The sequence below is a fragment of the Rousettus aegyptiacus genome, unplaced genomic scaffold, assembly GCF_014176215.1.
Source record: "Rousettus aegyptiacus isolate mRouAeg1 unplaced genomic scaffold, mRouAeg1.p scaffold_m13_p_2, whole genome shotgun sequence".
Lineage (NCBI taxonomy): Eukaryota > Metazoa > Chordata > Mammalia > Chiroptera > Pteropodidae > Rousettus > Rousettus aegyptiacus.
The window spans coordinates 176,381,612-176,519,049 of NW_023416295.1; the positions used below are offsets into that span (position 1 = coordinate 176,381,612).

The 137,438-nt window shown below is 65.2% G+C and overlaps 2 protein-coding genes across 5 annotated transcripts; one reads left to right on the forward strand and one right to left on the reverse strand.

Annotated features, from left to right (window-relative positions):
- The first annotated feature begins 10,332 nt into the window (after positions 1 to 10,332).
- Positions 10,333 to 113,996, forward strand: TAFA5 (TAFA chemokine like family member 5). Of its 2 annotated transcripts, none has more exons than XM_016144305.2 (4): positions 10,333 to 10,480; positions 79,947 to 80,096; positions 96,745 to 96,872; positions 112,269 to 113,996. In XM_016144305.2, exons 1-4 carry the CDS (start codon positions 10,369 to 10,371, stop codon positions 112,275 to 112,277), a joined length of 399 nt encoding a protein of 132 aa, XP_015999791.1. In that variant the 5' UTR covers positions 10,333 to 10,368; the 3' UTR covers positions 112,278 to 113,996. The 2 variants fall into 2 exon arrangements, with proteins under 2 accessions (XP_015999791.1, XP_036093594.1); XM_036237701.1 differs by lacking the exon at positions 10,333 to 10,480 and adding an exon at positions 58,868 to 59,122.
- Positions 18,198 to 24,092, reverse strand: LOC107510599. 3 transcript variants are annotated; one of them, XM_016144303.2, is made up of 3 exons: positions 23,724 to 24,092; positions 23,175 to 23,594; positions 18,198 to 20,006 (listed from the first exon to the last, which is right to left on the reverse strand). In XM_016144303.2, the coding sequence occupies exons 2-3, from the start codon at positions 23,232 to 23,234 to the stop codon at positions 18,843 to 18,845; spliced, it is 1,224 nt and encodes a 407-aa protein (XP_015999789.2). In that variant the 5' UTR covers positions 23,235 to 23,594; positions 23,724 to 24,092; the 3' UTR covers positions 18,198 to 18,842. The 3 variants fall into 3 exon arrangements, with proteins under 3 accessions (XP_015999789.2, XP_015999761.2, XP_036093593.1); XM_016144275.2 differs by having other exon boundaries at positions 23,175 to 24,092; XM_036237700.1 differs by lacking the exon at positions 18,198 to 20,006 and adding an exon at positions 21,890 to 22,656 and having other exon boundaries at positions 23,175 to 24,092.
- Positions 113,997 to 137,438: the final 23,442 nt, after the last annotated feature.

The following is a 137,438-nucleotide window of genomic DNA, read 5'->3' on the forward strand; positions in this document are numbered from 1 at the left end:
GGCGACGCCCGGTCGGCTCAGGACACACGGGCGAGGAGGCGGGCACCAGGTCCCTGCAGGAGAATCCAGGGGGGACGGGGATGGTGCTGGGCAGCGAGGGGTCGGGCGGCCACCGCAGGGTGACCGAGGCCTCCGGACGCGCTCCGAGCTGGGGGTCAGGAAAGCCCAGCGCTCAGGCCGCCCCTGTGACTCAAGCGCCGGCCCCCGGCCCCCTTGGCGTCTCAAACCCACCCCTCGCCCACCCCCCGCCCCACCCCGCCCCCTGTTCCCCCACCCCCCGCCCCCCTTCTCCCCCAACCCACCCCTCCACCTTCCGTGGGCCGAGGCCACGCCCCAGGGCTCAGAAAAACGGGGTGAACCTGGAAATACTGTGTCCCCCCGCCAGTCGTCACACAGAAAACCATGATAGCGAGTCACGGTCACCCCAGTCAGCGTCCAGGAAAAAGCACCTGGAACACAGGTGTGGGGACGCTCGCCTGGAGGCCACCCTGACCCGCGGCCGCCGCCCACCCTGGGCCTGGTGCTGGCGCTGGAGCCTGGGCCCCGTCCCATCCCCCTCTGGGCCCAGGACTCCCTCCGAGTCAGAGTCCCCGTGTGAGTGAGGCCAGAGGCATTCCTTTCTCTGACTTAATTTATTTAGCGAAATGCCGTCGGCGTCCACCCATGCTGTCGCAAACGGCAGGACTTTCTTAGACTCGTGCTGAGCAATGCTCCATTGCATACACAGGCCACACCTTTATCCATCCGCCTGCTTACGGCTGCGGTGGCTTCCACTGGCTGCCAAGAACGCGGGGTGTGGTCATTAGCTCCTCCTGGTTCTATTTCAATCTCTTCCAATACACACCCAGAGGTGGGATTTCTGGATTAGGACGTAGTTTTATTTTTAATTTTTCGAGGACCCTCCATATTAACTAATCTTAATTGTAATAATCATTTTCGCACTGACGCTTATATGAAATCGCTACTTTTACACATTAAACTCATACAACGTTATATGATGATTATACCTCGTACAGGTGGGAAGAAGCCAGCCAGAAATACAATTCCATTAGCAACGAGGCCGCCCGGCCTGTCTCAGCCATCGCCCAGGTGTGACCTTCCTGGGACGGCCCCCAGGAAAGGGGTTCCCCCGGGGTGACCACGCCCGCATCACAGCTGCCCCGCTGTGAGACAGGTGGACAGATGGTTAAACACATAATTTTTAAATGCGCAACAAAGATGCTAATGAAGAAACACCTGTACTGACGAGGGCGTGTCGAAGGCCCCCGGGGGCCACGGCTGGGGTGATTGGAGCAACAGAATGAACCTCGTGCCGTGCAGTCCTGATGCTGCGTGAATGTCCACGCGCCCACGCGAGTGCGCGCGAACGGCTGAGTCAGTGAACAAGGGGAAGAGGCAAGTCTCCACACCGAAGCGGTCCAAGCCGGTACCCTCCCTGCAGGAGGCGGGGTGTGGAGAGGGCAGGACGGACAGGGGAGGAGTAAGGTTACAGCCCGACGGACACACCTCAGCCAGGTGATCAAAGTCAACACCAGCAGCGATCAGCCAAGTCCACGGCATGTGCCCCGATGCGATGTCGTGTGCGGGGAAGGCCACTTCGCCTCTGTGACCTTCCTCCCAAAGCTCGTGACCCAGTCTCATCCTGAGGAAAACTCCAGATGAATCCTAATAGAATTGCAGCCTACGGCCCCCCTGCCCAGCCCTCCCCACCACGGTCAAGGTCATCGGGAACAAGGAAAGTCTGAGAGACGCTCACAGCCCAGAGGGGCCCACGTGTCAATGCCGTGTGGGACTCTGGATGGGATCTGGGGACAAAAATGTGAAAAGAAAAAGGCATTAGGTGAAACTTAGCGCTGAAGAAAATGTGGATTTTAGTTTAAAATAAGTTATCAGTACAGTAGCAAGTGCACGCAGCTAACTTAAGATGTTGAGAATTCTCTGTATCGTCACCATTTTTATGTAAATCAGACTGTTCTAAGATAAAAAGTTGATTTAAAAAAGTACTTAATAAAAGCAAAAAAAAATTCTCGCATGATTGGCTTCCCATCAGAGGCAAAGCTCGCTGGCTGGCAACTGCCCAGCGCCATCATCTCATGGTGGCACCCGGACGCGTCAGAGCCCCACGCGCTGACTCGCCCTCGGCTTTGCAGGGCCACAGGCCACGTCCTTCAGCATCGGGGCCGAAGGTGCGGCAGGTGCCAGAGCGAGCGGCTCACAGACCTGCAGGCCGGCTGGGGCTGTGCACCTGGCCGGGCTGGATGCAGCACTGGCAGCCATCGACCTACCTATTCCCTTCCACTTGTTTGTTTGTTTGTTTGTTTACGTAACTTTATTTTTCCCCTGGACTATTTTTTTACTAAGTCTCGGGTCTCACGTTAACTTACCCTCCATTGATTCAGTAGGTGCCTCAAAGTAATGACATTTCTTACGAAACCCGAATGCCGCATCATCCCTGACAAACTTAGCAATGATACCTGAATCCTGTTTACTCTCTATTCTAGACTAAGATTTCCCCGGTTGTCTAAGTACTGTCTTCTGCCTGCAGGCCTGGGGATCCCCCAGGGTGAGACCCCCGCTCCTGAGCCCCTGTGAGCCACACTCTGTCCCACGTCCCTCGCCCCTGACTCTGGGGCATCTGACCTGAGGCCTTCCTTCAGAACCCCACTGACCAAACATGCCCCGGTGCCCCCTCCGACTGCGGGTCGGGCTCCCCACCGAAGGCACCGGGCTTCTGGGAGCAAGTCGTGCCTGACCGTGGCCGGCTGGACGCTCGCTTCGAGCCCTGCCTCTGCCTCCGGGACATCGCACAGCGGTGACTTCCCCCTTCAGTGCCCTCCTAGCTCGGTCTCTGCTCCGGGAAAACCTCGTCCATTCCGGAACCATCGGCGTGTCCTGCTCTGGACCCCTGCCCTGAGCTGACGGGGCAGAGCCTCCGTGTAGTCACACGTTTTAGAGGATACAAGTCAGGTGAAGCGCGTGCTTGGCCAAGGCGGAGTTAAATTAGGATCAGTAACAGACGGGGTGCGTGAAGGTAGGTAGATCGATGTACACGACAGAGGCCAGAGATGACCCACCGAACGTCGTCAACAGACGTTTGACAAAGGTGCAGTGAAAATTCGGTGAGGAAAGGGTAATCTCTTAAACAAATGACGCCAGAATGCTGGGTACCCACATTCAGAAATATTACATTTGTATCTATAACTCACGCCAGGTACAAATATTAACTCAAATGTATCATAGATCCAGATGTAAAACCTAACGCTATAAAGTTTCTAGAAGAAAACACACCTGAAAAATGTATGGCGTGGGGATGGCAAAAGTTTCTTAACTATATGACGCGGCAAGATGTGACTCTGGGAAGAATACACTCACGAACTGGGCTTCGCCAAGGTTAAAAGCATCTGCCTCTGCAAACGACACGGCGAGGAGAGAGAATATATTTGCAAGTCACGCGCCTGGTAGAAGACGCCCGGAAATCGGAAGCAAACTGACAACTCGGCAAAAAAAATCGCGGGTACTTCGCCACACAAGTGTTTATCTGCACCTATGCAAATAAGCACATAGGTCATTAGGGAAGTGCAAATTAAAACCGCGCGAGACGCCCCTTCACGCCGGGAGAACTGGCAGGTGTGGATGGCACCATCGTGCCGGGAACGCTTCGACACCTCACGACACACCCGCACGTCCCACGCCGTGGCGCCGCGCGCAGGAGACGGAAACGTGCTCGCACAAACGCTCACGCGGGAATGTTCGCGCCAGCGCCATTCGCAATGTCCCGGACTGCGAACGACCCGGGTGCCCCTCAGAAAGTGGCCTCGGGAAGGACAGCTATGCCCGGGCACCGCAGCCCCGGCGGAGGCCAAGAGGAGCTGGCTATTAATACGTTCAGTGACAAGGACGCATCTCAAAATAATTGTGCTGACAGGCGAACAGGAGGAATGGCGTATGGTTCGCGGCGTACAGATACCCAGGAAACGCAGCCTAGTGTGTGATGCTCGGGACCACAGGTCGGTCGCCTGGCGACGGAGGGCCTGAGCCGGGAGGCGGGGTGGCGGGAGGGCAGAGTGCCAATGGCACCGGCCGGTGATGCTACATACGGGTGTGTTCGTCCTCTTGATTGCAGGGACGTTTCCGCACACACATGCATGTCGAAACTCAGTAGACTGCCCACTTGAAGTGAATGCTGTTGGTCATATGCAGTTAAGTCTCCCATGACGGCTGGTGTTAAGTGTCAGCATTAGTATTTATTAGACGCGAGTGACATTTAAACCAGTGGACTTTGAGCCAAGCAGATTGCCCTTCGTCATGTAGGTGGGCCTCATCCTAGCAGTTGAAGGCCCTAAGAGAAAACAGACCGAGGTCCCCTAGAACAGGGAATTCTGTGCCTCACCGCCTTTGGACTCAAGCTGCGATGTCAGCTCTTGCCTGGGCCTCCAGCTGCCCATCCTGCAGATTCCGGGCTATCCTGCAAATAACCAGAACTCTGACTAATATGCCTCTACGAAGCTATTAAAAATAACAGCCGACTCGAAAGCTGAGAACCCTTCGCTCGTGCCCCCGCCGACTGCACAGTTAATCCACAAAAGGAAAAACTGTCATACGATACATTCCACTGTGGGAAAAAATTGTTGGTAACGTACGTGAAAGGTCGGCGACACCTGTCGCCGTCTTACTTCTAGCTTTCTTTGTACATTTCGAAAGATTAAAAGATTAAAACTAAATGTTCTTGCTGATCAATGAGGAGACAAACACACCAGGAGGAAACTTGGCAAAGGATAAAAATAGTTGATTCACAGATGTTAAAACGATACATACGTGAAAATCATTCATGCTCATTAGATCGAATAAATGCAAATAAAACAGCAACGACCACTGTTTCTCGCCTAAGGCACTGTCCAAGACAGCGGGCCGGTGATGACATCAAGGCTGACAGGGTCCCCTCCTGCACCGTCAGGAAAAAGGTAAACTAATGTAATATTTTTTAGAAATTTGTTTGGTAATACAGAGCAAGGCTTTGAGATTATGTCTTTATTTTGACCTAACGATTTTAGTTCTATATTTTTTCTACAAATAACCATAAAGATAGGAAAAGATTTAAGTACCAGTGTGTTCGTTGCTGAAATATTTCAAAGAAAGAATAAAACACTACAAATGGTGTAAGTGTCCAAAAACTTTAAAAAATGATCGATTAAATAAATGGTGGCATTTACGCATTGTGGAATTTCAGACTGCTGTGAAAACAACATTCCGGAAGAATATACGGCCCCATAACATAATGTCCGCTGCATACAGAGGGGACTTTTACAACAGGTCTGCAGACTGAATACGCAAAAAGCGCCGTAAAAGTTACCGAGCAGCGCTGCGTGCGGTTAACGCCGAGGGGCAGAGGAAGGGACATTTCGATTCGTCTCCGTCCCTTCATTTTACAAAATTCTTCTCTAAATGAACGCAACTGAGTAACGAGAGGCAGGAAGCAGAGGTGCCTCGGAGCCCGGTGTCAGAGCTGGCTGCGCCCCGGGCCACGCCCGCCAGCCTCAAACCCCTGGCGGGGCCCTGGAATGCTCTCCAAGTCCCTATAAAAACGGGTGGCGAGGACTTCGGAGTGAGGGAGCCACCGCCGTGTGCGAAGAGCCGGGAGCCACACGCAGCACACACCACGGAGTGCGCAAGCGCCGCCCGCCATGAGTCACGGCGTCGTAAAGGGGCTAATCATTCTCAAGGCGACACATTGGGTCCACTCGCCGGCTTCGTGCGAGGCACTGTGTTGGGCGCTGGGAACTCTATGTCCCCAGGGAGCTGAGATGGCCCGCAGGCCCGCCCCTCGGGCCCTGGTCACCACCGCGGCACCTGCCACGCCTCCTGCGCTGCAGCTTTGCCCCGGCCAGAGAGCTCGCCCAGGGAGCGGCCGGTCCCGCTGATTTTGACGTCTGGTCCCGCTGATTTTGACGTCTGGCCCCGGTCCCCGGCACGTGGCCAGGCCTGTCTCGGCAGATGTCACTGCCATCTCCCTGGTTCTTCTAGCCGGAAGCCTGAGGCCACTCTGACGCCTCTGTCCTGGTCCGCGGCCCCACAGGTGAGCCTCCGAGAGCAGCGGCCGGCTCGTCCCTCGCTGGGTCCCACCCCTGCGGCCACCTGCTGCCCTGCGCCTCGTCCTCTGTCCGCAGTCAGTGGTGTCTTTGTAAATGCCCGTGGCTCAGGAGTGTGTGTGGTGGGAGGCCCTCCAAAACAGCCCACAGCTGTTTCTGGAAGGAGGAACAGACCTGGCCCACTACAGTCCACCCCTTGAGCTGCCGCCCCGCACGGGTCCGTCTGGGTTCTTTAGGAAACAGCACCTGCCTTTCGTAAAGTGCACCTCCCCGCCCCCAACACACGGGTTCAGGACCTCTGCGAGCCCTTGGCCAGCCTGGTGGCCGTGACTAACGGGCAATAACTGAGCGTGGAGTTGAGCAGGGGGCCCAGGAGAAGCACAGCGGTGCCCCTCACTTTAAAGGGCAGAGTGGGGGAAACGCCCACGAGGCGCCGAGGCCCCGCCCCGCCCTGCAGCGAGCGCCCCCGCCGGCCAGTCCGACCTGCCGCCTCTGCGGGCGTCTCTGTGCCCGGTGCGCCCCGCGGCCTCCTGAGGGCCTGCGACGCAGGTCCCCGCCTCAGCAGCCCGGTGACGGTGGGCGGGGCGTGGGCTGACGCCCAGGGTTTCCTCAAGGGCTCGACCATGACACCCTCGTGTGCCTGGCTGGGAGGGACGGCGGCTCAGCTTCGCTAGTAAACTTACATGGGCTTCAACATGCGACGTCTCCACTTCTGGCTGGAACCCAAAACCAGCCAGTCAACAGCAACACGTTGTCACTCGGTGCTACGGCTGCATCAGAACTCAGCTTCCCGTCGCCTAGCAACGGAACTCAGCGCTCTGCTCACCCCCACCCTGTTTCCATCTTGGTCTCTCACCAGCCCCCGGGAACCCCCGGCAAGTGCCTGCCCCCGGGCTGCGTGCCGCCGCGGCTCGGGGAGCAGGCCAGGCCGCCCATCGCCCCCGTCGGAAGGCCGCAGCCTCGTGTCTCCTCCCGCGTCCTCCCCGGGTTGCAGACTCAACGCCGCCCTGGACCCCAAGCCGCGGGCTCCGCGGACTCCGATCCCTCCCCCTTCGCTGCAGGGCTGTCAGTGGGCCAGCCGCCGCCGGCCCCGCCCGCTCAGTCCGCAGCCGGGCGCCCGCGCCTTCTCCGGGCCTGTCCCGAGAGGTCCCGTTTCAGCCAGCGCCCTCCACCCTGGGATCGGATCACCCCCCACACCCAACCAGGCCCCTCGCCTCCTTCTTCCCCGAGGTGACCTGGTCCCCCGGCCTGCCCTCAGCGAGAAGCCTGCCGGGGCTGTTGACCCAGAATGCCCAGCCCGATGTCCCGCCCACCCACCCGCCTGTCCCACCGTGTTCTGGGCCCGACCCCTCCCCCACCGCCGTTCGCTAAGCGTCCGATCTGGTCTGCCACCATCTTTCATACGGTCACTGAGTTGTTTTTGTCTGTAACCTGTCCAACCCCTCACGCTGCAGCCACGACAGTGGCCTGAGTTCCCGGATGAAGGAGGCCGTGGCGTCCCCGTGCCCCTCCCTCTGCCACGGGCGCTGCCCCTGGCCGTCCCGCCGTCACAGTCACTCTCCGTCCCTTGGCCCGACAGCTCCAACTCGTCCTCGGCCTTAGACGGGAACCCCATCTCCCCTGGTTGTCAAACAAAAGAAATGGCGGTAAACGAACGGGGTGGGGGGGGCACCCCGCATTCTGAGAAACCAACCGGGGCGGACGAGAAAGCAGCGGGGAGAACTGGGGTGCCCTGTCGCCTGCCGGAACTTGCATTTCCACTGCGCGTGTGTGCGTTCTACCGACAGCACCGAGATGTTTGGAAAGCACCCTTCTAGATGCTTCCCTGACACACCCTCACGCACCCCATGGCCTGCCTGGGCGCCGGATGCTCCCCTCACCCCAGCCCGGCCGTGCGTTTCAGGGGCCAGAGAGCAATCCCCCCCCCCTTTACTGCGCTCCTGCAGCCCCTGGCATCCCGCAGGCCCTCAGCAGACGGTGTTCCATGAAGGAGTGTCCAGAACATAACAGGAGTTCAGAACGGGCAGGATGAAACGGGTTGTGTAACGTTTTAAAAAGCTACATCCTTTTTAACAGGATGAAAGGCTTAAATCAAAGCCATGAACTGCAAAGGCAGAGATTCCGGCACCGCCAGGGGCGACACCATCTCTGAACATCCCTGTCCCCCCGGCCACCCCCCCCAGGTCCTCAGGGCCCAGGTCCTGCAGTCACCTCCCTGCTAGCAAAGGGACACAGGAAGCTGCAGTTGGGACGACGCGGAGAAGGGAAGTCAGAGCGTTTTAATTAAGCAGGGACAGGAAATTTATTAAAAACACAGTCGGCCCGACACAGTCTCATCGCAGAGAGACCACTGCACCCGGCCGCGGTGCCTCGCGGTCTGAGGGCCCTCCTCCCTGCCTCGGTTTCCCCTGCAGGGTATGTGCGTATGTAGGGGGTGTGCTGTATGTATACGCGTGCGAGTGCCATGAGTGTAGCTGTGTGTAAGTGTGGGGTCTGTGCACGGTGTGCACGCATGTGTGTGCTGTGCGTATTCATGTGTGCCGTGTGCACGCTGCATGCATGTGTGTACGCTGCAGGTGTGGTGTGTGGTACGTGTTCATGTGCATGCTATGTGTATATGTGTGTTCGTGTACACTGTGTGCATGTGGGCACACGCGCGAGTGTTGTGTGCACATGTGCAGGGTGTGTACGGTGTGTGCATGTGTATACACACGTGTGAGTGTGCATGTGTGCATGCATGTACTGTGTGTGGTGTGTGCTTATGCGGCGTGTAGTGTGGAGTATATGTATATGCGCATGCTGTGTATGCGGCTGTGATGTGTGTGGTGCGTACACATGTGTACATACACGTGTGTGGTGTGTGTGCACTGTGGTATGGTGTGTGCATGCATATGTGTGTGGGTGTGTGTGCAACTCGTGGGGACACTGTCCCCTTGTGCCCTCAGCCGGCCCTTAGCAGCCCTCCGGGCACCTGCGTGGTCCTGTAGAGGCCAGGTGGCCGGGGCGCCAGGTGAAGGGATGGTGCTGGCGGCCACCTGTGCCTCTCCCTGTCCTGCAGTCCACTGCTCAGGCCATCTAGTGGCCTGGAGAGGGGTCCCCAGCTCCCCAGACCTCACAGGGCCTTCAAGGCTCCCCCTCTGCATGCAGGCTGCGAAGACCCTCTGAATCCGGAAGGGCGAGTGTCTATCGGCATGTCTGCTGCCTGGAGGAACCTCGGGGTCACAGCCCCTGGGGAGCAGGGCCATCTGCTGAGCACCTGGCCCTGGAGCTGGTCTTGCTGAGGGGACATGAGGAGTGGTGGTGGGGACGCTGACCTCAAAGGAAGCACCTTCTCCACCCTCAGCTTGTGCATAGGAATGATGAAAATTCATTATGCAAAAATGAATAATAATCATTGTTATCCTGCTCAGAAAAACCCACTTCAAAGGGTCCAGGCCCTGGGAGGCGCATCTGGCAACAACGCTGGGGCCTGGTCGAGTGATGGGCAAAGGACGGTGTGCCAAGGCCAAGGCCGAGACAGAGGCAGGGGCGCCGCAGAGCGACCAGGAGCAAGCGTGTGGGCCCACGGCCTTGCCCTGCCGAGCCCGGCCCAGGGAGAGGAGCGGCCCTCCTGGGTGCTGGACCTGCGCTCCTTCTGAGGGGCCTGAGGCAGCACTCCCCGTGGGCCCGGGGATCCAACACACCACCAAGAACAGGGGTGACAGGGGACATCTGAGGAAAAGGGTCCAAGTCACCGATACTAAGAATAAACTCGCGCCCGCACCCCAGGCGAGAGCTGGGATTCCAGCGTCGAAGGCCGGCCGGGGGAGGAAGTGGGGCGCCAAGGGCCCGGGGCCCATGCAGGCCAAGTCCACAAACTTCCGGCTGCTCTCCGGGTGCCCAGGCTGCGGGCGCGCGGGGCTGTCTCTGTCGCCATCCAGAGGCACGGCTCCGGCGCAGCGCCCCCACCTCTCGCCTCCCCTGCCAGTCCCGGGCCCTCGCGGCGCCGGGCACGCGCGTCGGGCGCGCCCCTCTCATTGGCAGCCGGCGCGCCGAGCCCGGGCGCGCAGCGACGCCCAGAGCGGCGGGGCCGGCGTCCCCGGGCCCGGCGGGCGCGGGCGCGGGCGCGGGCGCGGCGCGGGGCGGGCCGGCGCGGGGCGCATTGGGCCGGAGCCCGGGCGCGGCGGCAGCGGCGGCGGAGGATGGCGCGCGCGGGGCCCGCACGTGGAGGCCGGCGCGGGGGCGCGGGCAGGGCCGGCTGCTGAGACGCGCTGCTGCCCCCCGCGCGGGCGCCGCGGCTTCAATGGCGCCATCGCCCAGGACCAGCAGCCGGCAAGATGCGACCGCCCTGCCCAGCATGTCCTCAACTTTTTGGGCGTTCATGATCCTGGCCAGCCTGCTCATCGCCTACTGCAGTGAGTACCGCGCGGCCGGGCCCCCGCACGGCTTTCCGGCCCGGGCCCCCATCGCCGGCCCCGGCCCCGGCCCCGGCCCCGGCCCCGGCGGGCGCCCCGCGGGCCGCCCGGAGTCCGCGCGGAGTTGCGAGCTGGGGGCGCGCAGTTCCCCAGATTGCGGCCGGCCCTCCGCTGGGCCCGGAGGCCGAGGGCGCCCCCGGCCTCCCGGCTCTCTGGCACTTCGCGCGCGGGCGCAGCTGCCGGCGCCTCCGTCTCCCGACTCCGGGGCAGGGCCCGGGCGCCAGGCCCCGGGTGGCGCGGCGCGTCCCTGAGCGGCGATGCCCGCGGCTGCCCGGCGCGCTGCCGCCGCTCCCGGCCCAGGCCGGCGATCCGAGCCGAGCCGGCGACTCTCCGGCGGAGCCGCGCGCTCCTGGGGTGGCGGCAGGTCCGGGGCGGGCGGGCGCCGCTGCTGGGGTGTCCGCGGAGCGCCCTGCCCGGCGCTGTCCGCGAGCAGCGCTCCCGCCGGGGACGACGGGGAACGCGGCGGCCGAGCCCGGAGCGGGGCGCCTCGGGCGGGAGCCCGCCTGGAGCTCCTGCCTACCTGGGAAGCGGGCTCGCCAGGCGCTTTCTTAAAAAAGGGAAGTGAGGGTGGGGTTCCTGGAGAGGGGCCACCGCCACCGCGGGCACTCGCGAGTCGCGTCCGGGGACCTGCGCCGGTGGCGGGGTGGTGCGGGCCGGTGAGCGCCGGGGACTCAGACTGGGGGCGAGGGTGGGCGTAGCGCACTGGGGGACGGGGAGCAGGCTCGGGGCGGCTGCGGCGAGTGGGGGGTGGGCTGCGCCCCGGGCACACGCTCCCGTCCGGGAAAATGGGTGGTCGGAGTCCTGGGCACAGCCTCGGGACTGGGGCGGGATCGAGTGCTCAGTGCCCTGGTCGCAGGTTCGCAGCTGGTGGCGGTGGGGGGTGGGGAGTCGTCAGCGCCCGGGCGCGAGCTGGGGCGGGCTGGGGCGGGCTGGCGCGGGCTGCCCGGCTCCGAGGCTGGCCGCCTGGCACGGGCTCCTGGTCCTTTCCCGTCGCAGCGGGAGCAGAGGACGGGCGCTGAGAAACACCTGTCATGGAGAATTGCCATGGGCGCAGAAGGTGATAGAAAAATATGGATTCTTCAAAAAAAAATTAAAATAAAAAAGAGGCTGACGCCGAGCCTCGCTCCGCAGCCGCCACCGCACAGCCCGGGGCCTCCCTGCGCCCGGTCCGAGCCTCTGTGGTCCCCCGCATGAGACTGTAGCGGGACGCCGAGCCTGGCGCCGGCGCGGTCCTGGGACAGCCCAGCCCTCCGGAGTCCCGAGGGGAGCTCCGTGTCCTCCTTGTCCCGCGTAGTGCGTCTCCCTACAACTGCCGGCGAGGGCTGGGCGCAGGCGGGGAGCGGTCCGGGGGCTGGCAGGTTCTCCGCGGGGTCATAACCCCGCTGTCCAGGAGGGATCGTCACCGTGGTGCACACGGCGCGCCCCTCGGAACTAGCTCCCCGACTGAATGTGAGGAGCAGATCTGGGGGTTGAGCAACGTTTGCTGTGGGCCCCCTGCTCCCCGTGGCCCCTTGGACCTGCTTGGCGATCGGGGAGCCAGGGGCGGCTTCCTGGCCCATGTGGAAAGGGCTAAGGGCAGATGAATCGCCGCGGCACCAGGGAGGTGCCACTGGAACGCACTTCCTGGTGGCAGCACAGGGTAGAGGGGCTCATGGGCAGTGTCTGAGGAGGGGGCTGCAGCGCCCTGAGCCCCTGGCGCCATCCCTGGCCGGCTCTGGCATCTGCGTCCTTAGGGCCGCTAAGAACCAGCCCAGCAGGCTGGCCTGGAAGTGGCCCCCCGGGGGGGGCGGGGGAGAGCAGCTGCTAATTGTCGTCAAGTATCCAGACACCCCACACCCCCGCCGTGGCTCCTACTCCCCACGCTCACACCTTGCAGGACTCCCTGCTCAGGGGAGCCTCAGGCCCAGATCGGCCTCCCACCTCAGTGGCCTCCGGAGGCCTCACTGGCCTTCCGGACACATCTCCCACCAGGACAAGGACATTCGCTAAGGGTCTTTCTTGTCCAGCACAGCGGAAATCGTTATGGGTTAACCTCACTCTGGCGGCTGATTCCGTATCTCTGTGATGGCTCGGTGACAATGAGCTAACGTTTCCAGACACACCCCGTCACACCGGACATGCACTTGGAGAAATGAAGACATTTCACTAAAGTACAAAATAGACATGGTAATAATAATTGACTGCTTGGAACAGCAGTCTTGGAGGAAAAAAAAAATAACACTTAAAAAAATTGATAAAGCAAATAAATTCAGCTGAGACAGTTCCATGATTTCCGTTCTCGTTTTCAGTATATCTGGGATGAAGGAGAGTAGTCAGCGTCCTTGTCCGTAAACTGTGTTTGTTCTCAGTCAGGATGTTTGTGTGTCGTGGAGCAGATATATTTGTATCGTATTAATTTGGCAAAGTGATAAGTCTCCTGCAGGACTCAGTTACCCTGCCCACGAAATCTGTGGCTTTCTCTGCGACACATGAGGTGTTCGCTTCCTGGTGCCCCCCCCCCCCCGAATGAAAGCCGGAACATTTCTTGGCCTGGTTTTCAGGGAGAGGGTGTCTCCAGCTCCGGCCCAGTGAAAGGCCTCCCTTCTTTGCAGGCGGCTCAGACCCATATTTAAGGCGATGGGCTCCACCCTCTGGCTGGAGAAAGACCTGCAGTCCACCAATTAGGTTAGTTGCTATAGTGACACAGCCTTGTCATTTTCTCCTGCTAGGGAAGAATTGCCAGGAGAAGCAGGCCGAGGAGGAAGGAGGGGCCTGGGTGGCTTTCCTTAGGATGCATACTCCGTCTCAGTACGTGTCCTGTGGACGGCGAGGCTGGGCGCTTGGTGGACAGTTGAGTTGGGGATGAAGGCCACGCGTGAGGAACTTGAAACCCCTTCCCTTTGGTCTGGGGAAAGAGCTGTCATCGTGGCTCAAAGTGCCGACTTAGATCGCCTTGCCCTCAGCATCTCTGGAGCGGAGAGGTCGGCCTGGACCCGGGTCCCGGGTGGAGCGAGACCGCTCCGGGCTGAGCAGACTGGTCCACCCGTGCGCTGCGGCCTTCCCGCCCCGGCTCACGGCGAGGAGCTGGCGAGTGAATGCCTGACGCCCCACACCTGGACTCTGACACTTAGATGCGGCGTGCGGTTCGGAGGTGGACGCTGTGCCCGGGCGCGGATGGCGCGTCCCCTGTTTGGAGCGCGGCTGGGCGAATGCACGTCCCTGGCTGGGAGAGAAGTCTGCATTTTACAGCACCAGGGAGCCGTATGGGGACAGACAGTGTGACTTTGTTTTTGACGTGGATTTTTTTTTTTCAATAAATCCCATCAGAATTCAGTTGTATCTTTAAGTGAAATCTCTTGTCCTCCACAGCTACTGTGTGAAGAAATTACAAACAACTTCGGAATCGTTTTAATCCATTAGAGTACTAACTGAGCGTAGGTTCTCGGATGTCGCACTTTCGTTATAAATACAATTTATTGCATATTTAGGAGAGATTAGAATACGCACTTCCCCGCTGTTCGCGTTTTATTTCTGGGGTTCTCCACGAGGTGAAATCGAAGCTCGGAAGCTGACGCCTCGCCTTCCTGGCCCCCCTGTGCTGCTCCATGAACTTGCGGCAGGAGAGGCGCCATTTGCGTCTTTGATCCACGTGAAGACGTGACCTCTGTTTATGGGGCTCTGTGAGCGGAACTTGATGCCCGAGGGTTCAGCAGGCAGAGGGGGAGTAGCCCCAAGAAGTGTCCTCTGGGGCGGAGACCCCTGGGGAAGGATCCTGGGAGGGTCTAGGGCAGTGGCCTCAGTGACAGTGCTGGGGACAGCCAGGCACCTGAGCGCTTCACGCTCCCCTCTCCAGTCCCACCCCGCCTCCCCCGAGACTCCCGCCCCCCAGGGCACACCGCCTCCAGGGCTCCCCCTGGCATCTGGCTCCTGCCAGTGAGGCCAGAGGGCAGCGCATCCAATAAATCGGTCCGTGTGTGACGCTGGGCTTCAGGCACCGGCGGCCCGGGCTGGTCTCGGAGTGAAATTCCCTGCTCAGGACCCGCCAGGTGACATGCACAGAATGAAGTATGTAGATCGACTTTTGTGGCGTGAGGTATTTTCAGGTGACGTTTATGGGCGTAATTACGGGGAAATGTTATGATAATGTGGCTCTGGAAAAAAGGGAAAAAAGCAAAACATTACCGTCGCTGTTTCTTTATACAGCCTCGCAGCTGTGCTGATTGAGAAGCGCTCATTTTTTTGCATTAAAATGTGGTGCTCTGGAGTTAATGACCTCTACAGAATGCCAGCTGTCACCCAGAGTGCCATGGTGGCAGCCCCAGTGACAGGGAGGACACTGACAAGGAGGGCGGGAATCGGGGTCTCCCGCCCGCAGGGGCCAGACGCCGGAGGGCGAGCTGCGGTGGGGAGGCGCCCACGGCGCTGCCAGTTCTCGCTTGTTGGGGGGTCGTCATGGCCGTCCTCTCGGGGCCCGCGCTGGCACACGACACGGGGCCGATGGCGTCTGCGGTGTCCCTTTCTCAATGACGCCTTGCGTAAATGACCCTCTGAGCTGGGGCCTGGGTGACAGGGCTGCGCCAGCGCGCCTGTGGCTTCCGCGAGGGCCGGTCCGGCCGCAGTGCCGGGAGGCCTCCCTGGGGGGCGTTCCGGTCCAGCACCGCCCCCGCCCCCGCTCGCTCCGCCCCGCACGCCGGTTGTCAGACCTGGGCGCGAGCGCGCGCAGGCTGGCAGCAGCAGCCATCTGGGCCGCTAGGCCTTCCAGAGCCAGCGAGCAGCTGGCACAGGGTCTGCGCTCTCCTCGTCAGTCCAAAGCCCCGCGAGGGGGGCGGGGGCTCCCTGTGGCTCTGTAACGGCTACTTACTGAAACGGCTGGCGGGAGCCCAGGGTGGGGTGAATCCGTCTCCAACTAGGTGAGCCGGGCTCCTGGAGCATCCCTGGGGCGCCTGGCTTTTGGGAGGCCCAGTTCCAGCTTGGTGAACCAGCGTTGTCTCCAAGAATGGTGGGCCTCGGCCTGGGGGACAGAGGCCCCTCATGAGAGTCCCCTGGAGAGGCCTCACTCATCTCCTAGAGCTCCCCATCCCCGGAGTGTCACCTGCTGTGGGGCCAACCTCCCCGTGGAGGGACTGGCCTGGGCCAGGCCCCACCTGGGCACCTGGCTCTCCTGCACATTTGTGATTGATGATCGACAGCCCCAGGCATCTGTGAGGCAGGAGACCTCACTGGCTGATTCGCGTGGGTAGCAGTTAGGGAGCACGGTGGACAGAGAGGTGGGTAAGGAGGTGGCCGTCCTGGGCTTACGCTCCAGTTGGGGACTGGATGGGTCAGCGAAAGGCAAAGCCAGTAAGGAGGGGATGCCCGGCCTGGGCCAGGCGCCCTGTTTTAGTGAGCTCTTTGTCCCCTTCAGCTGCAACCTGCTCCAACTTGAGTGGCAGGTGGCTCCCAAGGGTGGCAGGAAGCAACCCAGGGTCTGGACTTCAATGCCCTTTCCATTTCTGGGACCTTCGCTTCCCATGCCTGGCCTTCACCAGTGCCCTGCCCCCCTGGACATGTCGGCATTGTCCTTGGCGGTCCCTCTGCCTCCGGGCTGGCCCAGAGCCCCCGCTTAGCATGGAAGCCCGCGCCCGTCCTTACCCCCCCCCTCCCGCCCCGTCGCTCGCCCTCGCCCCTTGCCCATGTCACTCTGAGCCTCGCAAACCGGGGCCTTTCCTGTTCGGGCGGGACTCTCAATCTCTTTGTCCCTGCCCGGCAGGGTCCAGCCAGAGGCCACAGCACAGGGACCCGGCTCAGGGAAGCAGCGGAGGAATGCGCGCATGCTCTGGCCTGCACGCCGGGCCGGGCCCTCCCCCGCACCGCTGAGCGCAGGAAGGGAGCCGTGAGCTGACCCGTCCTGAGACTGCCAGCTGTGTTGGGGAGCCCCCTCCTCCAGGAAGCCGGCCCTGAATCCATGGCCTGGTCTCCCTCCCGCGTCGTCCGTGTTCAGCTGAAAGTCATCAGGGCTCACTGCCTGCCTCTGTTTTAGGCACTGGGCTCTGGGGCGCATCGCTCCAAGGGGATTGGCTGCCCTACTCTCTGAGCTGGCAGACACTCGCCCATCTGCGCAAACTCCACAGCGATCTGTCACTGAGGTGGGGCCTAAGGGCTAGGGGTGGGGCTAAAGGTTTGGGGGCGGGACCTAAGGGCTAAGGGCAGGGCTCAAGGTGTGGGGGCGGGGCCTAAGGGCTAGAGGTGGGGCTAGGGGCTGGGGGTGGGGCCTAAGGACAGGGTGTGGCTAAAGGTCTGGGGGAGGGACCTAAGGGCTAGGAGTGGGGCTCAAGTTGTAGGGGCGGGGCCTAAGGGCTAGAGGCCTGTGGGCGGGGCTTAAGGACTGAGTGGCTCCACATGAGCGGGGGTGGGAGCAAAGGGCTAAGGGTGGGGCTGAGGCCTGGGGCAGATGCCATCCCACAGCAGAAGGGGGAGTCGCAGGATTCCAGAGCACGTAAGCTTCGAACACCGTCTGATTAAAAAGGAAGGAACAGGAGAATGAGTGGAGGCCCCACGGAATGCCCCCCGCTTGCAAAGAACCCCTAAGGACTTTGGCACTGCAGGAGTAGACAGCTCCTCAAAGCCTCGCATGAGCCTCTCGTCGTGTACGCGGCCCCGCCTTGGAACCGCCCCCCCCCACTGCCACCCCCCCCACTCCCCTGAGTGCTGGCTTTCTCTGATACCTTCCATTCAGGGTTCTCCCGTCAGCACGCGGACATTTGGGCCACGCTACTCTCTGGGGTGCAGCCGTCCTGGGCTCTGAGGGATGTTGGCCAGCACTCCAGGCCCCCACCCACTCGATGCCAGTGTGACAGCCAAGGATGTCTCCAGACCTTGCTGCGTGTCCCCTGGGAGGAGAGTCGCCACCCCCCTCCGTGGGGACCCCTACTTTAGTTTGTGGGTCCTAAGTCACCCCACTTGCACCGCTGTTCTTGTTTGGGTAAATGAAGAGTGTGGTCTTGGGGCTCGGTGTCAGTGGGGTGATGCCCCACGACCGTCTCTGCGGCACAAGGCTGCGGACGTGGCCCCAGCAGGCGCCGCCCCGGCCTGACTCCTCCCCGCCGCGGCCCGACGCTCGGCTCTCCGCGCGGCTGCCGCGCGGTCGGGGCTGCTGGAAAGGCTGTCTGCTGGACGAGGAAGGTGTCGCCGCACATTCCACGCACTGCTGTCGCCGGCGCTGGGCGCAGGCCCAGGGCCCCCAAGTGGCTCCGCTGCGCCTTCGTTTCTCCACCTCTCCCTTTCTCACATGCGCCCGTCTTGCCGATGGTGATAAAGCCATTTGGAGGCAAGCAGACGTCCCCAATCCCGCTTTGCTGGGAGCCCATCCGCCCTTCCCGTCACCTACCCGCCTGTTAATTACGCTTGCCTTTGCGAGAGGCAGTCAGGGCCCCCAGCAGGATTTTGGAGAAGTCTGTCTGCAGCCCTTGGTAACAAATACCGTAAGCGCCTTTCCCTCCAGAAAGTTCTGCTGGCAGGGCTCTTGGCTGCCTGGAAGCTGCCTTATTCCAGCCCTTGGGAGTGGAGGGGGGGCGGGGAGCCAGACTCAGCTGCGGGGCCCCCGGCGGCGCTCTGCCTCCTGCTCTCTCTCCCGGCCTGCCTTGCGTCCACGGGGCGTGTGCTTGGCGCACGTGCACACACCCGCGCGGCACCCCCTGCAGCCCCAGGCCCAGCCCGCACGTTGCTCCGCACCCTTGGACTCTGCGCGTGTTGAGCCAGCGGTCTTGCCTGCACCCCCAGCGTCAGCAGCCCTGCGTCCAGACGGGAGGGCAGGACCTGGTCATTCCCAAACCTCGTCCCCTCTGGGCCGTTCTTAACCACCGAGAAGGGTGCACAGGTGTGGCCAGTGGCTTCCTTTGCTGACAGCGGCTGGAAATGACTTGCCTGGAGAGGGAGGCGGGTTGGGGACGGAGCTCAGGGTCCCTCTCCCCGTGCCGGCCACCTCCACTGCCTGTCCTCTCGTTCTGTGTCTGCGTTTTTGTGCAGGTGCACGCGCACACGCATGCGGACCTGCATGCTAAGCCTCCAATTCTGAGACTCAGTTTCCCCGCCGGCAGCCGCTGGGGCCCGTGGCATGAGGATAAGCTCGGAGCTGGTCCCGTGGGTCTGCAACCCCAGCACCAAACTCCAGGGCCACAGAGGGCGGCGTGGCTGTGCGTGGGCCTGAGCCATAATGCCAGGCAGAGTGACATTCAATTCCGCTCAGCTCACGGGCTCGAGGGCCACGGGGAGTTGCCTGCCGTGCACACGATGAGGTTGAAACTGCTGGACAAACACCTCGGGCGTGCCTTCAAACAAGGACCGGTCACTCGGGTCGCCCGGTGCCAAATAAGCTTGGCAGAACCGACGACCGGGGGCCCTGAGCACACAGCGTGTGGCCTGCCCCGGCGGGGACCCTCCATGTGAGCACTGCAGAGCGGGCGGGCCCCGGAAGGCCCGCTGCCGTGCCTTGGCCGGGCTGGAGAGCAAACCCTGTGAAAACGGCTGTCGCCGAGCAGACGTGGTGGGGCCTCCTGTAACGACGCCGCTGATTAGAAGTGAGCCATCGGGGATCCGGCTCGTAGGAGCCCTCAGGACGGGGTTCCACCTGCCCGCAGCCCCTGCCCTGGGTGACGGTCCTGCCGCAGCCACCTTGGGGCTCCCACAGCACAGATAGGGCTGGAGGAAGCCGGGAGGGGTCCTGGCCCAGGGGGTGGCTGGTGCCTGGCATGCTCGCTGTTCGTCTTGGGAGAAGCGATGAGAAAGGGCGTGCATGCTTGGGGTGCTGAAGGGGGGACAGCCAGGGCGTCCACCTCGCCACAGACGGTCCCTGGGCTGGGCTGATGTGGCCCTGGCTGGGGACACGAGAGCCACATGGAGCCAGGGCACCCGAGGGAGCCACCTCCCCACCCCGGAGGCCGCAGTGTGAGCCAGGCCAGGGAGCGAGTGCCGCGCCTTCTCTCTCAGGCCCCCCTCTGTGCCCGCGGGACTGTGGGCTCAGCCACAGGGGACGTCCTTGACTGCCCCTCGAGCGCCCGGCTGGCATGTCGCTGTGGGGCCGCTGTCCACTGCTGGGGCCTCTGCAGGGCGGGGCGGTTTGCACCCGGCCCTCAGCTTGCACCCCCCCACCCCACAGCACCAAGCTGATGTCCTGCGTGGTCTTCAGACGCGGGCGGAGTGAGTCCTGTGTAAGGGACGCCCCTTCGTCCCAGTGGACCCCTCCCAGTCCCGCCTGCCTGTCTGGAGGTCCAGACCGGCGGGCCACCTGGGTGGCTCCCCCAGGCTCCAGCTCACCTCTATTGTAGCCTCCCACTTGGAGTTTAGGGAAATCGCAGGCGGAATTGTGCGGGCAGCCAGCTGAGTTTCCATACTTGGTTTTGAAGTCCCTCGGATGACAAGGTGACAGAGGAGTCTTCTTGGCCTGGCTGACTTGCGGGAACACATGTGGGCTCGGAGCTGCGCTGGGGTCCGGGGCCTCGCTGACAGACATCTGGGTGACATGGGGAGACACCGGTTCGCTGTCCTTCCAAGATCTGATGTGTATTCAGATTTATTAAATGCGGAGGAAGGTTGATCGAGAGCTGTCGGCAGCCTGAAGGCCTGGCGCTTCCTTCTGGGGGGACGTCGTTCAGTCCCAGAGGGCTTTCCTGTCATGATTTTTTTTAGCAGCTAAGGTCTCAATGCCCCGGAAGCTGTTTTAAATGCGACCAGACCCACGCGAGTGGCCTATCTTTCAAAAAAACGCTTTGTCTCCATTTTTAAATTACTTTTCTCCCGTGGCATCCCGGTACCTGACGGCACTTCCAGAATGTGGCTAAATACCAGTCATGGGGTGCGCAGGGCTCCCGTTAACTAACTGACGCTGAGTTTCGGACCCCGCTGCCGCGCAGCGGTGGCTACAGGGTGCGGGCTCCTGAGCTGCGGGGTGGGGTGGGGGTGGGTCTTTTCTGCGCTTCTGGGTGGTCCGTCGTGTCTCTTTTCTTCACGGCTCATTTCAGGGTGCCCAGCAGCTGCAGGGGTGAGCTGTGGGAGGCGGAGGTGCCTCCTCTGCCTGCTGGTGGTGGCTCCACCCAGCACTGTTTGTAGCTGGAGAGGACTCTGGGCCTCGGGGAGGACGGTGGGACGATCATCTGGGAAGGGGCGTGGCCTGTGGTCCGCTTGCTCGGTGGGGTCCGGGTCCGAGGCGCGGCAGCGCCGTGTGGGGGCCTCCGAGTCTGGCTTCCCCGCGGCAGAGGCCTTTGCCCGGCCGTCCTGGCCCCCCCCCCCCCCTGCCGCCGCAAATCTCATGGTTCTGCGCAGAGTTCTCACACCCCCTGGCCTGGAGCAGGCGTGAATTCACGAACTTACGGAGGCTTCTGAACCCCGCCCTGTGACGTGCCAGCTCCCCAATCTCAGGAGAGAGCGGAAGTTGTCACCACAGCATCTGGGCCATGGGGGGTACGCAGCCAGCGGCTTCTGCCGTCTCTGAGCACACTTGGGTGTCCTGAGACACCCATGCACCTCTTTAAAGAGTCTGAGCTTTAATCGAACCGGGCATTCAGGGCGCTGTACGTAGAAGCGCGTTTGCCGAGGCCGGCGTCCGGCGTCCGGCGTGCGGCGTCCGGCGTCCGTGTGGCCCGCGGTCATCTTCATGTCGAGGCTCCAGGTGGAGGGACCTGGTCCTCCAGGAGCTGCCGGAAGCCCGCACAGCACAGCGGAGGCCCAGGCGCTCATGGAGATGATGCGTGCAGCCTACCCCGACGCTATGGACAGGTCGTGGAGGTCGCCCAGGCGCCTGTCTCTTTCTCGGGTGGTCCAGTGGTTTCCGTTGCACACTGGGAAGTGACCAGGACACCCAGAAGTCAGGGTGTGTGTCCACTGAACGTGCCGACACCGCCCACTGTGACCTAGAGGCTGTGGGCAATGAGCGTGCTTGAGGGGACCGAGCCGCCTGCAGCCCACGAGCCAGGCCTGGGCCCTTCCTCACGGTGCCACCTCATGCCCGGCTCCGACCCCATCGAAGGGGGCGGGGCGGGGGGACAGAGGAGCGAGATTCAGCACCACCGAGCGGACGTGCAGACGCTGCTGGGACCGCGTGGGAGGTGGCGCTGGGTGTGGGAGGTCATGGGGGGCCCTCAGCGCAGCCCCCACCCCTGGACCTGGGGGAGCCCGCGCCACCAGGCGGTGCAGCTCTGAGCTCCTGCAGGCTGAGCTCCCTGTGCGACTCAGGTGGAGGCGCTGTGGGCGGTCTGGGACAGCTCCCCCAGGGCTCCGCCGCCGTGGCCTCCTGCGCGCCACGGGGCCGCACGCCCTGCTCCTGTTACCCGCGCTGGCGAGGGCGGCAGAGCCGCGAGCGCCTCCAGGAGGCGGGCCTCTGTCCTTCCGCCCCCCGCGCGCTGGGCCCTGCTCTCGCCCGGGGCAGTGGGGCTCTGAGGCGGGACCCCCGCTTCGTCGCGGGCGTGTTTCCCACGCATGCGCGGTCAGAGCCCTGCGAAGAGCAGGCGCAGAGACACGTTAATCCAGACCGCCGTCGTCAGTCACTGACACTCGAGTACGAATGAGCGTCCGATGCTGACTTTGCTGACCGGGGCGGTATGGACATAGGGTGTCCCACTCGTTTGACCCTCGCTTTGAAGAGTGACCGTAGCAGGTCTTTCCACCTGTGTGGGGAGCCGGCAGCCATTTTCCAGTCGCTCAGGGCAGGAGGCAGAGCTCATCCCCGGCCCACAGGGGCCCTGGGGGTCTGTCCTTGTCTTCCGGTTCATACCGTAGCCGAGACCAGGACCGCATTTGTCCTGGTCCATTCCGCTCAGAAAACACAGTGTGTCCTCCGTGGGGGGTCCTCCCAGGCCAGAGCTGCTCATTCCGAGGCCACAGTGGGTAAAGGAGGGGGGAGGGGAGGCCGGGCTGGCTGTGCTCCCCACGCCGCTGCTGGTGGCCCCAGGGCGCAGCAGGGCACCCTGATCCCGGCCTCGCCCGTAAAACCTGGCGGCCCAGAGCTGCCCTCCGGGCGGCGAGGGGAAGGGAGGTTCCCGGGGCCTGGGACGACATCTCCGTCCAGCTAAATGTGGAGGACAGTCTTCCCACAGTGCCCAGAGGACGAGAACGCCACTGTGCTCAGCTCCGCGCCCGGGCAGCCCGCGGCCTGAGGCCCCGGGCATCTGTGGGGTGGGGGGGGCAGGTGGTGATGAGCAGGGACCCTGAGGCGACCCCGCCGTTTCCTGACCTGCCTGAGCAGGCGGAGGTCCGGGCCCCACACATGCTTCGCAGACCCCTCCCTGCCCCCAGGGGCCCTGGGGACGCGAGAGGACTTCAGCCGTTTGCACCCCCCCCCCAGGTCCACCCCTCTCCTGACATGCTGGAGGGGGTGCACAGGTGCACTGCTGTCCCCTGCTGTGAGGCAGGCTCGTCGGGTGACGCTGAGCAATGTTAGGGTCGGTGCTGCTCTGAGCAGCTCTGGGAGGTGACAGTGCAGAGTCCCCAGGACGGGGCACAGCGGGGCCAGCCCCGGAGGAGAGCGGCTCAGCGGGCGGCCGAGGGGCCTGTGCTGTGCCCGGGCCACCCCTCCCCCAGCCACGTCACACCTCCAGGTGGCTTTGTTTTCTGCATGGCCGGGGGCGAGGGAGCTGCCCCCACCCGTGGGCAGGGCGGCCCCGGTCGGCCTCCAGAGGGGACCCACCTGGGCAGTGACATCAGGGACTCCTGCTCCAGCAAACGGCGTCGGCTGCCTCGTGAGCATCGTCCTCACTGGTGCCTGGCATGTGCCTTAAAGGGACGTCCCTCCCAGGCCCACGTTCACACCAACAGGCCTGTCCTCCCGGCTCTGCAGAAAGGCTGCTTCTCAGTTTCGATTTTATGAAACGCACCTGGTGATACTGAGTCAAAGCTGGGCGTGTCCTCCGGGGACAGAGCGGGCATTGCTCGGCAGGCCCCTTCCTCTGCCAGCCGGCCCCCGGGGCTTCTGAAAGGTGGCCCAGCGTGGCCCGTGTCTCCGAGGATCAGAAACGGAATGAGCACATGCTTCTCTGAAACTCCAAATTGCAGAATTTTCATCTCAATTAACGTGACAACAGCACGTCAGGAGAGGCGGCAGTAGGCACTGGAGGATTAAATGACACGGTCTTGGCATCTCGCTTTGGCGAGAAGGCCAACCGATTATTTTTGTATTACAATCCCCAGGCCTTGTCGCACTGATTCATAAATTCTCCGGGAAGCTGTTACCTCTTACCGGTTTAACCCCGGGAGTGGGGGGCGCCTGTCCTGTGACCTTTGGGTCTGCAGTCCCAGTGGGCATCGGCACAGGCTTCGCATGCTCCTGCCACAGCGGCGGGCTGTGAGATGGCAGTGCGGCCATCCCTCGTCCCTCACGAGTGGAGGCCAGGGAACAGTATAGCTAGCTACCTTTCCAAGGACATGGCACACCGTCCAGAGGCAGCATGGAGACCCCTGGATGCCCCTGGGTAACTCCAGTGGCGGGCCAGTGCCCCTCCGTCCTGTCACCCAGCCGGTTTATCCCAGTTGAGAATCACCATCCTAGGTTACAGGGAGCTCCGAGAATCAAGCACCAATCTCGGTTCTGAGCTTCCTGGCAGACGAGGCAAAAAGAGAGCCCGCATGGTGTGCGTCTCTGCCCACGCGGGCTCGTCCTGGAATGTTGAAGCAGCTGTGACGGGCCGTCACCCTGGCTGTGGTGGCATCTCGATGCGTCGTCTCTAACCGCCAACGCTATGCAGGGTCGGCCCTGTTATTTTCATTTTTAGGGTGAAATCACAGGGGCCTCCCAGCCGACCCGCCCACCCGCCGCCGAGCACAGGCAGTCAGAGTCGGGGAGGTGGGGCGAGGCGCCATGGACAAGCAGGAGGGGCCCGGGCTCCTTGGGGAGCTTGGGACAGCGGAGGGGTTTTCTGCGGGCTCCCCCCGGCCCGGCCCCCAGCCAGGGCACCTGAGGTCCCCGTCGGCCTTTGTGGGCTGTGTCCTCTGGGGCTCTGAGCAGAGACCCCCGCCCTGCCCGGGGCAGCCCCAGCCGCTGCCCAGCCTCACCCTGAGCCACCTCCGGTCTGACCTCCCCGTCGGTCTGACCTCCCCGTCGGCAGCCTGGGGACGAACGGTCTCGGTGCAGCCACTCTGCGACAGGCCCGGCAGGGTCCCGTTAACTTGGTGGCTGCTCCCCGAGGACCCACTAAGCCAGACGGCAGTAAAACCCACATGCAGAGGCGTTCACATTTAAGTTGATCAAAATTGGGTGGTACTGGGTGGCACGCATGTGCTCGCGGAGATTAGGGTTTTTAACTACACACTGAAAGTTTTTCCTAATCCCCTTCCCCGGGGCCCTCTGCACAGCTGTCTCCCCGCCCCCCACCCCCGGCCCACCCACTACCCCCCCCCCCCACTTGGCTGGCTTCTCACCGTTCCCGGTCTCCTGTCCCTGACACCTCTGAGTTTGTCCTCGAGACGCTCTGTTTGGGTGTAACGTAGGTGAGTGGAATCCTCGACGTGGACGTCACCACCCTCGGGTGCGCTGAAGGAATGGGAGGACCCCGCTCTCGGGGGAGGGGAGGCCCAGGCCCTTGGTCAGACGGCCTCTCCCCGGAGACCTGGCTTGGCGTGCCAGTGACCGTAGCTCTGCGGGGTGGGGGGACAGGTTCCCGGGCGTGCCCCTGAGGGCTTCTGTTGTCCTGTTTTGTACTTGTCTCCCCCGGGGTGTTGGATTCAGGCAGAGCTGACCCCTCAAGGATGCCCCACCCTTGAGGGAGGGGAGACTGCCCCAACAGGAGGCCAGCGCTTTCCTGGGGGGGCCGCACCCCAGCCAGCCAGCCCCCCCTCCCCCCCGCCGGGGGACCAGCTGCCGCAGGCAGCCTGCGTGGCCCCTCGTGGACGCCCAGGGCCTGCTCCCGGGGCACAGGCGTCACGTCGGCACCTGGCTGTCCGCACAGCTTTTAAAGTTAATTTGTTTTACTTTTTGTATTGAGGTGAAATTCACACAACAAAATTAGCCATTTTAACGTGTGCGTCTCCCACGTTCACCGTGTCATGTGACCGCCGCCTCCGTCAGGTCCTCAGGTTCCATCACCCCAAAAGGAAAGCCGCACCCCTTTAGGCACTCACCCCCTCCGCCCGCAGCAAAACCCCAGCCTCACAGCCTTTGGGAAGCGACGGCCCGAGACCCCTCTGGGCTGGGCACGAGGCCGCCCGCGGGGGGTCCTGGGTCACCGCGCACCATGCCGACGTCCCTTCCGCCCCGAGCGGAGAAACAGAGGGCGGCCTCGCTCCGGGCTGGGCCCAGCCGCCCAGCCGCGCCTGACCTTGGGCGAGGCCCCCTGGGCGCAGCCCTGCGGGGGACACTCCACAGCCCCGGCCCGGCCTGGTCCCCGGGGCTGGCGCTGCGGCCCCGCGGGACTTGCTGGCGGCTGGTGCGTCAGCGCGCAGACATGCCCCCCCTCCCCGAGGCCTCGCATTGCGCCGCGGTGAGCAGCAGCCCCTCGCTGGAGCGCGGCGGACCCCGGGCCGGCCTCACGCTGCCTGTCCGGCCGCCTGGACATCCGGCCCCTCCGCTCCGCGCCCGCGGTGAGGCCGGAGGGCGTGGGGCCCGCGGGGGCCGCCTCCCCGCGGCCGCTCCCTGCTCCCTGCTCCCGGGCTCCCTTCCCGGGCCGCTTTCTCTGGGCAGGCACCGCGGGGGTGAGATCCTGGCAAAGCCCACTCTGTTTTCCAGCCCAGTAGCGCTCACATGGGACAGCACAGGGCACAGTCCTCATGAAAAGCCCCGTTGTTCCTTCTGGCTAATTAAGAAATAGCAGCGGGCTCCAAAAGGGGCCGAGGCCCACGTCTCCTCCGGGCGACGCTGGCCGCGCTCCGACGGGGCCTGACGAGGGCGCCCAGGGGCTGAATGGGTTTCGGGGGAGACCCCGCAGGCCCAGGGGGCGTCCTGCCGCTTTCCGTGGGGGCGTCGAGCTCACGGTCCGCGCTGTGGCCTTTGTGTTCGTCAGAACCCGGAGGCTCGGGTGGTCCCGGGGACCGAGGACTCCGATTTGAGACCCGCGTCTCCCTCCGTGCTGGGAGGCGCAGGCAGGAGCTCGGCTTTCTGAGGCTCGGGTCTCATGTCCGCGACGTGGGAATGACGCCGGGTCCGCCGGACAGCGAGCTGCGAAGCTGGGGGTGCCTGAGGGCGCGCGCGCAAATCAGCGCGCTGGGGACCCGGGCAGCCGTCTCTGCCCCTGCGGGGTGGTCCACGGTGGCAGCTGGAGTCCAGGTCCCTCTGTCCAGCCCCGACGTGCCCCCGTGACCTCTCTGCCAGCGGGGTGCCTCTGACCCCTCCACCCCACCGGAGCACGCCCCTGCTCCCTCCGCCCAGCCGCAGTGCGCCCTGTGCCCCTCCCCCCCACCCCCACCCCCCGCCCGGCCCCCCGCCGGTGCGCCCCTGGCTCCTCTGGTCAGCCAGGGTGTGCGCAGGCATGGGGGTCCCGCGCAGAGGTCCTCAAAGGTTCTCTGGCCAAGGTTACTGGTGGGTCCTGCTGGTGGCCCCTCACCGATTTGGCCAAGGTGGAGGGTGCCCACCTGCTTCCTAACGAGAGAGTCCCAGCCTCGGACGTGACAGCAGCTGCAGGGCCACGGACGAGTGTGCACAGAGTCTCGCAGACTCGCTGGAGCTGGCCAGTTCTCCGCCGTGACGTCCAGTGCCTGGCACCCCGGCGAGCTGCCCAGCCTCCCGGGGCCTGGGCTGGGTGGCCTGTGTAACCGGGTCAAGCCCAGGGTCGCTCACCCCAAGGCTTGTGCCCGGCTTCAGTGGGTTGGGGCAGCTGAGCGAAGGGCTCGGGACGACTCCCACCTCAAGGGCTGCGGGCCATGGTGCCAGCCATCCCCGCTGACCTCATCGCCACCTGTGACCTCATGGGACACCTGTCCTGGTGAGGATGTGAGGCTGTGGGCAGAACGGCTCAGGGACACCGCCTGCCCAAGGTGCATCTTAATGTCCCCACAGGGTCCCTCCAGCCGAGCTGCGCTGTCATGGCCAGTTTATAGATGAGAAAACTCAGACCCCTCTGGAAGGAAATCATTGCACTGAGGAGCCCGTAATGCTGGGGGCTTCTGCCCGGCGCCCTCGAGCGCAGTGTGGATGCTCGCCCGAGACGGGCGAGTGCTCAGGTCTAACCCAGGAGCGGTTTTCACGGGCGCAGAGGTCATATCTGTACACCCCGAGGTAGGGGGGAGCCAGGACAATGAAAGGACTGCTTTTCTCCCCAACATGGCGAGGCGTCCGGAGGCTGGTCCCCCAGGAGCCATTTGGGGCTCAGGAGGAAGGGCGCAAGACCACAGTACAGGCCGGGGGTCCCAGGACGGCGCGGACCCCGGCAATCAACACGCTCCTACTGCTGGCCCCGAGCAAAGAGCTCCAGGGTCATTTAAATTTGAAAATTAACATGAAATCAAAAGAGACAGAGTAATTTTTCATTCTGCTTGAAAGGTTATTTGCTTTCTCAGCTGATACTTAGTGTACTGATACATGATGTCAAAAGGTAAATGATTTTAAACCAGATTCAATTTAAATTTCATTACATGTTTGTAGGAGACAGAGGCTCCGAGAATCCCGTGCCTTCTCTTGGAGAGTCTTTCACTTTTAATAACTCTGGTGCCTAACGCCCTAATCTATTTATTATGCAGCCACGTAGTGGGGATGCTGCTACTTACGGTCCCCAAAAAGCAGCTCGGAGCGTCAGTGAAACAGGCCCATGTCTCCAAGGGCTGCTGCTCTGGGGACCGAGTGGTCCCAGTGGGGGCAGGCTTGGGACCTGGGTCCCAGGAGCAGCTCGGCCCGAACACGGCACGACCACAGGCGAGCGCGCCCTCTGAAGCCTCTGGCCCGGCTCGGCGCCGCCTGCGGCTCAGCCGCGGGGCCTCTCCTGCCGCCTCCTCGGCCAGCCCCTCCGTTGCAGCCATCCTCACCAGAGCGGGGGCAGCGTCGGGACCTCTCTGCGGGGTTGGAGCGCGTCCCCTCAAAGTCCATGTCCACCTGGGACCTTGTGACGTGACCTCACTGGGAAACGGGGCCGTTGTGGATACAGCTATCAAGATGGGGTCATGCTGGAGGGGGGGGCCTGGCGAGAAGAGACGCAGACACACAGGGGCGAGGCCCCCCCCCCCCCGGCGATGGAGCAGGAATCAGAGACGCCTCCACGAGCCGGGGACCCACAGGTCGCCAGAAGCCAGGAGAGGGGCCTGGGGCAGAGGCTCCCGCGCGGCCTCAGAAGGAACCAGCCCTGCTCACACCTGGCCCTTGGGCTCCGGGCCCGCAGAGTGGGAGCGGGTCGGCGGCCGCGGAGCGAGCCGCCCAGTGTGTGGCGCTTGGGCACGGCCGGCCTCAGCAGCGGAGGCAGCGGGAGCTGACGCGTGTGTGGCCCGCAGACTGTGCCTGGCCTAGCGGGCCCTGGGCACCTGGCGTCCTCTCCCTTACTCACCTCCGCAGTCCCCTCCTGCCTGGGGCATGGCCTGTCAGCTCCTTGCTGAGCCCCGCCACCCACGCCTGTGACCCGTGTGGGGCTGGAGGCGGGGAGGGCCATGTCGGCAGTGTGGTGAAGTCACCACCACAGCCTGGCCCTGCTGGATGGGACCCAAGTCACCACCGCAGCCTGGCCCTGCTGGATGGGACCCAGGTTATGCAGGAGACAGGCAGGCAGCCCCTCTGCAGGGAGAGGACGGGGCCGGAGCGCGACATGCTGGGAGCAGGGGAATGGGGGGTCGGGGTGCAGACGCGGGCGCGGGGCTCAGGGCAGGGGCAGAGCTCCCCAATGGGGCACGGAAAGGGCCAGCACGTCACCCGGCTGCTGGGGACTGCGACCTGGCCTCGCCGGGGGCGCTGCGCCGCACCTGGGCTCTGCTTTGCAGTGGGCTGTGCCCGCGCCCGGCTGCACTGGCCACGCCGACCTCGCCCAGGCCGCGCCACCGCCCAGCCTCATTTGCGGCGTGGGAACAGGGGACGGTCCCGTCAGTCGCCTCGTGGTTCTCGGCCAGGGCTGTCGAGAGACTGCGGGTGTGGAGACTGCGGAGTTGAAAGCTCCCCGAGGACCAGGGAGAGGCGGGCAGGATGGAGCTCGAAGGCAGGTGTAGCGAGCCGGGGTCTGGAAGCTTCCATCAGAATGGCCCCTGGGCTTTGGCTCACCCTGCAGGCCAGGGCCACCGAGGGTCCCAGGCTGGGGGCGCGGCTGGCTCTGTGACGGGCTAGGATCGGGAGAGGGTCAGGACAGCAGGCCATGACCCCGCCCCCGACACCAGCACCAGCCCCTGCACCACAGCTGGGGGAGCCCTGTGGGGGGCGGCGGCATGCTGCCTCTAAACAAAATGTGTGTTTTCAGGGGAAACTCGAGTGTGGATGGGATTTTCCTTGGACATCAATTGCGTGGGGATTCTTCCTGCCATGGCGGGGCTGGGGAAGGGGACCCTGCAGGGTTTCCCCGGCCCGGTCGTCATCTGCTGGCTTTATCCAGCCACCAAGGTGTCGCTCTGCAATGCACTCTGGGCACTTTTGAAAATGACTCCCGTGCATGGGGGTGGGGGCGCCCCTCCCTGACCCGGGCGAAGGCAGGAGTGGGCGGGGCCTGGGAGAGCGCGCAGCGCTGCGGGCTGCCCGCCTGCCCCGCCCCCCCTTCCTGCTGTCTGCGTTTGTTCCCGCCACGAGAGGAGTCGCCCGGACACGAGTCCCTGTCAGGCTGGGGACGGACACTCAGCGGTTCCCTAGTGCCGGTCCCAGGATGCGGTCCAGTCCGCGTTGTTCGCTGCAAACGGGGCGGGGGGGCCGTCAGCTTGCACCGGCGGGGCGCGGGGCGGCGGCGGGGGCGCAAGGCGGGCAGCGGGCGCGGAGACGGAGATGGAGCCGGAGCGAGCAGGCGGCAGGCGGCCCGGCCCGTCTGGATGGCGAGCGCGCAGCGAGGCCGCTGGGAGTCGCTCCGTCTGCGTGGGCCTCGTCGTTACCGGTCCTGCTCGTTTCCAGGGGGGCTCACTTGTCCCGCCTGTGTGGCCTGGCGGGGGCAGGTGTGGGGGCTTGTGATGGGCGGGGTGCTGGGACTGTGACATGTGACCGATTCCTTGCTCCTGGTCCAGCCAGGCTCTGGGGCTGGCCGCAGAGGGCGCTGAGAAGGCTCGTTTGGGATGAAACCTTGCAGAAACGGCGCCCTGGCTGCTGGCCAGGGGCCCGGGGCAGAGAGGACGCCGTGGACGGCACCTGTCACGCTCCCCGAGTCGTCACGGATTCCCTGGGAGTGGCCCTGTCTGCCAGCAAGGGGCCAGGCGTGCAACGCCGGTGTGAACAGTGCCCTCTCCCCGCGGGGCGGGCAGCCGGAGCGGACAGGTGTTCCCCGGGACACCGACCTCCCGTCCCCGGGACACTGACCCCCCGTCCCCACCGCCCTCCTCAGGGCGGGCCTGCCCCTCCCCGTCGCGGCTGCCGCTCTGGGGGCACGAGGAAGCGGGGATGAGCCCCGGCAGCCACCTGTCACCCCCAGCTGACATCTGCTGCCCTCTCTTGGTGGGGGGCGGGGGGCGGGGGAGAGACAGGCCTGCCGGGTGGTCGCCGTGCACCTGCTCTTCAGACTCTCCCTGCCCAGTGAGCGCAGGACTTAGCCCGGGACTCAGCCAGTGCTGGCCGTCCCAGCCCCGTCCCGGCTCCTGCCACCGTGATCTCGGACGTGCGGGTCCGAGGCGGTCACTGCCTCGCTCAGAAGCTCACGCCGCTCTGCTGCGGGTCCGATCCCAGCCCCCACGGTGCCCTGGCCTGCCCCCCATCAAGTCTCCGGCTTCGGGCGCAGCTGCCCGGACTGACAGCCATGGCTGGCCCATCCAGGCTGCTGCTCCCCGCCCCCTGTCAGGGCCAAACTGTGTTCCCTGCCAAAGACACAGACTTCAGTCCTCTTCCCTGGGACCCAGAACGTGACGACATTTGGAGTCAGGGTCTTTAAAGAAACTCATTAAGGTAAGATGAAGCCGGAGGTCTAGCACAGTTTGGGGCTGAGGGCAAGGCTGGGCAGGACGAGTACCTCCCGGAGAAGGCCCCAGGGAGAAGCCACTTCCTTCCCTCTTCGCGGGTCTTGCAGGGGGTTCACAGGCCTTGGTTCCTCCTCACGGCCAGCGCACGGGCGTCCTCTGTCCTGGCCTCCCTCTGCGATGGACCCTGGGTAACCCAGCATTGTGGCCACCTCCAGATCCTTAACTTCACACCCAAAGTCCCGTTGCTGTGCCAGGCGGCACCCCCGAAGGTCCCTCTCGGGGGTCCGGGGCTGGGCTTCCTGGGGCATGACTCAGGCTGGCGCCCCCTCTGAGTGGCGGGGCCCCACCGGGCTGATCTCCTGGGGTCAGGACCCCTCTTTCCGGCTTCGTCTGGACCTCTCAGGCACTGCCCGCAGCACCTGGCGGGGCTGGGATAGCAGATGGGCATTTCTGACTCGGTGGGTCTGGGCTGGGCCCCGAGTGTGCGTCTGACACGTTCCCAGGGGCCACTGCCGCTGGGGTCCCTGTGGGGAGCCTGTTGTGCCCCACGCCCCTGATCTTCCACCGCTGCCTGCAGACTGAGCCCCCAACGCTCGGTGGCCGACACCCGTCACCGCCTGCCTCCCCTGCCCCTCGCTGGTCACAGGCGATGGTTCTCAGGGGCCTGGCGCCTGCCCAGGCCACAGTCGGGCAGGATGACGACGCCCACCGACCCTGGTAGAGACCTGGGGGCGCGCCTGGGCCTCCCCACTTCGTGGCCTCGGCGGCCTCTGCACCAGCATCTCCTACGCTGCTCACAGTCGCTGGGGGCAGGAGGGCTCCAGGCCACCAGCCCGACGGTCCAGACGGGAAGCGGGGCACAGACGTGAGGGCCCAGCCCAGGCGCTCGGGGGAGGGATGCTGGCTGTGTCGCGTGCGCCGGGGGCTCCCGTCCCCCGCCCTGCCAGGAGCCAAGGCGAGGTCTCTGCTGCTGAGCCCTCATCACACGTGGATGGCTGAGCCTGGATCCTCCTCGACGGGCACAGTGGGGACAGGCATGGCAGCGGCCAAGCCTCCCTCGAGTACCACCCAGCCCACGGCCACACCTATGCGGTGGCCGTCAAGGCCCGTGCGCCCCCGGAGTCCCTGCTCCCCGGCCCTGTGTCCTGAGAGCCGCTCTCTCCCGTGACCTCTGTGTGTGCCACCCGCACAGCTGCCTGCCTGGGAGCCTGCCGAGCCCAGAGCCCCGGGGGACGTCTCCCATTGTTCCCCCTTCCCGGCCTGCAGAAGAGACAATGTCCCCTGAGTGCATCTGCATGTCGATCATGCTGCTATTATGCACGTGGGAGTTTTTATCGCGAGAACAATGAGATAATCATGTTGGTGTATCTTGAATAGAGCCAGAAAGATTGCAAGATGGCACTTCCATTGGAAGAGGGGAATTAGTTTAAAAATACGCTGTCAAAATATGTTGTTCTAAATGCTGAGCTGATGGTTCTTTTGTTTTGCTTTGTTTCTTCGATGTGTCATTAGAAAAAATTAGAAAAAAAGTGTGACATCCACCGTGAGATGGGCCGCAGCTCCTCCGAGGGGAGGTGGGGAGCCGTCCTTGCGAGCTTTAAAAACGATGTTTTGGCCTTTGCGGATTTCGCCTCACCGTGAACGCCCGGCACAACGTTCACTTTCCGTCTCATGGAAGTCAGTGTGTGCGTCTGGAGAAACCAGACGAGGCGCTCCCCCTGCTCCTCATCGTGGGGCCAGTCCAGCCCTGGGAGGGACTTGGGCGGGAGGGGCAGGTGTGGCCCCTGTTGAGCCGCCATGTTTGGGGGTGAGCAGAGCTCTGCCCCCGACGCTCAGACACGGGGCAGCGTGGACCCGGCCAGGACAGACGAGCAAAAGCCCGTGTTGGCCACGAGGATGGACATGTGTGTGTGTGGGCGACGAACGAATGAACGAGTGATGAATGAATGAGTGCCGCGGGGGCCCCTGCTCAGCAGGCCCTCCCTGCGACACTTCCTCCCAGGGGTGCTCCCACCCAACGCTGCCTCCCCCGCCCCGGCCGCAGTGGGACAGGAGCCCGGAGCCCAGCCTGCTCCCCACGCGCTTCCTGCTCCCCCCACACACTTCCTGCTCCCCCCACGCTTCCTGCTCCCCAAGCGCTTCCTGCTCCCCCCGCGCTGCCTGCTCCCCCCGCGCCCTTCCTGCTCCCCCCACGCGCTTCCTGCTCCCCCTGCGCTGCCTGCTCCCCACGCTCTTCCTGCTCCCCACGCGCTTCCTGCTCCCCCCGCGCTGCCTGCTCCCCCCGCGCTGCCTGCTCCCCCTGCGCTGCCTGCTCCCCCCGCGCGCTTCCTGCTCCCCCCACGCGCTTCCTGCTCCCCCCGCGCTGCCTGCTCCCCACGCTCTTCCTGCTCCCCCACACTTCCTGCTCCCCACGCGCTTCCTGCTCCCCCTGCGCTGCCTGCTCCCCCTGCGCGCTTCCTGCTCCCCACGCTCTTCCTGCTCCCCCACACTTCCTGCTCCCCCCACACGCTTCCTGCTCCCCCACACTTCCTGCTCCCACACGCGCTTCCTGCTCCCCCCACACGCTTCCTGCTCCCCCCACACGCTTCCTGCTCCCCACACGCGCTTCCTGCTCCCCACACGCTTCCTGCTCCCCACGCACTTCCTGCTCCCCCACACTTCCTGCTCCCCACACACGCTTCCTGCTCCCCCACACTTCCTGCTCCCACACGCGCTTCCTGCTCCCCACGCGCTTCCTGCTCCCCACGCGCTTCCTGCTCCCCACGCGCTTCCTGCTCCCCACACACACTTCTTGTTCCCCCCGCACGCTCCCTGTCCCCCACATGTATCCTGCTCCCCCAAATGCTTCCTGTTCACACACACACATGCATGCGCATGCAGGCACACACATGCACACAAACATACACACGCACACACACATGCACGTGCACACACACATGCTCACGCAGGCACACACACACGTGCATTTCGGTTAGGCGGGGATGTGGACTTGCCTGTCCCCAGCCCTGGCTTGGCGGGGGGTGCCAGGGCGGAGCGTGGACAGTGCCCCGCCAGAGAGCTGGCAGGCTGCCTGGTCCCGCCCTTAGGTCCTGTCTCCTGTGTGCCAGCTTTGTGGTCCTGGCGATGTGAGTAATTAGAGAGTAGCTGCTGGAGTCTCCATCATTTGAGCTCCTTGAAGTGGGGTGTCGTGGACGGCGGAGCACGGGGGTTCAGCGGCCGATGGCCGATGACCTCGGTCAGCGTGCCTGTCAGCCACCGCGGCGACCAGCTGCCTCACACACGCTGGCTCGCGGGTCTGCAGGCCGCCACTGGGTTCAGGTCTTCACGTGCCTCCACGTGTTCTCACTAGTGGCTTTTGTCATGGTGAGTCACGGTGACCAAACGCGCCCCCGTGGGCTCCAGTACGGCCCCTGCTCTGCTCACACCCGCTCCTGGTCCATCGGCTAAAGGAGGTGGCCTGGCCGTCCCGACAGCTACCAGTCAGGGAGAAAGTCTGCCCCTCGCGTGCACTGCACGGTCACAGGGCGAGGGATGGGGGCGTGGACGACAGCAGTCCAGTCTGACCGGAGGGCGCCTGGAGGCACGGAGCCGGCCACGGCGGCCGCCAAGAACACGCGGGTCCTGGGGTTTGTTTCTCCTCCCGTTTGTGCCGTCTCTGAGAGCACATCGCGCATGGCCACAGCAGTGCGCACGCGCACACAGCGCACATCGCGCAGGGCGCACAGCAGGTGCGCACGCTCAGGCGTGAACGGCACAAGTTGCAGGGCGCACGCTCGTCGCGGTGCAGCACTTGGCGGCCCGGAGGCCCGAGCACCAGAGCATCCTCCAGCCCCGCCCAGGGCAGGCTAGCTTCGCCGAGAAGCGCCCTGGGGCCTCTGGTGACCTGCGTGTCACTGCCGCTTTCAGACCTTGCTTTCCTGGTAGATAGTGGCCTCTGTCCACCAGGAGGAGGCCGGCCGCACGGAAACGGAGTCGCGCCCGCTCAGCCAGGGCCCTGGAGAGGTGGCGGGAGAGGCACGGACTGGTTTATCCGCCAAGTAATCGGAGGCAAAGAAAGCGCCACTAGGACGCAGCTCGCGCGCAGCCGCGTGTGGCCGAGGCCCCGGGGACGAGCGCGGCTGGGCAGCCGTCCCGCCAAAGCGCTGTTTTCCGGCGGAGGAGCTGCTGGCTTTTCCCCTGGGCACCTGGTCGGAGACAAAGAATTATCATGGCGACTTTTCCTGAAGACAGAGCCGCGTCCAGGCGGGTGCCGTGGGTCGCTGCCGCTTCCTTTCCCAGCCCTGCGTTCTGTCTGTGTGTCTTTCTGGCCGTGTGTCTCGGCAGGAGCAGCGTGTGGGGAGGACGTGAGCCAGCGGGAGCGGGGTGGGGGTGGGCAGTCGGGGAGGCCGGGACCGGCAGCCTGCATGTCGGTGAGGGCAGCGCCGCGTGTGGTCCTGGGCAGCGTTCCAGGTCAGCCTCTGCTCCGGCCTAGGTGTGAAGTCTCGGGCTGGCTCCTGGGGCCAGTAGTGACAGCCACCTGTCTGCAGCACAGGCTGCGGTGGCCCCCCCAGCACGGGGGCGTGAAGGTGGTGTCTGGGAATCCCGTGGGGGGCCCTGCGCTGGGGCTCAGCTCACCCCCCAGCAGAGACGGTCACTCCCTGTCCTGGGTTCCGGCTCGAAGCCCGTCACCGATGGCCGGCTGCGGGCTGGTGGCTGGCTCCGGGTCTCAGGCGCCGAGCCTGTGCCTGGCGACTGGCCAGGCCCGAGGAGGCGCTGCTGGCTGGGGTGCGGCCCCCACTCAGACCTGTGTGCACAGCAGTGTCCCGCGAGCCCTCCCCAGGGCCACCAACCCCAAGCCGTGTGCCCCTGGGCACCGCACGGGTGTCCTGGGCTGGCGCAACAAGCACCGCTGTGTGGTGGCTTCAAGCGACAGGTGGCTACGGCCTCGCGGTCTGGAGCCCAGAGTCTGAGGCAGGCGGCTCCCTCGGGTCCCTGGCTCCGTCTTCGCAGGGCGGTGTCTGCGTCTGCGTCTGCTCCCCCTCCTCGTGGGGACCCAGGCGTGCCGGACCCCCGGCCCCCTGACGCTGGTCTCACCTGTACTGCTCACGTGTGCAGCCGGCCGCTGCGCGGCTGAGGAAGTTCTGAGGCCTGAGGCGCTCTCCCACTTAGGGGACACAGCCCCGCCTGCCCAGGGCAGGTCGGCCTCTGCGCGCGGTTGCTTGTGTGGCGGTGCCCGTTCTGGGCTGTCGGGGCGTGTTTCATGCAAACGCTGGGCCTGGGGTGGGGGCGCCTCAGGTGCGAGGCAGCTTCTGTCACCTTTGATAGAGCTGACTCGTCCCCGATGGTTAATACTGACCCAGCGTGGGGAAGACAAGGACCGATGTGGGGTGACAGGGACCGATGTGGGGTGACAGGGACAGGTGTGGGGGGCGGGGACAGGTGTGGGGGGTGGGGACCAGCGTGGGGTGACAGGGACAGGTGTGGGGTGACGGGGACAGGTGTGGGGTGACGGGGACAGGTGTGGGGGGCGGGGACAGGTGTGGGTGACGGGGACAGGTGTGGGGTGACGGGGACAGGTGTGGGGTGACGGGGACAGGTGTGGGGGGCGGGGACAGATGTGGGGTGACGGGGACAGGTGTGGGGTGACGGGGACAGGTGTGGGGGGCGGGGACAGGTGTGGGGGGCGGGGACAGGGGTGGGGGGCGGGGACAGGTGTGGGTGACGGGGACAGGTGTGGGGGGCAGGACAGGTTTGGGGGCGGGGACAGGTGTGGGGGGCGGGGACAGGTGTGGGGTGACGGGGACAGGTGTGGGGGGCAGGGACAGGTGTGGGGTGACGGGGACAGGTGTGGGGAGCGGGGACAGGTGTGGGGGGCGGGGACAGGTGTGGGGGGCGGGGACAGGTGTGGGGGCGGGGACAGGTGTGGGGGGCGGGGACAGGTGTGGGGTGACAGGGACAGGTGTGGGGGGCGGGGACAGGTGTGGGGGGCGGGGACAGGTGTGGGGGGCGGGGACTGCTGTGGGTGCTGTGGACTGGCCGGAGGCCCCTGTCCAGCGCGCTCAGTGCTCAGTGCCGGGACCCCGGCAGGACCTGGCCCGGCCCGGGCTGCAGTGGCTCCTCGCCAGGACAGGAGAAGGGCCGTGGGCAGTGGCCACGCACGGCCCACTTCCGGAACAGCTGTGCCAGGAACACAGGTCTCGAGGGTCCTAGAAGGTGGCCCCCGGCCTCTCGCAGACAGGTGGACAGACCCTTCCTCCGCTCCCTCTGTCCCCGTCCCCCCTACGCCGGGCCCCATCCCCCAAACCGGTGACGAGCGCAGTGCCCGCCTCTCGGAGGGACGGGAGCAGGAGGAGGGACGTGGCCGTGCTTCCCACGAGGCCCCAGGCCCCCTCGCGTGGCGCCCACAATGGCCACAAGCGCTGTCTGTGGTTCTGGAAGGGCCCAGTCGGCGGGCCCGGTGCCGGGCTGCCTGGCCACAGGCCCCGGGCTGCGGCGGCTCCCGCCAGCGCCGACCCCGGGCGGGAAGGCCGCTGCCCCCGCGCCACCCGCCTTCGCCCTGCGGGCCGAGGGCAGAAAGTCGCCAGTCGGCCAGACTCAATCTTCATCTTATTTTAAAAGAGTTTGTTTTTCCGGACTCCGTCCACGTCTGTTTTAATCCACCGAAAGGGGAGCTACGTTTGATAAATAAAAGAAGATTAAAAACGGTAGAGAAGAATGTGTTTCCCAGCCCTTGGGAGAGAAATGCCACCTGAACCGCAGAAGCAGAAATAGAAACGGTCGAGACGTCTGACGGCGTCCAGGTCTGCGGATGGAAGGCTGGGCGTCCCGCAGCCCCCGGGGCGAGGCCCTGGGACGTGTGGGGCCGGGGGCCTCTGACTGCTCCAGGGGGTGTCGGCCCGAGCCCGGAGCTGGGGGGAGGGGCGGGGGTCCTGGACTCGGCCCGGGGCCGCGGGGACCTCCGCGCCGTGATCCCAGGGAGCCGACGGGGCTCGGCGGTCGCGGGCTCCGTGTCGCACGCACAGGCCTGCTGGCCCCGGCAGGCATCGCTTTGCTTGTCTTCGCGACGCCCTACGAGGCGCTGGTCCTCGCCTGGGGTCCGGGGAGGGGTGGAAACGCAGGCTGCCGGCCTCGCCCGCCCGAGATCCCGGCGGCCTCCCCTCGCTGCCAGGGGTCTGAAGCGCACGCGAGCTTGAAATGCTGCCCCGAGGCGGGCGCCGTGTCCCTGCCTGTCGCTCCGCGCTCGGCGGCTCTCGGTGGCATCGGTGGCAGATCCAGAAGCCGAGCCGAGCTGATGCCGCCGGGAGCCAAGGCGAGCGCCTCCCCCCCCAGCGTGTGCCCCGTGCTCGCCCCTCCCAGGGCCTCATCTCCCAGGAGAGGAGGAGACCCCGGAGTCCCCAGTGTGGGGGGGACTCGGCCACTGGGGCTGTGCCTGGGGGGCCAGCCTCCAAGGTGAGGATCCCCAAGAGTGGCCAGGGGCGACCCCAGTATGGGAGGCCCCGGGCCCCGGAGGCCCCTCGGAGCTCACGGATGAGCCTCCTGGTGGGGGTCCCCGTCATGAGCAGGACGCGGGAGGACGTGGCGGGGGCTTCAGAGACTGAGGTGCCTCCTGCGGCCACGCTCACCCCCACCTCGCGAGCGCGAAGCCAAGCCGACCACCGGTGTTTCGGGGAGCGCGCGCTTGGGGCCCCGGCAGCCGAGAGAGGAAGCGCCCGCCTCAGCCCGTGCCGATAACGGGGGGGGGGGGTGCGGGGGACGCGGACGCTGTTTGCGGGCCAGCTGGGCCGGCCTGGCTGTGGCGTGTGCTCTGTGACGGCGGGGCAGGCGGACCAGGCGGTGGGCTCCGGCCAGGGCTGTGGTCTGGGCTGCAGGCTGGGCTCATGCCCGAGGGTCCCCGCCCGGAAGCACACACCGAGCTCCTGGCCGCTTCCTGGCCCTGCTGTCGGTCAGGCCCCTCGGCCCAGCACAGCCCCGTGAGGGACGGGCATGGACCCGACTGTCCCCCACTGTCCCTGTCTCCCTGCCCCGCCCCAGTTCGCCGTGGTGGCCTCATCCAGCAGGAGCCTAATGCGTGCTTGGCCTGTCGCCGGGCTCAGGGCGACTGTTCCCAGCAGATTCACTGTCTCCCGGGGCTGAGAGTCTGTGAGATCCTCACACCCTCGCCGAGGCTTTGGCCAAGGAGACATTGCTCACAGAAATCAAACTGGCCTAAGAGAGGCTGCTCGTCAAACGCGGAGTCGTTGGTGTGACGTGGCTCCGTCGGTCTCGCCGTACATTGTCTCAGACACGAAACCGTGAAGAGTAAACACACCTCAGCCCTTCCCCGACCGGACCGGGCCTGGCCTCAGCCAGACGCGGGGTCCCGCGTGCCTCTGCCTGCCTGCGTCTCGGGGTGGGGGGTCCCGAAGCTGGACCGCCGAAACACAGACACGCAGCACCGGTGGCTGGAGCCCGACACCGACGGCCACACGCCCGCATCGCCGGGGCCGTCCACGGGCCGTCCACGGCGGCCACCGACGAGATGACCGGGGGGGAAGGTCACCACCGACGAGATGACCGGGGGGAGCGTCACCAATGAGGTGACAGGGGGGGTCACCACCGATGAGGTGACCGGGGGGGTGTCACCGGCCACCCGGGCAGCAGGTGGCAGGCACAGGGCTGGCACTGCGGTACGAGCTCGGATCCACGCTGATCGTGAACTTTGGCGGCGATGCTTCTGCATGCATTTCAGGAAGGGGACCGATTTGAATTTAAATATTATTCATCATATTCACTCGGTGGCATTTGGAGAAGGGGACCCGAGGCCTCACAAAGCAGATTATAGGAACTCAAACAAAAGTGGCCCAGGTGCCCTCGGGGGCACGGGCCGGTCCTCGTCAGCACAGCGCGGCCTTGACGGTGGTCGGAGCTGCAGGCTGCCCCCCAAGCGCGAGGCTCGGATGCAGGCATGGACCGGCAGGGCCAGGCAGCTGCGGGAGCCCCTGACAGCTGGCCCGAGCGGCTCACATGTGGCGATAGCCCGCCCTGTGAGGTGCTGTCCGGGCCCCTTCTCCTGAGGCTGAACCGGGTCACAGGGCACTTGAGCGACCTGAGCCTGCGTCCCAGCTGGTCCCGGGAACCGGGCGCCTGGCGCCAGCGCCTCGCGGGACCCCGCGGGGCACACGGCCGGCCGCCCGCCACCCCCCACGCGCGGCCCTGCCCCTCACGCTGCCTCCACGCCACCCTTCCCGGCTTCCAAACGACGCGAGGGCCGCTCCCAAGGAAGGGACGGGCTCACTCCTGCCGTGGTCCTCAGGCCATCGGCCTCAGAGGGTGGGGCCGCACGTGCTGCCCGCCCTGAGTCCCAGGGCCCCGCACGGGACCCCGCACCTGCTGGCGAGCGAAAGGCACGTGAGCTTCGTGCTGTCAGAAGTAGGTGCTTCTCCACAGGGTCCCCACGTCCCATCCCCAGGACAGGGCTGAGCCCTCCGGAGAACTTCCGGAAAGAAGTTCCTGGAATGGCCTGTGGAAGGGGAGCGAGCTCCGCCCGAAGCCCGGTGACCATCAGCGCCCTCGCTCCCTGGGGGCTGCAGGGACCAGGCAGAGGGCGGAGCGAGAAGGCAGGGGGCCCCCCCGTAAGCTCCTGCTGGTCTTCCATGGACCCTGCTGGGATCCCAGAGACCAGGCTTTTCGTTTAAGTCGTCAGATCACAGGGCGATGATGACGCAGTTCCGGCCCGAGTGAGCCCGGCAGGCGGAAGGAAGACACGTCTGTGGACTTTGCAGTCGGACAGCGAGGCGGGGCCAGCGGCCAGCCTGCCCGTGCTGCGCGGGGGACGCCAGGCCGTGCAAGAACGGGCTCCGCGATTCTCGGCTCCGTGGCAGGGGAGGCAGGGGAGGCGCTGAGCGTCAGCTTCTCCAGCCAGCGGGCCTGGGGCAACGCCGGCCGCAGCCCGTCCACCTGGTCTCTGGGGGGCTTGAAAGCAGGGAACGTGTTTGTGGGGTGCATATTTGAAAAGCACGTGTGTCTCTCCACTTCCTTTGTTGAGGTCCAAGGAGATGCCTCCTGTCCGGGATGGTGTGAGGACCGGGCTGCTGGGGCCGGTGACAACTCGGTTTGCCAGGGCAGGGCCTAGGTGAGCGGAGGGCACACCTGGCCAGGATAGGTATGGACGTGCACGGGAGAGACAGGCGAAGTGGCTCCCCCTGGGACGCAGGTGAGACCAGGCCAGATGAGGCCTTCCAGGGTGGCCCCTTTCCCCTCAGCTCATCCTGAGTGCCCGACGGGCTCTCTGGAGAAGATTCTGGCATCTTGGGGGCCTGGAGGGGGCGGGCTGGTGACGGTGGCCATGCTGTGGGCGGAGGGATCTCCGAAGGAGCTTCACCATCCCAGGGCTGGGGGCAGGGGCGGGTCCAGCACCCTGGAGAGCTCCCGGGAGCTGAGCTGGCTGGCAAGACCCGAGGGCGCTGGAGGTGCGGGCCTTGGCCTCCGAGGGCTGGGGGTGCTGGTGAAGAGCTGGTCCTGCTGCCATGCGCCTCCCGGGAGGGGGTTGTCAGCCCTGGAGCCTCCCCTCCCACTGCAGAGTGGTGGCCGGGAGGCGTCTCTGTCCTGGGGGAGGGGCAATTGGGGCGCAGAGGCTGGCAGCCTGCCCGACCCCCTTGGTTTGAGGAGGCGGGGCCCTGGTGGATCTGCACTGGCTGGGAAAGTGACATGGGGACCCCGATGGGCCCCGCCTCCACACACCGCCCTGGAGGGTGAGCGCGCCTTGGTCGCGGGACCCACTGTGGGGATGCGCAGCTCAGACTCGCGGACCCGGCCCAGCAGGGGTCTTACCCCACGGCGGGCCCACCCGACCGTCCCCGTGGGCGTGGGGCCTCGCCCGGGCCGCAGGGCCAGCAGGTCCCGGGCCCTGGGCCCGTGCAGGGGTCCTGGCCCGGGACTCCGTCCGTGGTGGAGACACCTGTGGCCCGCCCCGCCTCCGGGCGTGGGGCAGGTGCTCCCAGACCCAGGCTGGCCACTTTCCTCCGCTGCTGTTGAGAACGGCCCCCAGCTCTTAGCCGGCCTCCTGGGGTGCCGTCCCCTCGGCACACCCAGCTGCCCTGGGCCCCTGCACGGCATCATACAAAGCCCCCCACACCCCGGGGTGCAAGGGCGCGTCGCTGCCTGGGTGTCTGGGTGGGCGGGAGGTGGGCCCTGCCAGCGCAAGCACAGGCCAGCCCCCGCTCGGCCGCCGTCTGCTCTCTGCTCCTCCCGGGACCGGGGAGGGCTGCTCGCCGGCTGGCTGAGCTCGCCCTGCGGGACCGGCCCATCAAGAATTCTGTTCCAGAAACCCTGATATTTGCCTTAAAGTTCAGCTCTAAATATAGCCCCGCCGGGGTGTGTCACACGCCGCTCCTTCGAGGCGCGTGTGTAAGGGTGTGCGGGGGCAGCGGCTCAGGGCGGAGTCCCCACACTCTGCGGCTCCTGGCAGGGGCCGGGAGCGGAGGCGGCCCAGGGGCCCACGAGGCCTTCCCTTCTCTGCTCCCCGAGGGCCCTCGTCCGGCCGAGCCGGCGCCCGCCCGGCCACAGCCCTCTGCTGCCGTGTGCGCAGGGAGAAGCTGCTGGTGGCCAAGTCGCGAGGTCACGTCGGGGCCTTCTGGGCCAGCTGGTGGGACCAAAGTGGACAGTGGACGCCGTGATGAACCGGCGGCCGGAGCGCGGGGAGGCAGGGCCGCTCGGGGACCCCCGCCCCCCGCGGTCCTGGGGCGCTGCCTCTGCACCCCGCCTCCCCGGCCTGGGCCAGATGCCGTCCACGGGCAGCTGGCGGTGGGAGGCAGCGTGAGGCTGAGCAGGCCCTCAGGAGGCCGTGTCCCCTCTTGTCCTTTCGAGGCCTCACTCTGTGACCCGGGGCCCTTTCATTCCGGAGACATCCACTCGCTCAGCGCTGCCCCAGCCTGTCCCGCCGCCCCACCCCTGCCCAGTGGCGGCCGGGAACACTCCTCGGTCCCGGCCCCGCCGCCCACAGCGCCTGCTCCGGGTGGGGCCGGGGACCCCCTGCCGCCCCCGCCCCGCGCTGAGCGGCAGGCAGAGTGGGATGTGCCCTCCGGAGGGTCTCGAGCAGATTAACTCAGCTCGCTGGGCCCATCGATTTTGTCCAGGGGCCTTTGTCACACTGACAGCCCGGGGGACCCGTAAACAAATGTCCACGTGCGCCTGGCCCAGCCCGGCTCCCGCGGGAGCGGCCGCGGCCGCCACAGGCCCCGCTCGACCCCGGCTGCCCCGCGGTCACTCACACTGACACGCTCACTCACACGCTCGCTCCGCACTCACACACTCCTGCGCTCACACTCCTTTACTCACGCACTCGCCAGCTCACACGCTTGCTCACTCACTGGCTCACTCACCCCCCCACGCCCCCTGGAGGCCGAGCCTGAGCCCGGCCCTGCTCTGGGGCGTGGGGCGGACCGCGGGGAGAGAGACCCCGGCAGTCACCGCTAGCCCGCGCCCCGTCCGCACAGCGGGAATGCCCGCGGCCAGCGCCTGCAGGGGCTGTGGACCCCCCACGTGACTCCAGCTCGCAGACTTGTCACCACCTGTCCCCCCTCCCGCCTGTCACTTCTCTCGTCCGCCCGCTGACCGCGGACCCGGGCTTGGCACAGCCCTCGGGAAGTCCTGCCCTTCCTGAGAGCCGGGGACGCTGCCCAGCCTCCCCGCCGTCGCCGCCCAGAGCTTCCCTCCTGTGCCCCGCGTGGCTCGTGCAGTCCTGGTCCCCACCAAACGTCCCCTCCTCGGGGAGGCTCCTCGGCCTACCTGGACTCAGCCGCCTCCCTCCATCTGCCCCTGCCCGGCTGGGTTCGTTTCCACAGCAACGCCAGCCCCGCCTGGCAGAGGGTGGGGCTGTGCTCTCTGCGTGTGGTCAGTCGGCCCTGCAGACCCACTTCAGGCTTGGCCCTGCTCACGGCAGCATCCCCGGAACCGAGAGCCCGGACGATGGGCGCTCACGAGGTGCCCGGGTCACGAGGAAACAGGCTGGAGGGAGGGGGACGGGCGTGCAGGCTCCCCTCCCATCCACGCCGTAGCGAGATCGGGGCCGGATGGGTGGACACCTGTGCCCCAGGTAAGGCTGCTCATGACGCAGCCACACGCAGGGCTCCCGGCAAGACCCAGGGGTGCTGGAGGAGACCTCCTCCCACACGCTGTGTACTCAATGTGGGTGGGCAGCGTGGACGGCACCCTTGCTGTCCTGCGACTCGCCCGTGACCCCGTGACCCCGCGTCTGCCTCCGCCCGCGGGCCCTGCGCCTCTTCCAGAGCAGTGAGGGGGCGGCCTTCGGAGGGTGCCTGCGGCGTCCTGCGCACGCGCCTCGTGCCGCTGGTCCAGGCCCCCCGCCCGCCACACAGTGCCGTCCGCTCCCTGCCTCCCCGACTGCCTCTCAGCCCCGACAGGCCCGAGCCCCTCCGTCGGGCCCTGCCTTGCTGCGGGGACGCATCGTGGCTCGGAGCCTGGCCGGCGACTTGGCGCCTCGCAGGCTCACATGCCCGGAGGTGAGCCCAGCTCCCAGAGCCCTTCTCTGCGGGTGGGGACGGTCGTGCTCGTCCTGGCCGCTGTCCTCCAAGTGTGAGCCTCGCAGGAGATGCGGAAATCCCCCCGGGGTACACGAGGTGCCAACCCGAGATCTTTCACCTGCCGCCCTCCCCGGTGGCAGCTCGGGGCAGGGAGGACACGGTGCGCCAGGGCCCGCGCAGAGCCGGAGGCAGGGAGGGGGGAGCGGAGGCGGGAGCAGAGAGGAGGGGGGGGGCGGGGGGAGCCTGAGGCGGGGGCAGGCCCCTCTCCGACATCCCGGAAGGTCCCTCGCGAGGCAGCGGCTCCCGGGCGCGCTCCGCGAGCACGGGGAAGGTACAGAAGTTTGACGGGCTAGTTTAGTTCATCATTTTTTTTCCCATTAATAAAAATTAGGATAGGAAAGAAATTATCATAATCCAACATTGACGATGAGGCTTTCCATTTACTTCTCGTTCTGCGAGGCTTTTTTTTTTTTTAAATCAAAATGATTTATGATTAATACAGCGCATATTAAAACTTTTAACCTGGTACCTTCGTAAAGTAAAAAATGTTCCCAACATATTACATTTTTAATCACATGAGTTAATTACCCTTTAGGGAGGCTTTGGAAATTCTGGGAAGGAGAGTATTACGAATTTCAAAGAATGAGACAGAAAGTGTCATTTTAATGAGAATGCAAATGAGAACCGTTAAGGTTCGGTGAAGGTCACAGCGGCTTAATCATCAAATTATTATGGCCATTTATTGCCAGTAACAAATGAATATTAAAAGCTATTGTTTTAACAGATTAGACCTCCAAATTATTATTATTTCAAAATTTCCCAGGCGTCTGAGATGTGATTTAGGAATTATTAAATGCCGAGTGCCCCGCACACCCCGAACCCCTCATGCCCTGGGTCCGTTGTCACAATTATGTGGGTGCATCTGTTCCCAGACGTGGGCATTTTGGGGGGCGGCTCTTCAGAGGCACTTGTGGTCCAGCGTCTCATCGACTGGGGGTCCCCAAGTGTCGCTGCGGGCAGCAGCTCTGTGTCTGGGGAGGAAGCCGGACGGTGCCTCGGGTGGGGCTCCGGGGTGGCCCTGTGGCATTGCGGACCAGGCCAGGATCCTGAGTCCGCAGAGGCGGAGGGCGGGCCAGCAGCCGCCAGCGTCTTTGGGAGCCGGACTCCCCACCGCAGGACCGCTGAGCCTCGGCGGCAGGTCCCGCGTTTCCTGGACACAGCCCCAGGCCTGGCGCGCAGAGTGGAGCCCTGTGGATGCGGGAGGGGCAGAGGGACACAGGCTGGTCCCCTGGGACCACTGCGGGCTCGGCACTCTTTGTAAGTTGGGCCGTACAGCCGACCCTCCTGGCCTCCGGCCCCTCATCCCTCGCCTGCACCTGGCCACCTTCCTGGTGAGCTCAGGGCAGACCCTCCACCGCCCGGGCCAGACCCGCCCCTCCCGGGCCCAGGGCTGGGGCACACTGCACGGCCCTCCAGCTTGCCCCCTGGCAGATGAGTCTATCCTGGCCTTGGGGGTCTCTGCAGGGCCTGGGGGGAAGCGGGCCAGTCCCTCAGGTGGCCCAGGCTCTTGGGGTCACCAGCGATCGCTGCGTCTCTAGCCCATAGACCGCAGGGAGAAGTGATTACATGTCATAGATGCTGAGCTTTCAAAATCGCATTATTTAGAAGCCGCAGCTTACACGCATACGCATGCGCGCTGAGCTGCAGACAATTAATAGATTCATTTAACTCGGCCTCTGCCACCTGCACCCACCACGGGCAGACGTGTCCCAGGCGGGCCCGAGTCGGGATGCCGTTGGTTTCTGGAAGGGGACCTGGGATTCCTAGAGAGGTCTTGGGGACGCGCGGGGCTGGACTCCCCGCCGGTGCGATGGGGCCGTGAGCGGGGCCGTCGGTCCCAAGCGGCGGGCTCGGTGTTCTGTCCACACCTGGGCCGCCATGCTGACTCGCCTCGGGGGGCACTGCCCGTCCTGGGGAGCAGGCCTGGGGACACTGCAGCCCGCAGAGCGTCCTCGGGCCCGTCACACCCCGCTGCTCGGTCCTGGGGGAGGCCGGTGGGCGGCGCGCCAGCCCCTTGCCTGACGACAGCCGGCACGCAGGGCCTGGCCTCGCAGGGTGTGTCCACGCCCACCTCGGCTGCAGGAATCGGGCTGAGGGCCGGGTCGGGGGTCGGGGCCGAGTGACACCAGAAGAAGCTGCATGCGAGGTGTGTCGTGGGTTGACCGGGTCCCCAAATTCTTCCGCCGACGTCCTACGCCCGGCACCTCAGTGCGTCTGTATCTAGAATAGTCTATAAAGAGGAAATTATGTTAAAACGAGGTCACTGGGGCGGGGCTCCGGCCCAGCATGACGGGCAGGTGTCCTCATGAGAAGAGGCGAGGACGCGGGGAGGAGACGGCGCCCCCCAGGCCCCCCAGGCCCCCTAGGCCCCCCAGGCCCGGCGGGGCGCTCGCGGGTGGGGCAGGCCGGCGGGGAGCCCAGTCTCGTCCAGGCCTCTCTCGCTCTCCCCTGGACCCGCAGGCCTGGCTCCTGAAGACACGGCCCCTCACAGACACGATACTCGCAGGTGCCCCTCACCACCCCTGCTCTCAGACTGTCCCCCGTTCCCGCCAGGGTCTGCTCATCAGACCAGCCCCGACTTCCGGGCGCGGGGAGGTGCGGAGCTCCCAGGCGGGTAGGGAGCCGGGCCCGCGGCCGGCCGCCCTCGCCGGTGCCACGCGCCACATCCCAATGCAGTCATTACCGCGCGTCCCCTCTCTGCGGCCGCATCGTAATGCGAGCTTATGTTCAATTTGCCGGGAGCCTGCAAATCGGCGTCCGCGTTTCCCCGGCACACACTCGTTTGCTCTCTGGCCCGGGCGTCTCTCGGAGGCCCGCGTTCTACGCGCTGACAAATTAAATCTTGGAGCGAACATGCGCCCTCCGGGGCCGACGCACCGCGCCCTGAGAGCCCCGCGCCGCCCGGTGGCTCTGGGCCCCGTCCGTCTGCATTTGCAATCAGCAGGTCGCGTCCAGGGACGCAGCCTTAAGCCACTGACGACACCGGCCGGGTCGGGCCTGTCCGGGTCCTGGCCGCCCCCTCCTGCCAGCCCCGGTGTGAGGGTGCCGGTGGGGAGAGAAGCCTCTCGCCGTCCCTGCGTGCCTTTACGCACGTGGCCCACAGGCAGCGGCGGCAGCATCTTGGCGGCAGGCGGGGGCGTGGGGCGTGGCCCGGAGCTGCAGGCCGCCGTGGGCCCAGCGGGTGTGTGCACGGGGCAGCAGTGTGGGCGACACAGGGCCAGCCCTTCGGGAGGTCCAGGCGCCTCCCGGGGGGCAGCCGCGGCCGCCGGGCCCCCAGGGAGAGTGCATGCACGGGGGCCCAGCAGAGAGCCCGCTGGGAGTGGGTGCCGCGGAGCGACTCGTGTCCCCAGGTTCCTGTGTTAAATCCATCCCCCCAGGTACCTGGAAGTGAGGCCTCTGGGGGGCGGCACGAGGCAGGGCCCCTGTCAGAGGACCGTGACCGTACTGGAAGGAACGCCGGAGCCATGAGCGCTCGGCCATGCAGGAGCCTCGGCGCCCGGAGGCTGCTCCTCCGCGGGGCGGGTCTCACCTCCGGCCCTGGAACCGTGTGCAATCAGGCCACCGGCCTGCGCTGCTGGCACCGCGGGTGCCACTGGGATCCCACCCGGGCCCCCGGCAGGGTCTCCTCGGAAGCTGAGGGCCGAGAGGGTGCTCTGGACGCGGGCCTCCCCGGGGTGGGGGCGGGGGGTACGGTTCAGGCCCCTCGGCAAACAGCGAGGCCCTCAGGCCGAGACCCCTGGCCGGGAGGAGCGGGTGAGCTGGCCAGCCAGGCCTCTGACCTTGCCCAGCCGGTCAGAGCGTTACCGTCGCTGCCTCCCGTCTCGGGCCCGGCACACGTGACGGCAGTGACAGAACCGGGCCCAGTCCGTCGGGAGAGGTGCCGGCGACATGGCGCTGGGGCCGCTGCCCTCACGAGGCCACCAGCCCAGAGCCTCTCTCCACCCCGGTTCCGGGGGACGCCGTGCGGGCCGGGGCCAGCATGCAGTGTCACCCGGAGTGTCCTTCCTGCTCGAGGACGGACACGCGGCCCGTGGCGGGCAGGGCCGCCGAGACGGAGCCCCGGCGTTGCTTGGCGGCAGGACGTTCCTCGCAGTGGCACTCTGTGGCCCCTCTGCAGGACGCCGAGACCCTCCAGCCGCTCCAGGGACAGCGAGGGACGTGAGCTGAGCACGTCGGGGGGTGGGGTGCAGCTGGCATGCAGCGGGGAGGGCAGCGTGGGCGTTCGGTGGTCGGCAGGTGCCGCCAAGGCTGGGGGCCTCGCCCCTCCGGCCGGGACCGGGACCGTGGGCCGGGCGCCCGGCCGTTCACGGGGAGCCGGCCTCGCCGTCTCCTTCGGGCCCCGTGAGCCCCCGCAGGAACTCCGGTGCCGACACGACCGACCGCTGTGGCTGTTGAGGTGGCGGTTGCAACGCGGAGACCCAGCAACCCTGTCAGAAGGTTCCGGACGCCGGCAGGTAGCGATCAGTGACCCCCACATTTTAAAAATCAATAAGTCATTTCCGATGTTCCAGCCGGGACTGCGACCTTATTTAGAGGTGGCGTTGAGGGTTCTCGGCGTCTCTGCTCAGGGTCGGGTCCCCGGCCTCCCATGCTGCGGACAGGTAGCACGTGACCAAAGCCATTTCTGCATGGCGCGTGGGGCCGGGGAGGCGCCGCGGGCGGGAGTTCGGCTGATGGCCCGTGGGTGTCCTGCCCTGGCCGGGGCTCTGTAGCTCTGGGGCTCAGTCTCCTCTTCTCAGGAACTAGCGACAGTCACCCCCGCGGTGCCTTGGGCGGGACCCGACCGGCTGAGTGAACTCTGATACTAACACTCCGAGGCCTCCTCCCCCCATGCGTTCCTGAAAAGCGGGGCGGGCGGGGCCTGGGAGGCTCCTGAGGGTGGCCCGCGGCTCGGAGGGGCAGCCTGGCTTCCACTCAGGTCGGGCGTCTCACCTGGGGAGAGGGGGCCTGGTCCCCGGACAGGGACCCCCAGGGCCAAGTCGCAGCCTCGAAGGCCCGAGGCGCCCGCACTCCCAGCCTCGCCGCAGCGCTGTCCTGGGCCGACGGGGGGGCTCTGGCTGGCGGGGGTGGGGGCAGAGGCCGGGCGAGAGCACTGGGGGAGAGAGGCCGGGCGCCGAGCGGGCTGCTCCCTGCCAGAGCGGAGCCTGCGGGGCCGCCTCCCGCCCCTCGCCGGCCCTTTGTCCTTCCCGAAGCCGCCCACGCCAGGGAGCGCCGTGCAGAACGCCCTCCCAGCTGGTCCCTTCACAAAGGGCGCGTTGTGCAGCAAAGGTGGCCTTGTGTGGGTCCCCAGAGCAGCTCTGAGACAAGGACGTGCGTGCATGTGACCTGAGGGACCAGCTGGGAGGACTCCGACGGAGGGAGGGCGTCGGGGTCGTGGCCCCCAGTCACCGCGGTACGGGGCAGCGGGGCTTCACCCGTGGGCGCCGGGGGCGCTGCAGGGGTGAGGACGTGGGGGCTTTTGTGCGGAGCCGGAGGCCGGCGGGGCGGGGAGCTGGGGCGGCCGGCGGGGCGCCCGTGTCCCTGCCCGGGGCATGCTGGGAGTGGGAACTGGGCACTGCCGTGAGGGAAGCTGCTGGTCTCTGTCCGAGGCCATAGCGAGGGGCCAGGAGCCGCGGGCCGGCTGGGGCCCGGGCAGCTGCCCCAGACTGTGGGTCAGAGTCCCCTGTCACGTGTGGACTGGCCGTCGTCCACTGCCCGTTTGCAGGGCTGCCGGAGGGGCACGCAGGGTCGGGCGTGGGGCGGGCCTGGGGACCGTGCGAGGGCTCAGTGTCACGGCCAAGTGCAGGAGCACAGTGCAGCTGCGACACTCCCCTGGCACCGGCCACGGGGGACGGGCGGTGGCCCTCCCGGCTGCGGGGAGAGGAGCAGGAGCACAGATGCCCCGGATGTGCCGCACGGGCCAGAGAAAGAGAGGAGGCCCCTTGTCGCTATGGCGGTGCGGGAAACCTCTAGCTGTGGAAGTGCGTCCCGGTGACGTTTACGGACACGTAAAAGGCCCCTGCCAGCTCTGCCGAGCTCAGCACGACGTGCTGTGCCCTCCTGGAACAGCGTCTGGCATCTTCTCCCTCAGACGGACGCCTCCTGGTGTCTGCTCAGAAGGCCCGCCGTCCTCGGTCTCACCTTCTGAATGTCCTCTGTCCACGTTAGACCGCTGTCTCGCCGCCCGCTCAGCCCTGTGCTCAGCGCTCGAGGACCCCACATTGGCCCCAATCACAGCTCACAGATCACCCCAGGCTGTGCCCACCTCCTCCAGGCGGGGTCGGGAGGGCAGCGCTGGGTCTAATTCCCTCCAGAATGCTCCTTGCCTGGACCAGAGCCAGACACATGCAGTGGATGGATGGACGGATGGATGGATGGATGGATGGATGGATGATGGGTGGATGGATGGCAGGTGGATGGATGGGTGGACAGGCGTGGATGGACGAGTGGCTTGACAGATGGCCAATGGACGGGTGAAGAGATGAAGCTAGCTCCGAGGACATTCTCACCTCCAGGGAGGTAGCAGAGGCTGCCCAGGTGGACTTGGCCCAAGCCCGCCCCTCTGCGTGCAGCTCTAGGCTGATTGCTAAGGTCCCTAATCCTGTTTCCTCAGCAATCATGGGAAACCCGTGCCTCAGGAAGTGGCCGTGAGGATTGACAGGGCGGGTGGCCCACAGCGGGCCTCAGGCCGTGATCTCTGTGCACGTCCCCGGGTCGGGCCCGGCAGCACACCTGGCCCAGCGGCTGGTTTCTGTGCTCACCTGGGCGGTTCGGGGCTCGTGTGTGTTGACACAGCGGCTCTCGCTCGATCCCTCCCGTGACCCCCACACAGGGCCTCGCTACACAGTATCCCTCTTGTGACCTGCCGCACACAGCCTCGCTACATAGTATTGTTTCACAGGGTGACGGGTAGCGCGGGCTCCCGGCTGAGCCCAGCTGGAGGGCAAGCTGGGGAACCGCAGGGGTCTGGTGTGGCCGTGCGTCCCAGGGCTGGAGCGGGCTGCTGACCGGGGCGGGCACGTCGTTGGAAACCTGAGTGCCAGCTGGCGGGGGTCGAGGAGGTGGGAGCTGCCGAGATCAGAGCCTCTATTTTCTGGGGGGGGGGGCGGCCTGGAGGGGCCCACAGAGAAATGAGACTCAAAGAGGCGACCTCCGGGACAGGTGAGTCTCACCTGTCTCTGGCCTCAGCTGTGCACCCAAGCACACCTGGTGGGTGAGAGGCTGAGTGCCCTCCCACCCCGCCCCCACCCGGCCTCAGTCTCCCATTAGCCTTCCCTCCGCCTTCCCTCTCCCCCTGGCTGTGCCCGATGCCCCCCCGCCCCGTGGCCTTCCACAGCTCCTTCAGCACCCTCCTGCCTGGGGCAGGCCAGACGGGGGGCCGCCAGCTGCACCACCCATCCTGAACCCTGAGTCGGCCTGGGAGGAGGGCAGGGCCATCCCGCCTGACCCCTCACTGGTCGGGGACACCCTCAGAGGCTCGGCGTCCTCCTCTGTGTGGTGGGCACAGTGGCTGTGAGTGCTCAATGCGCGGCTGTGTACAGGGCGTACAGTTCGGAGACGCGGGGAGGGCTCGGAAGGGCGCGGGGCCAGGTGGCCTGGACGCCTCTGGCAACCACAGCGCCCAGCCTGTCCCCGCCCGTGGGTGGTGGGGGGTCTGCAGCGGCCAGGATGGGGACAGGGCGAGGTAAGCGGGGCCTGGCCTTGGGCACCAAATCTAGGGAGCGCCAAAACACTGTCACCAAGATGAACAAGACTTTAACACAATATTTAGAAAACCGTATTGGTAAACTGGGACCCCTGGGCCTGGCCTGGTTTGTAAATGGAGTGAGACCGTGGGTCCAGGCTGTCACCTCGCCGTCGGCTGCATCCTCAGCAGGGACAGTGCTGAGGTGCCGTGGTCTCGCGGAGCCAGCTCCACGCTCGGCGTCCCCACTGGGGGACCTTTCCACCGCGGGCGGAGGGCCAGGTGTCCCCCAGCGTACCCGCCTGGCGGGCCGGCGCACGGCACGGTCCTCTCCTGGTCCGCGGCCTCACGCCGCCCACAGAGGCAGAATTCACACCGAGCATTTAAAGCGAGGTTTTCGCCCGGGTTGCTCGGAGCCACTTCGTTCGGAGTGACGTTCTGGCTTCCCGAAGTTCACCCAGCTGCGAAGACTTCAGATCAGGGAAGAAAACGAAGCAAAGGAGCCGGACTCCTCCCCTCCCAGCGCCGGCCCGTGGGGCGACCCCGCCCCGCACACCAAGGCCCCGTCGCCTCGGGCCATGCCGCGTCCTCCCCATTTTAGACGAGGAAACGGAATCTGAGGGCGCGGTGGGTCGGCCCGGCTCACGGCGGTGGGCGACGGGGCCCCAACCGCGGGGGCTGCTCCGCTGGCCACTGGGCTGCCGGCCCCAGACCCACGGTCACCTCGCTGCCGCGGCAACACCGCCAGCAGCGCCTGGGTGAGGGCCCGCGGACTTCCCGGGGGCTTCGATTGGAGACGCTGGCGAGTGGGTTGGGGGGGGCGCGTCTCTGTGCCCCCCTCAACACACGGGGTGTCCGCGGGTGCCCGGAGGGGACCCCAGCCATTCGCAGGCCGCAGGAGGGGCTGGACCCCAGTGTGGACGGCCGCAGGCCGAGGGCGCGTCTGTCGCGTGCGCCCGCGTGCGCCCATGTGCCTGTGCTGCTCAGCAGGGTTTCCGTGTGAGGATGAATCCCCTGCTGTTGACAAACCTGCCTTGGAACCGCGGCTCCAGGCAGGTCCACGGTCCCCTGGGGAAACGTGTCTTTGCCTAGACGACCCGCCTCGCGGACTTCCAGAGGTGACCGGCACGCACACGCAGCGACACGCGGACGGCCCCACGCACCCTGCGCGCTCAGACACAGCACACAACACGCACGGGCGCGCGTGCTCACGTAGCCAATGCCGCACACGCACGCACAGCACACGCGTGTGCACGCGGTGCATTTCCGCGCGCCCGGCCCGCGCGTCCGTGCGCGCCTTCTCTCCTGGCGCCCCGCCCCCCGTGTCACGTGTGCCCAGGCGTGCCACACGCCCCTCGCACGCCGTGACCGTGCCACCGACGCGTGTGCCGCACGGGCCTGGCCACACGCGCGCCCCAGCACGTGTCGTGTGTCCTGCCGTGCGGCACGCGTGCTCGGCATGCGTCGCATGCCCGTCACGTGGGCGCCCTGCCGTACACGGTGCCCGTGCCCCTGTCCCGTGTCCCGTGCGCCCCGCGCCCACGCCGGCCACTGACGGAGGCGGAACAGCCACCCGTGGATGCCGAGCAGCTGTGCCCGCGGCCGCCCCTCTCCCCTCCGCCCCCCTCCCCTCCGCCCCCCTCCCCTCCGCCCCTCTCCCCTCCGCCCCACCGGCCTTTGCTAATTTCGAATGCCACACGGGTCTCCACAGACTTGATAGGTACGGCCGCGGGGGTCCTAGCCACTCCACTGCTCCCCGTCACACAGCCAGGGGTGGCCGGGACGCAGGAAGGGGCTGTTTAGAGCAGGGTCTGTGGGGGAGCCGGCTAGGGGTTCGGGGCAGCGAAGACCCCGGGCTCCTGAAAGCTAGACCTCCTGCACCTCCTGCAGCCTGGGGCGGCCGTGGCACCAGGGCAGAGTCACTACATGTGTGTACCGCCGTGCATGTGCACAGGTGTGCATGCAGGCGTGATGGTGAGCAGGTGGACCGGGCCCTCAGGACTGCGTGCCGTGGCCTAGCTCTGCTGGAAGCTCCCTGGAGATGCTCCATGTACCAAGGGCCCGCTGCTGCCTTTCCAAGACAGGGACCTGGTTCCTCGCCGGAGGCCAGAGAACGGTCGTGACCCTGGGACCCTGTCACCATCGCCAGACAGCCCAGGCCAGGGCACATACACTCCGCCCACCCCCAGCCTTCTCCAGCCTGTATTTCAAGCTTGGCTTCTGCCCCCGCCCCCAGGAGCCTCCTCCCCAACCCCCAGAAGAAGATGCGGGGAGGTTCTGCCCTGGCCAGCATCGCCCACGGTGCCAGCTGCGGCTGCCTCCATGGCTGGGCAGTGCCCTTTCCTCCTTGACGGGTGCACGGGGTGCCCCTGGGGTCCCCCTTCCTCCCCCTGGGCCTCTGCGGCTTCCACCTTCTCTCCTGGTCTCCCCTGGCACCTCCCAGGCCTGGCCCCAGGCCCTCTCCTGTCTTGGGGTGGACTCCACTGATGGTGTAGCCAGGTATGAACTTCTAGATGCCCCGTCTTTCCCGTCAGAACTAGCGGGCACTGCCCCAGTGCCTTCTGGGAGCCCGCCCTGCTGGGGAAAGTCCACGGTCGGTTCTGCCTGACTTCGCCGAGTGTACTTCCTTTGTGGTTGGCCTTCCTTTTATTCTGGGAGCTTCTGAGAGTTTCTCGCATTACTCGGGTCTGGGTCTGTCCCTTAGATCTATTTGGAATACGGTGGGCCTGCAACCGGAAGACAAGTGATCGTTTATTTGACGATTTCCTCTGCTTTGCTGCCTTTTATTTCCTCCTCCAGAATTTTAATAAGTGAACGCTGGTTTCAGCTTTCACCTACCTTTCCACCCGACTTTATTTTCCACAGCCTGGCTTTCGGTCACGCCCATCCCGCCCTTCAGTCCATCCTCCCCTGTAGCTTAAAATTGGTTAGTTACATTAATTTCCAAGAGTTCTTTTTTTTCCTCGTTTTCCTTTTTTAAAAAATATAGTAGCCTGATTTTCTCTTGCTGCTACTGCATTCTCTCAAATTTCTTTGTGAAAGATGCTATTTAGAATTACTATTATTATTATTATTATTATTATTATTATTATTTTACTTTTCCTTGAATCGTGTTTGATTTCTCCCGTAAGGGTCACGTGCGGAGTGCATGTGTCCTGGGCCTGCCGGCCAGGTCCTCTCTACAGGGATAAAGGTTGAGGTGACTACGGTAACTGGTCACTGTGGGTCCCCTCTGCCCCGCGTGGCCCACCCGGCGTCTCGTCTGACCCGGAGAGCTGACCATAGGTCTTCCGGGAACAGGAAGGGCGGAGGCGGCGACGGAGCAGCGAGGAGGGTGCCGTGGCGGGCACCTCGCTTCTGGGCTCCGTCCTGCCCTGGACCTCCCGGCCCTGCTGGCTGTGGGTGGCCAGGGGCGTCCACTCCGCTCCGCTCTGCCTTCCGCACACACGTTCTCGTTAGGGCACGGGGCCCAGCCTGCTCCACGCAGTCCAGGGGAGCCGATGGGACCCTCCCCAGACTAAAATGAAAATACTCAAGACGACAAGGAAAACCTGTGACTTCAAAACGCACGTTGATCAAATGTCGAAAAGTCCTTTTCAGTACGAGGCCGCGTTTACTTCTTTAGCGAAACATGACACAAACGTGTCTCGTGGCGGGACGGCGGTGTTGAAGGGGACACGTGAGTGACACTGAGAGCCACGGGAGCTGCACCGGGACGTGACATTCCCGCGTGGCCACGGCCACAGCCGGGCGACAGGTCCCTCCCTGCCTCCGTGCCCAGTCGCCAGCCTCAGGCAGAGACACGTAAACACACGCGTGTTTTCCCGGGCACCGCGGCCGCCATGGCGTGCGTGGCTGTCGACTCTCCTGGGTGCCCGCCCATCGCCCCTTCTAAGGTGACAGGTACAGGCCATGCCGTGAGCTCTCTCTAGAAGGGCTGGTGCCCGGAGGGTGAACGTTCTCTTCAGTTCTCTTTACGGAAGCATCCCCCGAATGGTTGCTTTTTAAAGGTTTCGGGGGTGAATTTAGAATACTATTCAATTTTCAAAATTTCAAATCATGCGCACTGAGGACGCGGCGACGTCGCAGGCGGCTTTGTTTCCTGATTGCAGCCCCTTTGTGTCCTGGACGTGCGGGCGTCACGGGCACCCCGGGGGCCCTTCAGGCTGGAGCGCAGGCTCTGCTGCAGGCGAGGAAGGGAGGCCGATGACCTTGGCGGAGGTCAGGCTCTGCAGGCCAGGTGGGGCTTCGCTGGTCTGGTGAACGAGCTTGCAGGAAGGGGGTCCCGAGGAGGGACTCCCCGAGGGGTGAGAATGTGGCTTCTCCCAAGGCAGGTCCTGAGCCATCTGGCCAGAGCGAGCCCATGGCCACTCCTCCAGCTGAGGGCTTGGACCCGCCACTCCTGTCTTAGGCGACTCCCCAGGATTCAGGGGGCTGGGGGACGGGTGCAGCCACAGGTGGCCTCACCCATCAGGCCAGGTGCGCATCATGGCCTGCCGGTCATTGCTGGGTTTGGTGCCAGCAGCCACGCTTGTGCAGGCCTCGGTTTCCCCAAATGTACATTGCAGGGTTTTATTTGACCTCTGGGAGCCCTTCCAGGCTGGCCTCTTCCCCTTCCTGGCACATAAATGCCCACGCAGGAAGGGGGCAGCCTCAGTGGGAGCCTGGGGGCTGCCTCACACTCAGGGACCCTCTCCAGGACACCCTTCTTGTCCATCTGCCCACCCACACCCCCCCCCCCAGACAGATCATAGCATAGGTTCAGGTAGAAGCTTCTGCCTTGGCCCCGGTCTGAAAGCCTTTGCTGGGCATTTGAAATTAAATTTGAAATTCAGCTCAAGCAAAAACGCCTTGAGGCCTATGACACTGTGCTCCGGGGGCTCTGGGCAGGACACAGATGCCGGTACTCTGGGGCAGCGACAGAGAGGCTGTTTGGCTGGAAACAAATACTGGCCGCCGGGAAAGGCGGAATGAAGCCTCGGGCAGGGGCAGGAGGCGGGAGTGCCGGCTGTTTGGCTCGCTCGCGCTCGGGTACCCGGCGGCTTGCTGGCCGGGAGAATGTCACACGCTGGGGCAGGGACGCGGTGCAAGTGTTTCCGGGCAGAGGTGCGTTTCACAGGAACCACTGGGGGTCCGCCCTGGGCAGCAGCGATACCTGGGCCGCGCTCCCCGTCCCCCCAGGGGCCTTGGGGTGCGAGGAGGCTGGGCACTCGGGAGGCCACGGAGCCCGCTCCCCCGCCCACGCGGCCGGCTCTGCAGTGAGGCCCCTGCGCACCTAGGTGGAGCCCGACCCGCGGTTTTCGGCTGGACCGGCCGCGCCTGACCCGCCGGCGCGCCAGGCGGGGGCGCTGCAGGGCGGCGGGGGTCCCCCGGGTCCCCTCCGCGGCCCAGTGCGCATCGGCGGGCCGGGCGGAGCGCAGACGGCGGCGGGCGCGGGCCGGGCCCGGGTTCCCCTCTCGCCGCGTCCCCAGGCGCGGCCAAGCCGAGCGAGCGGCGGGCGCGCGTCCGCGGGCCGGAGCAGCGGCGCCCCGCGGGCGGCCAGGCGCGCAGCGTCGCCGGCCCCACCTGTCGGCGCGGCCGCCCAGCCACCGCCGCCGACGCCCGCACCGGGAGCGCCCGCAGCGCGGGCACCGCGAGAGCGCCGGCCCGGGCCTCGTCCGCCGGCGGCAGCGGAGGCGCGAGCTGCGGGCAGCGCGGAGGCCGGCACCGTCCGGCGGGATCCCGGCCCGCCGGCCCCGGGCCGCGCAAGTTCGATCGCGGAGGGCCGGGCCGGGCCGCGCGGGCCCCGGCGGCGGCGATGGTGCGGCAGCCCCGCGCGCTGCGCGCAGCTCCGGCCCCGAGCCCGGCCCTCCGCGGAGGTGGCCGCGCGGCCCCCTGAGCCCCGGGCCGGAGCGAGCGCGGGCGGCGGGAGGCGGGCGGCAGGCGGAGGAGGCCGGGCCGTTGCGCAGTCCGCGGCCGGCCGTCCGGGCCCTGCTGGCGGCGCGGCTCCGGGGTTGGCGGGGCCGATTCATGGGGCCGCGGCGGCCGCCTCCCCGCGCCCGGGCCCCCGGCGCCCCGCAGCCCGCGATGGTGGCCGAGTGGCCGGAGCGGCGGCCGCCGCGGCCCGAGACTCTCTGCTAACCTCCCCGCCCCCGCCCGCCCCCTCCCCGCGCCCCCCCCCGCTCCCCTCCCCCTGCCCAAAAAGACGCGATCGCCGCCCGGAGTGGCGCCTCCAGTCGCGGCGCCGGCGGCGGATGGAGTGCGCGAGCGGCCGGCCGCGGCGGCTGCGCCCGGCGCGGCGCTGATGCGGCTCCTGGACCTTCGCGGCGCGACTTCGGGGGCGTCGGCCGAGCGGGCACTCCGCGATGCAGCTGCCGAAGGCGCTCTGGGCACTCGCCGCGGCCGCGCTCTGCTGCTTCCTCGTCCTGCTCATCCACGCGCAGTTCCTGCGGGAAGGTAACCGTCCCCGCGCGGCGCGAGCTCGCGGGGCGCCACTGCGGGGCCGAGCGGCCGGCGGCGGACAGCGGGGGCGTCGGGCCGCGGCGCGTGGCCTCGCCGCCTCCCGCAGCGCCGCGGAGCCCCGGCCCTCGCCGAGGCTGCGGCGCCGGTCCCCTGCCCTGCCGGCCGGTGGGCAGCGGCGCCCGGCCGCTCTCGGTAGATGGCACCAGCGCTCCACGCTGCGCACAGGGCACGGGGCTGAGGGCGCCGGGAGCCCAGGGCGAGGCCTGCGCGCCCGCACCGCGCTCCCGACGCCGCCGTGCGGACCGAGTCAGGGACCCGGAGGCGCGCGGAGCAGGGACTTGCCGCCTCAGCGCCGGGGCGCCGCACCAAGTTCCTCCCGCGCCGGCCGGAGCGCAGAGGGCTTTGAGATCAGGCTCTTGGCACTTGGCTGAGGGGGACAGGTTGATGTTGGACTCCCTCTGGAGGGGTCTCTGGGACAGGGGCGCCCTGCACCAAGGGCTGCGCAGGGACCCAGGCGCTGTGGCCCGTGGGCACTCCTGGAAACTTCCTTGTCCCCCGGGACTGGGCTTCCGGTATGGCGCCTGGGCGCTTGCGGCCGTCCCGGCCCCGCCGGCCCCCGCGCAGCAGCGGACGGCACGCGTGCCCCACAGTCGCGTGCCCCACAGTCTCGTGCCCCACAGTCTCGTGCCCCACAGTCTCGTGCCCTGCCCGTGGCCCATGTGCCCTTGCCCTCAGGCACCCTGCCACCAACCCGCCTGGCGCCCCCCCTCCCCGCACAGGAGGCGGTTGGTGGCCAGGCTGTGCACGCAGGTCCTCCTTAGCTCCTGGTGCCTGCAGAGGAAGCTTTGCAGCCCTCAGCTGCCTCCCGCCTCCTTAACGAGCTGCCGAGCTGCCGGCCTGCCTGGAGGCAGGAGCTGTGGGAGGCCGGCCCCAGGCCTGGTCACCCCTTCCGGCTTCCTGCTGTCCCTTTCCTTTTCCTCCCCTTGACTTTGAGTCCAGGCCCTGAAGGGAGTAGCATGGTCCCAGGGGTGGCTGTGGGCCCAAGGGCCTGACAGGGCAGCCCCCTCCCCACCCACGGCCTCAGGAGGGGGTTTGTGTGAGTGGTTGGTCCCCTGGGGCTGGCGAGTCCCCAGAGGCCTGTTCTCAGCGAGGTCCTCTGCCCAGGGAGCCGGGGCCCAGCCAGTGGCCCCGGGGACCCTGTGCGCTGGGCCGCAAGCTCGTCACTGTTTCCACTTATGTTTTTCAGGAGGTTCACTTGGAAAGGGGGCCCGGCTGCAGCGGGGGGACCCGGCTGCAGCGGGGGGACCCGGCTACAGTTTCGGTGCTCCTCACTAAGGCAGTCAGTGCCCGCGTTTGGGGTTTTCCACCGTCGGGCCTCGTCCCTGACTTAGTGCCAGGGTGAGATGCCGGCAGCCTGTGGCCCAGCACAGCCCGTCCACTCGCCGTGGGGACTGACCATTCCTGGGGTGTCCAGGGGCGCCACCGCTGTCTGGCCGTGGCATTTGGAATCCAGAGGAGTGTCTGTGCCTCAGACCCAGAGGGAGAGGGTGGGTGTGGCAGGCCGGCGTCTGGGAGCACCTGCTCAGGGACGGAGTCTCGGGACGGGTCACGGAGGGCCCTTCAGATCACCGGCGTTCTCGAGGCAGACACGTGAGGTCTTCTCTGAGGGTGGCGTCGGGGGCAGGGGTGCGCTCAGGAGGACACAGTGCCTGGGGCAGCGGCCTCTGCCTGCACTGCCCTCGGGTCCTCGGAGGTCAGGACTATGGTGGTCCCCTGTCCTCTCTGAGACACCCCATTCGGCCCCTCGGTGTCAGGAGCCTGGGGCAGGCCTTGGGGAAGGTTGGGGGCCACAGAACCCTGGTTCTTGGGGAGACCCAGGGCCGCTGCCAGCTTTGGGCTGCAGGCCCCAGGCCACTTCCCTCCAGCAGGGTGCTGGCCGGCGGGAGGGAGGGAGGGAGGGCGGGCAGGGGCGAGGCGGGCAGGCGGACAATTGGGACTTGTTGTCTGCAGGGCAGTGGGAAAGAGCTGTTTAAATCGCCATTTCCGTGAATCTGGGTTTTCAGGGGTGAAGAAGGGGGGACACAGGGAGCCGGTTCCCGCATGCTGCCTTTGTGTGCAGATCCAGCTCGGCCGGAGGCTAATCTGCCCCCTCCGGCCAGACCGTCTTCCAGCGCTGGCTGAGAGGAACAGGGCGCTGCAGGGGGGGGGGGGGGGCATGGGCCCTGACTGCAGCCTTGGCCGCAGTAGTATTGGTGAGGAGGGTCCCGCCGGGTCATGCCCAGCCTGGGCAGCTGGAGGGCCAGGGACAGGCCCCCGGAGATGGCTGTGGGTCGGGTGCAGGGCCCCCTGAGGCCGGGGCAGCACCCTTCCGCGCTTGCCCCTGGAGGCACCGCGGCCGTCCTGTGGCAAGCCAGAGCCCCCGTCTCTCGCAGTGAGCGCAAGTGCCATGTTGGTCAACTGCAGTTGAAGTGGGGGCCGAGGGGGGCCTGACTTAAGACCCAGCTGCGTGGGTGGGGGCCAGAGGCAGGCTGTTCACGTCGCCTTCGCTGCGTTTGGTCTCAGAACACGGACTTGAGGGAACAGCTGGGATTGTAAAGACGTTTGCGCCCTGCCTCCCCGCCGGACTTTCCTCCCCGTCCGTCCCTCCCTCGTCCCTCGTCGCTGCCTGGATCACAGCGCTGTGCACGCCGTGGCTGTCCCGTTGACTCCGGAGCACCAGGAGGATCGGCCTACAGCAGGGGGCGGGGGGGCAGGCCCCTCGGTGCCAGGTGTTGGGGCTCCGGGGCGCATGGGGGCAGGAGCGGCCAGGGTGGGAGCTCCTGGCGCGTCTTGCTGCAGGGGCTTGAGTTCCCGGCGTCTCTCTCAAGCCCTTGGTGGCGGGGAGTGCAGAGCTGGGCAGGCCGGCCCCTGCGGGGGAGTGTGCGCACCCGGCGCCCTGCGGCGGGCCCGGCCCCCCTTCCGTGTGTGCTCCCCGAATCCCCCCGCAGCGCCCCGGGCACACTGTCTGTCGCGTAAACAGGATTCAGCTTCCGTTTATTTAGTTAGTTATCCCGGGAGCAAAGAATAACTCTGCGAGGCGGTGGCTGGTGACAGGCACGCGGCACTCCGTGAGGTCCCTTAGTGGCCTTCCGTGAATCGCCGCGGCTCCGTGCACTGACCGTCAATGGCTGTCATCGTCACAAGCGAAGCAGCCAGCGGAGAGCATTAACAGTCTGTTACGTCCATCGGTTTATTTAAGGAGATGGACAGGGATCTCAGGACGGACGCAGCGACCTCCGGGCACAGAAATACTGTCGAATGCAAGGAACCATCCCAGTGATGACTGTGCAGGTGACCCAGAGAGTTGGGGGCCTGCGGGCACCTTGCGTGCAGAGGGCCTGGTGGACCCACGCGAGGCCGGACAGCAGAGGCTGTTCTCGGCGGCTCTGGGGCCTCCGGCTGTGCCCGGCTCCCTTCTGGCTTCAGAGGCACAGAGGGACCAGGTTCTGGGGGCGAGGAGAGGGCTTCAGGAGCCCCGTGTCACAGACGCCCCCGGCCCCTCTCGCCCACACCCCCACGGGACCTCAGGGGCCCCGGGCGCCCGCAGCCCCTCGCGGACTCCGAGAGGCGCGTGTGAATGGCTGCCAGGGGCGGGGCGCTCGGAAGGCGATGGAGATGACCCGCTGCTTTGTCATCGTTTGCTGCCGCTCCTTGCGTGACAGAGGCTAAACGAAACCCACACCGACCGTAACGGGAACCTCGGCACCGAGTGTGTGGCAGCTGTGGAAGGTGGAGCCTGCAGGGACCGGGGACCGAAACGGAGGTCACCTCTCAGATGCGACGTGGCTCGCCGCAGCCTTGCGGGGCGGGCAGCCACATCCCTGAGGGCCGCGGAGAGGCTGGGCGCCCGCCTGGGCCCCCCGAGCCTGTGTCGGGGTCACACGTGCGTGCACACTCAGGGGGCCAGAGTGAGGGCTGACCGCCCAGCAGTGTCATGGGAACTCGTCAGTCCCCTGACTTTCATCCGGGAAACGGCTTTGAGAGCCGCGTGAGGGGCAGCCCGAGCACCTCGCTCAGTGTGGGCCCCCCCGGGACTCAGTGCTGTGGGGGGCGCCAGGAGCGGAGGGCACAAGAGGCGTGGCACGTCCCCGCCCCTGGCAGAGTGCCGGCTGTACCTGGGGAGCATGGGGTCTCAGTGTACCTGGGCAGTGCCACGCCGCTGACGCATGTGTGAGTGTGCGTGTGTGTGCGCGTGTGCGTGAGTGGGTGTGCATGTGTGTACAAGTGTGAGTGTGCACGTGCATGCATGACCATGTGTGTGTGTGTGCATGTGTGAGTGTGCGCACGCGTGTGCGTGAGTGGGTGTGCACATGTGTGCAAGTGTGTGAGTACGTGTGCACGTGCATGCATGACCACGTGTGTGTGCATGTGTGAGTGTGTGTGCGCGCGCGTGTGCGTGAGTGGGTGTGCACGTGTGTACAAGTGTGTGAGTATGCGTGCACGTGCATGCATGACCACGTGTGTGTGCGTGTGCGTGCATGTGTGCGTGAGTGCATGTGTGCATGTGTGAGTGTGTGCGTGTGTGCATGAGTGTGTGCGTGCGCACACATACGTGCTTCTCTGCACTGAGCGCCGCCGTGTGTGCCTGTGCTCGCGCGTCGGGCGCGGAGGCAGGCGACCGAGGTGTGCGACAACACGGCGGACTTGATTGAGAACCCGGCCGCGTGGTCCGGGGGCAGAGGGCACGGCCGTCCCCGCGGGGTACAAGCACAGGCACTGCGCCCCGCAGGAGGCGGGCGAGGACGTGACGTGTCGGCGTGTGAGTGCGCCTGTGGCCGGGACACATGGCCGCTGTCCACACGCGTGTCCGAGAGGATGGACCTAACGACCCCAATCTCTGTCCCGCTGCCGTGCTGACCGCCTCCCTCAGGGAGCCCGGCCTTTAAACCAGACCCATCTGTCACTGCACCGGCCTCTCGGGGGGACGTGGCGCAGCTGTGCCCCCAGCCCCTCCCTCGCACATGGTCGCACGCATGCATTCGAGCTTGCACACACGCGCACTCGCACACACGGGCACACAGCCGGCCTGCCTGCAGCCTCGGCCTGGGGGAGGGCGGGCCGAGGCGGAGCTCCCGTCCCCGGCGCCCTGCGAGGCTGGGCTTCTCCAGAAGCTTCTGCCCACCCAGAGTGCTCACGCACCATGAGCGAGTCAGGCCCGGCAAGGTCGCAGAGGTCGGCGGGACCTGCACCGACACCCGAGCTGGTGTCTTCCTTTCTCTGCTGTGCGGGTCCCGAGGCCGGACGGCGGCGAGTCCCCGTCGCACACCGCCTGGCCCCCCGCCCAGCGGACGCCTGCCCGCTGACCCTGCGCCTGGCCCGGGGTTCAGGCATGCTCGTGCAGGTGGCCCCTGGGATTAGGATGCCAGTTGCCGTGACATCGGGCAAGTAGCCGAGCCACTAGGAACCCCAGTCTCCCCCTGAGCAAGGGATACCAAGAGCTGAAGCTTCCGGTGGCCTCTAGCCCCGTGCCGGGCACCTCGTGCCGGGCACCTCCCAGGCGTGGATGCTGCTGTCAGGTTGTGCTTGAGGAGCCAGCACGTGTGGCCAGGGGACCCCCTGGTTCTGCCAGACAGACCAGAGGGTGCTCGGAAAGGCGGACATGGGCTCAGGACGCAAGTGCAGACGCCCAGCCCAGATGTGCTTAACCCCAGGGGCGCTAAGCGCTCTCTCCAGGTGCAGCTGCCCCCAGGCGCTCAGCCGGTGGTGTCTGGGGCCAGCCCCACTCCCTGCCCCCTGAGAGCCGCTTCCTTTTCCTGCTGACTCTCGGCCTGGGAGGCCTCTGCTGTGGCCACTCCTGGGACTCGGAGCCCTGGATCCAGGGAACCCCTGGGGACGGGCAGGGCTGGCGTCCTTCCCTGTGGGCCATGTCTGTACCCTCCATAGAGGGTCAGACAGGTCCCCACACCTAACCACCTCTGCACAGAGGGGCTCCCCAAAAGGAGCGGGAGCACTGGGACCCGCAAGGGTGAGGGGAAGGTGGCCGAGGGCAGGGTCCAGCCCAGCCATGCAGAGCCCTGGAGGAGGTGCCAGGAAAGAGCCTGGAGCGGGTATGAGTGGCCGGGGCTCCCCAGGTGTTTGCAGGGGCCCTGGTCCTTGAGTCAGGTACAGGCGAGCTGGGATCCACCTGCTGCCTCTGGCCGTCACCGAGTTCCTGAGTGCTGGGGGAGGGTGCCCATGCCTGCAGGCGCTGAGCTGGCCGCGGGCCAGGGCTGGACACCAAGGGGCCCGCGAGGTGGCAGAATGTCTCGGCCCACACTGGTCCTCGGTGGTGACCTGGCGAGTTCAAGAGGCCGCGCCTTCCTCTGGGTGCTGGGTTCGTCTTTGCTGGGAGCAGGGTCCCCATCTGGAAAGGGACGGCAGAGGTCTGGCGGGGGGGGTGACTTCCCCCGGGAGACCCCGCTCTGGGTCATGTCGCTTCCCGCCCGTCCACACCGCCTGCCGGGGCTCCGCCGCCCGTCCGCACCGCCCGCCGGGGCTCCGCCGCCCGTCCGCACAGGGGGTTCTTCCGCCGTCCGCCCGGCCCAGGGCGGATGTCGGGGACGTGGCTAGGTTTCCCATCGCATGGTGTCTTTAAGGACGCCCTGCGCAGTCGGCCCCTGCCGTGCTCAGCTGGGCGGCCTTGACGTGGCCTGCGGAAGGTCTGTGGGCGCCGCCCCAGACCACCTGGAAAGCACCCGAAGCCACACGTGACTTTGGAGAAAGTGGGTCACAGACTCAGACTGTCTCCAGCCTGCTCTCAGCCACTTGACTTCCTGTCACCTGGAGGGTGGGTGTGGACGCGTCACGTGTCTGCCGGGCTGGGGTGCACGGGGTACCCAGGGGCACCCAGCAGGCGCACCACACGAGGGGCTGGCGGTAGGGGCGCCCCGTGTTGGCGGGAACACGCATCTGGTCTTCGTTCTTTGCACCTAATCCCCAGCAGGAGGCCGGCTCTGCCCAGTGAGCTGCCATGTGCGCCCTCCCGAGCTGGGCATGCCCCTCGCGTGAGGCCAGGAGACGCCGCTCCGCGGGCAGCTGGCTCCAGGCGCAGGAGGGTCGGGCGCGACCGGATCCCTGGTCCTCGGCCTCCCAGCGGGCCGGGCCCCAGACCCAGTTCTCACGCCTCCGCCCTTTGAGGTGGAAGGTGAGCCGCCCTGCAGGTGGAGCCGGGTCTGCACTGCTCGGCGGCCTGGTGTGGGGCCCCGGCCGGCGTGTGCGTGAACATGGCCAGGTGCCGGGCCGGGCAGCGCAGGCCCTCCTGGACCCCCGGTCAACGGCACAGGGCTTCGAAGGGCCTGGTGGCCCCTCTGAGGGCAGCCCCCGCGGGCCCAGGTCTGCCGGCTGGTGGCCGTGGGGGTCCCTCAGGGCCAGGCGCCCCTCCCCCGCCTAACACGCCTCGCCCGCCGGGCGCTGCTGCCCATGTCCCCCCGTCATCCCTCTGACTGTGGGGGGCCGTTCCAGCTCGGCGCATGTGTGAGAGCCCGCAGGGGGCCTGACGGAGTCACCCGGGGTGGCTCTCCGCTCTCGCGCCCGTGGCCCTCGCACCCCCATCCCCCGCGAGGAGGCTGCAGTCATGTCACTTTACCCCTGAGGGAACTCAGGGACCGCGTGCAGGGCCTCGGCCAGGCCCCAGGGCCGGGGCCCGGAAGACCCCAGGGCCGGGGCCCGGAAGGCAGGCCATCGCGGCCGTGAGCCGTGCCCCCCGCCTCGGCTGGCCTCTGAGTGGGGTCCTAGAAAACCAAGCACAGTCTTGGGGTCCTGGCAGGGAGGGGCTGTGTGAGGTCCCAGGCAGGGTGGGCGCCATCCTCAACGCTGACCGTCGACCCTGTACCCCCGCCCCGCGTGAGAGTGGGGTGAGTCCGCAGGGACTGAGCAGGACCTCTGGCCGGCTCTGGTCCCTGGTCTCCTGTCCTGCCAGTTTGGACATGGTGACCATGGGTCGCTCCACCCGGCCCCCTGCCTCGAAGGCCCCCAGCTGGCGCAGGGAGGGGCTTCTGGAAGGGTCCAGGTTCCAGCGAGGGTGCCATCCTCTGGACCCTGCTGGAAGGCCCCACCCCAGGCCACACGCGTCCACTGCTGACGCCTACATTCGTCCCACACTTAAAGGAGGTCGTGTGGCCTTTGAAACACACAGTCCCAAGCCGGCTCCTGCCTGGAGGAGGCGGGTCTCATCAGCCAATCGCCTTTCTCCTCCCTGGCTCCGGGGCCGTGGGGCGGGCCAGAACCGGCCCCCGAGGGCCTCGGTGCAGAACCACAGACACCGCCCCGGCCCCGTCCCTAGGGGGCACCTGCTCAGTGATAGTGCCCTGTTCCCAGGGCCCGTTGCCTCGGTGATGACCTTGATAGACATGCCGGCCACGGCTCACCAGGCATGGTGATCACCGGCCGTGTACCAGGCCCAGCTGTGTGCCAGAGCCCACGTGCGTGCACGTGTGAGGCGCACAGCAGGGGGCCCCCAAAGAGGTCCACCTGGAGCCTGTGGCCGTGGCCGTGGAGAAACGGGCTTGGTGGGTCACGTTAAGGTAAGGCTCTCGGCATGAGGTAGGGTGAGCTTAATGACCATCGTTCCTGTCAGAGATGGGGACGCCAGGAGGAGCCACGTAAAGGTGGCGGCAGGGACGGGGGTGATGGGGCCCCGAGACAGGGGACGCCAGCTGCCACCAGAGGTGGGGTCGAGGACGGGCAGTCCGCCGAGCCTCTGAGGGGCCGAGGCCTCGGTCTCAGACGTCCGGCCCTGGGACTGCGGGAGAGCGAGTTTCTGTTGCTTAAGCCACAGGTTGGTGGGGCCCTCGGGCGCTGAACGGGCACCCACAGTGACTGGGCCCCGCGCCGCCGAAGTCCAGCCCCCTGAGCCGGGTTCTGTCTCGCCTCCTGCCCCCGGGTTCTGTCTCGCCTCCTGCCCGCCGTCTCGAGGGCCACACGGGGCGGGCCCCCGTCCGTGGTCCCCATCAGGGCGTTCAGACCCTGAGAAGCGTGGGTCGGGGTAGACGGCACTCTGGACCAGCCTCTGGGCGCAGCTTCAGCACGTCCCGAGCAAGGTCACGGACCACTGTGACATACGCGGTGGCTTTATGTGGGGCACGGATGGGCGTTTTTCATCTTAATGGCTGTGTATTTATTTTTATGGTTACCTTCTATTTACGGCAAAGGCGCTGGCTTCCCGTTTCTTTGTGACAGTTGGTGGCGCTCGGTGGGGGGACAGTGTGCTGGGGACACTGTGCTGGCCGAGCACATGTTTACGGAGCACCTGCTGGGCGCTGGCAGGACCGGGCTGGGCCCAGGGCGGCGGGCGGGGCAGCGGGAGCTCAGAGGGCCCGGCGGGGGCCCCTCGGGGGCGCTCACTGCAGCGCAGTCACCTCCTTGGGCGTCCTGTGGGCCGAGGCTGAGGAGGCCCTCAGGGGAAGGACGTGGGCCCCGCCGCGGACACAGGAGCAGAGGCGGCCGCATTCGCTTCCTGGAGCGGCCGTCACAGAGGAACCCACCGTCGCCTCGTTCTGGAGGCCCGAAGGCCGGACTTAGCTGTGGGCGAGCGGCTCCTCCGGGGCGCCTGTCCAGCCTCAGGGGTCCCCGGCATTCCTTGGCTCGAGCTGCTTCGCTCCAGGCCCTGCCCGTGGTCACATGTCCTTCCCTCCCTGTCCCCAGCGTCCTCGTCCTCTCACGAGGACACTGGCCATGGACTTGGGGTCCACCAGAGCCAGTGCGATCTCATCCGAGGTCCCTAATTACATCTGCAAGGACGCTCACTCCAAATGAGGCCGTGTTCTGAGCTTCCGGGTAGACCCGTCTTTGGGGACACTGTTGGCCTGCCCCGTGGGGGTGAGGGAGGGGACACGCCCAGGCCAGGGCCCTGGTCCTGCAGACCTTAGCCGCGAGCTCCAGCCCCCTTTCTGTCCAGCCTCCGCCTCATTCTGGGGTTCTCCTGGCGGCTGTGGGACAGGGGTGGTGGAGTGGCCGCTCCCTCCCTCGTGGGACCTGGTTGCTGGAAGGGGCGACCCCCGGGGAGGACCCCGCATGTGGAGGTCCCGGCGGTTCTGGGCCTGCCGTCCCTCCCGCCCTGGGGGCCTGCTGTCGGGGGGCTGAGCTGGCCCGGTGGGCCCGGAACGGCGCTTCTGGGAGCCAGACGGCTGGAGCCCCATGGCAGGTGCCCATCTGGAAGTTAAGACCAGTTGGACATTTGCGTCTGGCTTTCCCCAAGGCATTTTTGATTCTGATTGGAAGAGGCTGTTGCCAATTGAGCAGTTACTTGGTCTGCTCTTTAAACTGTGTCTGTCAGGTCCGTTCCCCTGGTTCCTGGGTTATCCACAGGGCGCCAACTCGCGCCAGGGGGCCTGGGTCGCCCGCGGGGCGCCGACTCGCGCCAGGGGGCCTGGGTTACCGCGGGGCGCCGACTCGCCTCCGGGGCTTCGCCTGCTTCTCTCCTTCCGTGAAGCGTGGGGTTTGACAACCAGAGCGAGATGCAAAGTCCCCTGTGCTGAGTGTCTCTCCTGTTGCTGCTGGGAGGGCCGGGCAGGCGATGGGGAGGTGGGACGTCCTGGGTGGGAAGTGCCGTTAGAGCCACAGGCTTAGGGAGCGGGACAGGGGTCCCCAATGGCTGGCTGTCCCCCGCAGTGCACTAACTCGGGTCTCGGGATCCCCCAGGCCTCTCATCCGAGCACGTCTGACCGCCGGGGCCGGTGGGCCAGAGGCAGCACCCACCCGGAGGGCGGCTCAGGACGCCTTGCGCTCTGGCCTTGCCGTGGGGGTGGGGCACGGAGGCGCCTGCAGGTTCTGAGGGGACCTCACTGTCACCGTGGAGAGTGGCCTCATGCTGATGTAGGGCGGGGACATGGACGCGGGAGGTGGCCGTGGCAGGGGCAGGCCTGTGCCCGGGCGGTGGGGTCTGCGGCGGGGTGGGGGCCCCTGCGTGCAGCCTGACCCCGTGTGGGCCGAGGGGCGGGGCGGACCCGCTGCCTCTCTGACCCGTGACCTTCACGGCAGCACCGGCCTCCTCTGTAAGGTGGAGCTTTGTCTCCTTCCCTGCCTGACTGTCCGTGACGCGCAGTGCTCCCCAGAGTTTGGAGGTGAGGGGGGCAAAGGCGAGGGAGGCAGAGGGTTTGGTGGAGCCGGTGGGCAGTGGGCTGACCCTGAGCAGACACCCAGGTCATGTTCGCACAGGGCATGGGCCGCGTCCACTGGGGAAGTGGCCGGGGCGTGACAGCCAGGGCGTTTGGGGAACACTCCCCCACAGGCGTCTACATGCATGCTGGGGGTGCCCCGGGAGGGGCTCCGGGGATCCTGCCGGGAGGGAGTCCAGGCCACTTGGTCTCCTGAGCCCCGCCAAGCACAGGTCCTGTGCTGAGGTCACCCCTGGGACCAGCTCATCCCGACCCGGCAGCCACTAAACAGGCCCCTCTTCCGGAGTGACAGGCCCCGCGCCCGTGGCCTCCCCTGTCAAGTCCTGGCTCTCCCCTAGGACTTGGGGACCTCTGTTCCCCGTGCCGGGGCTCCCGCCCTGAAGCAGCAGGGCTGTGACGGCGGGCGCCCCAAGGTCGTGGGGGGACGGACGAGTGACGAGAGGACGGGAGCCCCGTGCAGATGCAGATGACGGCCGGCCGGGCCGCACCCGCCCCCCCATGCGGGCTGGGGAGCTCCCTGGCCCGCCCACTGACCCGCCCCCCAGGCTGGGGTCCTCCCTGCCCCGCCCACCGACCCGCCCCCCCAGGCTGGGGCCTCCCCTGCCCCGCCCACCGACCCGCCCCCCCAGGCTGGGGGCCCCCCTGCCCCGCCCACCGCGCTTTGTCACTCTCGGCGTTGACTCTCTCGCTGCTGAAAGGCAGCACTGGGGGGGGGTCTCTGGACAGGGACTGACCCTGGGAGGACAGAGAGCTCGAGTGCTCATAGAACTTTCTGGAAAACTGGGAGGAGACGCAGGGGAAGGGGACGTTCGTGGAGCCTGTGTCCTCTGGGGCTGACCTTGGCGGGTCTCTGAGGAGGGTCGTCAGGGCCCTCGGGGCTGATCCCACGTGACAGCTGGTGACGGGGTGGGGGGCAGGGATGGGGGGACCGGGCGGCCGCAGGGCGGCGCTGCTCCCGAGCCCTGGCCCTGCGCTGACCCTGTGGGAAGCGGCACGCGCCTGAGCGGCCGCGGCGCTGGCCTGCGGGCTCGTGCCCAGTGCCACTGCGGCCTGCCGTCACCCTTCGCCTGCGTGAGCCGGTCTCGCGGCCCGGCCTGGGCCCACACGGTCGTCATGGCAGGCGCGCGCTTCCGCTGTGTAACAGGAGCCCGGATGCCGGAGGTGACGGTGACCGCGGCCGAGGTGGCAGAGCATCTGGCGTGGCCCCCGCTCGCTCTGCAGATGGGGGAATCGAGGCTGGGGCCGGGGGATAGCGCCCGCCCAAGGCTGCCCGGGCCCCAGCTCACGGTGCTGGCGGAGCGGGGAGGCGGCCTTCCAGGCGGGACCCGGCGGGGCCAGAGGCTTGCACACGGCCACACCTCACGATGGGCAGGGCTTCCGGTTGGCAGTCTGGGCCAGGCCGCACCTGGCAGGGTGCTGGTTCACGGGTGAGCATCCCAGGGGCCCAGCCCGACCAGCACCCCCCGCGTCTGTGCGGGGCCCACAAGATGGGACGGGGACCGAGGGGCTTTGCAGGGCACAGGAGCAGGGGGCATCCTGGCCTGGGCCCAGCCTGGGCACGGGTCGGTCTGAGCACAGGTCGGGGCCTCAGGGCTCCTCGCAGGCTTCGGGGGTCTCAGGTCCCCCCGCTGCACCCCGAGCACCCTGCCGCCTTCCGCGGGGCTGTCTCAGGCCGGCTCCGCTCACGGTCCCCACCTGTCCACTGTCCACCGTGGACCGGGCGCTCTGTCAGCATTTCCAGGTGGTGGGCGGCACGGTACAGACGGTGGGCAGGTGACGTCCCCGTGGGGGCCCCCCCGCCGCACCCCCGGGAACTCGCTCCAGCCGGCCCCCGAGGCTTGGGATGGAGCTGGAGGGGGACCGAGCTCCCCTCCCGGGAGAGTCTGTGTCCTGCCCGAATGACCCCTTTGACCCCAGCTCCCCAAGTGCAGCCTCAGGTTGGCGGACAGGGCCACTGCCACCGGGAGACCCCTCAGAGCGGCTGCGGCCACCGGGCTGGGCAAGCAAAGCCCGCGTCGGTGAGTCTGGAAGGAAGCGTGGCCCCGAGCCCCTGACCGGGCAGAGTGGCAAGCCTCCGTCTCGCTCTGGACTTGGCCCTGAGCCTACACCCCACGAGCACCCTGCTCCTCTGTGTCTGCAGCCCCCACCGTCCCGAATCGCAGTCACCCTCACACCTCCCCTCGGGGGCTTGAAAGGACACTGGCTCCGACTTTGGGGGGCTCCCCGTCCCCACATGACTGCCCCGTGGTGTCTCTGTCCCTCTGGTCTGCAGGGCGGGCTGACCAGTCACCCAGCTGCAGTGCCCAGATGCAGCAGGCCGGCGTGCAGAGCTGTTCCGGCCGCACCGGCGGGCCAGGGGAGCCACATGCGGCCACCGAGAGTCACATGGGCCTCTCGGGCAGGGCAGCCGGAAGCTGCTTGCTGAGCTGAGCAGAGCCAAGTGGGGTTCCGTGGGGCCACGAGGCCACCCCACAGTGCCAGGGACGGGACGTGGCACAGCTGGGGGTGGGTGTGGGGCTCGGCCCGCCTGCCGCGAGGGCACCCACGGCCTCGTGCCCTGGGGGCCGGGGAGGGGCGCGTGCCAGCTCATTAGTGGCTGGTTCTGCGGGGCCCAGGGCAGCAGCCTGCGTCCTAATCCCTTAAGAAGAGATCGGCCCAGTGCGGCTGAGTTCCAAGCCAGATAAATCAGGGCTTCTCCCGCATGGCATCGGGTAGCCTTGTTAAGTGGAGAGATTATGCAAAAAAACCCTCACGGACGACAGTGCGACGTTCCGCGTGGCTTCTTTCAGGACGCCCGTCGCCCCCACTCTGCTCTGCCTAAGCTCGGCTCCGGGAACCAGCGGCGTCAGTTACTGGTTCACCCTTCCCGTGCGTGCGGAGGGCGCGAGGCCCGGAGCTGCTGAACCGCGTCTGGCGGGCGGAGCCCGGGCGTCGCGGGTCTGTGGGGCGGGTGCAGGGACTTCAACGCCGGCTGCTCTGTGGCGTGACGGTCCTCGTGCCGGTGCGTTTCCTTCATCTAGTTAAAAAGAGAGCGAGCGAGCGAGACGCTGTTTTCCTGAACGTTACTGCGACGGCTGTTTCCAGGGAGGCGAGGGACATGGAGAAGGCTCAGCCCCGGGGGGGAGGTGGGGGGCAGCGCGTCCCTCTCTGGCCTCTGCCCGGCCGTGGGATCTGGGACACGGCTGGGGGGCGCGGACGTGGACGCACGTGCGCTCAGCCCCCGGACGGGGCCCCAGCCCAGAGCCCGGGCCTTCGTCGCCCTCCCGTGCTGAGCGGGCTCAGTGCCGCCGTCCCGGCCCGGTGGGGCCCAGGTGGCCATGGGGAGGGGGGCGGGCGGAGCACTACGGGGTCACCGTGTGTCCCCCCACAGGGTCCCGGGTTCGCCGTCACCCATCACAGCAGGCATTCTGTGTGCCTCGGCCTCCCAGGTCCGCAGTGGGTGCTGCCCTGGGACCCCAGCGTCTGCGTCTGCGGGCGCAGCTGCTCCCCGTCCCAGGGGCCGGGCCCGAGACCCGCGGCACGCTCGTGTCCTGCACCAGTGGCTGGTGCAGGCCCCAGGCCTCCGCTTGCAGGCTGTCCCGGCTCACCCGCGTCACACTGCCTGTGACCGGGGAAGGTGTTAGAGCAGGATTCCCTGGGGGCCGTGTGTGTGTGTGCGTGCACATGCATGTGTGCATGTGCTCACATGTGTGTGCATGTATATTTGTGCGTGTCGTGCATGTGTGTGCGCTGGTGTGCCTGTGTGTGCGTGTGTGTGCATGTATGTGTGCATGCACACACGTGCGTCAGGCGGGTTCCATATGGCCCTTGTTAATTACTGGGGAAGCAGAGTGGGGGTGCCCTACAGCCCGCCTTTGCTGAAGAGACTCAGAAGCCGCAGCCCCGGGGCTTCGGTGCCGGCAGTGGGGGCTCCTGGGCCGGGCGAGCCCCGTGACGAGTGGCAGAGCCCCCCCCACACACACACCATGCCAGGTGTGCGGCTCGACCGGGCCCCGGCCCTGCCCCGGTCTGGCGTGGACTTGGTTTTGGACGTTCCTCGGGGGTCGTGCTGGGCAGCTGCTTATTTTCGCAGGGGAAGTGGATTCGGATTCGCGTGAAGATGTGGGGTTCCCTCTGCGCCCCTCGGTCACTGCCCTTGGCAGGCGGTGAGCCCAGCTGCTCTTGAGGGCGGCACTTCCGGAAGTGTGATGTGGACGGGGCCCCGGAGCGCGGGTGCTGGGTGGTCCCCAGGGCTGGCTCGCTGCCCTGGGAGGGCGGGCGCTCTGCCCAAAGTCCCCGGGGCCCGTGGGCCACAGGCGGGCATGCTGTGCCCTCTTCCTGTAGCCTGGGCCAGCAAGGACAGTGGGCTGTGGGGCGTGGGGTTCAGAGCCCCCCGACCCCTAAGCTCGTGCCACAGGCCTCACACTGCCCCCGAGCAGCCCATGCAGCACACCGCAGGGCTCCTTCCTTCCTGCTCGTCCCCGAGCTCCGGAGCCTGGCTGACTCTTGGTCCCCCTGAGTCCCCAGACCGTATTAGGCGAGCAGGGCCACCTGCAGGGAGCAGCCGGGGTGGTGGGCAGAGGCCCCAGTGCTGTCGGTGGCCCTGGGGGCCCAGCTCGGAGTCACCTGCTGGTCCCCACTCACCTTACAACCCAGGGGCAGAGCCACACCCTGCGTGGGGCCTGCTGGGCCTCCGTCCTCCCCCCCAGCCCCCATTCGCCTGTCCATCTGTCCGTCCATCCTTCCTTCCTCCTGTCCATCCACCCACTGCTCCACGCAGTCGCCCGTCCCCGGCAGGAGCCTGACTGAGCTGTGGCAGTGAGCAGACGTGGCCTGAGGCAGGCTGGCACCGTGCTCACGGAACAGCCTGTTCCTTCTGCCTGGACGGGGCCATGGGCCGCACCCTGGCGAGGGCCTTCTCTGGGGCTATGGGGCTCGGAGGGCGGTGGGCCGAATCCCAAGGCAAAAGCAGGGTGTGAGGCGGCCCGGGGCCCAGGGCGACAGGGGCCGAGGTCCCCATGCTGTGAGGCAAGCCCAGCCCCGTGTCCCCGGAGTCTGAGTCTTCACGGGGCAGACCTGCGGGGTGGGACGTGGCTTTGACTCAGATCTCGTAAACGTGCGTGTGCCGGGCCCGCCTGGAGACCCAGATTCCCGGGGGCGGTGGTGGCCGAGCACCGTGCCCCGTCAGGGCTGTCTGGGGTCCCCTGCCAGTGGCTGGGCCTGTGAGTGGGGCTGCTCCCCACCGAGCAGGGGGTGGGGGCGTCTGCAGGTCTCAGGCCACGGGCAGCCGGGCCCCCCTTTTCTTGGGAAAGGACTTCGGCCCCAGCCTGGCTCAGCGAGGTTGAGCAGGGCGGGTCCAACGCTGGGACCCAGGGATGTCCAGAGAGAGCCCAGGCCCCGCAGAGCGCCTTCCCCATACAGTGCTCCAGAAACCACCCCGGGGCCGAGGCACGGAGCAAGCCTGAGCCTGGGCCAGCGCTGGGGACCGGCCGTGTGTCCTTGTTGATGACACTCGGGGCTTACGAGGTCAGAGACCTCAAACGCCCCACGGACAGCTCTGACCCCCCCCCCCAGTGTGTTCCAGCCCTGATCTTTCTGCTGTCGCAGGCGAGGGGACGAGGGAAGGCACTTGGAGGCTCGCAGGTGGAGGGCGGGCCCCAGGCGCCCCAGGGTCACGCCCCGGCACTCGCCTGTGTCAGGGAAGGACACTTACGCCCTGGCCTTGTCGAGAACGAGGAGGCTTCACCCGGGACTGCCGCACGGGGAAGGCGAACTCCACCCCCCACAGCGAGACAGGTGGGGGCACGGACCTTGCTCAGAGCCGCGGAGTTAGTGCGGGGGCGGGGGCTCCCCATAAACGCGCTCGGCGGCATTCTTTGCCAAACTTGTGCTTTGCAAGGCCAAGGCCAAGGCATCAGGCTCAGCGTCCCTCCTGAAGGAGGCGTCCCCCGCGCGCCGCCCCCCGCGCGCCGCCCCCCGCGCGCCGTCTGCCCCCTCCCTGCTGACCCAGCGCGGAGCCGGCGCCGCCATCGGCCCCCCCCCCCGCCCCCCCCAGCCATCCAGCTCGGCCCGAGGGCGGGGTCCAGCCGCCTCCGCCTCCGCGGTCCCTCGCTCCACTTCGCCTGAGGCCGCGCACGCCCCCGCGGGCAGCGCCTTCTCCCCGCGGCTCACGGCGGGTTCCCACACTGAAGCAGAGCTGGGTGCCCCTCACTCCTCCCGGGACCCCCGGCCTCCTGAGTGCTTTTTTCGAGTTTACGTGCATCAGGGCCAGTCTGCGTGGTAAGGTATACTCGGCTTTGGACAAATGCGTGATGCTCTGCTCCCCCATATCAGCATTCCCCCTCGCCTCCCCTCCGCCTCCCCTCCCCCAACCCCATGGCACCCGCTGGTCCTTCCACTGCCCCATGGCTCTGCCCTTTCCGAAGGCGGCAGAGGCGGAACCACGCGGGGGCGAGCGCCCCGACTTCCTCCACTCGGCCGCGTGGACCGCGGCCCGCCGGGTCCTCCTGTGGCTCGGTGGCCCACGTCTCCCTGGCGCCGGGTGACGTGCCGCCGTCTGGATGGGCCACGGCGCGTGTACCCGTCACCTGCCGAAGGGCACTCGGCTTCTTCCCGTTCGGGGCAATTGTGAGTCCGCACCCCGTGCAGGAGTTTCGCGTGGGCGGTTCCCAGGTCGGCCGGTGGAGGCGCGTCCGGGCTCGGGAGCCGCGGCCGCCGGGCCCCGCGCTGGCTGCGCCCCGTCGTCCCCGGCGCCGCGTCCTCAGCTTCCGGGCCTCGGTCGCTCTGACGGGCGCGTGCCGGGGGCCTCCGTTTCCATCCGGAACGTCCCGATGACCTCGAGTATCTTTTTATTCACGATTCGCCGTGTTTGGGGAGGCGTCTGCCCAGAGCAGTCGCCCCCTTTTAGATTGGACTGTTGGCTTTCTCGTTGCCGAGTCTTCAGGGGCCGCGTGCACTTTGGGGACAGACCCTGCATCGGACGCGTGGCTTGCCCCCGGTCTGCGGCTCGTCCTCTCGTCCTCCTCAGTTCTGTTGACAGCGGAAGTTGCTCATGTCGGCGAAGTCCGATAGATCCGTCTTTTTTTTATTTCGCGGACCACGCTTTCGGCGCTTTATTTAACAGCTCATTACCAAACTGAAGGTCACATAGATTTTCCCGTTTTCTTCCGAAGTTGTGCGTCGTTGTTTTTTACTTAGATCCCCATTTTGAGTCGATTTTCACGAAAGGGGAGGGGTCTGTATCTAGGCCCTCTTTGCGCATAGGGGCGATGGCGACTCCTTCTGGCCCAGACACCTGTCCCAGGTCACGCCTGCCTCCCCAGGCTCCTGGGGCGCCTCTCCTCCCAGCCTGACGCAGAGGATAAGCAAGACGTGATGAAACATGGCTCCCTCGGCAAACGCAGCGGCTGGACTGGTCCTCCGTGCCCAGCAGGCCCCGGGGCCGAGCGGGCACCTGGAAGCTGTGCCCAGCGGTTCTCCGTGGTGCCCCTTCCTGAGCACCAGGGTCCCAGACCATGACCCCCGGGCGTGTGTGGTGGCCGGAGCCCTGTAGAGACAGGGCTGAGGGTGGTGCTGGTGTGTGGGGGTTACTGGGGGCTTGGCTCGGCCCCCAAGTCTCGTCCACCCAGTGGCACCCTGGGGACACCCACTTCATGCCTGTCCAGGGCCCTGGGGTGACCTAGAGAAGCCCGGCCGAGGCCCCAGCCCACCCTGGGGGCGTCCAGACGGCAGGAGGGGCCCGTGCGCCCCTGTCCACTGGTTCCGACGCTCCCAGCCCGTGGCCCCTGTGGGGTGCTCCTTCCTGGGCCTGTGAATCCTTTTCTGGAAAACGGGGACACAGTGTCAGCCCGATGGGGTGGGGGCTGCCACTGTCTCAGGGTATTGGGGAGCTGGGAGCCTAGGAGGCACTGGCCTCTGACCCCGGAAGGTCCCGTCTACCCTCGCAGCTGCCCGTCTGCCAGAGGGTGTCGGGGCCCGGTCGGTCACACCGCCTTCGGCCCGCGCTCGTGGATGCGCTCAGGTGCAGCCACCTGCAGCCAGGCCGCTGAGGCTCCAGCCTCTGCCGTCCCCAGAGAAGCCTCGCTGCCCAGACACTCTTCCCACTGCCGCTCGCTTACGCGTCTCTGTATTTATTTCTACCTTGTTCTCGGCACAGTGCGTAGCGTGGTGTGTAATTAGCTAGCGTGAGTCTAAGTCCTCAGCTCAAGCCCTCAGGGTGGTGGGGTGCGCACTGGGGCACCAGCCTGGGGGCAGGGTTCTGCTCAGTGTAGGGGGGTCCCAGAGTTTGGGGGCAGGAGGTGCCCGGGAGGCCCTGGCCGCCCCGTCCTGGCCCTGCACACCCCCGACCTGGGGAGCGGGGTGGGGTCGCCGTGCACGGCTGCCCCAAGCCCTGGGCGGGGCACTCCGGGGCCACTGCAGCTGCCCGCACCCCTCGGGTTGCACCCTAACACGGCCCTGCGTGGGTCCAGGGCGGCCCCGCACACTTCCTCCTGCCAGCTCGCGTGACGCCTGCGCCCGGCCGGCCAAGGGGCAGCCGGGGTCTCCGGGATCACGGACTGGGGCTGCCCGCGCCAGGCTCGGGGCCGAGGTCGGCCCCCCGCGGGGCGAGGGGCACTGGCGTCCGTGTTCGCCGTGCTCCGGCCAGTGCTGCTGCTGTCTCGTCGCCGTTGACATTCAGAGCTGAGTAACGGAGGCCGAGGTGGTTGACCGGGAGCGTGACGTCTAAAGAATGCGGGACTGTCCCCCTGCCGGGACACTGGCCCCGTCAGCGCTCCGCTCGGAGAGACGGCCGCCCTCCCTGGGCCGTCGGGCACGAGCGGGCGGTGAGGAAGCCTGTTAAGCGCGCTGGGCCGTCGCCTGCAGAGTAGACGCGTCCCTGCCCTGCACGCCGGCCCGGAGCCAGACCGAGGCCACGGGGCCCTGCAGTCCTCCCTTCTGCGTCTGGGGCGCTCGCGACGGGGGAGCAGGGACGCGTCCCCATGGGGCAGCAGGAGCAAGGGGCTCGTCCTGTAGCCTGAGAACCCGTGTGCGTGCCGTGCGTGTGCCCACGCGTGTCTGCACGGTCACGCACACGCCGAGCGTCTCCGCACGCACCCGCGAGCTGTGCGTCTGCGTGCCTGTTGGCCATGGCGTGTTCACGCCCAGGTCCCGCCTGCACGGCCCTGCGCGAGGCGTGCTCCGGGTGTGTCGGCCAGCCGTGTGGCATGTGCGTAGCTGCGCGTGTGCACCAGCCTGGTGTGGACAGCCACAGCTGTGTCCCCAGCAAGCTTGGTCCTGTAAGAGGGCCTCGCTGGCCCCCGCCACCCCCGGCCAGAGTGGGCACGAGGCCCAGGGCCCAGCTTAGACCCAGGCCGCGTGCTCCGTGCAGTCCAGGGTCCCCCGATCGGACCGCTGCCAGCCGACGGCCCTCCTTTATGACCCGGCCCTTCATTTCCGGCCTGGCCGAGGCGAGCCCACACTTAATTTCCTGTCTGCCCAGGCAGGGCCGTGAGCGCCACGCTGCCTGGGCGTGGGGGTCACTGGCCCGGCCCGGCGCGTTCCTGGTGGCGTCGTTTGAGGTGCCGAGAGAAGCAGCCTCCGGCCCCCGGGTCCCTGTGCGGGGCGGGTGCCGGGCGGGTGTCCATCTGCGCGGCTGGGACGGGGCCGGGACGGCGGGCGGCTGGCCTCCAGGGCCAGGCCACGCGGCCCACTCTGCGCCTCTCTTGCAGGTCAGCTGGCCGCCGGCACCTGTGAGATTGTGACCTTGGACCGGGACAGCAGCCAGCCCCGGAGGACGATCGCCCGGCAGACGGCCCGGTGTGCGTGCAGGAAGGGGCAGATCGCGGGCACCACGAGGGCCCGGCCCGCCTGCGTGGACGGTAAGAGCCCGGGGCCCGGCAGAGGCCGCGGCGGCTGCCAGCTGGGGTCCGCCGCACGCAGCCCCCGGCCCTGAGCGCGCTGCTCGGGTCTCAGGCTGCACACGGCGCCGGCACCGCTGCTGAGGGGCAGCGCTGGCTTGTGCATGCGGGGTGCATCTGGGGTGCTGTGGGGTGGCAGGGCTGGGGCGCCCAGCATGCTCCCCGGGATGTGCCGGCCCGGAGGCTGCAGCCCCTCGGTGTCGCGGTGGGCAGAGGGGAGCGGGGGCCGTGCCATCTGTAGGATGGTCGTGGCTGTGGTGACTGTCAGGGCACCACGTGGCCTCTGGCTACGGCTGGCAGCTAGGTGGCGGGCAGCCCCCCGTCCGGGTCTGGCAGGCGCCAGCACCCTCGGGCCCCACGCTCGGCGCCATGCAGTGGCCCCACCCTCACGGGCTCTGCGGGTGTGCGCCGGGCTGGAGGGGACCCCCACGGGCTCTGCGGGTGTGCGCCGGGCTGGAGGGGACCCCCACGGGCTCTGCGGGTGTGCGCCGGGCTGGAGGGGACCCCACACGGCCGCCGGACGAGCCGCGCACGTCAGCATCCTGCAGACTCCGCACTTGAAGGCGCTGGCAGGAGGCGTGGCCTTCGGCGCTGTCCTTAGAAACAGTCGCCCCAGTCTTTAACACGGGTGAGGGGGCCCCCGCCATGGCCGTCAGGGCATCGATGAGGGCGCATCCACTGTGGGGGCCGCGAGCGCCCGCCTCGGCTCCTTGGGTGTAGGGTGCAGGGCTGATGGCTCGCGAGTGCCAGGCTCAGGCCAGCTCTCAGACGCAGCGGCAGTCCTGGGGTGGGGGGGGTGTCCGCGTGGGAGTGTGGACTCCGCCATCACTGGTGGGCGTGCCCAGGACCATCCAAGGCCTCGGCTGGCCGCTCTCTCCCCCAACGTCTCCAGCAGGGAGGGGACGGGGTCAGGGAGGGGCCCAGGGCTCCTGGCCAGAGGGTGTCAGGCCTGGCTGCCACCATCTGGGCCCAGGCACCCCGTGCACCCTGGGGCTGAGCGGGCAGCCCATGTGCAGCCCAGTGGGGCCTTGCCCAGAGCCTGGGGTGACCGGCAGGGCCCTTGGACGCCACCCCATGGCCCCACGCCAAGTGCTACTGCCTGTGTTGCCAGCTCTGGGGGTCTTAGGGAGATGTTGGGGTCACTCAGGATGTGCGGTGACTGTGCCGTGGGGCCTGGAGGCGGACGGCAGGTCGGCAAGGCTGCGGTGCATTTCAGGACGCCTCGCCCCGCAGTCTGTCCACCTGCCGAGGTGGCTCCTCAGCGGTGTGAATTTCAGGGGTACGGCATCGCGACTCACTCCCCGTACACTCGATGGCACACCCACCCCAAAACCCACCTTCCTCCCGGGGTGGGAGCAGCCTCCCCAGAGCTGGTTTTGTTTCTAAGAAAACGTCGTGTCTTTGTTATGGGCCCCCTGTCAGCCCGTCCGTGGGCATCACCCCCTTCCCGAGAGGCGGGGGAGCAAACAACCCACCTGCAGCTCTCACGCCCCCAGCACCTCAGAACCGCGCCCCGCCCGGCCAGGTCAGCACGCTGCATTCGTCCTGGGCCGTCCTGCCGGCGTCTCTGCCTGTGCCGGGAGCGGCCCACAGGTGACAGTCGGCATGCTGATCCCCGACGCTGACGGATTCCACCCGGCCCGGGAGGGAGGGAGGCGCGGGCCGGAGCCCGGCCGCCTTCTCCTCCTCTGTCCTAATTAGCTCCGCGAGCCTGCGGGAGACGGGGTCTTGGCGAGTACTAATTGAATCTGGGTCTGCTCATCTGAAACTGCGGCCTCGCACCCCTCCCCGCGAGCCTGCCAGTGCCCCAGGAGCCGGGTCCCAGAGACCCAAATTAAAACGCCCGGCAAATTTCCAGGGAGGCCAAACAGACGAGCTAGCATGCGCTTTCTGCACAGTGGGCATTTTCCAGGCTGCCACCTAATCTAATTTTTGCTTTTCTATTTTCTTGCTCTGTGTGCATAATAAGTTTCTTTGCATGAGGATGTGTCTGCCAAGGACAAAGCGTGTGGGCTGGGGTCTGCTGGGAGCAGGGCGCCATCGGGACGGTTCACGCTGGCCCGACGGTGACCGGCTCGGTGAAGACATTCATTCATGCAAACATCGCGACGTCCCACGGCGAAGGGGAAGGCGGGGATGGCTTGACTCGTAAAATCTCCAGGTCCAGCCCTGGCGGGCCGTGGGACCACCGAGCACAGCTGTCCCCTGCTGCCCAGAACCACGGGATTCGGGGTTTCAAACAGCCCAAGGTGAGCAGCGGAAGGCCGTGGCTCAGGTGGGTGCTGGGGACTGAGCCCGGGGCTGCGTTTACACGTTGCCGTGACGACCGGGCAGCGTCACACTCTGCACGTGAGCTGTGACGTGCAAAGGCCCTTCTGAAACTGACCCCGGAGGGGACTCTTTTTTCCTCGTTTATATTTCCCCAGCAGCATGCGAGGCGCAGGTGGCCTTGAGGGTGAGGCAGGGACAAGTGTGTGGCGAGGACTCTGTGGACGCGGCTCCCGCAGTTCCGGCAGAGGAACCGGGAGAACGAGGCTCCCGGATGGGGCCCCGAGGGGCCTCCTCATTCCGAAGGGGCCGTGAGGACCTGAGAGTCAGGAAGCAGACAGTCGCGTGAGGTCAGCGGGCCCCCAGCAGGGTGTCAGGCCAGGCCAACGGGGAAGGGACGGTCTTTCCGACAACTGGACGTCCACGTGCAGAAGACGGAGATCGGACCCCGACCTCACGCCACGTACGACAACGACCCGCGTGGATCCGAGGCCCGCGGGTTGAGGGCTGAAGTTACAGAACCCCGAGACGTGAACGGGGAAACCTTTGTGACCTTGGATTTGGCGAAGGGGCCTGAGCTGTGACACCGGAGGCACAGCACCAAGAGAGAAAACCTGCGCCTCTGAGGGCGGCCCGGGAGGGGGCGGGGCCGCGCCGGGGAGGGGGCGGGGCCGCGCCGGGGGCGGGACCCTGCGCAGACCTCGCGTCAGACCAGGGCGTGGTGTCTAAATGCATCAACCCCGTGAGGAAAGGGAGGGTAAATAGCACGATTAGGCAACGGACGGAGGGTCTGGACGGCCGCGCCCCCGAAGGAGGTCCGTGTGAGAATAGCCGGGAAGCACGCGAGGACACAACTGACGCCACTGGTCAGCAGGACGAGGCCACCGGGTCTGCCCTGACTGGGCGCTTTGCGCCGCGAGCATGGCGGGTCAGAGCGCCAGCCGACCCATGCATCGGCGAGGACACGGGAGGCCGGAGCCCGCCGGGGTTCAGCCGGCCCCGAAGTCCCGAGCCGCTGGGGCTGCCGGGCGGGCGCAGCGTGAGCTCACTGAACCCTCCAGCCAGCCCAGCCACGTCGGCGGCGTGGGGCCTGCGAGGGGGCGTAGGTCTCCGTGCTCCAGTCCCGGCCTTCCCCACGCGAGGCTCCTCCTCCCGGGGCCTCCGAGCCATGGGGACCCTCGATGGCTCTTCTTGCTCCGTGGGCTGCCAGAGAGGACTACCAGGCACACAAGACGCCCCTCCCCTGGGCCCGAGGAGGACGGCTCCCGTGTCCACTCAAGGCCAGCACTGGCGGGACCCCCGCCCCACTCTCCGACGCGGAAGGGCCTCGAAGGGGCGGGCAGGATGCAGAGCGGGCAGCCGAGGCCCGCGCTCGAGGGAAAGGCCTTGAGGACGGTGAGCCTAAGTGCGCATGTTCGGAAGCGTGTGCGCGTCCTCCACGCAGCGGCGCGGCCCCCTCGGGCCCCCTCAGCTCAGCCGCGGCCTTGCTCCGTGCGGCCTTCCTGCTCCTGGAGGCCAGTCGGCCGGACCTGCCCTCAGAGGGGCGGCTCAAGTCCTCAGAAGGCTTGTGAGCTGATTGCTCAACACAGTCGTTATTAAAACGAAGTTATATGAACTTACCTGTGCGAGAAGTCCATCGAGATGAAGGTACCCACCGTAACACACTGGGAAAAGAAGAGCCCGCTGAACCCAAGGCAAGGGGAAGGAATGCGATCGTAAAGCTTAGAACGAGATGAAATGAAGTGAATAGAGAACCTATGAACATCAGCTAAACCAGAAGTTAGTTCTTTGAGAGATAAGGGAAATGAACAAATCTTTATCCAAACTGACGTGTGTGTGTGTGTGAGAGAGAGAGAGAGAGAGAGGGGTCACCCACCTGATCAGGGATAAGGGCGGCCCACCCTCTTTATTTTTACCACCCGCTCTGCAGAAATCCTAAGGGCGAAGAGGGCTCCAGCGAATGCCCGTGTGCGGATAACTTGCACGAAGTGCGCACAAACTGACTCGAGAAGAAATAGAGTCTCATAGACGTGCGACAGGGCTGATGAGGTGGTGTCCCTGGCGAATGCTGCCAAATTTAAAAAGGCGTTGACACCAATTCTTCTCAAACTCCTCAAAACACAACAACAAAATACCAGAGGAGACCCATCGTAACCCACACCGCGAGGCCGGTGTCCCCGCAACACGGGAAGCTCGGGCGAAGGCGGCGCAGAGAACTGCAGGTCTCACGGGGCAGACGCGGGAATCCTCGGCCAGGCACCGCGAGCCGCGTCGGCCACGGGCTGACGGCCCCGCTCACGGCGACCGAGCGGGGTTCAGCACAGGGACGCGAGCTCGGCTCGACGTGTGAAACCCGGTAAACACGACGTCCATAGAACCAAGAGCTATGAGCACCTCGCAGGGCCTCGGTGGCTGTGCAGGCCGCGCGTCGGAGCCCAGCAGCGTCTCCTGATAGAAACGCCCGGCAGATGAGGAAATCACGGGGACTCGGTGTGGCGAAGGGCTCCTGGGGACACTGAAGGGCACCGTCGCAGTCCTGGCAGAAGCCGCGCGTGTGCCGAGACCAGGGACAGGGCGAGGCCGTCTGCTCCTCGGTGGCCCTGGGACCAGCGGGGCAGTTGGGCGATGACAGCCAGCGACCGGCATCCTCGGGGGAACGGAGGGCGAGAGCCGGCCCTGGGGACCTGCTCCTCTCAGGGACCCACACACGCTCGCAGAACTGGGAGGGGAGCCTGGCGATAAGCTGGATCACTGAGCTCCGCGGCGGTGGGGGGCGGGCTGAGAGGGGAATAACCCGCTCGGCAGCCGCAGCGCGGGAAGCGCCCGAGCCTGAGCCAGACAGGCGCAGCGGCGCGTCCTGCTCCGGGCACGGACAGGGGAGCCGGCCTGAGAGCCGTCTCCTGCCCCAGCCGGCGGGGCCGCCCGTTACCCGCGTGTGCCCTCTGTCCGCCCCTCGGCACGCCGCCTCCCACGCATCTCCCGCCGGCCTGGTCCACGCAGCGTCTCCCGGACACAGCCACCGCCACGGGAGGCACCGGCCACCGTCTGTCCCCCAGCCCTGACGCCCGCGTGACGCCGGGGCCGGGGAGCCTGCGGTCCTGGTGCGGAGGGACCAGGGGCACCGGGACGCGAGGTCCCGCGTCTGAGTGCCGCCCTCCGCGTTCTCCACAGTCCTCTAAACTGTCCCCAACGCCGGTGCTAATGCCGCCTCCCCCGCCCCACACGTTTTCATGAGCTTTTGAGAACAATCAGCTCACACAAGGAGGAGCGTGTTCGGAACATCGCGGAGGAAATTCTCTGCAGGCAGCCGGGAGCGGACGCGCCCAGCGCGAGGTGGGGACCCGCCTGGGACTGCAGGCGTCAGCGGGCACGCTGGTGACAGCGCTCGAGGAAGGGCGCGGGGGTCTGCGCCCATCTGCGAGCCGCCTCCCTCCGGTCCCACTTCCACAGCTCGCAGCCACACAGACCCTCCCCTCAGGGGGCGGCTCCCCGGGGCCCAGGGGAGGCCCCGACTCTGCCCAGAGACCGAGCTGGCTGAGGCTGCAGGCTGCTCTGCGGCCTCTGGGCAGCAGGGTGAGAGGCGCTCAGCTCCCAGCCCCTGCCGCTCTGGGGTGTCTCCTGCAGCCCCAAAGCACGGCGTGAGGTGAGGGACGGGGCGGGGGTGGGGGGGTGGGGGAGGGGGGAGTGGGGGGTGGGCAGAGCTGCGCTGGACCCTGCTGTCTCCCTACAGCCACCCTGCCCTGACTCAGGGTCCCTGACTGCCGTCCTGCAGCGGCCTCGGGTCCCAGGCTAGACAGTCTGTGTAGGGAGGGGCATGGCGGGGGCAACACCTGGCGGAGCCCCCCACCTCCCGCCAGCATCATCCGCACCCCGGATGTCAGCCCTTGATAAACACAGAACCTCACGCTCTCTTTGATGTTGTTTGAGATTTCAAACTAAATTAAATAGCGCGAGGAAAACAAATCAAAGCCAGAGAAATTTGACGAAACTGCGTTATTTTGATCTCGGCAGATGCTTTGATCGTGGGAGATGGGGTGCTGGGGAGCGGGTCTGCGCCCACGCGTCCCGGCTCCGGGCGGCCTGGACGGGGCCCCCTTCACGCCTCCCCGGCGCCAGCACAGGCTCAGGAGACGTGCTCAGGAGGCCGCCCAGGCAGGGACCGGCCCTGTGTGCTGGGAGCCCAGTCTTCTGACAGCCTTCCAGAAAGATCTCCAAGGCTGTCGGGACAGTGAGTGCGGGGCAGCAAGCGTGAGGTCAGCGAGGTCAGGCTGGTGCCGGAAGCTGTGACTGGGGTGAGCCATTGGGGGGCGGGGCTGGGGCTGGGGCGACCAGCGGGGCGGGGCTCCTCGTGGACTCAGGACCCGTGACGGAAGGACCAGAGCGCCTGGCGGGGTCGCCGCGGGGGCCCGGGCAGCCGGGTGCGAGCTCCCCCGTGGACGCGCGCCGCCGCGTGAGGGCAGGCGGGGGCCTCCGCGGCCGGGAGGCAGGGCCCGGAGGGGTGTGAGGGTGAGTGAGGTCAGCGGGGAGGGGAGCGGGCAGCTCAGGACACAGGACAGGGCTGTGTGCCAGGGGGCAGCGCTCCAGGCGGTGACCGCTGCTCAGAGCCGAGCGGCTCCCGCTCCCCTTCCTTGTTCTCCGAGGCCACTGGGGAGGGAAGGAGGCCTCAGGAGGCCTCGGGGCCAGGAGCTTGGAGGTGAATAAAGGTCCCCTTTAATTATTCAGGGGGCCTGGCGGGATCAGGCGACTGGGCTCGTGCAGGAATGATGCCTTTCGGTGGGAGAGCCCGGGAGCCAGGATGAGCCGCTGGGCCAGCCGGGGCGTCTGGATTGGGGGCAGCTGGGTGAGGGAGGTTTTTGGGGTCGGCCAGAGGACCCCCTCGTGAGCCCGATCTGTATTTTGTTTGGCGTTTATTCTCTGGCCCCGTGTCACAATGAAGACTCTATAGCGACCTTGTGATTCTAAGGCTGAGATATTCCTGTTCTGTCCGGAGCAGGGTGCCGCTCTTGAATGCCGCGTCGAGGGCACCGTGGCGGCCAAGGGCCCCCCAACAGGGTCGTTGCCTTCTGCCTGCCCGTCCCGTGCCTGCACAAGGGACCCAGACCGGTCACCTCCTGGCTCTACGCTCGCCTCCCAGCACCAAGGGTCCAAGATGTCGCCTGAGATTAAGTGCAGCGGGCTGTGCAAAGTGCAGAGCACCGGAGGTGACAAGCAGGGTTTAGTGCCCCCCACTCCCACAATCCCGGCGACTCGGGCTCCACCGCCTCCTGCTGGCAGCGACCTGAAATTTCAGGAGCATTTTTAAAGAGACGTGTTTCCTTTGCATGTTGCTTCTTAAACCTGAACATGAGAAAATATCCTGATGCCACGTCTAAATTAGGGGGGTCACGTCTTGTGCCGGTTCCTTCTAGTGGCACGCCGCCTCTGGGGACCCCGCGAATCTGCATCCATACGATCACGCAGATTCACAAAACGGCCGTGCGCATGCGTCCGTAACTCCGCGCAGCCGCGCGCTGGGGGCAGAAACGCCGAACAACTTGTGCTTTTTGAAAACCGGCTGAGACGTAACGCGCACGCGCACACCCCGCGCGCGCGCACGCGCCTGTCAAGGACTTGCGGTGAGCCGGCGCGGACGGCGCGCGCGCTCCCGGGGCCTGGCGTTGGCCGCTACGTCCGGGGCGTCACGCACGTGGGGTGCAGCGGCGCTTGGTTGCGTCCACGGCTGTGCGGGACTTCCCTGTGCAGCTCGGTGTCTCCTCCCTTGCGCACGCAGCGGCTGCGGGCGTGTCTGCAGAGGACGGATGCGCCCTTTTATCGTGGGCATGTACGGGGCGGGGCGGACAGGGGGACAGGCGAGGACCAGATGCGGCCGAGGCTGTGCGCTGAAGCTGCCCCCTGCCGCGTGCGACCCTCCTACGTGCTCTGCAGCCTTCTCAGCACGTGTCATTGTCAGCCTCTTAGACTTAGCCGTCCTGGGCGCGTGGCGCTGTGCCCCGGTGGTGCTGGCCTGCGTGTCCTTGCGGGCTCGCGGTCAGCAGGCTCGCGTCTCCTCCGAGGCGTCCGGTCGGGGCTTTTGCCCGCGTTCACCGGGTCGCCTGCCCTGCTTTGAGTGTTTCGCAGGAGCGCTGGCCACGTGCTGCCTCCGAGCCGCGTGCTGGCCGAGCCTCCTCCTGGCTGCAGGGCTGGCCCCCGCGTTGATGTGCCTGTCCCCGCTTGCCCCCGCCCAAGCCCGGTTCGGCGAAACACGGGGGACTCTGACTGTCACCGGCACGCCCCGCAGAGGCCCTCGCTGGGGGGTGAGGGGTGGGGAGGAAGCTGCAGGAGGGGGTTCCGCCCCTTGGCTGCGACACGAGGGGACTGGTCCCAAGCAGGCGTCTGCCCTGGAGCGAGCAGGCTGGCTCCGTGGGCACTGTCACCAGCTTGCTCACCCCCTTCCGCCTGCGCTTGGCTACGGCTGCCTTGCAGACTGAGCAGCAGCTGAAAGCTGAAAACATTGCCTTCCTGGCTCTTGGAGATGAAGTTTGCAGACGACACACCCTGTGGCGAAAGTTTTTCATTCCCGTGAAGCTCACACGGGGTGCTGCGGTGATGGGGTGGCGGCCCCCGGGTCCTCCTGCCGCCGGCCATGTCGCCACCTGTGCCCGCGCCCGCGGGTCTGCGCAGGCGCGCTACCCGCATCCACGTCCGCGAGGCGCCCGCCGCTGCCGGCGCCGGAGACGCGTCGCTCACTGCCCCAGACGCGCGTCCCGCTGCCGCGTCGTTTATCTGCGTGTTTGTTTACGTGTCTCCTTGTTTGTTTTTCGCCTCGCTTTAAGCACAGTGTGTAATTTCATGTGTAATTAGTGAGCGTGAGTCACAATCTGCAGCCTAAGCATTCGGGGGAGTAGAGGGGGGTGCTGGGGCCCTGGCCTCAGGACAGGGTTCCGCTTCGTGAGGGGAGGGGCCCCCGAGACTCAGGGCCCGACCTGAGCTCAGCTTTGGAGGGAGGTGGGGCCCCCGGGAATCTTAGCGGTAACCCAGGGAGCCACACCCGAAGGCTGGGAGCCTAGTTTGCCCCACGTTGGGGACGCTCGGAACACGAGGGGATCAGGCCACGGAGCAAACAGATCATCCGGAGAGGTCCCTTCCGGTCACTCAGGTCCACCTTTGCGAAGTTCAGCGCGCAGGCGAGCAGCTCCCGGTGCCCCTGCTTGGGCCTGAGCCGCGTCGCACGTGCGGACCATTTGTGTGGCCGAAGCTCCCTGCGGTGTCCACACGGCCTGTCACCGCCTCGCGGGGCGCCGCGGCCTCAGGTCGGGCTCGGCGCCGAGCTCACGCGGCCCGGGTCCCTGGCGGCCCCGCGCACAGTTTCGTCCACTGTCCTGGAGACGCGGCGCCCTTGGCCGGCGCTGCCGAGGGTGGGGCGTGGTCGGCGGCGAGCGCCGCGCCTGGTCAGGGGTCCGTGCTGGGCAGTAGGGGCGCAGCGGCGGCCTCGCCCCCGTGCTGTGAATGTGGCCTCATGCGGAAAGAGGGTCTTTGCAGATGCAGCCAGGTCAGAGGAAGGTCTGATCGGGTGACCCGTGTCCTTCTGAGCAGGGGAGATGCCAGGCGAAGACCAGGACACTCAGGCCACGTGACAATGGGGGGTGCAAGGGGGTCTCCAAGCTGGCACCCCTGGAAGCGGAGAGAGGCAGGACAACTCCGCTGCAGGTCTCATGGGAGCACAGCCTCAGCGAGACCTTGACCTTGGACATCCTGGCTGCATACTGCAGGAGGACAAGTTCCTGTCACCTAGGCCGCCCGGCATGTGCTTCTCGGTCACAGTGGGCCCAGGACAGGGCCAGCCCCCACCTGCTCCCCGGGGGCCCCATCCTGGCTCCTCGCCTCAGGCCGCAAGTCCAGGCGATCAGTGTCCCCTGTGACAGCCCAGGCCTCGGCCCCTCCGAGGCGCCATGTGGCCACCGCCGGCGACTTTCTGGCCGCAGTTGCCCGTCGCACTCCCTGAAAACTGGGGCCACACCCCCCGCGCTTCTCGCTGGACACCGGCAGGGGGTGGCCGCCCGGCCTCGCTGGCCCTCATGGCAGGTGACCTCTCAGCGTCACCCCATGGTGCTGAGGCTTCGGGAAAATGAAGGTTCTTTTTCTTCCCTCTTGCATCTCGTTCCCAAAGCAACCCCAGACATGGCTCTGTGTCCCGGTGACGAGGGCGGTGACTGTGCGTGGAGGGGGAGCCCAGCCCCCGCCCGTGGAGACGGCTGCGGCCACCCAGATCCGCGGGGATGCGCGCCCCGATCGCTGAGCACAGTGGACGTGCAGTCAGCGCTCCCCAACAGGCTCGGTGCCATCTCCCGGAGCCCTGTGGCGTCTCACTTGGCCCCCACCCCAGGCTGGGCCCGCCCACTGCGTTCGAATCTCTGAATGAGAATACTTTAGAAATAATTACAAACGCTCAGACTTTTTATCAGTTTTATAATTTTCCACGATTCTCCCCTCCGGAGTAGATCGGGAAGTGAATTCAAGGCGGCAGTCACCTTCCTGGGAAGAGGAGCCGGACGTGGCCCCTTCCTGGCCTCTGTGGGGGCGGGGGGTGTATAGGGGACAGCGAGTGACCCTCAGGCAGGGGCTCTGTGGCCGCGGCTGCTGGGTTCAGAGGACACAGATAGGATAGAAACAGGTGTCAGCTGGAGAAAGCGTAAGTCGTCGGCCTTCCCGGGGAGGGACAACAAGGCTAGGCTGGCGGAACTTTCCGGTAACTGTCCCATAAAGGCGCCTGTGTCCCCACGGGCCTTCACTGCAGTCCAGAAACCCAGCACCACTTCCTGCTCAGAACTCCGGGTGCCCAGAACGCCCCGGGGGGCCAAGGTAGATGCTGGTCTCACCTCCCACAGGCTCACTGTCCCCCCGCTGCCTGAGCGGGGGTTGGGGCCGCAGAGGCCACCAGGCCACATGGCAGGCGCCCTGGGCAGGGAGGGGAGAGAGCAGGGCCGAGGGAAGACAGAGGTCGGGCCTGGAGAAAACCCTCTGAGAGTCGCTGGAACCCGTAGCCCCGTGAGCGGGGGGCGGTCCCCGCTGACCCGCACCCCCCCCCCCCCCCACTGCGGGCCCCACCACCCGCCTCCCTGGAGGCGCTCACAGGCCGCTTCCTAGTTCCTCTCCCGTGCGTCCAAGGGCCCTGGCACAGACTTTGGGGCCCACAGGCTGTCACCGGCTCCCTCCGCCACCATCTGCTGACCTTCCTGTGGGCTGCAGGAGACACTGAGGGGGGCCAGAGGCCGGAACGCCTCGTCGTGACCACGCGCAGGCCGTGCGTGTCGGGAGCGAGGAGGGAGGCTGGTCACAGCCTCTGCCGCCAGCCTCCTCCCCCTCCTCCTGCAACTTCCGGCAGGAGCCGAGGGGGCTCTGAGCGGGGTTCCTTGGCCCCTCCCAGCAGGCATGGCTGTCAGAGGCTACCAGGGCTCGCTGGCCACCAAGGGAGGAAAGGCAAGTCCAGGTTTTCTCTCGCCGAGCACGCCCAGGTCTGGGTGGAAGGATGGACGGATAGAGATGGATGGACGGACGGGTAAGCGGGCGGGTGGATGGGTGGCCAGACAGAGGGACACACGGACAGAGGGTGGTTCTCTAAGTGTTTGGGGCTTCACAGAGAAACCGTCTGTGAGAGGTGGTCGGCCTGAGTCTCAGGTGGCGGGGACCCCTGAGGAGGCGGTCGGCGTCCCCAGCCTCGGGGTCTGTATGCAGGGGCCCGCGTCCCCTCCATACGGGTGGGACCATGCTGCTGGACGGCCACGCCCCTCGCATCCCTGGGGACCGACCCCACACAGCACCCATCTTCACGGGCGCTCGGGAGGCGGTTTTGTTTAGGGACCGGCTCCCCACACGAAGGGCTGTCCCATCCCTAGGTAAAGGAACATGTGGCTGTCCCCACCCCATGAAGGCCTGGCACCCCCAGCACAGGGGCCCAGGTGACCCCAGAATGAGAGGGGAGATGCCTTCCTCCCCACACGCTAAAATGAAAAGCCCCTGCCCGCCTTGTCCTCCCTCTTAAGTCCTCTGTCAGTTTGTGGAAGTCTGCCCAAGAAAAATGACTGGAGTGTGTTTCTCCCCTCCACACACATTTCTTTAATTCTAATGAAGTAATGGAACAGGTAGCTCACGACGGCCATGTTTTTTCCCTCTCTCTCAATCTAATTTGATTACCTGAATGTGGAGTGTTTTCTGCCGCTGCGGCTCCACGGACACTAATCACAAAGCGAGACTTTCCCATTCTTCAGGGGCGGCGGCGACAGCTCCCAGGCGGCTAATGAATCACGCTAATCAGAGGCCCATCTCGAAAATTAATACATTCTACTGTAACTATTTAAAGAAAAAATAATTATCGAGACCGTTCTCACTAAATTATGCTGTCTAAAAGTTGTAGAAAGAAAATTTTGTCTAATTTTAAGACGTCATCTGGATTTTGCGGACTTTCTGTTCCTAAGCGATTCGGGGTTCAGTGCTGAGAGCTGCTTTCGGGGTCTCAGGGGTGAAGCCCAGGCCTTGGCCTCTGTCGTGCACACTCCCCGGGGGTGAGCACTGGGCTGCTCTGGAGACGGGGTGTCCCTGGCTGCCTCCTGGGGGGTGGGTGTCGTAGTCAACAAGGCCGCGAGGAGACCCCCAGCACCGCAGTTCCCGAAGGCAGAGCCCGCTGCCGCTTGTGCTCCGGCTAGAGTGTCGAGTGTGACGTGAGTGGCCGCGGGTGACCAGTGACCGGTGAGGGTCCTTCCAGCCCCCTGTGCCCGCGTCCCTCCCAGGCGCTCACAGGAGCTCCTGGCCGCGGCTTCGGGGCGTGGACAGTGCGATGTGGGAGGCGCGGGCTTCGGAGACACGTGGGAGCCCTCCGTCCTCCGTGGCCACCTCCTCCAGGGGCAGGCGGGGCAGGCGGCGGGCATCGGCGCGGGGACCACGCGGGAAGGGCCCGGCCGCCTCGCACGGTTCTGAGCGCCTGATGGACCAAAGGAACCGGCACGGGCGGTCCACGCGGGGACGCGGGCGGAGGAGACAGCCCGGCCCCGGCCCTCCCACCAGGTGCAGCCAGCTGTTTCTGTCTGGCTGAGGGCCCCTGCGCCTGCCGACTGGCGGTCCCCGGGCGCGAGGTGCGTGCACGGCCATGTCCTGCCCGCCTCCCGTGTGCCTCCCTCTCCCCGACGCGTGCCGTGGGCCGTGGGGATCGGGAATCAGAACGCGCGAGTGTTCAGCCGTAGCAGCTGGTTGGCGTTTCTGTCCTCTGTGACCACAGCCTGTGCCTGTGTCCGTGTCTGTGACGGTGACCGCGTCTGCGCCCAGCGTCAGACACCCCGTGGGGGCCGGCAGGGCAGAGTCGTACTGACTGCAGGCCAGGGGGCCGCAGGCAGGTGCAGCCCAGAGCTGTCGGCTGGGACCCCTGGAGCCAAGCGGGGTCTCCCTTGGGGGCGGGGTCCCCGTCACCTCACGGCCCCGCCACGGTGGCAGCCCAGGCCGCAGTCCGCCTTCTGCCCCCGGATGCGAGAGCAGAGCAGCTCTGGCCCCAGCGGCCCCGGGGTCCTCCTCGGGGGGCCGGCGGCCTCTCGCTGGGTCCCCTCAGGACTCCGCCGTGCTAGGTGTGACACACGTGTGGCCGCAGTGGCGAGGAGGGGCATCCGCCGATCCGCACGCTCCGACTCGCCCGGTCCTTGCAGGAGCCCCGCTGCGGGGGCGGGCGGGGGGTGGGGGCTGTCACCCGTCTGACAGGCTCGGGGAGGGCGGGCGCCTCGCGGAGGGCTCGGCCGTGAGCGTGGGGCTGGGATGGGCCGGTGGGGTCGGGCTCCGGAACACCCCCAGCCCCAGCACTCTGCAGGAAAGTCACCGCTCTGCCGGCCCGCCCTGTCCGCCCTCCCCGCCGCCCCTGGGAGCCAGGGGGCCCCGCCGGCTTCCTCCCTGATGGCCACAGGGGACACTGGTCAGGTGGACACAGCTCAAGGCCCCGCGTCGTCCCTTTCCGGCCGTGTGACCTCTGCAGATCCCCTGGTCTCTGTCCTTGACCCCAGTCATGGTTTTCCCGACAGTTTCAGCAAATGGGCCTTTGACTGGGACCCACCTAAGCCACTCCATGACCACGACGTGCCTCCGCCGAGCCCGCCGCTTCCCAGCCCGGTGTCCCGACACAGGCGGCGGCCCCGCCGCCCCCCCAGGACGGGGAGCCCCCGCCCAGGCCCCGCTCCTCGCCGCCCTTCATTTTCCCTTCCTCCTCCTTGCCCTGACCCTCCCTGAAACGTTCGCCCGAGCTCTCTGTCCCCAGCCCTCCGTCCTCGCGATGCTCAGGTTGCCGGCTCTGTCACTCACGAGGGCCCGCGCTTCACACTGGGGAGCGGGAGGCCGAGGGATGTGGACCCAGAAGCGCTCAGACGTCCTGGCAGAGGGAGGCTCAGAGCCGAGCAAGGAGCAGGTGCCCTGGCCAGGGCCCGGGGCCCTGGGACGCCGCACCAGAGAGAGCGAGGAAGGCCGCAGGCCCGCGTCCCTCCGTTACCGCTGCGTCCGTGTGTGCATGCGGGGCGTGCAAGGTGGGGCGAGGCGGGGAGGAGGCAGGGAGTGTCACACCCCAAGGCCAGGCCGGGCCGGGTCCCGTCACAGGCTCGGGTGGGCCCAACTGGGCCATTTCCAGCCCTGAGACCCAATCTGGAGAAACTGACTCTGCACTGGGCCCGGGGACAAGCTCAAGGGACACGGTTATAAATGGCCCAAGCCCCTGACCCACCAGAGGCCCAGGAGCCCCCGTGGTCGTGACACATGACCGCGGTCCCCAGCTGCCAGCCGCCATCTCTTGGGGTTTGTCAGCAGCGTCAGCCCTCGGGGGACACTCTGCCCAGGACAAGGGCTGCCGCTCCACCGGGGACCAGAGGAGATGAAGTTGTGACGTGGCATGAAAGGGCCCTTTGTCCCCGGGACGTGGTGGCCGGGCACCGCGCCTCCGCCTGCCTCCAGCAGGAAGTGGGCTGGGGCTGGGCGGGCCCAGCTCCCTCAGCGCACAAAGGCCGTGTGTGCTCAGCGCCAGCCGGCGGCGCCCTCTGCGGGCCGGCACCCCGCACCACGGGCCACCGCCCCGCGGGGGACACCAGTCAGCGGGGCCGGGCACCCGCCCACACGTGACCCCGGGCGTGTGCCTCTGCGCGTGCAAGTCGGTGTGTGCGCGTGTGTGCGTGCAAGTCGGTGTGTGTGTGGACACGTGTGTGTGCATGGGCATGCTGCTTCACAAGTCAGTGTGTGTGTGTCATGTGGACCTGTGCACACACATGTGTGGCCACGTGTGGCTACAGGGCTGCCTCCCCGCGACAGTGGCCACGCGGCCCCTGCTCTACCTACTCCAGCCCCGCGGCTCTCACGAGGCTCCTTGCTGTCCACAAGGCTCTCGTGCCATCCTTAATTCACCAAACGATGCACTGGGGACAGTGGGCCGCTGTGGGGACTTCTGCAGGAACAGGGGACGGACAGGAGAGAAGCCCGAGGGGGTCGCGCTGGCGAATGTGGCCGGGCTTGTCACAGTGGTCCTGGAGTGGGGACAGCGGGGACCGGAGCACGGGCGGGCGGGGCGGCTCCAAGGGCGCAGCCTGGGGAACGGCGACCCGGGGCAGCCAGGCGGGCCCCTCCCCCACAGACGTGGACACGCGGCCCACGCGGCCAGTGAGCGCCGAGGAAACGGGCTCCGTCCAGACTCGCAAGGGGCCGTGGCCTTCCCAGGCTGCTTTGCCGACCCGGGGGCTGCAGTCCACGCTCACGCACGCTACGCCCGCTTCTGGGGTTCCCGTCCGGGCCTGCGGGCCACCCCCACCGACAGCCACTGAGCGGCCGGGCGCGGGGGCCACCCCGGTAGCCCGGTCCTGTTGCTGCTTCCTCACCCCGGCGATGATGAGGACACAGGACCCTTAGTCATGGAGTCCCGCAGGAGTCAGCAAGTGAGGCCCAGGGAGGGGCTGCAGTCACCCACGCGGCCTCTCTCCCAGCCACGACCCCTGGCCCTGGAACCTGCCCCGTGGACCAGCCGGTCTCGCTGCATCTGACTGTGTCCCACTGGGGACCCTTCCTGGCCCTCGGATGCATTCCAGAGGAGAGAGTTGGGTCACCCCCCTGGGAAGGGACCATGGCAGCTCCTTAAAACCGTCCTCATGCCCTCGGTCGCCGCTTACTGAGGGGGCGGCAGCTGAGCCGGCCTCGGGCAGCGAGTGCAAAGCCGGGCGTCTGGGGCGGGGGCCCGGGGCGGGGGGCCCGGGGCGGGGGGCCCGGGGCGGGGCCGGGGCGGGGCCGGGGCCTGGCCAGGCCGCCCCGGCGTCCAGGGCCGCGCCCCGGGCAGCAGGCCTGACGCTGTCTCTCCCTCCCGCAGCGCGGATCATCAGGACGAGGCAGTGGTGTGACATGCTGCCCTGTCTGGAGGGCGAAGGCTGCGAGCTGCTGGCCAACCGCTCGGGCTGGACCTGCACGCGGCACGGCGGCCGGAGGAAGACCACCACGGTACGTGCGCGGCCGCGGCCGCCGGCCCCAGCGGCGAGGGGCACGGGGAGGCCACCGGTGCCCTCCTCTTCCCCGGCCCTCGCCGCTCCTACGGGGCCAATCAGCCTGTCCCCGACTGCCCTGTCCCCACCAGACGGCCACCGAGCGTGCTCGGGGCCGAGCGGCAGACAGAACCGCGCTCGGGGTCGTCAGCGCCGCGCACAGGTCGCTGGCGGAAGCGTCTGGTGTCTAGGGGACGGATGGTTAGAGCCCCGTGGCAGCTTCGGATGGGGCGTTGGGGGGTCGGAGCCCTCACCCCCCCCGCCCCAGGTGCATGTGGCCGTTTGCGGCAGGGATCCCGAGGGGTCACGGTCCCCCACTTCAGGGCGTGGGAGCCGGTCCCCTACCCAGCCTCCGTGCAAGAGCCTCTGCAGGACGGGGGTCGCAGCCCCTCGGGAGTGGGGCCGGAGGCTCGCCCACCCTCCCGCTCCCCCTGCGCGAACTCAGATGGGCCGTTGCCACAGAGGTCAGGAGGCCGGGCGGCCTGGTGCAGGGGACCCCGGGGGGCCTCGAACAGATGGCTGGAGGCGGCGAGGCTTGAGGGGCTACAGGGGGCCTGGGGGCACAGCCTGCAGGCTCCTGTGTGACACTGGGGGCCAGCCCGCTCAAGGGGCCCCCTGGGGGCACAGCCTGCAGGCTCCTGTGTGACACCGGGGGGCAGCCCGCTCAAGGGGCCCCCACAGCAGCCTCTGTTCTCAAGGCAACTCGAGGCTTCCTCTCGTCAAACCACCAAGCCCCTCCTGGCTCCAGAGCCCCCTGCCCTGCGGGGGTCCTGGGGGTTGGCTGTGTGCAACGGGCCGAGGCAGGGGCACTGAGCACCCCGTCCCGCGGCCCCTTCGGCGGGCCCAGCCCCGCAGCCCCCGCCACAGCACACCCCTCCATCCCTTAACTGGCACTAAGGACCTCGCGAGGCCGGTGCGGTCGTGCCCGTCGGCCTCACAGGCCTCGGAGCTCAGCTCTGTCACCCCGGTTTTCCAGCCATGGGAGCTGCAGCTGGGGCAGGCACACGGCCGCTGACAGTGGGGGTCACAGGCCCCGGAGCTGGGGTGTCAGCCCTCTGGGTCCACCCCACCCGGAAGCCAGCCCCAGCCCTGCAGGCCCACGTGTCTGGCCACTCTGTGGACAGGGTCCCTGACCGGCCCGGCTTAGACCGGCCGCCCTGGGGGTGCGCCTGGTGCTGTCACAGGCGTGGGAAGGGGGCTCCTCTCAGGACCCTGAGTCCCCCGGGGACCGTGCACACACCAGAGGCCCCGCCCGCTGTTTGGTGGCAGCAGGTGGCATGCCTGGCTACCTCCGAGCAGGCCCCTCCAAGCGGCTGTGTGATGGCGCTAGGGGCCTAGCTGGGCGCCGCTCCTTCCCAGCACCTGCAGAGGGGCCCCCGGCTCTATCAGAGTTGCCGGCTGGTGGTGACCTATTTTCAAAATCTCCCTCGAAAGGTCAGCGGAGCTCTGGACCCGAGCGCCGCGTCGTTGGAACGTGCAGCGGCTCCCGCGGCTGCGGCCCGGCTCTCACGGGTGCTGGGTTAGCGCTGTGGGCTGTCGCGTCCGCCCGTAAATTGGTTTTCTGTGAGATGGGCTTTCAGTGACCTTCTGATTCCTTGGCTCCGTGGCTGTTAATTCCATCCCGGCTGCCACCCCCTCCAGCCACAGCCATGTCCGGATGTGGCGGTCACCCCCTCCCCACCTCGTCACCCTGCTTCGCGTGGACGGTGGCCGCTCACTTCTCTGTGCCCACCCAGCTGAGAGCTCCCAGGACCCTACTCTGTCCCCACACCTTGGGCCCAGTGTGATGAGCTGATTCATGGACGCACTGAGGGCAGGCCCCGGGCACGCTGCTGTGGGCATTTCCTAGGCCACCGCTTTTCAAAGTGTGTGTTGTCACCCCATTAGTGGGCCATGAAATTAATTTAGCGGAGCCCGACCAGCGTGTTGAGGGGGAGAAAGAAACAGGATACAAAAAGCAGAGCATCCAAGGCTGGTGCCACTTAATGGGACTTGCACGCGGTCACGGTGCGAGGCGCGGGGCACTGGGCGTCGCGGTGAGAAGCCGGGTCTTACGTGCGGTCACGGTGCGAGGCGCCCGCCCATCCAGGGGCCTCGGGACGACCCGGCTGCTCTTCAGGCGCTGGCTCCTCCCTGAGTCTCCGCTCTGCGGACCTTAGCCTGTCTGCACCCAGCTGTGTCTCCTGGGGAGACATTGCAGGCCATCCCCAAGGTCAAGTGCAGCACCCCCTCCTTGGCTCCTCACACTGCTCTGCTCCCAGGGACAGGCTGCGGGCTGACAGCCCCCCCTTGCTCAGCTTTGGGGCTCACGGAGCAGGAGGAGAGAGGGACAGCTGGGTCTGAGGCCGGCAGTTGGGCCACACCGCAAGCAGAACGTCCTCCTGAGACTTGCGGCTTCCCTCCGTAGCCGTCTGTCAGCTGGCGGCGTGTGGGTGGCAGTGGCTTTCCGGAATATTCTAATCGGAGTGCAGTATGCCACGTTGGGTCCCGTTTGTGCGCTGCCGGCGCCCAGCCCTGCAGGCCCCCTCCAAGGGCTGGACTGCACAGGAGAGGTGCCCCCTCCCCCAAGGTGGCCCAGCGCCTGCGTCTAGGTGACGACTTTGAGTTCGCACGACCATTCCACCCCGGGCCTCAGCCTCGTCCGCGTCCTGCGAACCGCCGCTGCTGGCCACCACGGGGACAGCGGGCCGTGTCCGTAGACTCAGTGTGCGAGCAAGATGCACCTGGGCGCGCGCGCTGGCGAACCTCGCGACACCAGCGTCTCCAAGACAGAAAGGAGCGCGCAGGCGTCCCTCGGCACAGGGCGGGCCTGGCCACGCCCAGCCTCCTGTCACTCACAGCCAGGGCCACGCCCAGCCGCCTGTCACTCACAGCCAGGCCCGCAGCAGGCAGCGCTCCTGTTACCGCACAGGCAGTGGCTCCCTGTGGCCTTGCTGCTCTTGTTTCCTCCGCAGCAGCGGTTCTGCGAATCGTTTTAAATGTACAGATGGCAAGTCGTTGAAACGAATGGAGGAAACGTGCCCCGGGACGGGGCGACGAGCCGGCCGCCGCACAGTGGGGGTGTCCCGATGCCACAGAGGCGTCGCAGGCTGCAGGAAGGACTTGCCGCCCCTGCCCCGGCCCCCGCACCTCTGTGTGGCTCCACGCCGCAGATGCAAGACGAAGTCCACGTGGACCCCAGACCCCGAGGAGCCTGTAGGGCCCCCAGAAGCCCTGTGGGGCCCAGAGTCGGACACATTGCTTAGGACTTCGGGTCCAAAGTGTCTGTGGAAGAAGCGGAGGGGTCGGCCTGGTGCCAGGAAGGCTGGGGACCGCCGCCCTAGAGGAACCCTCAGGGCTTCCGAATGGGCCGGACCTTCTGGAGCGAGGTGCCCTGCCGCCGCCACCACGCTGCCGGTCCCCGCCTGCCCACCTGGGACGGCCACCTCCCCTGCCCTGGGCTTTTGGCAGGACTCCTCCTGAAATGTCAGAAGCAAAGCGGTCCCCGGGAACGGTGAGCGTCGTCACCTTGTCAACAGTGAGCGTGTGACAAGGACTGACAAGGTTCGAGGTGACCCCACGCTCCCCGCAGACACTCTGAGTTAATTCTATTTTCCGGTTCCAGGTCTCGTGAACTCATTGAACAGAAACCCTGGCGAGGTGCTTGGAAACGGGTTTTCTCTCGTGGGTCTCTGACGCGCTTACGCTCCTGCAGGTGGCTTTGCTTAGCGGTTTGTTTTTCCATAAAGGACAAGGGTGGATTAGGTTGTTCTTGCCTGAGCCGTGAAAAAAAAAGATCATAAATGCGAGCAGGAGAAATAAACCCACACGCACGGCGACCCCTCCCTGACCCCCACGGTCCAGGGTTTTGGAACAGACGCCGCCCCCACCCCGCCCCCGCCCCTCCCAGCCGGGCCTGGCACCCGGGTCAGGGTCCCGTCGCGCTGAGCCTGCCCCCCCCCCACGCGTGGCATCCTCCCGCTCCGCCCCCTCGGTGTGCCCGGATGCGGCCGACGCCCTCGGCGCAGCTCCGGCCCCGACGGCAGCACCCAAGGAAGGGCCTCCACTGGTGACCCGTCCAGGAGGCTCCGGGGGGCCACCGGGGGGCCACCGGGGGAGTGAGACTCGGCGTTGGGCAGAGACGTCTGGTAAAGATTCGCTAAGGAACATTCTGGAGTGCTCGCCTTCCCCGTGTCGGCATTGGGGTGAAGCCACATCTGGTCACGGCTCACGTGGCCTCAGGTCTTCACGGCGTGTAACAGACAAGGGGCCGGTGGGGGAGCGTCCGCAGCTTCCCTCTCCTGTGGCGGGGGCGCCCACACCCCGGCACACTGGCCTCCCGGACGTTCGGGGGGAGGAGGAGTCTGGTCCTGCGCGTCGTCCAGGACCGGCCCGGGGCTGTGGCCCCCGCATCCATACACGGCCCGCTGTTTCCCCGCCCAGCCCCCCACCTCAGATATCACTGCCGCAGCCGGCGGAGTGGCATCGTGACTGGAGGAAAGAGAAATGTGCCCTAAGGTCGTTCAGACTCCTCGGGCATCACCGGAGCGACAGGGACACTTCCCGGAAGCCCTGCTTCATCCTCTGAGCCCCAGCTGGGACGACGCCCCCCAGAATGCAGATGAAGCTGCGGCTACATCCTCGTGGCCAGCCGGCCTGGAGGGCCCGCCGGCCCCAGCAGTGATCAGCCGGCGGGCAGAGGTGGCGTGTGCCCGCCCACACCCCTCCGTGGTGTGCGGCAGCCCGTGAGGAGTAGAGGCGGTGGGTGACGGAGCGTCCTGGAAGGGCCAAGTGACGGGGGGCTCCCTGCTATGGGGCAGGAGGACTGAGGCACATGGGGTCCTCATCCCACTTGCTGCCTGTCCCCAGAGTAAGGAGCCTCCGGTGCAGGCGGAGAACCCGACCTCGCAAGTGATGACAGACCCCGCCGGGAGCCGCCCCCGCCCGTGAAAGCCTGGTGCTCACCAGAAGGTGACACCCAGACCTTCCCCCAGCCTGGAGCCTCCCACACCCCCAGGACCGGGCCTGAAGGCTAACTCTAGGCAGGACTGGCCTCTGCCTGTTTAAAAGAGAATTTTTCAAGAAACATCAAAACCTAAACCCATACGTGATTTTGTGAAAACATAAGCGCTATCTATGGAAAGGAAAAAGTTCTAAAGATTCAAAGGCAGAGTTAGCCCTAAAAACGGCCCTCTGCAGTGAGCGGGAGACTTCTGGAGAAATCCACGGCTGGAATCCAGGGGATCCAAGGGGCTGTGGCTTCTGCGACCCAGGATTAAGGAGCCGAAAGGGGAAAGCAGCCTGGAATGAAGGCGAATGCGCAGAGGACTGCGGGGCGCTCCCGAGGACGAGCTCAGAGGTGCTGGGGACCCTCGAGGGGAACCGAGGCGGGCGCCGGAAGCTGCGAATAAAAGCCACATCGCCGCAGAAAATCGGCGTCGTGACAGAGCCGTGCCCACCGCGGCGATGCACCCCCGCCCCCACCGCGGCAGCGTTGCACGGGAGGACGCGGGGGAGGGGCGGAGGAGAGCGGCCACGGGCCTGCCTGTAGGCCAGGGGACCCAGGGGACCAGGTCCGACCCCAGACGCGGGACAGAGAGAATCGTCAGATTGCTGTGAGCGCTGAGTTAGAGAGGAGCTTCTGGGAGCCGAAGAAAGTCCCCAATTTAAGACAAAACAGAAGCATCTCGGCCCTAGGCCTTCCACGGCGAGATCTTTGAATCAAAAGGATAAAATAAAACTCTCTCTCCTTGTCCAGGTCGCAGTGGAGGAGGGAATGGAGGGACAAGAGTCCACAGAGCCCACGGGGGCACCGCCGAGCCGAGCGCCCTCTGACCCGGCCGGACCAGAACCGGGGTGCGGGAGAGGGAAGAGCGATTAGAGGGTGGGGGACTCCCGGGGCTTTGACTGAAAAATCGTTCTACGTAAAATCTAATCCTGTTTCTAGTTGTTGTTTTGGCAGAAGAGGATAAACAGGACAGCTTTAAACTGTCAAACACAGGAAGCATGCCGCCCGCATTCCCTTCCTGAAAAGGTGAATGAGAGCCGAGCCCGGGCCAGTCAAGGAGCGAGAACCCAGGCGCCGACAACCAGAAAGTCCCACGTAGGAGGGTGGGCGGCCGCCGGGCACCAGCGGGTCTGCACACGAGCCGGGTCGACAGCACCCCTGTGACGCTGGCTGCAAAACCCAGCGCGGGGTCCGCGGCCCTCGCGTAATATGCTCTGTACCTCCTGGCGGATCCTCGTGGTGTAATAATGAGCTGACTCGTGACCTCGGCTAAATTAACAAAGGCTGGGGACAGGGCTTCCGCACAGTAAGAAGCACTCGATGTTTCTCCGCGGAATTGGGGCCGCCGCAAGAACTCAGGGCATGAGCGAGGTGGCTGATTATTGAGCGTGCGTTTAATTAACATACGGGCCACCGCGCGACGCTGCTTCTCAGCTGCGGCAGGTGCCACACGGCGCACGTGTGTGAAGAAACTCTGAAAGGAGGACAGCCGGAGACCGGCGTGGAGCCAACCGTTCACGCCGGGGCGTCGGTGTCGGCAGTGACAGCGAGTGCGAATGGGTCCTCCTCCTCTGCTACGAGGCAGGGGCTGCCAAGCAGGGTTTTCAGATGGCCCGATCTGTGTGTGGGGGCGCCCAGGAGCACACCCTCAGACAGACGACCGTGAGGCCAAAAGCAAGGCCAAATAACGATTCGCCAACCAAATGAAATGGAAAGGAAGTCGGTAGGTAAAACACGTTCCATTGAAACAATACGGTGTGGCGTATTGATACATTTAAGATACATTTTGATTCCCGACAGGTATTGATACAGTTCCGTATAATGCAAATGTACTGATGAGCCTAACAGAAGCGCGGACGAAGCAAATTGGGTTAAAAGTTAAAGAACGTTCAGAATGCAACCTTTTGTTGGAAGTTTAGACAACTCCGGTGCAGATCTTTTGAAAAATAAAATCACCAAGATTAAATTTGCAGGAACATATTGAACATTATAACTTATAAACAGGCTGTTCCCAATTTTCTGTCATTTATGAAATCTGTACAAAGCTATCTATAAGCCAAGTTATGAAATACACCTCAGTAAGAGAAGAAACGTGCCAACCTTCTTTCCCAGTCATGATCCAATATATTTAAAACTATACCAAGAAATAACAATAAGCCAGCAACCAGCGCCTTCTTACAAGTTGTTGGTTACAGAGGAGATGAAGCAGGCCCGCGGAGTCAGGAGCAGGGTTTGAAGTCAGGGTGCGGGCGTCCTCCCCTCGTAGGGCGATTGTCACCCGCTCGACCCAGAGCCAGTCGCTTAACTCTCTGTGCCTCGGGTTCGACACCCGTCAAATGGGCGAAGTGCCCTTCCCTACCTGCCCGGGCCGCGCGAGCATTGAGGGAGTCAGAGCGTCGCCGAGGGTGGACTGGGGTCAGCATGCGCTGGACGGGGACGTGTGTGCGCTGTAGTCACTGTGAAATCCCGTCTAGAGAGTAGCGAGAATGACGCTCTGCGTTTATGACTTCAGCGGAAGACGGGCTCGTTGGACCGCTCGAGTCTCTAAATAACTGTATTTTTAAATCAGACGGAATGAAAATAAACAACCTCAGCTCTAGAAAAAGCCACCCTCAAAAAAATATATATTTTTTAAAAGGACAAGAAAACTAGTAAAGATGAAAAAGAAATATTCATGAATTTTAAGAAGAAAGGCATGGAGGTGTTCACTGCGTGAGTCTCCGGCAAAACTATAAAAATGCATTTTTACCTCTGTCATGTGTGATTATTATTTTTTTTTAAGTTAGAAAATAAATCCAGAAGGAAGAAGGGAAGAAGCATGCGTCAGGGCCTCCAGCGAAGGTCACGTGCGTGGCTAGTGCCGTCATCGCAAAATTGGGAAATTTCCATTCAGCATATGATTTTGGGGGAAAATTTATCAAAAATAACTGAAGAAGTAGAAAAATGTTAACAGTCCCTAGTAAAAATTCCAGGCTGCAAAGGTTTAATAGGCAGGTTCTTGAAAACATTTACTGTTGCAGGAATCTTTTAACCAAAATACTGGAAAATTGCCCAGTTCTTGTTAGAGGCCAGTGAAGCTTTCATTCCAAAAGTGTCCCCAAAGGTAGACAAGTTCCCAGCAAGGTCGTCTGTTCGGCGGAGACCGAGTCTGTGAAGTTCCCAGGCCCCGTGCCAGGCACGACGTAGCCAGAGGAGTGTCCTTGAGGCCTCGTGTATCCGGTCACTTTGGGGTCGGAGATACACTGGGGAGATCCCTGCCCCCTGGAATGTGTGTTCTCCTGTGACAGGTGATTGGGACACACGTCCCCCGAACCTGCATAAAATAACCGCATCCTACAGTCCTTTAACAGAACAAAGAAACGCCACTGCACAGTTGATTTATGTGAAAAATGAAAGTACATTTTAATATTTCAAAATCAGGAGAACGACAAACCCCACCAGGAGATAAATAAAACATGTGTTCTAATTCAGTAGATGCCCGAAAAGTCACAGGCAGACACTGTATCTGTTCCTCAGAAGCATGTCAGACAGCATGGATAACGGCGGACCTCTGGTGACCCGGGAGAAGGCGGCCCCCCACTCCGGGACCTAACGTCCCCTGGAACCGAAGCCCACAGGACACGCTCCATCCTGGGACCCAGGTGGACTGTCCTCATCCCCATGACTCTGACCTGCTGGGGATTCTGGCCGAGGCAGTCACATAACTGCTTCCCATGAGGAAACACGATTTTTATTACTTACAGACGAGGTAAACAGGTGCATCTGACACTGGAGAATTGCCTGAAATGCCTTGAAAATGAATTAAAGCGTGTATTAAATTGGACCAAGTTCGAATATGGAAGGTTCTCCTCTTACATTCAACTGGAAGTTTCATGACACAGACAAGCCATGGTCTAAAGCAGAGATGGGCAGACCACGGTCTGCTGGCCAGATCCGGCCCCCCACCTGTTTTCGTAAATAAAGTTTTATTGAAACACAGCCTTGCTCGTTCACTTACATGTGGACGAGAGAGGAGCCAGACGCAGGGAACCGCTGCCACGTGACCCCGCGGTGTCAACCGTCTGCCTTGGGCAAGTCTGTGGGGGCAGAAAGTGGGCGGCGGCTGCTGGCGGCTGGGGCAGGTAACTGGGGGGTGGCTTTTTAGGGAGAAGACGCTCCAGGCCGGCTGAGCTCAGCTCCATGACACACTCCCTGTCTCTCAGCTCCGGGTCCGCGGTCCAGCTCAGCATGGCTGGTTCTCTGCTCAGGGCCTCACAGCTGGAGCCAAGTGCAGGGCTGGACTCCCAGGAGTCTCGGCGGAAGCCCGCGCCCCAGGCTTGTTCGGGTTGGTGGCAGCTGGACGGAGGACCCGTGGTGGTCGCACTGACCCGCGTCCCCATGACTCCGGCACCAGCACCCTCTCCGAGTTCTGCCCTCTGTCCTTGTGGGACAGTGCGGAGGAGAAGCTTCCGGGCGCTCAGCCGTCTTCCTGTCCCTGCTTCGCACCATCCCGCGTGCCTGTGGTCACGGCCGCGGTGTCCTGGGCTGTCCCTGGCTGCGGCCCGCACACCATGGCAGTGCGCAGCTCGGCCTGGGCTCGGGCGTGCGGGGCTGGCTCCGGGGTCCTCGTCTGCAGACACACAGTGCCCCAAGGGGCTGCAGCACAGGTGCTGGGCAGGCTGGCGTGGGGACCGAGGCTGGCAGGGTCGAGGCACCTCCCCGAGGGTCGTGGCCGGGAAGAGCCAGCTGAGGGTCAAGCTGAGCCCCGCCGGGACGTGTTCTAGACCAGACTCCAGATCTCACCAGCGACCGGCCCCAGCTCGTGAGTCGGCTGTTCCCAGGCCGAGATCTTGCGGGGGCGTGGGGGAACACAGACAGGACGGGAGGGGACACAGGGCTGGCTCTGGGGTGGACTCTGCCACCTCAGGCCTGGGCCGCACCCGCGCCCCCACCCTATCTGAGCCCAGAGTCCAGACGGCCCCCAGGGCGGGCATGGGGGTGTCTGGCACGCACAGCCCTGCACACGCACACCTGCGCACACGTGGTCCTACACACGCATGTCTGCACACACGCACCTGCACACACTTGTACCACACTGTTCAAAGGCCCGTGTGGGCCATTGCCAGGTCCGTGGGAACCTTTGTCACTGGGCGTCTGGTCAGTGTCGGGCACCTCTGTAACTATTTCAAATCAGGGACCTTGTCACAGAGAAGCTGGGGTGGCTCAGGGACTGGCGAGCGCCCCGTTCAGACAGCACCCCAGCACGTCTGAGGCATCAGCGGTCACTCACCATGGTCTCTAGTCCGGCGGTCCCCAACCTCCGTGGCGCCAGGGACAGGTGCTGCTGTGAGGATCTGGCGCCTGACTATCCGAGGAGGCGACGCTGGCGCTGGGGAGCGGCTGCCAATGCCTCCTGTGCGTGGCCCGGCCCTGGCCCCCGGAGTGGGGACCCCTGTGCTAGGCCATCACATCCGAGGCCCCTCGCCGCGCGCCCTTCAGAGCCAAGTGTGAACTCAGCATCACAGGGGCAGCTCGCACAGCCCCTGCCCTGTCCCCGCTCAGAACCCACGGCTCGGGGTGCTTCCGCCCGGCGGGTGTGACTCCTTTGCCACCACCGCCTCCTTCCCCGAGGGCTCAGAACCCGAGCCGCCATTGCCTCAGGGTGGGGCCCGGTGCTGATGGCGGTGCCTGGGGCCGGGCTCCCTCGTGACGCCGCACCCCGTCCCCGAGGGGGAGCAGCACGGCTCGTCCACAGCGTGGCCCCTGTGGCCTGGCGCACACTCTCTCGGGAGACAGACTCCAGGCACAGCCCTGAGCCAGAGAGAGGAGACAGGCCATTGTGAAGAGTGACAAAGTCCCTGTCCCCAGTCAGGTTCAGGAGCGCGTTCTTCCTGAAGCCCGGTGCGATGACACGGCTGTCCCCCGTGTCCCCGACTCCCCCCACACCGCACCCCCCAGCTCGCCGCCCTGCAGTCAGCGGGGACCCTGCACTCGATGCCCTGGTCACAGCCGTCTGCTGCCCCCAGGACACTGGCATCCGGTGCTGCATCCTCGGCGCCGGGCTGTGGCAGGCGTGGTGACCGCCGAGACAGGTCAGGTGTCTGCAGCAGCCGGCGGCATCTGGAGGCGACAGCCGACCTCGCAGCTCACTGCTGGGCTTCAATCTCTTCACGGGGGCTGGTCAAGACATGCACAGGGACAGAGCTGGGCAGAGGGCGTGGGCTGGCTCCGGCCGTCCCCCGCTCACCCCCGGTGGCCCTGCTTCGTTTCCCCTGCACCCTCCCGTCTCCACCCCCCCCCCCCGAAACTCAGTCTCCTGGGCTCGCCCCCTGCACCCCCACCCGCGGCTCAGTCACGCCGTGCTCTGTGGCGGCCGGGCCAGCAGCGCTGAGTCAGCGAGGCGCCCGCCGCAGGCTGCCTCGAACCGGTCCCCGGACCACGTGGGGTCCGCTTTGCAGGCGGGAGTCTGATTAGCACCCACATGTGCTGACTCTTTAAGATTCGCATGAGTCCCCCCTGCGTCTCTCTCGGCTGCTGGCTGGCCGCCCACCCCGCTGCCTGCTCATCAGCTCGGCTCGGCGAGCCCCTCTAGACGGCCAGCCCGCCTCCCCCTCCCACGGGAAGAGGCAGCTGGCTCCCGGCGAATCCCAGCAGGAGAGCAGACGGCGGCTCTGCCGACCAGGGACGTGGGGAAGGACACCCGCGCCCGGCCGGCCTGGGCCTGGCAACTGGACGTGGCCGGGCCCCACCCGGGCAGCTGCCGTGAGGATGGCCACAGCGGGCCCGGGGCCTGGTGGCTTCTCCCTGGTGCCCATGGGGCTGCGGGGGGCTCGCAGAGCATCCAGGCCCTGTGTGCGGGAGGACGGTACACAGCTCTGGTCATGGGGGTGGGCTGGCCACCTCGGGGGACACCAGAGGCACGTGGGCCAGGGAGACAGAGCAGGGCCAGAGTCACAGCTGTCGCCCCGGGCCCTCCCATGGCTTTGGGGCCCGTAGAGCACGTCACCCTGCAGTGGCGCTCTCCTTGTCGACGGTGACATAATTCTGGTGACATAATTCTGCACTTATAAAGCACTTCGCACACACGTGCCTGTCACTGGATTCTCACCGCAGGCCTGTGAAGCAGGAGGGGGCCGTGCGTCGTCTCTGGGGTCACCGGTGGTGGCTCGGTGGCCCCCACCCGAAGCCGGGGCTCCAGACCTGGAGCGGCTCGTCACGTGGGAGGGCGACCTCGTGACTGCCGGTCAGAGCCTCCGTCCTGACCGTGAGCGCCCGCGCCACCAAGGCCACCTCGACCTGTGTGCTGGCATCTGCAGAAAGTCCTGGACTTAAGTCCATTTTCCATCTCAGCAAATAACCATCAACCTGGGAGCAATGGTGGTGCCTTTGCTGGGCGAGTCCCAGAGCCGGGGTGGACCACGCTTCCCCTGGGTGTCAGCCCCAGAGGGCAGAGGGCATCCTCGGCAGGAAGCCCGGGCGGGGAGCCCCAGGAGTGCGGGGCACAGGCCCAGTGACCACGTGAATACCGGCCCATCCGACACCCAGTCCCCGCGTGCGGTCCGAGGTGCTTATCGCCGTGGGACCCGGGAACAGCCGCTGCCGGGCGCCGAGCCAGCCGGTCCACTGGCCCGAGAGCGCAGACAGCTGCTGGGACGTTTGGCGCCTGCGCAGAGAGACGCGGCCGCCTCGGGAGGGCCGTGGGGCGGGCTCCTGGTCGCTCGGCGTCACCGCACTGTGGCCCGTGGGAGGGGCCCTCTCCGAGGGCCGTGCTGGGGCCGCGGGGGCCGTGGGCAAAGCAGATGAGTGGGGACAGTCAACCCAGTGTCCCAGGAGAGCGACCGTCCCTCCAGAAGTTCAGGAAAGTTTGGGAGAGACCCTCGTGTCCCTGAGAAGAAGTGATTCCTCCTGCAGCTCCAAGAAACAGTCCTGCATTTCTGAGGAGCTGACGGCACAGGAACGGGCGGCCACTGCACCAGTGGGTCACGTGGCGATTACCACCTTGCCACAGAGCGCGGCAAACTGAGGCCTTCGGGGTGGCCTCGCAGAGGCCTCGGTTCTCACTGCCAGGGCTGGGGTCCCTCGCGGGAGACCATCCAGCCCTGGAAGGGAAGATGGCGTGGACAAGCCCTGTCCCCCCGCCCCCCACCACCACCGTTCCCGCGCGTCCCGGCTGGGTCTAGAGCTAAGTGTCAAACTTAAAAACCGAAGCTCTAAGAAAACTTTCATATGGAAGTTTGCTGCTGACCGCAGGGAAAGGAGAGCCTCAGGACACCTGACGAAATGGACACAAAAGCACAGGACGACGGACAGAGCCGCCGAGGAGCCCAGGCCTCGGGGCTGGGGCGGCCGCCACCGCCGCTCACACGCAGACGCCCCCGCGAGTGCTCGCGCGCGCCCTCCCCAGGCCGCGGAGGGAAACGGCTCGAGTCCGACACAGGAGAGGAGCCGCCTCCAGGTGGCCCGCAGACCTGCGGGAAGCTCTTTTGCTGCCCAAGCCCGCGGAGGGCTGAGGGTGAAGCCACAAGAAAGTGCTGCTCCTCTGTCGGGTTAGCCAGGGTCTGAAGTCAGGGTGTGCGCTGTGCACTGTGCGCTGTGCGCTGCGCTGCAGACCAAGAAGCGGCCGCCAGCCCAGGCGGGCCGGGGGGCGGGGCCGGGGCCGGGGCGGGGCCGTGGGCGGGGCCGGGGCCGGGGCGGGGCCGTGGGCGCGGCCGGGCGGGGTCAGGGCGCCAGCTGCCACTGGCATGTGCAAAGCCACAGGAACGCCAGCCCCACGTGGTCACGAGGCACTGTGCAGCGCTGGGAAGGAAGGACACTGGTTTTCAGAATGCAGACGGGGGTGGGTTTCGTTTTCTCTGCACTCCCCCATATTTGCCTGTTTATGTACAAATAATAATTTACATAGTGTTTTAAATAGAAAAAAGAGCCAGTGCCTTCCCGCTTGGTTATCCTTCGGGGGCCTGTAAGGGACTGTGCGGGGGTGGGGAGGCGGGGGCGGGTGGGGCTCGGCCACCCAGGTGGCCAGACGGGAGGAGGGGAGGTCTCCGTGCTCCGTGAGCAGCAGGGGTGCCGGGTCCGGCTTGTGTGGCCCGAGTGAGGCGAGGGACACCATCTTGGCAGTCCCGGTCGACCATGGCGAACGCGATGGGGGCTTCGCCAAGCTCAAGGGCTGGAGGTGGAGGCTGGACTAGGAGGGGTCAGGGTCAGGGTCAAGGTCAAGGCCCGGGCTGCAATACGGCCTTGGGTCAGGGGGGAGGGAGGGCAGGCAGACGGACCCTGTGGCGGATTGAGCGGTGGCCTCCACAGTGGTGACGGCCCGGGGCCCGGGCCGCAGCCTCATGGGCAGTGACATCTTACAGGCGCCACTGAGTTAAAGGTTTCCGGATGAGACCATCCTGGATCTGGCTGCGCCCTAAACTGAACAACGGGTGACCTTATAAATGAGCAGAGAGGATGTTAGACACGAGAAAGGGGCCTCGTGGCAGCGGAGGTGGGGACTCCCAGGCCCGGGACAGCGGTGGTTCTCCAGCCGGGATCTGGCTGTGTGTGGGATCTCCATGTGTGGACGTGAGCAGGCAGGGGAGGGCCCCGGCCAGAGGGGCGGTGAGGTGCCCGGCCTGCAGGCCCCCACCTCATTCCCTTCTGCCCGAGGGTGGCTTGGATCCCTGGGATCCCCAGGGTGGGTATGGGGCAGGGGGGGCTGTAAGCTCTCCATCCCGCTTAGACGCTTGGCCAGGTTTTGCTGCAGAAACAGCCCTCCCACGTGACCACAGGGACACAGCCCTGCTCCACAGGCCTCCTCTGGGCTCAGCCTCATTCCAGGTGGCGGCATGAGCCACCGCTGGCCCTCGAGTGCACTTGGAGCTACCTCGAGAGGCAGCGGGTCACTTCCATTCAGGGCTCTGCAGGCTCCCAGCAGTTCCCAGTGCTGCAGACTGGGGTGTCGCTCCTCCATGATCAGTGGGCAGCACCAGGTGCCTTTCGGGAGGCCTGTGGGGGAGGGGATGTACACTGACCCGGCCAGCACGCCCACACCCGCTGCCCGGCAGTGTGGCTCCCCGGTCATGCCGAGACCGGTCCCCATCATGTCGTGTCCCAGGGCAGTCCCCACTCCAACACCCCCCCCCCCACACACATAGTGCTCTGGGCACGTCCCCCAGGACGCACCGGAAGGGCAGGTGTTTGGGGGCTGCCGTCTGGCAGGGGGAGTAGGGAGGAGGGAGCAGGTGCAGACTTCTCCAGCGCCTGGGTCTGGGCCCAGTGTTCTGTCCGCAGAGTGTCTGCTGACATCTATTCAGGCGCCGTCCTGGCCGGGCGGGGCTTGGGGACATTCCCCCTGGCGAGGACCCTGCGCAGCCGTGGGGCTGACGGCTCTCTTCTCTCCGCTCACAGGTCTCCTGACAAACGCGGGAGGGGCCTCGGCTGCCCGGAGTGCCCCCGCCGGGGCCACGCCCTCCTTCCACCGCGGACCCACCCGACCGCCGCCCGACACCCCGCGTCTGCCGCGCGCCGACAGCCTGCATCGTCCTCGGTCTTCTGAGCTGATCCGTGCGGCCGCCCCGAGGAGCTGGCACGGGACACCGCGGGGTGGGCCAGCGTCCCTGGGAGCCCGGCCCAGCCGCCCTCCCCGGCCGGAGGAGGACCAGGACAGGACAAGGACGAGGACAGGACGAGGACGAGGGCGAGGACGAGGACGAGGAGCAGAGACAGCCGAGGGCTGCGGCCGGGCTGGCCAGGGAGAAGAGTGCGGCGCCGGCCGGGGCGCACCGGCCGGGCGCAGGAGCGGCCTCTCCCGGCGGCCCGGACTGGCCGAATCGCTTTTATTTTCTTACCCTTTCAGTATATACTCGATAGACCAAAGAGCAAATCTGTTTTAACGCGGACTCGCCCCCACCGTCAGAGGCCCCGGGTGCGACCCGGGAGACAGGGGGACGCGGCAGGGACATGCCGGCGGCCCCTGCGGGGCGGAGGGGGCGGCCCCGGCAGAGGCCCCGCCCCACGAACTCCGCGGCACCGCCCCCGGGGTCCGCCCCGTCGCCGTCCCCACGTCCCCACGCGGCGCCCGCGCACGCCGCCGCCCGCGCCCCGACGGACCCGGCCTACTAAAAGCCTGCGTGTCAACCAGTAGACACGCCTTCGCGCTCCGTCTCCGGTGGCGGGACAGCCCGGTGTCCGCCACGAGCATGTTGGGTCTCCCGTGACCGCTGTCTCATCCGGTTCGCCATTTAGCAAATTAAAGGAAACTGAAGTAACCCCTGTTTGAAAGAGATCATTAAATGTATTTTGCAAAGCCTAAAGTTATATATTTAACAGTTTTTCTATGTTGTATATTTGTAGAAAACCCTATTTAACAATTAACGTGGTAGCCCTGGCCGTGCGGCCAAGTCTGGGGGTCCCCGGAGGCTCCGGGGTGGGCGCGGTGGGGGGCCGAGCGCAGAGGGCAAGATGGGCAGCGAGCTTAGGACTGGGGTCGTGAGGTCACGTGCGAGTTGGCGATGCCGGGGGCAAGGGGGTCGCGCCCCTCGGCCCCTGTCTTGGTGACCGCCGAGTGCACACTACTGTGATCGCACGTCTTCCGGTGTGGACTGCCTCACGGTCGCCGGCCGTCAGGGCCATGTGCAGCCCGTGTCGCCTCACCCCCATCGGACGCCCGGCTCGCGCTCAGTCCCCGCGTCCCCACGATGGGGGCGGGGCCTCGCAGCGGGAATGGCGGGCGGCCTCTTCCCGTGTCCCTCCCTGCAAGGCCGGTCACCCAGGCCTGACAAAGAAGGGACAGTTACGTTTTTCTTTCCCCCGGCCGGCCCGTGCCAGGTTCCTTCGCGTTCCTGGTTTTTGGCGCGTACACTACCTACGAATCCAATTAACACGAGTGTCATGCCAGTTCTATGCTACTAAAAGAAATGTTAAAAAATAATCACTATATAGCAGCTGTTCCAGCCACCCTTAGACTAAAGATAGGACAGAAAACCGATTTATTTAAGACTCGTTCCAATGTCCACGATATTTAATTTACCTTCCGGTCACCACCGACTTAGGGGTACGTGCGGCCTGGAGTGAGAGGATCGGCCGGGACTTCGATTTCTTAGCGGACGTGGCCGGTGCAGGGTGCTCCCCGGGGGCCGCTCCGGGGCCGGTAGGAGGTCCCGGGAGGGTCGCCCCGCCCAGCACGCCTCTGCCCCTGCCCGCCGGCGTCCCCGCCCCTCCCCCTCGCCTGTTTCTTCCAACAGCGAGTGTAGACACCTTCGAGGGCAGAGACCGGGAGATTGAAGATGTTACGGCATTTTTTTTTCTTGTTTTACGGTATTCAATTTTGTGTTGATTCAGCTAAATTATGAAAATAAAGAAAAAAAAACCCTTTGATAAGCATGGCTTCTGTTTGCCGCCCGTGGCGTCCTGTGAGTGAGGCGTAGCAGCGGGGCCGGCGGCGCACGCGGGGCGCTCACGCGCATCCCGCGCTCCTTTGCGGGCAGTGGGCCGGCCAGGCCAGGCACCGCTCAGTCCCGGAGGCGTCCGGGCTGGCCCCGCCCCGGGATGCTCCCCGAAGCCCCGCCCAGGTGCGTGCACAGCCCGGGCCCTGAATCGATCAGCGCGTGGCCTGGCCCAGGGGAGAGGCCTCCAGACGGTCCTGCTCTGCCCGCACCTGCCCTCTGCGCTGAGCCACCGCTGGCCACTCCTGCAGCCGCAGCGGGACGGCGTGGCTCCCGACCGGGCGGGTGGGGGTGGCCGTGCTGTGAGGCGGGAGAGCGGGAACCGGGTCCTGGGGCACGAGCCGCATGGCTTGGGCCGGTCGCGCCTCCTCTCTGGTCTCGGCCTCCCCGTCGGGACAGAGCGTCAGCTCCAGGTTTCATCTGACCGCGGAGGGAGCGGCGTGTGGCGCGTGAGCGCCTGGCGCACAGGCCGTTCGTGAAGCTCGGCGGCCGCGCCTGTCGCCCACCGGGGGCCCGCGCCTGCGTGTCACTGCGCGCCGGGCTAGGCGGCCGGCAGGATGCACGCACACGGTTTGTCCCGCGGCATGTGTGCAAGTGTGCGTGCACGTGTGTCTGCGTGTGCCTGGCTTCGCTCTCACCCTCATGGGCTGAGCACTAAGGCCGGGACCACGGAGGAGCCCCACACGGTGGCTGTGGTTGTGCTCAGGTGTCCGTCTGGACAGCGGCCAAGGGAGACTCCATGGTGGCGCCCGGCTGAACCTCTGCTGCCCCAGTGGACACTGCCGGCCCTCTGGGCACTGCCCCCCGCCCCGCCCTGCTGCGTCCTCTTCTGTCGAAGCGAAAGGGACCGGGACACTGCCTGCCGGGGCCAGTCCCCCTCCCCCGCCCCTGGCCCATGGGGAGCTGGACGGTGCCGCCGGGGAAGCTGCAGGCCCCGCCTGCAGGGGTCCGAGGCCTCCAGGCGTCTCCGCGGACCTCGCGCGGGCATTGAAGACACGTGTCTTTAATGAGCATTAAAGTTGCTCTGACGTTGCCAGCCAGTCAGGAAGGCACTCAAGACACACAGGGGAGACACTGAGCCCCCCTCCAAATCCAGCAAGGACAGCTGGGGACATACAGCCAGGGGCAGGTGAGGGGGTGGGGCCGGGAAGTGACACATGGAGCCGTCTGGGGGAGGCGGTTCTCGCTAACGGCCCCCAGGGGCTCGGACACCAGGGGCAGGGATGGAGAACTCGCTGGTCCCCAGAGAGCCCCTCTGTAAGCCCACTTGGCGGGTCCTTGCCGACACGCACTCAGCGAGCAGAAGGTCAAGGTCAGGCCTGGCCCACGGAGGGCTCAGAGGCGCTCCACTAAAACGTGGTCCACGCGTTTGCTCTGAATGTGGAGACGGTGCCTTCTGCACAAGGCTCCCCAAAGCGACCCGTCGCCTGAACCCAGCCTCACCTCAGATTACCGAAGGAGGGAGCTCTAGTTCCCAGGAGATGGTGCGTGACTCTGTGGAGCCTGCCTCAGGCCCTGCCCTGGACGCCCCGCTGGGAGAAGCAGAGGGTGGGGGGCCCCGGTCACCGCCTGACGGCCAGAGGCTGGCGGTAAGGCTGTTCCAGCCCCGACCAGGAGGGCGGGAGCGCTGGGCCCGCGTGACTGTGCCGCCCGGCGGGGTCGGCCCAGACTCAGGCTCTCGGATCCTAAGGAGGGGTGCAGACACCCTTTCAGCTCGGGGCCCTCACCGGTGGTCCCCGAGACCCACCCTGAGGCCTTGTCCAGCCACATGGGTGGGACAGCCTGGGCCTCTTCCCAGGGGACCTGGATGAGCCCCAGAATCTGGTCGCACGAGCCCACACGGTCTTATCGGGGAAAATCAGCCCACGGGCAGTGCCAGCCGGCAGCTCCTGGCACGCGGCTCACGGGGCGACGCTGCACCTGCTGAGAGAGACGGGCCACCGTGCACCCCGGGCCACGTGCTGGTGAGCTGCCGAGGGGGGCCGCGGGGACCCTCTGCCTCCACCTCGCGGGGGGCCCCTCTGCCCCAGGGCTGGGGGACAAGGGCAGAGCGGGCTTGGGGCTTCGGCGGCGTGACAGTGGATGGCACGGCAGTCTCCCACGACCTGCGCCTTCCCCCATGGGCACCTCGGACCTGGCCGTGTGTGGCGGGGGACGCTGCTTCCGTCCAGAACACGGCCCAGTGCTCTCAGGGGGCCCCGGCTCTCACCTCCCTGAGCACCTGCCAGGACCCGGACAACAAGCCCCTCTCTCTCTGGGCCTGGTTCTGGGGACAGGGGAGCTAATGGCAGGTGAGCTGGGCACAGGGGACAGTCCCACGGCACGGGGCGCGTGAGACCGTGTGGCCGCCAGCCTGACAATCTCTGGCCGCTGGGCACGCGCCATCGTCCACTGCAAATACGACAGACTCGCTAATGAAATCAATTTGGTCAAGCTATCAATTTAATTCCGAAAATGTAACCCAATTTTCCCGTCATGCGGGCTTCCGAGGCCGGGCGGCTGGGTGTCATAAGTCACCAGGCCTTCTGACTTGCACGTAATTAAACTTAGTTCTCTGCTTTGGGTTCACAAACTTCCTGTTAATTACAGCTGCCAGGGCCCCTAAATCACCGGGCACTGAGCTGAAGCAGGGGGCGGCCGGCAGGAGGGGCGGGAGTTGGGGTAACCGAGGGCACGGTGGCCACCGCAGGAAGGGCGGGACAGGCGCAGACACCCAAGGCATGCGGCGTGGCCAGCTGGCGGCGTGGGACTCGGCCAGCACCCCACGCGCACAGCCACCGTCCGCCGCTTGCTCGTCTGACAGGCGTGCTCCCCTTCATGCAAGGAGAACACAGCGACTTGGGATGGAGAAGGACATCTCCTGGACTGTCCCCGAGGTCACCGCGGCCACCTGACAGGGTGCTTCCGGGCTTTCCCACGCTCTTACAGAAGGAGGTCGAGGAACCACCACCCCAGGAGCTTTTAGCCGATGACGTGTCTCTGCTCGCCGATGCGTTGTCCCCGACACTCCGTGGTCCCTCTGCGAGGGCCAAGGCTGTGGGCAGGGGCCGCAGTGGTCTGCTCAGGCCTCGGGGTGGCCCAGCCCTCAGCCCTGGGAACTCGGAGGCCGGGAACACTAGCTTGCAGGGGCCAGCGGTGGGCTCTGCCCCTAGGGGTGGGGGGGCGGGGCAAGGCTGTGATTCCCTTTGGGGCAAAGTGGACCTGAGGTTGAAATGCAGAGGGGGACGGGGACTCCAGCCCCGTTCCGGTCAGTGCTGAAGAGTCGGGTTCGGACTGGGTCACTGTTTGGTAGGGACGAGCGTAGGGCGGCCAGAGGAACTGAGGAACCGAGGTTAAGGCTGTTTCAGAAACGAGACTAGAAAGGGAAGCCCCAGATCGCAGGATAAACCCCGTCCAAGTTCGCAGCTGGACAGTGGACCACACAGGCGAAGGGGGCGCGCGGGGCGTCAGCGTCAAAACCGGGCGCGCCGGAGCTGGAACCAAAACGGCCCGGACGGGGGACCGCGGCCGCCTGCCGGGAGCACGACCAGTGACCCTGATAAAGTAAGACCCCGCGAGTGTCCGCGGGCCATCCTGCTCACGGCGAAGAGGTTTCCACCGGAACTCGCTAAGCGTGAGAGACGCAGCGCTCTGCGATGCGTGCTCAGGAGCGACCCCCGGCGGAGAGGCCGCTGCGAGCCGGCGCCTCGTGCCCCTGCGGGCTCGTCCGCCGCGTCCCGCCCCCCGCAGCCCCTCGCCGCCCCGCGGGCGCGGCCTCCCGCCGCTTTTCAGGAGCCGCCCCCCCCCCCCCCGCCCGGGTCTTCCTCTCTGCCTGCCGTCTGCACCTTTTCTGAAGGACCCCGCCTCCTCGCCACGTTCCCAAAATAGGGCAACTTCGGTTTTGTCATTTCTGCCTCCGGCAAGGCACAAATGTTTGTCTCAGGCTCTTATACATATGTCCAAATAATTAAAGAAAAATGATGTATTAGGGAGCGAATAGCTGGAGAATCCCAACAGAGGAATGAAAACTATCAACACGGAGCATGGTATTTCTAGAGGTTAAAAATACAATATCAGAAAATAAATGGAAGAATTTACCAGATGGGCTCGCCAGCCGACCGCAGGCAGCAGAAGACGGAATCGGTGACCCTGAAAATACACCAATAACAATTATCCGATCTGACACCCCGACAGGAAAATGATTGAAGAGAAAGGGGAGCCTGCGGAGCTCGGATGGCCAGGGAGCCGCCGGCCCGCGCGAGTCGGAGCCCGAGCGAGGGAAGGGGGCGCGTGGGCCGAGAAGGCGTCCGGCGGCCAGGAGCCCCCAGACGGGGGTGGGGGGGTGGGGGGGGTGGGGGGGGCACCGACGTGCACACGCTTCCCGCCGGACGGTCCGAAGCGGGACAAGGACGACACACCCCGGCCAGGTCCGCGGCCGTCACATGCGTGAAAGCCAAAGATGGCGGTAAACTTCTCGAAAGCGGCAGGCGGAAAGCGACACCTCCCGCCGAGGGGACAGCGACGTGTCAGTGGCTGACTTCCCCGCAGAAAAGTCGGTGCCAGGCACACCGAGGAGACACGTGCGAAGTGTTGAGGGAGGGAAAAAGCCTGCCAACCAGGTTCCGCACCCAGGGAAACTATTCGTCAGCGTGGGCTGTGAAATGAAGATATTTCAAGCAAAACAAAGCTGAGAAAATCCACCGCCCTAGGACCGCGCTCAAGAAACGCAAAGCCTCCCGCGCGCTCCCGAGTTCCTTAGGACGAACGCGGCCGCTTAACGCAAAAATGGCAACGCGGCTTCGTCGGCCGAAAACGTGCGGAGGTTGCGCTTCTCTCCGCGTAAAGCCGGGCGGCCGAACGACGGGCGGCGCGGATACAAAACACTCCGTCGCGACACTCTGCCTTTTTTCCAGAAACAATTTAACATAAACCTTGAGCCGATTGCGATAGCATGATGTAACCCATAGCACAGCTGCCGGAAAATAACGCGGACGAGGTTCGCCGGAAAAGCTAAAAGTGGAATGACAGCGGCGTGTTAAAAATATGGCCGCAAACAAAGGTGGCAAAGGGAGGGGAAAAAAAAAAAAAAAACGAGGCAAGACAGCAGGAAGCGACCAGGGCAGTGGCCGCTAAATGCAAGCGCGCCGCAGGCCAGCGGAACGAACATGCGATCGAAAGCCCGGGATCGGCAGGCGGGAGCGAGAGGCAGGGGCGAAGGGCGCGTTTCAGACAGACACGCTTTAGCACGAAGACGCGGTGGGGGGGGGTGTCGCAGGAGGACGGACAGAGGGGACACGGCCCGCAAACGCCGAGCTCGGGGGGCCGGGGCAGCTGCGTGGCCGGCGGGCGGGCACGGACTTTCTGACGAGGGGTGTTACCGCAGACGACACAGACAGGCCACTGCGGCGGGGACAGAAAGGAGTGATAGACGCACGTGTGCCCGAGCGTAAGTCCGCGGCACACGAAGCTGAGCTGACGGAGCCGAAAGGAACAGGAGGCGACTGGGCCGGGGAAGCCGGAGACCTCGGCGAGTGATGGGACAGCAGACAGACCATCAGAGTGTGCAGAAGACGTGGGCAGTATCCGCCGACTCTCCTCCACGTTTCTAGAACATTTCAAACCACCAAGAATGAGCACCCGGGAGCGGAATGGCCGGGACGTGCGGCCGGGGGATTCTCGTGTTCTTTTTGAATTGACGGAAATCCGTTCAGAAGTGATTCGCCATATCTGATTAGTCCTGATCAATGCTAGCAGTCCTAATAGATACAGAGCCTTAACTGTGCAGTGCTAACTTTATGTAACTTTTCAAGGCACAGGGAAGAGAAACCACGATACACCAAACGTGGGACAAGAAGCAGATCTCAGCGCGTTTCAAAGGACGAGAGCAGTCGGGCGCGTTTTCTCTGACCGCAGCCGAATGGAGTTAGAGATCGACAAGAAAATGTCCGGAAAATTCCCACATGTTTGAAAACACCTTCTCGACAGTCTACGAGGTCAGGGGAAAACGCGGACAATTAAAACTGCATGTATTTAAATTCATTTAAATGTTTCGACGAGAATGATGACGAGAGCCCCGTATGGCCGCAATCCGTGCGGGGCTGAGGCAAGTCACAGAGCGTTGGACGCTTCGCTGGGAAGGAAAAAGCTCTGAAATGACGACGTGAGCGTCACCCGAGGAAGCTACACGGGAGAGCGGGAGGAGAAGGGAAACCTCGCCGGCCGGGGCAGGTGTCGACGAGGTAGGGGTGGCCACGTGACGGGGAGGGGCATCCCTGAGAGAAAGTGTTTCCTTACGATTGACACGTAATTAACTGCACACATTTAAGGTGTGCGATTTCACATGTTTCGACACCTACACACGTCCCCCAAACCATTGCGCCTGCCCTAGTCTGCCACGGCCTGGGAGGCTTAAAGAGGGGACCCTCGACCCCGCAGTTTCCGGAGCTGCGTCCGGGCGAGGCCCCCGTCCCGGCCCACGGACGCCCCCAACGTGGTGTGCAGCGTTCCCTGGGTCTCTCCTCACCGAGGCACCGGCCTCGTCCCGCCCCGGGTAGCCCCCAGAGGCTCCATCACCAAGAGCCCGCTGCGGGGCAGGGCTTCAACGCGAGGGTCTTGAGGGGACCCGATTCAGTCCACAACGACCACGGTCAAGGGAAAGGACACGTCCACCCCGCGCCGCCCGGCCCCGCCTGTGTGTCCCGAGTCCGCCGACCTCGTTCTGAGCTACTTCCTTTCTCCGACTCTGGGTTTTGGCTCCTCTACTTGATCTGACGTTAAGGAGCAAGCTGACGGGTCTCATTTCTCCTTTTCTTCTCTGACACAGGCATTTAAGGCTCCGCGTCCTGCCGAGCATCGCTTTTCTCTCAGTGCAGAGCGGTCTGGTGTGTTTCCCTTATCGTCTCATTTAAAATACTTTTCTAATCTCTTCGGTTATTTATTTATTTATTTGAAATAACAAACCATTCATTGATCAGAAATGTGTTGTTTAATTTCTAAATATCTGGGGAAAGTCTGGCTACTTTAGTATTATCGATGCCTAAATTAATTGCATTGCGGTTCAAGTGTTCTGTGTGACTTCCACCCTTTAAATGTGTCGCGGCTAAGCGTTTACGACCCATCATGCCGCCTGTCACGGTGAAGGTGCGATATTCATTTGGAATAAACGTGTGTTTAGTAAATGTCAGGAGCAGCGTGTCATAAATTCTAACGAGGCCACAGTTGTTGATAGTGTCGCTCAACTATTCCGTCTTCTACTAATTTTTTGTGAAGTTTTCTATAAATTGCCACGAGACGGCCGTTAAAGTCTTCTACTATGAATATGAAATTGCTCAGTTTCCCTTATATTTTGACAAGTTTTGCTTAATGTGTATAAGTGTCTATTAGATCAGAATGTTCAAGGTCCTTGTTCAAATCCTATGTGTCTTGTCTGTTCCTGTTTTTCTGTTTTCGCTTTCCTGAGTTAAAGCCTCCATTATTACTGTCATAGAGATTTAGAGTCATTATCTTTTCCTGAATAATTCACCCTTTTATCATTAATGAAATATCCCACTGACTCTGGTAATAACATTGAAGTCTCTTTGATCTGATAATAACGTGGCCACTCCAGGCTCTGGTGCCGACCATTTACATGCCATATCTTTTTCAATCCATTTACTTTCTACCTATCTGTGTCATTTGATCTCAAGTATTTCTTTTCTAAGGACACTATAGTTAGAGCTTGCTTTGTGAAATAGCCGCCCCAATAATCTCTGTTTCTAAATGGAATTTTTAGACCATTAACATAGAATGTAATTATCCATCTAATTTGGTCTGCCATTTTATTGTTTTTAGTTTGGTTTTTAAACCCTCTATTATTGTACATCTGTTCCTGCATTCTTTTATATTAAAAAAAAACGTTTTTAGTATTTCATTTTAACTGTCCTTTGGCTTCTAACTGTTTATCTTAGCATTGTTTCGTAGAGGTGGTTCGATGGATCAGAGTCTGTGTATTTAAACATCTCACAATCTACGTCAAGTCACTATCGAACCACTTTATGTGAAAGCTAGAAAACTTGCAGTCACGTCCATTCCGTTTTTCTCACTCCCGTTACGGACTTTTACCTTATTGTTGACGCGTGTGTTACAGCTTCAGACCCTTTAACCCTCCTTAAGAAACACAATCATTTCGGTTTTTATTTAGTTAATACAAATTAATTTAAAGGCAAAGTAGTCTTTGATATCTATCTGGATGTTTACCATTTCCCATGATCTTTATGTGCCCTTGAAAAATATAAATTCACGTCTGATATCATTCCTCTTTGCCGTGAAGGTCTACTAACAACTTTTTTTAACGGTTCTCCTTTATCTGAAAATGTTGCTATTTCGTCTTTATTCTTTAAGGTTATTTTTGAAGGCTATAGGTTTCCAGATTTATTATTTTTTTCCTTAAGCACTTTAAAGATACTGATTGCGGTTTTCTAAATTCCCTTGTTTCTGATGAGAAATATGTTGTCACTTGAATTCTTCTCTGTTGGATGTGGCATTTATCTTTAGGTACTTTCAAGATTTTCTCTAAATCTCCGATTTTCAGAAATTTGACTGGATGTGTCTGGACATTTTTTTTTTTTTAAATTCTATCTGCAGTTTGCTGAGATTTAATTTGTAAACTTATATCTTTTATCAAATTAGGGAAGTTTTTGGCCACCGAATTTTAAAATACGATTTTTTTCTCCATTGCCTCTCCCTCCTACTGGGACTCCACGTATGTACGTCAAAGCTCTGGACGGCCGTTTTCTCAGGTGTCTGACACTTTTTAACCTCTCGTACCTCTTCCCTTACCTTTCATCGACCTATCGCCACGGTCGGGCTCCCTGCCCCGCCCATCCAGGGAGCGATTTCCTTCCTGCGTTGTATTTTTTTAGCCCTAGACCTTTTATTTCTTTCTTTTTTGATTCGCTACTTCTCTGATAAGATTTCCCACATTTTGATTCATTTCAGACATATTTTCCTCTACCCTTAAGGGTAGATGTAATGGCGGATTTTTTAAAGTGTTTCCTGGTAACTCGGACTTCGTTTTCGCCTGGGGACGTCGAACCGTTGATCGCATTTCCCCTTGAGAATGTGTCGCATCTTCCCGCTCTGTTCCGCCACTACTGTCGCTGTCGCCGCCCAATCACCTTTGGACTTAATCGCAGACGCCCAGAACGCTGTATCGCACCGGCTCTGCGTTGCGACGTTTTCCTCTAAAGCACCTTTTCAAGCCGGCGGGCGGCCCCGGCAGAGTCCGATCCGAGCTCGAGGCAGCGTCTGAGGATGGAGCTTTCCACCCGCGGCTCGGGGGCGACGCTCCGCACGGCCGCGCTAACGCTGGGCCCGCCGAGGCGCGCGGGGCGCACGCGGGGCGCACGCGGGGCCCCCTCGCTGCGGCCTCGGCGCCCCTCCCCCCAGTCCCGCTTCCTCGCTGTCACCAGCTGCCACTTCCCAGGATTCTTCCCCCGCGGCCCAGACCAGGAGTTTGAACCGCTCACGGCGCACGCTCGGCCGCACCTGGCCGAGCCACGAAACCGAGGGCCTCGCCCCGCGGCGGTCGAGCGCCGCTCCAGGCTTCGAGGCTCCTCCACGGTGGACCCGCTGTCCGTTTATTCCCAGGCTCCCCAAGTGGCCGCAGCTGTTAGCGCAGCGGGGTCGCCCGTGGAGGCTCTCGCTGCCATCCCGAAGCGGAAGCTCACGCGCGCCGGAGTTTTGGATCCTTTTACACTTTAATCATTATTAACATTTTAAATCTAGGAGTTATTTAGCAATGGTACTTGAATTTATAACTACAAGGGTAATTTTTAATTTATCTTTTTGTTTTTAAATTTTATCCTGATCGCATGGCGACCAGATATCTTGCTCCGATATATAAATATAAATATAGATATAGATATAGATATAGAAATATATGATAGATGGATATATGATTGAGGGGGCGAGAGAGAGAGAGAGAGAGAGAGAGAGGTATTGATATTGACAAGGCCCTCTCCACGGCCTAGTGCAGGACTAATAGTTGTGATTTTCTATGTGTGCTTGGAGAAAATATTTAGTGTTTGTTGGCTGCTCAGCTCTCATTTTTTCTCTTTCGATCAAGAGCCCCTGCTGGCGTGCTTCCCCCTCAGCCTGACCTGTACGAAGGACGTGATTACCTAGCCCTTCTTTCCAGCAGGTGCATTCCTTTCTTTCTTCATATACCTGGAGGCTCTTTTATCAGGAGTGTGCTCGATGCATAGCACCACCTGTTATCATTCGATCAAAACTTTTCTTTCTATGTCGCGACCCTCTAGCGCACATAACGTGTCTGTCTTCGGGTTTATTTATGCTGCTAATGTTAGCTATATAGCAGGTGTCTTTGGTCAGCATTTTCCCAACGGGTAATTTTTCCATCCTTTTATTTTCTACCTTTCCACATCCATAAGTTTGAGACATGACTTATAAATCTTATGTGTCTGAACATACACATTTTCATTTCAGTTAGTCCATTCCCACCAAACATCTTGTTAGAATGTTGTTGAGAATTGCATTGAATTTATGAATTAATGTGGGAAAATTGACACTTTTAAGATACTGACACCACATAAATAGGCCTAATAAGTCTCTCCATTTATTTAGGGCTTCTTGTCTTTCAATAACATGTTACTTTTTTCTCCTTAAAAGACGGCTACATCTTTAGGTTTGATCCCTTTTATTTCAACAATGAAGCACTTCTGCGAACCTCCCATTCCTTTAACTAATATGTTTGTTGATACTATAAAAATTGTCAGCCAATGATGTCAACTTTTTTCTTTGTAATCTTTATATTACTTATTTTTCTTGTCTTCCTCCACTAGGCTTAAGTATCCTGAACCTGTCCCAGACTTTCAAAAGAATATGTCTAGAAGTTTTATTCTGAAGTTTGATATTTGCTCTCAATTTTTGTAGATAACCTATGTCAGGTTCAGGAAATGCTCTCCAATTCATAATTTTCTCCCAGCTTTTATCAAAGATGGAGGGAGATTTTTTAAAAGCACACATTTATGCATCTATTCCAATAATTGTGAGTTTTTTATGTGGTGAATTATAGCATGTAGTGTTAATGAACTCTTTACTCTTAAGAAGACCTAATTTGGTCATGAACAATTTTTAATGGATTTGAATTGGTAGTATTTTGATTGGTTTCTAAAAATCTATGGTTGTAAATTATACTGATGTACAGCTTCCTCTTCTTGTGACATTCTTGCCTGGTTGGGATCGAGATTATACTCAATTCATAAAATGAGTTCTTTCATTTTTTATTGTCTGGAAAATTCTTTATGAAATTGAAATGTTTGGACGAAGTCACCCATAAACCACCTGTGCTTCTTTTTAAATTGAAAATATAATGTGGGTGGACTTTAAAATACTAATCTGGTGTCTTTAATCCTCGTAGGTCTATGTAGGCTTGCAATTTCTTTTTGGGTATTTTTTTTATTCTGAGGTTATACTTTTCTAGGAATTTTTCCACGTTCCTTAAGTTTGCGTATTTATCAGTACACAGTTGTCTACAGAGTTTGCTCACCTTTATCGCCTTTGCTGTGAAATGCATCGTGCACGCAGCATTGCGTGTGAGCGTTAGAAGAATGGTGATAATAAAACAGTCCTGTCCCCAGCACCCGTGCCAGAGTCGGGCCCGAGCCGCCCTCGGAGCCCCCACCCCGTCACCCCGTCTTTCTAATACCCTCTCCCTGCATTGACCACGCCCTGACTCCATGAAAAGCATTTTCTTACACCTCCTTGGGGTTTCGTGGTCCACTAGTAATGCACCAAAAACACTGTATCACTCAGTGCGAACTATGAGCGTCAAAGACAAAACCAGCTTTGTGAGGCATGAGCATTAGCGGAGACGAAGCGAAGGTGTCGGGGAGGACCAGCGCGAGGGCGCTGGCGGTGGCGGCCCGGTTTGGCCCGGTTCCGGGGAGTTCGTGGGAGCCTCCTGCAGTCTCGCAGCAGGGCGCGTGTGAGGCTGGAAGCCCGGTCACTGCGGTTGGCGTTGCCTGCAGCGGCGTGTGGGGCCCACGGGCTGCTCTGGTCGGCCACGTCCTTGGCCACGTCCAGGGATGCGTTAAAGCAGGCGCACCTGTGGGGTGCGAGGTGCGCCCCCAGCTGGCCCGGAACTCAGGGATGGAGAAGAGAGCGCTCAGCCGGCTGAGGGAAGCACAGGTGCCGTGGTGCGTGCGTTAAAGAGATGGGGCCCAGGTGGTGGCTGCCTCTGCAGGTCCCCGCCTCCCCGCCTCCCGCCCGCCTTCTCTCCCTCCCTCACTTCCTCCTTCCTCCCTTTCTCCCTCCCTCCCTCTCTCCCTTCCTTCCTCCTTCCTTCTTCCTTCCTCCTTGTCTCTCTCTCTCCTTTCCTCCCTCCCCTCCTTCTTCCTCCCTCCCTCCCTCCCTTCCTTCCTCCTTGTCTCCCTCCCTCCTCCCCCCTTCCTTCTGCATTCTCTAGGATGTCCGTCTGTCCAGTTCTCGGCTTTCCTGGTTTTTGCCGGGGACCCGGATTTCTCAGGACCCTCCCCTGCTTGTTCACCGGCCTGCTTCTTGGATTCAAAAATTGTGCTCCTTTTCAGCCCACCGTTTAATGTTTTCTGAAAGGATTATCAAACTTTTTGAAATCTGTTTTACCAGTGGATTTGGGGGAGGTTTCGAAAACCGACGGATGCGTGACCTGCCGCCTTAACCTCGCGGCGGCCTCATCTTCGGAGCCTGGGTGAGCGGCGCCCGCTCCAGGCTGACCCTCTTCTCGGTTCTCAGTATCGGCTTATTTGTCCCCGAAATGCAACAGTTTCATTTTTAGACTTTCTTTTCCTCTTTGAACAAATCTCTTGGAGGTTGTCAATTTTAACAAATCCTTTTTTTCCCTTCAAAAGTCCAACTTTTAGCTTCGGGTTTTCTCTCCATTTTTAGTTTGATTTCGGTTTCATTAATATCTAGTCTTTTTATTGCTTTCATTTCAATGTTTGATGATCTGCTCTTGCTTTTTGTTTTTGTCGTTTTTTCTAACTTCCTACGGTAATCGCTTCGTTCTCGGGCTTCAGTCTTTCTTCTTCCCAAACGCAGGTGTTTAAGGCTGTAAATTTTCTACAGTTTTGCAGCAGCCGCATCCGAGATGTTCTGATACATAGCATTTTTCTCATTATTTAGATATGAGTATTGTATCATTTCCATTATAATTCATTCTTGAAAGCAGAAGTAATTTTAAAAGTGTCTTTAAAAATTTTAATATACAGGAGTTTTAGCTGAAATTTGCACTAAGGTAATTGCAGAGTCGCGTGCAGCTGTAAGAGCTAAACACACAGTCCAGAGACCAAACAGCCCGCAGCCCGCGCCTCCCCCTCCGCCCCTCCCCGCTGCAGCCCCCTCACTGCCCAGCCCACCCGCACCCCCTCCACACCCGCACCCCCCTGCACCGACGCCCCCCACATCACCCACCCGCACCCCTCCCGGCCCGCCTCCCCACCTGCAGCCGTCCCCCAGACCCCTCCTCACCGCCCCCCACCCCGCTGCTGCTCCAGGGCCGGCTTCTGGCCCGGGGTCACGGGCTCACGGGAAGATGGGGCAGCGGCAGGAGCAGGTCCGGCCGGCCCCTCCGCACAGGGGCCCTGGGGGCCCGATGCCGCTGGGTGAGCGCCCAGGGCCCAGCCTCAGACAGGACGGCTCTCGCTGACCAGTGCCAGGGACGCCGCCCCCGCCAGGGACACGGGGCCGCAAAGGGCAGGACACAGGGGCCGCTCCGAGCCCGCACGGTGTGGCCCCTGCGAGGCTGATCCGCCCGGGTCCGCAGTGAGGCAGGTGCCCTCGGCCAAGGCATGCGCTGATGCGAAACCATAAAACGGGCCGTTTCCTTTACTTTCCCGTAACCTTGGACTTGGCCTAGTTCTCTGAGCAGTGGGTTTGAACCCTGAGCAGACGTCAGCACGGTGCCCAGCCCCGGGGTGCTCACTGGCCCAGCCCCCTCTTGGCATGAGCTGTGCCCTGGGGCGGGTGGCCGCGCTTGCCTCCTTAGATGGGCCAGCGACCCTTCTCGCTTGCAGGCCCCAGAGGTGGCTGGGCCCCCGGGGCGGGGGGCCCGGGGCAGAGAGGGGGACCAGCCGGTGCTGTGCTGGGCAGTGTCACTGGAAGGGGCCGTCGAGGAATGTGGGCCCTGCAGCCCCGTCCGTCTGTCCGGCTCCCTCTCTCTATCCGGCTTCGCCATGTTCCCAGGACGAAATGCTTTGTCTCCGCGGTAGCAGTAACCCCAGCGAGCCTGCGGCACTGAAGCCCCCAGGCCCCGCTGCACCCCCCAGAGCGACCCCTCGGACCCCCACCACGAGGCAGGCACCGCGAGGCCCAGGGGCCCGGGGAGGTGACGGCATTCGCCAACGCCTCGCAGGCACAGGCCGTGACCGTCCCCCTGGCTGCGAGTCAGCTTTCCTACGGGACGCCGCGCGGCCCCCTCTTTACGATTGCTCCTGACAGACGAATGAACAAGCGATGCGTACGTAGAGGTGGAAGCGACCTCTAAAATACGGGGCAGGACGAGGGCCGGCCCGGACCCCCTCCTCGGGAGCAGTGCGCGTTCGCGAGGGACGCGGGCGCATGTCCCATGCCAGCTCGTCCCCCGGGGCACAGGACGGCGCGCTCGCCGCCAGCGCACCGTGCCCTGCAGCCTGACGGGGACACGCCGAAGGCAGCCAGCGGGAAGACAGTCGGACCCGGCGCGGGCGATCGGCGGGGGAGGGTAACCCCGCATCCGGGAACAGCTGGGCGGTCTGAGCCGCAGTGCCCAGCGGGCGAAGCAGCGCGGGCAGGTCACGTGACGACGCCTCCAGCCTCACAAGTTCAAATCAGGCAAATGCGGCTTGACTTCCGTGGTGTGCACGGGGTGGAGGACGATTCAGAAAAACGAGCAATTCGTGTCCCTAAAAGCAAGGAGACTGGTCACGCGGGGGCGGGAGGGCGGCCTGCTGGGAGGGAGGGGGCGGGGGCCGCGGCGGGGACAGGTCCTCACACCTCTGTCTGAGTCCCACGCAGCATCCGCGGCACCCCACGGCTGTCCCCAGCTCTGCCGTGAAGTCCTGGGGGGGGGGGGAGCTGGACCCTGCCCCCCCACCCCACGCTGCCTCCGGGACCCGCGGGAGTCACCTCCGAGGCGGGACAGGCAGCGTCGTCCAGAGGTCAGGGTGGACGTGGGGCAGTCAGTGCTGCCCTGCAGGGGACCCTTCAGACGGCCAGTGACCCACCCAGGGGACCCTTCAGACGGCCAGTGACCCACCCAGGGGACTGAGAGTGCCGCCTTTCCACCGCTGGCCACAGCAGAGAGGACCTTCTCTGTGACCCTTACCGACCTGCTGCCCAGAACAAGGTGTCCGTCACTTCCTCGTTCAGATTTGCGCATCTGACTGCTACAGAGTTTAAACATCTTTTATGGGCCATTTATGTAAATAAGTCCTTATTGTGTATGAAACCGCCCCTGCCGTGAGGGGTGCTAAGGATGGGCCTGGCCGAGGACAGGAGGACAGCCAGGCGGGGCCGTAGGGCAGAGGCCGGGCCGGCTCCGGGGCGCCTGCCTCCCCCCGGTCCTGTCCCCTCGCGCTCTGGGACAGGCCTCCCTCAGACAGGGCAGCCTGGGCCCCGGGCTCGGCTCCGGGGCCTTTAAAAGCTAAACCGGCAATTAACAAACAAGCAATGGCCGCCCCCCTGGTCCCCTCCGCCGGCCAGGGGGTGCTCTGGGGCGGAGGGTGGGCCCCCGCCTCCTCCCTGGTTCGCGCGCTCCGGCGAGGGAGTGCTTCCCGGCGATGAAGCCGTCCGCCCCGCAGTGTCTGGGGTCACAGCTCCTGCCCGGACCCTGCCGTGCTCGGTGCCAGGGCCGGGGCGCAGGCCAGCTCTGACCAGCGGGACCACACGGGAGCCTCCCAGGTGCCACCCCTGCGACCTCCCCCCTCTGCAAAGCTCCCCCAGGCCGGCCCTGCACTGTCAGCCCTCCCCCGGGCCGGGTCCGCCCTTCGCCGCCCGCCAGCTAAATCACCCCACTTTCTAGGTGTGACTTTCTGATGAGTCACATGGAGCTCATTAAACAGAAGACAGAACATCCCATAAAATACGGAGCAAGGTCTGGGATTATTAATTACACACTAAAAAAATGGCGATCCCAGCGATGAGATGCCATGTCCGCTCACGAAACTCCCCACTGTCTCCGGGTAGGCTCGTGGCGGAGGGTCCCGGGGCACAGGGCCCTTCCCGTCTCTGGCCCTGAACTCCGGGCTCCGGCCGCGCCCTCGACTCTCCTGAGGGGGACTTTCTCCCGCAGCCGCTCACAGGTGGCCATGCGTGTATCTGTGCAGGGTCCTGGGGGAGAGGGCCGGGTGGACGAGGGCTCCTGGGATCCGCTGCCAAGCTGGACAAAGCGCCACTCTGCCTTCACAGGTCCCAAAACTGTGGGGGGGGGGGTGGGCAGTGGGCGGCTTTGCCCGGGGCTCGCCAGAGTCTGCCCCCGCCGGGAGCAGGGGGAGGGCCAGGCAGGGACCCCCGGGATGGAGGGGTCAGGCAGGGACCCCCAGGATGGAGAGGGGGGCCCTGACCTCCGAGAAGCAGGACGCTGAGCCGGCAAGCGGGGCCCTGCGAGGCGGGGTTTGGGTGTGGGGAGGGAGATGGCGTGGTGACCGGTGGTGACCGGGAACAAGCAGGCGGGGCAGAACCGCTCAACCCCAGACTTCCAGCAGGAGCGGGCAGTCCCCCCGGAGCACAGATGCGTCCGGAGAGCTCGGGGCCACCGAGCCCCCGCGGTGACGCTGGACTGGGGGGCCGGTGCTCGTGGTCGCGGCTCCCTCGCCTTCGCGGCGGCCCCGTCGCCTGCGGCTCCGTCCCTGCTGGATCACCGTCGGCCGGTGTCGAGCTTCAGAACGTGGCTTCCTCGCCTGGCGTTGTAGGGGGGCCCCTTCCTCCCAGCGCTGTGAGGGGAGACTCTCCGTCCAGGCGTGTGGCCGTGACCGCTCACCCTCACGGCCGCAGGCGGCCCCGCCGCGCGCCAGGCGTGGGGGCTGCTTCGTGCTCTGACTCCCGGTCAGCGGGGCAGAGCTGCGGGCGCCGCACCTTCGGGACCCGGCCCGTTCTCGGGTTTCTCGTCTGTGTTTCCGTCGCAGCTCTCTCGCGCGCCGCGCCCCGGCCCCCGGGTCGCCCTCCATCTTGCCGCCCCCATCAAGTGAAAAGGTGCCAGTTTCTGGAAATTTGACTTCCGGTCAGCGATCGCCCCGATTCTGACCTGGGCCCCGGGTGTGAGCCCGCGGCCATGACCACACGCTCTCCTGGGCGGGGCGGAGGTCTGTCCCGCGGAGGAGGGGACGTGTAACAGGGCCGGCCGGCAGCCCGCGCAGGGTCCCGGGGCGGCCCCACTGTGCCAGGCCCCGCGGCCCTGTGTCCCCAGCTGCCAGACGAGCCCCTGCAGCTGCGCCCATCCCACCTGCTGGCCCCCCACGTCCCCGCAGTCGCCAGGGCACCGGTGGCTGGTGTCACCCCTGAGAGGCTCTGGCTGTGGAAACAGGGACGTGGGGGTCAGAGCCGCGTAGACCTGAGTTCGAGTCCCGGCTCTGTCACATGATAGAGGGCTCGCCGGGCCGGACTCGCTGTCCCCTCCTCCCTGAAATGCAGCTGCTGTCACCCTCCTCTGTGAGGCTGGGGCCGAGGGTCCACGCGGTGCGGCCGGTGGGCTGGTGCCCTCCGCCCTCGGCCCAGCAGCGTTGGCTGCGGGTCCCAGTGTCCCCAGCTTGACCGCTGCTCGCGCCCCGTGCTCTGCCGCACCACAGGAGCCAGTGGGCTCGTCTCCTCGGAGCGACGTGGGGCCGAAGCCTCCTCTCCCTCGGGGACGCCAACAGTGGCCAGGTCCCAGGCCCCTGTGCGTCCAGAGGCTTCCTGCTGGCTGACCCTCTGGCCACGCAGGCCACGAGGTCACAGACCACACCCGCGGGAGCCTCTGTGACAGGAGCCCCAGCCTCTCCAGGAGGATGCACCCCAAACCTACTCAAACCAATAATCTCATGTTGATGGACAAAATTAGTTCCTGAATCCTAATGAGACTGTGTGCCGGGAGACAGACAGCTCATCTGAAGATTAAATGAGAAAAATTGCCACTTCTGCTGGTTCCTTTAGAAACTCATTTGCATTCTGTCAGCTTCCATTATGAAGTGGGCCGCAGCCCTGGAAGCGGAGTGGCCCGGGGCGGGGGGCAGCGGGCAGCGCCGGGGGTGGGGTGTGGCGGGCAGCGCCCCAGGGCGGGGGGCAGCGGGCAGCGCCCAGGGGGGCGGGGGCAGAGGGCACTGCGGGCTCCGTGCTGGGGGCTGCTGTCTCCCAGCTCTCGCGGCCCTTCCCGCTCCCCACCACCCCCTAAGCTCTGACGAGAGTGGGGTGCAGCCCTCGTCCCCCCTCCCGCTGCCCTGGAGGCGAAGGCTGGGGCCAGCGTCTTCTCCACGCGAGGTTCTCCCTGCGTGCCCCCACGGGAACCCAGCAGACGGGGCAAAGCCCAGGCGTGGGGAGCCGCTCTCAGGCTGTTCCCACAGTCGGGGGACAAGTCACGCAAACAACAGGGTCCGTGGTCTGTCACGAGCCCGTTGGGGGACAGTGCCGGCCTGACGGTCTGGCCTCCTGGGCCTCGTTCCGCCTGCCCCTGGCCTCCCGGAGCATCTGGGAAGGGGCCTCCCGCCCCCCGAGTGCTTTGGCAGGGCTGGGGAGGGGTCCCACCTACTTCCCAGAGCCGAGGCATGGACAGACACGGCCTCTCTCCCGCAGGTGACGAGGCCAGTGCAGCGTCCACCAGAAAGAGCAGGAGCGTCGTTGGCGACCGTCCTTGAAGACCATCTGCCAGGTCAACATCCGGCCTCCCTGAGCCATGTCCCTTGTCATCCCAAGGTGACAGGCAAGGTGTCCACCTTCACCCAAGACCCTGAGCCTCCCCTGTCACCATGTGGGCTGCAGGTCCGTCAGGGTCTCCCAGGCGTTCTCAGGCCTCGGGCCTCCGGTGACCTGTGAACAGACCGTGTTCGTGTTTCCTTCGTGAGGGCAGAGGCCACCGGCCGATCGAGGAACCAGCCCAGCGTGAGCTGAGAGCCCCCGGGGCTCTGGCCCAGCCCCGGGAACCGGAACAAAGCCCAGCGGGCCCAGCCAAAGGCGAGGCCGAGCGTCCACTGCAGGGCCAGCATCGCCGAGGCCCCCTCGGTGCCCGGGTGACCAGGCAGGCCGAGAGCTCCCCAAAGGCGGGATGAGACACAGCGGGGAGGTGACAGGGTGTGGAGGACAGACAGGCAGTGACCAGCAGTGACCAGCGGGGCCGGCGGAGCGCGTGGGAGCCGAACCACAAACACCAGTCTCTCTCCAAAGTCACCGGGTCGGGCCGAGTCCGAGCGATGTCCAGTGGCCTCACTCTGAGAGCCTGGCCCCCGGGGTGGGGCGGGCAGATCATTGAGCCACTCACCAAAGCTAACAGCTGACACTGGCATTAATTGTAATTAAAAATTAGCATAGAAATGTGCTTTTAGAAGATTAAAATTAATTGTGGGGTCCTGACCCGTGCGAGCCACCCTAAGTGATGGGTGACAAATGCAGCTCGCTAAGCGGCGAGCGCCGGGCGGCCCGTGGGGGGGGCGGCGAGGGCCATCGATCGCCCGCCCGCCGCGGTCTGCAAGCGCGGCCACTGCTTAGACAAACACGCCACGCTGCTCCGCGCTTGGGAGGCAGTTTCTTCATCAACTGGCCCCCGGGTCGGCGACCCCGGTGCCGGCCCTGGACCGTAAGCACTTTCCGGACTTGGTAAATTGCATTGCATATTAGAAATATTATCTCCAGGCAGCAAACTATCAGTTAATGATTAGTTGAGTGTGTAAAATGCATGTCAGGGAGAAGACACGGGTTTCCTGAAGCAATTATGTCTCGGGGTCCTGTGTGCATCGTGGCGCAGCGGTTACGTGGGGGACGTGGGGGCCGCCGTCGGCAAAGTGGCAGGAAGACAGGTGTGTTATTGGGGGTCCCGGGCAGCCACGGGGTGTGGAAGACAGGTGTGTTATTGGGGGTCCCCGGCCCCCACTGGGGTCCCGCACTGCGGTGTTGGGGACAGGGCTGGCTCCTCCGCCCTTTGGAACCCTGTGCGCCCGGAGGTGGGGGCGGCACCTGGCTCTGGCTGTTGGCACCACTCGGTGCTGTGGGGGCCTGGTGCCAGCCCACAGCAGGTGCTCAGTCCACCTCCTCCACACTGTGGCAGCACCTGTGAAGGCCCAGCGGGGCCAGCGGGAGGGCAGACAGCCTTGTGCTCCTGCAGGTGGACCAGGAAGGGGCCGACAGGTAGGGACTGGAGGAGGCAGACATAGAAAGCAGGGGAGAAGCCCAGCGGGGCAGGGAGTTAGGAGCCTGGCTAAGTGCTGTAGTCCTGGAGGGCTTCTCTAAGGAGGTGACTTTTGAGAAAAGTCCCAATGGAGATGCAAGAGCAGGTCATGTGACCAGACAGGAGGCAGGAGCCTTGGAAAGAAGGCTCAGGGGGTGCAGGGCCTGAGGGTTTGGGGGGCCTGTGTCTGGAGGGGCAGAGTGGGCAGGGACGGGCTCAGGTGGGTGCTGGAGCCCACGGAGTGAGATGCTGGGGTTCTTCTCTGTGAGACGCCTCGCTGTGGGGTCCTGAGCCCGGGGAGACCGTGGTCTGGCTCCGGCTGCCACAGCTCGTCCTGGCCGCGGCGCAGGGACGGCCAGGGCCGCCGCGGGAGTCAGGCAGGCGCCGCCCGCGGAAGGCTGCGCGTGCGCGTTGGGCTGGGCGCGCCTTGGAGGCTGGTCGCAGAGTGGGACTTCGTGAGGTCAGAGCCGGGGTGCAGGGGACAGAGGGAGCACGGACGACGCCTGGCCTTGGGTCCAGCCACCCGGGCTCCGACGGGGTTTGGCACAGGGCCCGTGCGGGGTGGGGAGACGGGCAGGGCGCGGCCGCAGTGGCCGAGGGGCGGATTGGGGCAGAGGCGCTGAATTCCAGGTGCCAATCATTCTGCGGGGGGCCGCGAGGACTGCGGCGGGCTGCGGAGGCTGCAAGGTGCCGTCAGCCCTTCCCGCTCGGTGTCCCTGCGGCTCCCTGCGGCTCCCGCGTTCGCGTCCAGGCCCCAGGGCGCCTCGTTCATCCATCCAGAGGATCTGACCAGCTGACCCCGGGCCCTGCAGCTCCAGGCCCGCGGACTCCCGCCCCCGCCGGCCGACCGTGCGGCCCTCTGTGCGCACGCGCGGCCGCCAAGCCGGCTCAGCCCTGGGCTCCTCCCTCTCTGAGCCCCACAGGCCCCGAGCGCCACCTGTGTCCCTTCCCCGTCCCCCTGCTAGATGCACTTCGTCCGGGAACAAGGACAGCTGCTCCCACGTGGCCGCCCGCCTCCGAGCGCCCATCGGAGCAGGCGGTCACCGCGCCTCAGTGCCCAGCACCGGCCCCGCCAGCGCCTTGCAGGTCGGTGTCGCCAGTCAGGGGGCGTCCGGGCGTGGAAGGCCCAGGCCGCCGTCTGGCTGCTGGACGCCCGTTTCCTCCGGCCGAGGGCCGGCGAGCTCCGGGGTGCCCCGGGCCTGCGCTCAGGGCTCCGTGGCTTCGGGCGCAGGGAGCGAGTCGTGGGCACGGCAGGGCCGCTCCCGGAGCCCCCTGCGACCGAAGCCACCTCCACCCCCGGCACCGTGCCTCCCACCAGTGGGGAGCGGTGGGCTCAGAGTCCAGGCCCCCGGGGACTGACGGATGAGGCCCTCGAAGGAGGGGACGGGCGAGGGTCTCCGAGAAACGCCAGCACAGCCGGCTTCATGGACACCCTGCGACCGCAGACACTTCCCAGAAGGGCGGGGGGCGGGGGGGGGGGGGGGTGAGGCAGCTGGAGGCTGGGGCAGGGGCCAGGGGCAGGAGCCAGGCTGCCTCCCACTTGCTGCGGGCCCCAGGCGTTTCCCAGGCTCCTCCTCGGCCCTTTGAAGACCCGCAGCTGCTGCTCTCGCAGGTGGAGTGAGTTACTGAGGGCTGGAAACGCGGCCTCCCGCGCCTTCCGCCTTCCGGCGCAGGCGCCCGAGGGAAGACTGTCTTCCTTTCTCCCAGAGCCGCGTCCAGTCCGAGTCGGAGTCGGAGTCCGAGTCCGTGGGAGGCAGCTTAAGGCAGAGGTGGGCAGGGTTCCCTCCCCCGTCCTGCCCCTCCCCCACCTGAATCCTCAGGTGAGGCTCTCGCAGCCCCTGCTGTCCGCTCCCACATCCTCTAACCCGGACTCGTCCCCAGGCCACCTCTGCATCCTGTGGCCACCACCCGCATGTCCTCAGTGCCCGCGGCCTTCGTGTGGCGTTGGGAGCCTGGTGGGCAGCCCCTGCCCCGCCCTGTCCCTGCCCTGGCCAGGGCCCGTCCCACACCAGCGAGCAACTCCCTGGGTGGAGAGAGCGCCCCAATGTCAACACAGCCAGGCGCCCCAAGACGCTCCCGGACGGCACCCGGTCCCCAACTCGCAAACTCCGCTCCTCGCCCAGGCCTTCGACCCGGACTCACGCAGGACGCTGCCGCGGGAGCAAAGCTCAGGTGAGTGAAACGGCGTCCGCGTCTCCCCACCCCGCACCCGGGACGAGATTCCGTGCCTCCCGTGGCAGCCAGACGGGGCAGCGGCAGGGGGGGACCCGGCGACAATCGCAGCTGGGCAGGCGGGACCCGGCGACAAACGCAGCGGCCGAGGCGCTCGCGCCGCCCTCCGAGCCGCGGCCGTCGTCCTCCCTCGGTGGCATCTGCAGCTCCAGGAAAACGCCTGGCGCACGGCAGGTGCCCAGCAGCTGTGCCCGGCCAGAGACCCCCCCCCCCCCGTCGGTTCCCGCCTGTGCCCACTTCCTCGTCTCCTCCGTGTGTCCCTGGCTTTGCTCAGGCCAGCGTAGCCCCCCACCCCCCAACCCCCGCCCCCCTGCTGACTGGCAGGGGGCGGGACTGGCTTCGCTGGGGTTTACGCCCCTTCCACCTGCACCACCCAGGGAGGGGGGCGTCCTCACCGAGAAGCCCACCGAACAGCGGCTCACGGTCCCGAGTGACAGGACACCGGGCACACACCACCTCGGCTGTCCCCGGGAACCGCGGACGGCAAGCGGACCGCCGGCCGGAGCGCGGGCCGGGCCAGGCGGTGGGCGCTGAATGTAAACCCAGTTTGTTTGGGATGTT

Coding starts and splice junctions, on each gene's coding strand:
- TAFA5 (XM_016144305.2), top strand. CDS start 10,369: ATGGCGCCATCGCCCAGGACCAGCAGCCGGCAAGATGCGACCGCCCTG. Junction 10,481..79,946: donor CCTGCTCATCGCCTACTGCA/GTGAGTACCGCG, acceptor CCTCTCTTGCAG/GTCAGCTGGCCGCCGGCACC. Junction 80,097..96,744: donor CCGGCCCGCCTGCGTGGACG/GTAAGAGCCCGG, acceptor TCCCTCCCGCAG/CGCGGATCATCAGGACGAGG.
- LOC107510599 (XM_016144303.2), bottom strand. CDS start 23,234: ATGCTCACGAGGCAGCCGACGCCGTTTGCTGGAGCAGGAGTCCCTGAT. Junction 20,007..23,174: donor TCCCTGATGTCACTGCCCAG/GTGGGTCCCCTC, acceptor CATGTCACCCAG/ATGTCTGTCAGCGAGGCCCC.